General features: G+C 38.9%; 2 protein-coding genes across 29 annotated transcripts; one reads left to right on the plus strand and one right to left on the minus strand.

Annotated features, from left to right (window-relative positions):
• The first annotated feature begins 19,850 nt into the window (after positions 1-19,850).
• Positions 19,851-81,743, plus strand: SLC17A4 (solute carrier family 17 member 4). Of its 13 annotated transcripts, none has more exons than XR_014809768.1 (15): positions 19,851-19,890; positions 23,903-24,029; positions 29,723-29,928; positions 30,483-30,716; positions 30,796-30,883; positions 31,303-31,389; positions 33,310-33,428; positions 33,527-33,688; positions 43,164-43,296; positions 43,381-43,528; positions 44,391-44,481; positions 44,562-44,670; positions 45,831-45,923; positions 49,517-49,620; positions 51,435-51,810. XR_014809768.1 is itself a non-coding variant. In XM_084967608.1 (15 exons), exons 2-15 carry the CDS (start codon positions 23,939-23,941, stop codon positions 70,337-70,339), a joined length of 1,746 nt encoding a protein of 581 aa, XP_084823734.1. In that variant the 5' UTR covers positions 19,851-19,890; positions 23,903-23,938; the 3' UTR covers positions 70,340-71,889. The 13 variants fall into 13 exon arrangements, 10 of the variants coding, with proteins under 10 accessions (XP_084823734.1, XP_084823736.1, XP_084823737.1 ...); XM_084967608.1 differs by lacking the exons at positions 44,562-44,670; positions 51,435-51,810 and adding exons at positions 67,947-68,085; positions 70,331-71,889 and having other exon boundaries at positions 43,381-43,570; XM_084967610.1 differs by lacking the exons at positions 44,562-44,670; positions 51,435-51,810 and adding exons at positions 67,947-68,085; positions 70,331-70,846.
• SLC17A1 (solute carrier family 17 member 1) lies at positions 50,981-118,683 on the minus strand. 16 transcript variants are annotated; one of them, XM_021098314.2, is made up of 14 exons: positions 118,585-118,683; positions 117,848-117,894; positions 102,858-102,942; positions 95,899-96,071; positions 93,284-93,517; positions 93,109-93,196; positions 91,184-91,270; positions 86,224-86,342; positions 85,961-86,122; positions 84,797-84,929; positions 84,547-84,694; positions 76,390-76,480; positions 67,395-67,531; positions 50,981-51,287 (listed from the first exon to the last, which is right to left on the minus strand). In XM_021098314.2, exons 3-13 carry the CDS (start codon positions 102,889-102,891, stop codon positions 67,397-67,399), a joined length of 1,404 nt encoding a protein of 467 aa, XP_020953973.1. In that variant the 5' UTR covers positions 102,892-102,942; positions 117,848-117,894; positions 118,585-118,683; the 3' UTR covers positions 50,981-51,287; positions 67,395-67,396.
• Between the last annotated feature and the right edge of the window lie 3,213 nt (positions 118,684-121,896).

The raw sequence follows: 121,896 nt of genomic DNA on the forward strand, positions 1-121,896 counted from the left end.
ACTTCATGGTTCCTAGTCGGACTTGCTAACCACTGAGCCACGACGGGAACTCCAGGGTTTGAGTTTTAATTAGGATAGAGTTAGACTAGCTTTTGGCTTAACTCATGTTTGGAGAGCATACCTGCAAAGTGTCAGCCAAGCAGGTAGGAAATAAACATTCATCATGGTTGCTTGTTCTCCAGAATGTCTTTTAGCAAGGGATTTCCTTCTAAGAGTTCTAGGATAGTCCCATACCCTGAAATCTGTAACCATGACACATTAAGCCAAAAGATAAAAGACATATTTGACAGGTAATTATGTGAAAACTGTAAATAATAGGTTAATTTCTTAGTGTGTGGGATACATCTCAAGGCTAATATTTTGATGGTAAAATACTAGTATGTATTTTAGTATGTATGTAGTAAGTAATATGACAAGGAAATTATTGAGAAAGAGCAGGCACTGCATTCAACAGGTTTAACCACTGAAAATGCAGCAAATATTTTGTTGATCCTTTAACACTGCATGTGAGTAGGCACAGACAATTGAAAAACAGGAAAGCAGCCAAATATAAAATTTTGTACAAAAATAAAACATCAGAAATTTCCAAACACAATGCAAAACAAGAACAAAAATATACACACATAACTAAAATCTTCCTTAAACACTTGCAAACAAACATTTTAATGCTTTTTTTTTCTATAAAAGTATATTCAAACCTACAGAACTGAGGCGTTTTAAAAATATAAGGTCATGGCCACAATCCCACTCTTGGGCATATATCCCGACAAAACTCTACTTAAAAGAGACATGTGCACCCTCATGTTCATTGCAGCGCTATTCACAATAGCCAGGACATGGAAACAACCCAAATGTCCATCGACAGATGATTGGATTCGGAAGAAGTGGTATATATACACAATGGAATACTACTCAGCCATAAAAAAGAATGACATCATGCCATTTGCAGCAACATGGATGGAACTAGAGAATCTCATACTGAGTGAAATGAGCCAGAAAGACAAAGACAAATACCATATGATATCACTTATAACTGGAATCTAATATCCAGCACAGATGAACATCTCCACAGAAAAGAAAATCATGGACTTGGAAAATAGACTTGTGGCTGCCTGATGGGAGAGGGAGGGAGTGGGAGGGATCAGGAGTTAGGGGTTATTGGATACAACTTGGAATGGATTTACAATGAGATCCTGCTGAGTAGCATTGAGAACTATGTCTAGATAGTCATGTTGCAATAGAACAAAGGGTGGGGAAAAATGCATATAACTTGATCTCCTTGCTGTACAGTGGAAAAAGAAAAGAAAAAAAAAGAATATCAAAAGAAGTATATAATCTCCATATAGCAGAAAGAAAAGTACAACATAAAGATGGGCAATCTCAACCAAACATATTCACATGCCCCCTCTAACTCACATATGTGTGCAAAAAAAAAAAAAAATTAAAAAAATAAATGGATTAAATGGATTTAGCAGAATAATAGCAATTGTTGAGGATGTGAGTAATTTGGGAAGCTCTCAGAGACAAGTTGTGGCTGATGTCTCTTTCACACCATAAGAGCCTAGGGGTGAACTTTCTAGTTAGAATTTCTTGAACAAAAATACCAGATATGACTGCCTCTGACCTCATAGGTGTTCCTGGACAGGAAGACCACCTTAAAGTTTCTTTGCTCTTGACTGAAAAATCTGAACAAAAATGAGTGTTGATTTTATAGACATTATATTATAAAGCACAGTTTTAAAAATTAAATATTTGAAATAAAAAATATATAAGGTCATGGGTTTAAAAATACTATGAATTATGAGTTTCGGTAAAAATATAAACTGCTTAAATTGAATCTAGAAAGCTGTACTGGTATTAATCTATTATCCTATTTGTGCAAACTGTGTTATATGAGAAGCCATTTTAATAAGTAGAATAAAATAGGAGTTTTGGGGTGAGTGATAGCTGCTTTTCCTTTGTTTTATTATTATTATTTTGCTTTTTAGGATCACACCTGTGGCACATGGAGGTTCCCAGGTTAGGAGTCCATTCAGAGCTACAGCTGCCGGCCTATGCCACAGCCACAGCAGTGTGGGATTTGAGCTGCATCTGTGACCTACACCATAGCTCACTGCAAGGCTGATCCCCGACCCACTGAGGGAGGCCAGGGATTGAATCTGCATCCCCATGGATACTAATTGGATTCATTTCCAGTGCCACTACAGGAACTCCTGTTTTTCATTTATAATTTCAGAAAGCCATATAAAACAGTAAAGGAATATTCCCCTGGAATCAGACTATGGAAAAATTGGAGGAGAAATGGGGGATTAAAGGCAAATGAAATCAAGAGGAACAAAGATAAATAATGCTTGATGCTGAAGCCCAGAAGGGGAAATTAGTACATCTGATTACTATCAAAGCAGGTAAATGAGGAGCCCAGGGGTTGAATGAGTAATCGTGCTCTAATGCTGTCTATTTCACAAAAGTCCAAACAAGGGAAGCTGCCTCATTGCTGTGAGTACAGCATTACAAAAGCATCTAATCTGGGAACAACAGCTTTGATAGAATTCAAATACACAAATTTATATACAATGCAGTAGAGCAACATATATTAATACATTTTCCTACAAGAGCAAAATCATACTGAGAAATACACATGCATACCCATAACTAAAAAGAAGTTTTCAGAAACAACATGCCATTGTGGAAGGATTCTGAGATTACTATTTTTAATCATTCTGTTTTAACTGTTCTCTTAAGTGTCCTATTCCACCAGTGGTTCATGACTTTCTGTTTAGAACGCTGAAATTATGGGAATGGCTGATCAAAGCAGCCCATGGAGGTACACAGGTTTATCCAAGAAAAAACTCCACTCTCTGGGCCACAGTGATTGGTTCAAAGAGTGGGGATGCCACCTGAGCTGAGCCAGTAAGAAGCTTTCCTGGGATTCTCAGACCTGGAAATTGAAAGGACCTATTCGGAAGGAGGTGGACAATCTGAAGACTTTAGAGAATTAATCCAGAGCTTATAGTGGCTGAATCTCTGTCTTAGAGCAAATTAAGAAAACGAAAGTGACATCAGAAGAAAGAAATTCTGTGGCCGCTGAAAGGGGATGTCTTTATACCTCCGATTCCACACTCTAAGGACTCAGTCCTAGTAGCTTTTTTTTCTGTTCTCAGGATTACTCATAGAATACTTTTAATTCATCCGCTGTTTTTCCTTAATCTACTTCAAGTACGTGTTTCATTTACAAGAATATCTGGAAAATTCAAGTGATAGCTTTCAACTTGGCACAATAAAAACCCTATGTCCAGCAGCACTGCCAGTGAAATGTGTTTGGTCATTATTCTTGGCTCTTCATCACAGTACTCTTTTTAGTGAAATGAAATAGGCTTCTTTTTATTTTTATTTATTTATTTATTTTTTATTTTTTATTTTTTTGTCTTTTTAGGGCTACACCATGGCATATGGAGGTTCCCAGGCTAGGGGTCAAATTGGAAATGCAGCTACTAGCCTACACCACAGCCACAGCAATGCGGGATCCGAGCCGTGTCTGGGACCTACACCACAGCTCATGGCAAAGCTGGTTCCCCAACCCACTGAGCGAGGCCAGGGATTGAACCCACATTCTCATGGTTACTAGTCAGATTTGTTTCTGCTTCACCACAATGGGAACTCCAATGGTTTTCTTTTTAATCATGGTGTGTTGGTGGGAGATAAATACAGAATAAAGGAGAAAGAGGCAGAGCAGAAGGATGAAATTTAGCAAAGGAATATAATTTTCCTCTTTCTTCTAATGATATAAGCAATTAAAGGACAAATTTAACACCAAACCAGGGGTATGGCTAGCCCTTTGAGAGTATTTGTGAATCATCTGATGTGGTCATCCATTTTGGATTGGGGTCCATTCAGTGGAGTCATCTTTCCAATCCTTAGCTCTACTACCAGAATCCATATGAGGGCAGCGAGTTAGGTCAGTCTGTCACTTCCTTCTCTTATCCCGAGTCATCTGAAATCTTGATATTTCAGACCTGGATCAATATTTAATGAAGTTTGCTTTCAAGCTCTTTCTATCCAGTAGAAATAAAAGTGACACCCTCTTATCTTTTCCATCTTGAATTTTACTTTCTTATATGGTTCAACTAAACTCATCAGTGTGTTAATCCACCAATAATACATGATCGGCATATACTAATGGCACCCAAATAACATGATGCTGGAAATAAGAGCTAAGCTTGTTGCATTCACTGAAATATAACAATGTTATTAGATCATTGACAGTTTCCCTCTTTAAAAAATCTGGCAGCAAAATTTGGGATTCCCCAAATGAACAGTCTCTCCTCTTATTACCTCAAAGAAATCACAGAGTCCTATGTAATATATCATTTAATTCCTAACACCTTTCTCTGATTTTCATTAATCCAGTTGGATTCTAGTGAGTATCTGTGTTCTTCCTGGGTAATCCAGGATCTCAGATCATCTCAAGGGCTCCAGGAGCACCTAGATCCAGTAACAAGTAGAGTTTTTTGTTTTGTTTTTAAGAGACAGAAGAGAAGATACTCAGAAGATAAGATTGTGTGAAAGATGAATGCAGAGATCAAAGAGATGCAGCTATAAAACAAGAATCATAAAATTCCTGGAAGCCTCCAGAAACTAGAAGGGAAGAATGGGACAAATTGTCTCAGAGCATCGAAGAGGAACCAGTTCTGCTAACACTTGATTTTGTACTTTATCTTGTCAATATTATATGAAAATAAATTTCAGTTGTTTTAAACTACCCAGTTTGTGAAAATTTCTTATGGCAGCCATAAGAAACTAACATACTTTATTAAGAGTATGAAAAGACATGTTACAGGTTCACAGAAAATAGTCGCAAGGTACATATTTGATAAAGGGCTAGTATCTGTATAAAAAACTTACAAAATTCAACAGTTAAAAAAAATCAATCTAGAAAATGGATAAAAATCATGAAGGGATATTTATAAGCCAGCAAATAAACACATGAAAAAACATTCAATATCATGTCATTTGGGAACTGCAAATTAAAACCACAATGAGATACTACTATTATCTGACATCTGTTAGAATGACCAAAAACCAAAACACTGAAACATCAAATACTAACTAGAAGATAGAGCAACAGGAACCCTCATTCATGACTGTCTGTAATGCAAAATTGTATGACCACTTTGACAGGCACAGTTTCTTAGAACAGTGAACACTGACTATTTGATCCAGCAATCATGTCCCTAGATATTTATCCAAATGAATTTATATATATATATATATATATATTTATACACATATACACACACTGTATATAGCAGGTTTTTTTTTTTTTTTTTTATTTCTTGGGCCGCTCCTATGGCATATGGAGGTTCCCAGGCTAGGGGTTGAATCAGAGCTGCAGCCACCAGCCTATGCCAGAGCCACAGCAACTCGGGATCCGAGCCGCATCTGCAACCTATACCACAGCTCACGGCAACACCGGATCCTTAACCCACTGGGCAAGGGCAGGGACCGAACCTGCAACCTCATGGTTCCTAGTCAGATTTGTTAACCACTGCGCCACGACGGGAACTCCCTGTATATAGCAGTTTTATTAACATTTGTCAAAAACTGGAAGCAACCATGATGATGTTCAATAGGTAAATGGATGAATAAACTATGGTCCACCCACACAGTGGAGTATTATTCAGTGATAAAAAGAAATGCACTCTCAAGCCATGAAATGGCATGGAGTAACCTTAAGTGCACACTGCTAAGTGAAAGAAGCCAGACTCAAAAGACTATCTACTGTATAAGTCCAACTAAAGACATCTTGGAAAAGGTAAAACTAAAGAGACAGTAAACAGGTCAATGGCTTCGAGCATTTGGTGGCAGGAGGGGGCAGGGATGAATAGATGGAGCACACATGTTTTTTGGAGCAGGGAAACCATTCTGTTTGATACTATAAGGTGGATACATGACATTATGCATTTGTCAAAGCCCACAGAACTGTGCAATGCAAAGAGTAAACCATAACATAAACTATGGACTTTATTTAGTTAGTATAATCAATACTGGCTCATTAATTGTAGCAAATGTACCACACTAATATAGAGGTAGAAGAGGCACATGAAAAGTCTCTTTCTGCCCAATTTTTTGGCTTTAAACATATAACTGCTTTTAAAATAATCCATTTAAAAAAGCCAATCCCAAAGGATAACCTACTATAAATTTAATTTATGTAACATCCTTGAAATGACATGAGAAACAGAGAATATATTAGTGGCCCAAGAATTGTGGAGTGTGGGCGGCAGAGGAGTGTCTGTGGCTATAAAAAGACAATATGAGAGATCCTTATGGTTTTGGAAATACTTCATACCTTGATTATATTAATGTCAGTATCTTGATTGTGATATTGTACCACGTTTTGGAAGATGTTACCCTTGGGGGAAACTGAGTAAAGAGTACATGGTATCTCTTTGCATTATTTTCTACAACTCCATGTGAATCTATGATGATCTCAAAACAGAAAAGAAATCTGTAGAATGCAGTTAAACCTGTGCTTGAAGGGCACTAACTATATCAGAAAAGGTGAAAGTTCTCAAATCATCTAAGTTTTCATGTTAAGACATGGAAAAAGAAGAGCAAAATGAGTTTAATTATGCAGTAAGAAAGAGTAAAAATAAGAAGAGAACTCAGATTAATACAAAATAACAATAGAAAAATCATTGAAATAAAAAAGGCTTTTTTTTTTTTTTTTTGTCTTTTTGCCATTTTTTGGGCTGCTCCTGAGGCATATAGAGATTCCCAGGGTAGGGGTCAAATCGGAGCTGTAGCCACTGGCCTATGCCAGAGCCACAGCAACACCAGATCCGAGCCGTGTCTGTGATCCACAGCTCACGGCAACGCCGGATCCTTAACCCACTGAGCGAGGCCAGGGAAAAAAGGCTTTTAAAAAGATCAATACAGGAGTTCCCGTCGGGGCGCAGTGGAAACGAACCCAACTAGGAATCATGCGGATCATGAGGTTGCGGGTTTAATCCCTGGCCTCGCTCAGTGGGTTAAGGATCTGGCATTGCCGTGAGCTGTGGTATAGGTTGCAGACACGGCTCAGATCTGGCATTGCTGTGGCCGTAGGCCAGCAGCTTCAGCTCTGATTAGACCCCTAGCCTGGGAATCTCCAGATGCCACGGGTGCGGCCCTAAAAAAGGACAAAAGACAAAAATAAATAAATAAATAAAATAAAACAAAATAAAATAAAAATAAAAATAAATAAATAAAAAAGATCAATACAGTTGAAAAAGCTATATCAAGATGGATAATAAAAGAGAGAAGAAACAAATGACCAATCTCAGAAATAAAACCAGGTAAAACAGCAGACTATTAAAATGACAATAAGGGAATACTATAAGCAATACAAACTAGCAGAATTCACCCAAGATAAATTAGAGACATTGAATATTCTTATATCTTTTAAAGAAACTGAAATAGAAATCAAAACCTTTCAGCAAATGAAATCTCCAGATCTAGATGATTTCAATTCAATTTCAATTCTACCAAATGTTTAAAGAAATAACAATGACTGACACAATCTTTTCCAGAAAATAAAACACTTCCAACTCATGAGTCCAAAATTACTTTAATACTAAAATCAGACAAAAACAATACAAACAATCCCCCCAACATACCAATCTACCTTATGAACACTGCAACAATTGAAAAAAAGAATGCAAGACTGATACCAATCTTCCTTATGAACACTGCAACAATTGAAAAAAAGAATGCAAGACTGGGTCAATATTCAAAATCAATTGATATAACCCATCATATTAATGGTATAAAGAAGGGGAATAACATGATCATATCAACACATGCAGAAAAATCATTTGACAAAGTTCATCATCCTTTCTTGATTAAAAACTCAATAGACTAGGAGTAGAAGAGAACTTTACCATCATACTAATAAAAAGAGACTCCATTCTCACCATTAATCTTCACACTGAAGTCCTCCACTGTACAATAAGGAAGCAAAAGAAATTAAAGACATATGGATCTGAATGGAGGAAAGGAAATCCCTTCTGTTTGAAGATGACATGATGGTGTATGGAAGACAAGGAATCTATAAACAACAACAAAAAACCCCAAACTCCCTAAAAGTAATGGCTGCCAGATAAAGAAATGAGTATTATCTAAAATAATTTTGAAAAAGAAGAATAAAGTGGGAGGAGTCATGTTTCCCAATTTAAAGATGTACTATGTATTACAGTAATCAAGACTGTATAGTAATAGGAAAGGTATAGATAAATATATCAATGGATCAGAATAGAACCCACAAATAGTTCCACACAAATATGGCCGACTGATTTTTGACAGATGAAAAAGAATAATTTTTTCAATAAATGATGATGGAAGAATAGGCAAAATAGAAACTTCCACCTAAGCCTCAAAACTTTTACAAAAACTAACTCAAAATGGATGGCAGATTTAAATGTAAAATGTAAAACTAAGAATGTTTTAGGGAAAAAGATATAAACATATTTGGGACTGACCTAGGCAAAAAGTTCTTAGACATGAAACTGAAACGATCTAGAAAAGAGAAATATTGGTAAATCTCATCAAAACTACAAACTTTTGTTTTGTGAAAGTCCCTGTGAAGAGGACAAGAAGACAAGCTACAGATGTAAAGAAAATAGGAGTTCCTGTCATGGCACAGTGGTTAACGAACCTGACTAGGGACCATGAGGTTGTGGGTTCGATCCCTGGCCTTGCTCAGTGGGTTAAGGATCCGGCATTGCCATGAGCTGCGGTGTAGGTCGCAGACGCGGCTTGGATCCCACGTTGCTGTGGCTGTGGTGTAGGCCGGAGGCTACAGCTCTGATTAGACCCCTAGCCTGGGAATCTCCATATGCTGTGGGAGTAGCCCTAGAAAAGGTAAAAAGACAAAAAGATAAAAAAAGAAAATATATGCAGACCATATAAATGACAAAAGGCTTATATTTAGAGTATATAAAGAGATTTCCAAGCTCAATAGTTAAAAATAAACTATCCCATTTAAAAATGGGTGAGAGTCACAAAGAGACATTTCACCAAAGACAGCAAACATAGCAAACAAGTATGAGAAGCTGTTTAACATTAGTAACCATTAGGGAAACACAAATTAAAATTGATATCAAATGTACCTATTAGGCAACTAAACTAAAAAGTAGTGACAAAAATAAAATGCTGGCATGAATGAGGAGAAACTCTCCACATATTCTTCTCTTGTACATTGCTGCTAAGAAAATGGTACAATCACTTTGGAACATATTTTGGTAGTTTCTTAAAAAACTAAACATATGCTTACCATATGATCCAGAACTCCTACCTCTGAGCAGTCACAAAACTTACATTTATACACAAGCCTGTGTGTGAATGTTCATAGCGGAGTTTTGGTATTTTGTTTTTGTTTATTTTGCAGTGGTCACAGTTGGGAAAAAACCAAAATGTGCTTTAATAGGTGAATGTTTAGTATGCTGTAACAACAGTATTATCCACACCATAGAATACTATTTAGCAGTAAAAAAGGAATAAACTATTGATACATGCAACAACTTGGACAGATTTCTGGGAAATTATGGTGAGTGAAAGTAAAGGCAATCTCAAAAGGTTATATACTGTATGGTTTCACTTATATAACATCCCAAAATTACAAAATTAGAGAGTATAAATTAGTACTCACTTCCAGCTGGTATCCTTGATGAGCAGTAAACATCCCATTGATTAAAGAACTTCAAGGTTTTTTTTTTGTTTGTTCGTTTTTTTTAAAGGGCTGCCTGTGTCATATGGAAGTTCCCAGGCTGAGGTCTAATCAGAGCTATAGCTGCCAGCCTACCACCAGCCAGCCTGATCCAAGCTACATCGGGGACCCACACCACAGCTCATGGCAATGTCAGATTTTTAACCTGCTGAGCTGTGTATCCTAATGGATACTAGCGGGGTTCATTACCACTGAGCCACAATGGGAACTCCCGTAAGAAGTTCAAATAGTTTTGAATAAATCCTTTGGCTCCTAGTGAAATGGCCCAATAGCCTTGCAGTTCTCTGGGCAGTACTAGAGGCACTGACTTCCACAACTTCTGGTGTTTCCCCAAAGACCTGACCCCACTATCGCAGGTGGACTTCGAAGCAAACTTGCTTTAGGATCTCACCAAACAAATAAAACTCCTATTGCAATGTTAACACCTATAGTCCTCACTTTTCAATTCCCTTTCCTAGGGACACAAAAACCCATTAGAGAATCAGTCACAGAAACATAACTTGCCCTCAAAGAAAGACTGCAGATTTACTTGGATGCAGTGGGAGGGATGTATTTATAGTCTCTGTATTCAAATGAAGTTTTGAAATGACCAAGTCTCATTGGATGAAGAATTACAGTAGAATATATGTAAAAGACAGACTGATGATTCTACTCTCTGATTAGCTAGGTGCCTACCCAACATTAGCCAATCAGAACATTAACCAAACCCTATACCCTAGTCAAGTAGCAAAAATAGCCTGTGAATACTTCCCTCAGTTCCACTTAGGTACTCTTGTTTTTCTCTCTTCTCTATTTTGAAGGTGGGGACCAGGTAAGCAAAGGTCTATGGTGTCTCTTCCCTGACTGGCAAGGAACGAGTCTACTGGGAGCAAAGGTCAATGCAGAGGCTGGCAAACAACATGGTAGCTACAAGCCAGGTATCATCCTGCCTGAATCTGCACAAATATTCCCCAGGGCGGGTGTTCAGTCCCTGATTCAAGAAAAACGAGGGCCACTACCACAGACAGAGGCAAGTGCAAGTGAAGTTAGCAAAGCCCAACAAGTAATATGCATTTCTGGGAAAAGGAAAAACAGTACAAAACAAAAAAACCCAAACACCAAAGCCTCCGCATACAATTTCTGAGGAAAAGCTGTGGCCAGATTCTAAAGAACAGTATGTAATATTTCAATAAATCAGTCCATCTAAAAATGTTATCTTGTCACCCTCCTTATAAATTCTATTTGTAACTACTCTGAAAATTAGTTTTCCTTAAAGCTTAGATTGTCATTAGATTTTTAATCCTGTTTTATCCTAACCTTTTCCATTTCTTAAAAACTATGCTCTGGGTACCAACTAAATTGATTTCAAGGCAGGGTAGACCACTGTTGTTTGAAAAATGCTGGGATGATTATATAGGCTTATAGCCAATAGAACGGTTTTCCTGGGCCACAGTGATTGGCCCCAAAGTGGGGAAGTGATCTGAGCTGAGCAAATCAAAGATCTTTCAGCTCTGCAGTTCCAACATACTTTTTCTTTCTTTTATAAGGATGTGAATGAGCCTGGAGTGGCTGAGGAAGTGTCTCTTGCCTCTTGGAAAAGATTGAGAAGAAAGGTAAAATGAAGGAGAACAACAAAAAAGAGTTGGGAAGTTTGTGCTGGGGAATAGAAATACACATTTATATCCAGCCTCTTTTCCTTTTTTAAATTTTATGGCCACATGCCCTGCATATGGAAGTTCCCCAGCCAGGGATTAAATCTGAGTCATGGCTGTGACCATACCAGACCCTTTAACCCACTTCATGGGGCTGGGATGGAACCCGATCCTCCATAGCAACCGGAGCTGCTGCAGTTGGATTCTTAACCCACTGTGCCATGCTGGGAACTCCCAGGATGGTTTCTTTGAGTAATAGAGTCCAATATGATTGGAGAACACAGAATGTGGTGGGAAGGTATGACTGGATGGCAGCTTGGGGACACAAACTCTTACGAATCGGGATACTAAAGAGAATGGAACTGCTAATCAAGAGGGTAAAGTGAAATATGCAGATGTGTGAGTTATTGAGAGACCATTGGCACTAGTGAGGATGGATTGCAGTGGTAAGATAGTGAAGTAGGAGGAAGCACATCTATCGAGTTTGCTTGAGCCAGATACTTGGATTTCTCTTAAGCACTGAACTCTGCCTCTGATCCCTACTAATCATTACACACAAAGCCAGTGTTTAATGGAGCGAGCTCTAGGGAATGCAAACCTACTTGAAAAGGCCAACCATTAAGTTTCAGGGAATTTTGCAAGCTGGTTGTTAAATACCACCGTTATTAAAAATTAAACCAAATAAAATTACAATTAAATAGATTAAATTTAAAACAGATAAAAACACACCACTTCCAATCATTTGCCACTATTTATGGCTGTTACCCGTTCTTTATGGGTTATTGCTGTCAATTCTATCTAAATGATGGAAATACCATTTAATGGCTTGCTATTGTGCTTCTCTTCTCAATTCTGATTTCAAAGATGTGCCAGTAGCTGGAAATCAGACTGCTAGGATTTTTTTTACACCATGGAAATCAACAAATGCAATAAATCAGGATTTACTATTTTGTTGATTATCTGGATTCAAGAACATCTTGGAGAAAATGTGAATTCAATTTAAAAGTGTGATATATCTGTAGCTATTACACTATAAATAGCCCCAAATAGTAAGGAAATATTTTTCTAATATTCAAAAACTGTTATCTCATTCAGCAAACAAGTTGCTCCTGTCATTGACATTAGAGCAATGTTCTGGCTTTTTTCCTTACTTGGTGAAACAAAACAGAACAAAACAAAAAAAGAATCAACATTTGTGTCAGAATTATATTCATTGGTCAATGGTGTGAGTGACTTCTGTGATGAAATAGTTAGCAATCAAGCAGTTATTTGCACTTTGATTTTATGGCACTACTGGCAATAAAATTATAAAAACTGATAGATTTTGCAAGAAATAGAAATTCCTTTGAAATTATAGGTCTAATCTGAAAATTAAGGAGGCAGTTTAGCTTAAAATTTATTTCTAAAATGACACTTTTCACAGAATTTTTTACATCAAGGCTTGAGTAGTATCAAGAGTTTTTCAACGTAGATACGTATGTACGTATGTGTGTATGTTTTGTTTGTAATTGTTTTTCTCTTAGAGCCAGTTATTAAACATTAACAGTGAAACACTGCCTATAAACCCTCACTGACTACATTTGAGAGAGGCCCGCAAAGGAAAAAAAATGTACAGAGGGCAATGAGAGGCAAAGGAATATTTTAACATTCACTTGTTCTCAAATCCTGGCATGTTTCCTGAAGGTATGGAGACTAGATTATGGGGAAAACTCCTTTTTCTTGCACTAAATTAAATAGAGAGTAAGTTAACTTACTCATTGTTCCCATTCCAAAGTTCGAGGCTTTTTCTCAGGCTTGCAATGCTTCTATTTCAAACTTAGAGAATAACAATCATCAAAATAACAAAAACAGATGATCTGGCTTATTTCCAGAAAGACTGGGAAAATACTAAAAGCCAAAATATATGGGCACTATGGGGGCATTGGTTTGTTTCTCTAGAGCTCCTCCTTGATTTGAAAAAATAGTCTCTCCCATACTCCTTCCAGTTAACGAATCCTCAGGATTTCCAGAAACAGTGCCATTGCACAAGACTGCTTCAGAAGTATTCAAAGACATGCTTGAAAATGAATTCATATGTTTGACTTAAAGACAGAAAGGATCACTCATAAGAAGATTTTAGAACCTTGATAATAAGCAGGATGAAATGTAATCTATCTGGAGAAATGGAATGTCTACTGCATCTGCAAATAATAAATTCAAGGAAAAAAAGCATCATATCTTATCCAACGAACTGTGTGATTCCGAGCTATGAGCATATAAAGAAAAACATAGTTAATACAGCTATTATTTTGGAAACTTAATTGTTCTGAAAATACTTTGGTATCTGATGATCTTTAATTAGCTATCTGCAGCTGGAGTCCTTGATGACTGCCTCATAGGGTTCCTTCCCAGAACCCATGGATGATTCAATGCTGGGACATCCACAAAGGTGATTCACCACATTAGTAAGTTAGTACTGAGAAGGCATTATATTCACAACAATGGTTACTAAATTTGAAAATACTTACTATAAATAATTTAAAGTTAAAAGACTTTTAGTAAACTGAAGATAATGGGATTTTTTTTTCATTATGCACCTGTGGCATATGTTAAGTTCCTGGGCCAGGGGTCTATTTGGAGCTTCAGCTGCCAGCCTACGCCACAGCCATGGCAACATGGGATCCAAGCTGTATCCACTACCTATGCTGCAGCTTCTGGCAATGCTGGATCCTTAACTCACTGAGCAAGGCCAAGGATTGAACTTGAATCTTCACAGAGGCAACGTTAACTCACTGGGTCCTTAACTCACTGAGCCATGACAAGAACTCCATGGGATAAAATTTTAAAGTTGTTGAATGGATATTTCCCCAAAGAAAGCCTGACATCGTATGTTCAGTAGTGAAAAAATGTTTTACTGTCATTAGAGTCAGGAATCTGACCTCAAAATCCTTATCCCCACCATATGTTGTGGAATGCTAGAGAAAGATAGTAAGCATAGAATTAAACCATGGACAACTCTAAGTCAATTTCATACTTTGAACAACTTAATTGCAGATCTAACACGGTAGCTAGCTTCTAAGATGGCACTCCATAATTCCTGCCTCCTTGTACTGGCACCCTTGTGCCCCCCCTCCCCATATTATACCAGGGCTACTCTATGTGGCTCAGAAAATACATCAGAAGTTATAGTATGTCACTTCAGAGATTAGGTTATAATAGATAATGCAGTTTCTTATAATTACAAAGTAGGAGACAGAATCAACAGAACAATTGATTGATTGTCAGCAAAGAGACTGCTGCTAAAAAGAGATGCTTTATCACAACTTTTCTTATATAAATTCACAGTGCCCTAAAAAAGAATATTTGATTTGAATGACAGGGGTCTCCCAAAGCTATTCACCAAGAATATCACCAACAGAGAAACTCTTGATGCCCATGGTTGCAGAGAGGATGCAGGTATGGAAGTGAATCTATCTTAGCGCCTCTTGCAGGTAAGCAGAGCAGCTGACCCTCCTGCAGGTCTGGCAGCAACATTACCCTTTTGGATCCTGGCTAGGACTTTCATGGAGCTATTCTATGGTATTGGCATTAAGTACAATTGCTTATGCATTGTGACAGCAAAACAATTCTTGAGAAAGAATAATAAATATTTAGATCATAGTGGATAGGTGAGAAAATGTTATTTTAGGGCTTGTATCTCAATGATGTAAGGAGTTACATGGGATTAGAAGCAACGGAAGGAGGCAAGTAAACTTTTAGCTCTCAGTTCAATCGTCTGATGGGAGAGTATGCCCATGGGATGTTGGCAAATAACACCACACTTCTAAGGCTACAAAAATGCTCCAAGTATCTCCTACTAAGGAATATCCTTCCAAGAGACTTAGGTGCTATTAACATTAGGACATCTATAATATGGGATTTATAATGCCAAATCAAAACATTTCAAAAGTTGTGTTAAACACTTTCCTTCCAATTCACCTAGAGCTGGTCCTCATCTCCATTTTATTCCTTTTTCTTCTCCATAAAAATTAATTTTTTTCTGGCCTATGGCTCTTGAGATAGCCCACGAGTGAATTATATGGACACTTGGTTCTGGGTAAATATTAGAATGTAACAACTTGGTCTTGTAATTTTTATATATTGGTCATCAATTTTCAAGTTTGAGAGAGAATCTTATATTTAAATTATGGACATAATGTTTGGACATAAAATCTACTTTCTTTCACTGAGAGAGCAAATGTAAAATATCCATGATTCGAAAAGAATCCAAAGTATGGAACAAGCAAAGCTCTACATGTGATTAAGACTACAATACAATCACACGTCACTGCAGTGTGGTCCTGGCTTATCACACTGGGTTCTAAAGCCAAAGTGAAAGTAAAGTCAGATTTAGACATGTTCCACCTAACTGATATTTTTCTTTAATGCAATTTTTGCTTTTTTGAAAAAATCCATTTTATTTAAAAACTTGAAATCATTTTCTACTTAAAATAAATGTAATATATTGATGTCTCTTATATAACCTCATTTGAAAGGGAAGTGACGAGAGAGCTCAATATTATGGGTGAGATTGATATATTATTACCCATCCCCCAAAAAACCCCTACAAAAAAACCAGCAGACACAAAGACTTCTCAATTCTTCTTTTGGAACTAGTATTTTATGTAAACTTATTTATAGATTTTATATTTGTTTCACTTTAACAAATTGTTTCTAAAATTATTTGCTTGTTTTTTCACACCAATGCTGTATTTCCTCACAATACCCTTCTCAACTTTAGAATTCATTTTATTATCTTAAGTTGCACGTAAATAAATCATTTCTTTGCCTCACTGCCTTCCAATACAATTTCTGGAAGCCCATTATTCAGTACAGAGTGCTATATTTTTAAATACCAATCACTTTAATGTTGACTTGATAGTAGTCTACTTCTTCCAGTAAATAAAATTGGATATATATAACATACAAAACTTATATACATAGAAATTTTAAGTAGTAGACCACTAAAATTATATTTAACCTGAAAATGTTATCATCGATAATATTTCCTTCCCAACCCTAACATTCAACTTTTATGTTATATTGTTAACTTTTCAGCTATTTACTGTTAAGTTCTTCAAAGAGAAACTTGAAAGAAAAATATCATGAACACCCACATGGTATGCATTATGGCATTTTACTTCAGTTTCAGTATCCCTCTCCTGAGAGATGTTATTCTTGGTTTCATTTTCATATCTAGTAAAATTAACAATAATTCCCTAACATCTAGTCTATTTTCAGATTTCTCTAATTTTCTGCAAATTTTTTATAGCTGGTTTTACTTTTTGTTTTCAAGTTAAATGTAATATTCATGCTGTTGGGGCCCAGGGCAGGCTGTCCCAAAATATGCCTCAATGGCATATTATTTTTTTTTTTAAATTGAGGTATAGTTGATTTATTAATTTTGGGTATACAACATAATGATTCAATATTTTTATAGAATATACTTCATTTAAAGTTATAAAATATTGGCTATAGTCTGGGAATACCTTGGTATCTCAGTGGGTTAAGGATCCAGCAGCTGTCAGTGCTGTGGTGCAAGTTCCATGCCTGGCCCTGGAACTTCTACAGGCCATGGACTTGGCCAAAAAAAAGAAAAAAAAACCCGAAAAACAAACAAAAAAACAAAAAAACTTACAAAAGAAACATTGGCCATATTCCCTGTGCTGTTCAAATATCCTTTTTTTTTTTTAATTTATTTTATACATAGTAGTTTGTACCTCTTAATCCCCTAAAGCTCTTCTTCCCACTGATTTGTTTTCTGTATCTGTGATGCTAATCAATATCGCCAATCATCAGGGAAATCAAATCAAAACCACCATGAGACACCATGGCTATCAGAATGGCTATCATCAAAAAGATAACACAAATAACAAATATTGCTGAGGATGTGGAGAAAAGGGAATCTTAGAATACTCTTAGTAATGTAAATTGGTGCAACCACTATGGAAAACAGCATATGGATTATTTTCCCCCTCTTTCCCCCTGAAAATGGAAAATAAACCTTCTATGTGAAGGTATTCCTCCCTATACCAGGAGGATAGAGTATATCGGGAGTTAGGGAATCCAAGGCTAAGACATCTATATAAACGAACTTTATTACTTCTTCCTTAGCTACCCCAAGCACAAGCCCCTTTGTTGTTAAACCTTCACAAATAATTGTTTCTTTATCTAAAAATGATACATAGATAGTCTGCTTCAGTTACTTGGGGGAGTTCCCAATTCTATGAGACTTTCACGTGTATGAATTAAATTGGTGCTTTTTCCCTCCAGTTAATCTGTCCCCTCTCAATTTAATTATTAGACCAGCCAAAAGAACCTGAGAAGGATAAACGAAATTTCATCCTCCCTGCTAGTGCTAAAAATAAAAAAACAATCCACCAAAAGTATGTTAAATTCAAATTTGCCAAAAGGGCATAATTAATACTTATTTGACATTACAAAAGTGCTTAGTAAAATAAGACTAATAGGATTCTTAATGTATGGGTCAAATATATCTCAACCTCGGAGTTCCCGTCGTGGCGCAGTGATTAACGAATCCGTCTAGGAACCATGAGGTTGCAGGTTCGGTCCCTGCCCTTGCTCAGTGGGTTGACGTCAGTGGGTTAACGATCCGGCGTTGCCGTGAGCTGTGGTGTAGGTTGCAGATGCGGCTCGGATCCTGCGTTGCTGTGGCTCTGGCATAGGCCAGTGGCTGCAGCTCCCATTCGACCCCTAGCCTGGGAACCTCCATATGCCACAGGAGCAGCCCAAAGAAATAGCAAAAAGACAAAAAAAACAAACAAACAAAAAAACATATCTCAACCTAAAGCCCAAGATCATGTTTGGCAGTGAAATACCAGTACCATTCCCAAGAGAGCCAGGAATATGACCAAGAAAACTTTGTGCTGCCCTCATTATTTGATGATATTTTGCGATATACTCAGGCATCTTAGTCAAGGAATTTTCCAAGCAGTTGATTTATTGCGCTGAGTTTAGAGAAACATCTAAAGAAGGAAATGAAAACAGAAATCCAATTATTGTACTGTACATTACTGTAAAAAAGTAAAAGCTTCTTTTTTTTTTTTTCTATGAGACTATAAGGTAAAACAATGTAATTCATATACTCACTAATTATTACATAGATACAAAAGCTACAGAAGTTTGGGACAAACAACAAAAATGTGCAGGGATGTTGTGAAGAAAAGTCTAAAGCTCTTTAAGAAATTTTTGAGAAGAAATGACATAATTTGTAGCTAAAAATAATCGAATTTGTGAGCTAGATGTTTCACGAATTAAGCACATGTGCCCTGTGGAAGGAGGGGGGCAGCCGAGGGTTTTATTTTTCTCAAAAGAAATTCTGGGACATGTAGAGAGAAAAATTGAATCATAGATAAATTATACAAAAATACATTTCTATTTATGTAGAAAATGTAATAATATGATAAAACCTAATGACAGTATGCTCAAAATTGTTCAGAGTGACTGATTTTCTACACTAAATATTAAGAGTCAACTCCAGGAAAACGTTAAATAATTAACACACAAGCACAAACTATAATCCAGATAGTTCGATACTCAGTAAATATACAGGGAGTTCTTGTTGTGGCTGATCAGGTTATGAACCCAACTAGTATCCATGAGGATGCCATGTTCCCTGGCACTGACAGATAAGCCCTGATAAGTGACCACTGGATTTGCCAGTACGGAGGTTGATGATAGCTTTGACAAGTGCTGTCTTGCTGCTAGTGGGCTCCAGAGAGAATAGCTTTGTATGGAGTATAATCATATTCAATTACTATGTTGTACATCTGAAACTAATACGATATTGTAAGTCAATTATACTTCAGTTGAAAGAGAGAGAATTGGAGGGTGAGGAAACAGACCACAAGTATGCCTGGGTCTTATGAAATGCTTTGCTACTAAAGGGACCAGAATCACAGGGTGTCAAGTTTCACAGAAACCTCAGCGGCCTTTGTGCAAATAGTTAAAATCAGAAAACTACAAAATCCATTCAAGTTTATATTATATTAGTTCTCTACAAATATATTAGTTCTCCACTCTGGGGAGAGCCCAGTTCTATGAAACAGGAGGATGATGGAGAGAGGACCAAAAAGGGACAAGGCATATCCTATCCTCATGAAGAATATAATAACCCTGAGAGACCCTATAGGGTGACAGTACTTAAATAAGGAGCATGGGCTGTTAGGCTCCTATAAGAAGGGGCACTGATGCTGAATGGAAGATAAGGGAAGATGGAAGTGACCATTTGGGCTTGAAGCATGAGGAAGATTTAATGAGCTTAATATACTTGTCAGGGAAACAATGAAAGCACAGTTAAAAATTAAACCATTGAGCCAGTGAGACTCTCCCCTTTGGAAACAGAAATGCTAAAACTTTGGGCTAATCATTTACCTCCTGGGGATTAGGAAATTTGAAGAAGCTTAGAGAAATTTATTTGAATGGACTGAGGACCCTGCACCCTACCTCCCTCAGGTTAGCCTTCAATATTTTGCCCTTTATTACTCTGCTTTTGAGGTGGTAGGAATGGGTTTTTCCCATAGAGAGCAGCTTAATTTGCTATTTCAGGGTAGAGATTGTGGGGATGGAGAAAGGAATTCTTTTCTGAGATAATTCTGAAAAATTAAGATAGAATGTCATTTTTCCCTCAAAGAAACAAGAGCTCCAGAACTCCAGGGAATAAAACTGGGACTAAAACCATCCAAAAAGATGGCTCAGGATTTCCCGTTGTGGCACAATGGAAATGAATCCGACTAGGAACCATGAGGTTGCAGGTTCAATCCCTGGCCTCGCTCAGTGAATTCAGGATCTGGCATTGCCATGAACTGTCGTGTAGTTTGCAGACTCAGCTCTGATCCTGCATTGTTGTGGCTGTGGCGTAGGTCAGCAGCTATAGCTCCAGATTAGACCTGTAGCCTGGGAACCTCCACATGCCAAGAGTGTGGCCCTAAAAAGCAAAATAAATAAATAAACAAAAAGATGGCTCCCAGAGACCTGGAGGCAAACCAGCAATTTTCAGTTATATTTTTAGTGTTGATATCACTCCTATATTGAAATTAGACTAGATGACCTGCAGCTTAAGATTTCTAAATTGGGCTTGTTTTTTGTGGAATATGTTAACTGAAAAAAATTGATCACATTACACTTAATGTGAATTGATTTACATTAATTGTAAGTTCTGGCAGAGTAAGATTTTCATCGGGGCTAAAAATTAAACAATGAGAATAGACTAGACCTTTCCAATTAATTTAAGTATGGGGAAAAGTAAAACAAATGCAATCCCACATGGCTTTGGGAAGTAGTTAATGAGTGAAGAGTTTGGGGCAGACAGCTTTTGTTTTGGGGGTCTAAATAAGAACCATGAACTGTTCCTAGTGCAGGAAATGTTCATGAGAGCAGACACAGATAGCATTTGATCTATTAATATCTCTGCATGGTACCTTAAGGAAGAATCTCTTTCTACAGTGAGCTAGTGAATGGCAAAAGAATAGGATGTGTTTAATGCACAGAAACAGTGTTGGCCAGAAAAACTGACAGGAACATTGATAGAAGAATGATTGGCCCACTTTCTTTGCTGATTCTTCCTCTTTTACCTGGTCTCTAAATAAATAAATAAATAAATAAATAAATAAATAAATAAATAAATAAAGGTCAATGGCTTTCAAATTTGCATTTCTCCCTGGGCCATCTGTTCCAAGCTGTAGGCTCAGACAAAATATCTACTTGGCAATTTTCCCTTCGGGGTCTAACAGGCATCTCAAAGCCAAGGCATCCAAAATGAAACTCTTGTTTTCTTATGGAAAGCTGCTCCCCCTCTCTCATTTCCCTATCTTCATTGAGCACAACACCATTTACTCATTTGCTCAAGCTGTAAATCTAGGAGTCCCCAACTCCCCTCCCCCCACTCCTTTTATCACCCTTCCATCTACCTCATTAGCAATTCTTCTTGGCTCTAACTCCAGTAGATCTCTGGTCTGATCTTTTGCATCATGACCAGCCTAGCCCAGGCCCCATAAACCCTTGAATAAATAGGTGACTACAACAGCCTCTTCCCAAGTCTCTTGGTTTCTAGTCTTGTCCCTTGTAGACCAGGCAGCCCAAAGCAAGATAAATAAAGATAAATCCAGTCCCCTGACCCACCCCATGGGACCCTACATGGGGCCCCTTTCCACAGCTTTGACCTCATCTCCCACCCTTGACCCCTCACTCACTCTGCACTGGCTACATTGATAAACTTGCTGGTTCTTTTGTCTGGAATGCTTTTGCTCAGAGCTGTTTCCTTCTCATCATTCCCATTTCGGGTCAAATAGAACTCGCTTACACAACCAGGTAAGGCAGTTCAATTTGGCAAAGTAGTCAAATTGACTTAGTCGCTGTCACTGCTACTCTTATTTTTTTCATGGCCGAGGTCATTCTTACTTTCTTTTCATTGTGTGCCCCTCCTAGAGACTTTGCTGAAGTTAATAGGCAGTGGAAGTTGGCAGTGAGGGCGAAGGTGGGGCACAGCTGATGTAGGGTAAGGGAATGTAGGTGTGGACAAAATGGTGGCATTGTTGCCAGTTACCAGAAAAACTAGCAAGTGCTTCTGTAATAAGAATAGAGGGGGCAGTTTAATGAGAACTAAGTCCTTCAGTCATAGATGCAGGAAAGAGCTAAGGTAGTAGAATGTTCTATTTATTAGTTCAACAAATATTTACTGAATTGAATGAACCATTGGTCAGTGAACTATTAGGCAATGGTATGCTAGAGGAGTCCTTATAGGTATAATCCTTGGGGAAAATCCTACTCTGAAAGTATTTTGATGATGGCTATAACCCTTTCAATTAAACTAATTGTCCTAAAGTTAAACAAACATGATAAGCAAATTACTTTTATAGGGGGATATTCAGTCTTCTTCTTCTTCTCCTGCTTCTCCTTTCTCTCCTTCTCCCTCTCCTTCCTTTTAATGGCTGCATCTGTGACATGTGGAAGTTCCTAGGCCAGGCATTGAATCTAAGCCACTGCTGTGACTACGACACAGTTGTGGCAATGCCAGATCCTTAACCCATTGCTGCCACAGAGACCCAAGCTGCGCAGTTGGATGCTTAACCCACTGTGCCACAGTTGGAGCTCCCAGTCCCTTCTTTTGATAGGTTTATTCTCAGTTACCAGAGCCACTCTGTTTTGCCAATAAAAAATGATTTGGATCTCAGTTTCTGAGTTTTAATGAGGACTGGAAGTCTCCTTGGTCTGTAACATTTGTGCTTTTGACTGATGTAATGACACTGTTCTGTTAGTTAATCACTACCAACTTTAGTTGAAACGTCTGCAGACATTACACAATGTTTCCACTTACAGTTAAAAGCAATATCATAGAAGAATCAGATATATACTTGCTTTTATATTAATTATTAATTATTGCAATGCCTTTTAAAAATCTACCTGTTCTTATCAGTATCATTTTATGTTTTAGAGACTTATTTCTTCAGTTACTTTAAGAATGCTTATATAATGTGCTTATCAGTGTATTCTATTTTTGGAAGTTCTCAGCAGTTTAACCTGTATACATTAAGTCTGAGGACCTACTTTGGATGATCACTTCTTAGCTTGTTTATAGTTTTGGATCTTGAAGTCATATCAAGTGGAGCTTTGTCTTCAGTAATTCTCTGTGATCTGTTTGGAACAAATCAGCCTGGGCCCAATACTTAGTTCAATTTTTCAGCTGAGAAAGAGTTCTCAGACAAAGAAGACAGGGTGCATTACAACCTTCAACTCCCCATAACGTAGTTATGAATTTTTGTAATATTTAGGAGAGACTCAGGACAATGTAGCTGAGAATTATCACTGTCTCACTGTTGCAAGAGGCAGAGTTTTGAACCCTCTGAGGCTTTTGGCTCTATGTTAGACTGGCATGGGTCTAAAGCTTCATCTTTCATCCCCAAAGGGACCTAGGTCTCAAGCCCCTGCATCACTGAAATTGATGCTTCTTCCCCTGGCCCAAGGTCTCTGAAGAGTAAGTTCATAGCTCTAACCCCTTAATGACATCCATGTGGATATCTCTCACTATGTTTGGAGCTACGTATTTAAAAAGATGTTTGATATATTTGATCTAGAATATAAAGATTTTACCTATTAGATCTAATTCTTCAGATAATTTAATCTACTGGAGTCTTCTGGGTGAAATTTCAAAGAAAACTGTTAGCCTTTAACATCCAGTTGATACTGATATTGGTTGAGAGACATGAGGACACAGAACAGGAAAGAATATGACAATCCATTAAGCCAATCCAGGCCAGATCCCTCATTTTGGAGAAGCAGACATGTGATGCTTCCAAAGCCACACATTTGGATAGTGATAGATTCTTGACAACCAATCAGGTCTCCTGAACCATAATCTTGCACTTTTTCCACCAAACATTTCCTCTTAATTCTTAGAAGAACTGAGTCCATGACATGTATGATATAGGACATCTCTCTCTGTATTTGCTTTTGCATTCTTTTGTTTCAGTAGGTAAATGCCAGTTCCTGGAAGAAGAGAACCAAAATGTCTACTACAGTAGAAGCTGAGGCCACAGAGGGTGGTACTATCAACGATGGTAATTTAAACATGGCTCAAGAGCAAACCTCCAGGAGAGGTAAAATCATGTACTGGGGTATGGATAAAAATGGGATCTATGTCTCCTCAACTTCCTTTTTGGTGATATACAGCATCTTCTTGCTACCACCAATTGCCAAGCATTCTGTACAGCTGTAAAGCATTTTTTTTTTTAAATCAAGAATTACTTCATTTCTTGCAAGAAACCTTGGAAGTATATAGGACAGGAGATATCAAGATATTATTTATAGTTAAAGAAATAAATTCAGAGCAGATGCTGAGTAGAAAATATGGAAAACAATCTTGGCTTTTCTGATTCTAAGTCTAGGGAGCATCCCATTAGCTCTTTCTGTTCTTATTAGATCCAGACTTGCCTCAAGGAGAATTGACTTTTGCTTTATACCATAACATAGAAGCTACTTTTCCTCCTCCCTCTAAGTTATATTATACCTTTCAATAATATACCATAAGGGAAACTGTTGAACACCCTGTTTAATTCTAAACTTTTAATACATGACTATTTTATTCATTAATTCTCTTAAGGATATGGCTTTTCACAAGATAATACATTAAAAATTAAAACTTTAATCAAGATGGAATGCTTTGCAAGACTCAATATTTTAGCCAATATGTCTGCTGGGAAGTGAACATATCTTAAGGAAAAGGAGATTCTCTTAATCTTATCCATCAAAGAAGAAATCGGGAGACATGCATTCTAATACCTCCTCTACAAATAACAATCATTTGATCCAGAATGAATACTGTTTGTTGCCTCAGCTTCCTCATCTGTAGAATGGAAGAGTTTGTACCCTTTACTAAAACCTCATCCATTTCTAAATATTTAGGTTATGATTGGATTATAATCCATTGGCGTAATTATCCTATGCTAACTCTTTCTCTCTAAAAATCAGTTATATAGAGAACTAATATATATAAATTTTCCATGGCACAGTATAGCATATTGGGTAAGAATATAGATTAGATGCCAGACTGCCTGTGTTCGCAATCTTTTTTTTACTTTTTTTTTTTATCTTTTTGCTATTTCTTGGGCCACTCCGGCGGCATACGGAGGTTCCCAGGCTAGGGGTCCAATCGGAGCTGTAGCCACCGGCCCACGCCAGAGCCACAGCAACGCGGGATCCGAGCTGCGTCTGCAACCTACACCACAGCTCACGGCAACGCCGGATCGTTAACCCACTGAGCAAGGGCAGGGATCGAACCCGCAACCTCATGGTTCCTAGTCAGGTTTGTTAACCACTGCGCCACGACGGGAACTCCCGAAATCTTGACTTTGCAATTTATGAGCTATGTGACCTTAGGCAAGTTACTTGAACTTCCTTTGTTTCAGTTTCCTTGTTTATAAAAATGAGTTGATAAAATAGTATGTTTTTCCTTGAGGAATAAATTAGCTATAATGAGTAAACCATTTAGAACAATGCCTGGTATACAGTAAGCACAATATAAACGTGCTATTGTCACCTCTCACACGGTGTCCCCTTTTCAGCCCATTTTTCCTTTTTTGGGTCTGTACCCACAACATATGGAGGTTCCCAGGCTAGGTGGTCTAATTGGAGCTACAGCTGCAGGCCTATGCCACAGCCACAGCAACGCAGGATTCAAGCCACATCTGTGATCTACACCACAGCTCACGGCAACGCTGGATCCTTAACCCACTAAGTGAGGCCAGGGATCAAACCCACAATCTCATGGTTCCTAGTTGGATTCGTTTCCACTGTGCCATGATGGGAACTCCAGTCAGCCCATTTTTTCAGCAGTCTTTAGAAGAACTCTCCGTGATTATTTGTCTAAAAGTGGGACTCCATGTGGTCTTTCCAGTTTCTACTACAGTCTTCTAGGGCATCCATCCCACCATGCTGCTTAGTCCTCCGGAGAATACTCCTTGACCCCAGCCTGTTATTACAAATGGATTTATATGAATACTGGTTATCCTTTTTGGCTAAATATCCTCCCACCTGATAAGGCAGAACCTCAACTACTTCTTGAAGCCCCACCCAGTTATTTTGTTGAGTCTATTATTCATTAGTGTTTATGAATAAACCCTGCTGGCTGCTTCATCGATTGTTGTCCAATATCAGTTTTCCTCTCATCTCTCTCTCTCTAGCCCATTCTTACTGGACACTGCTGGTTCTTCTGTATCACATTCTCAGGACACTGCTGGGTCTTTCCCCCAGCACCAGTACCCCCAAAGGCTATGGACTAGACAAAGAATGAAACTGTGCTTTGGCCAGACCCATGCCAATTATGTCTGAATAAACAAATCCACAGTGAAAAAAACAAGACAAAACAAACAAACAAACAAAAAAAAAAAACAAAGGCTACTGACGTCTTTGCTGAGCATGACTGTTCTTCCGAGATACAGAATCAAATCCAGGTGTTCCCCTCCCCCTACTATGTGTCACATCTGGCCACATGGGTTCTATTCCTCTATTCTTAGAGATTCTGAGTGAAAAAAGCTGGACCTTTAGGTTCTGCCAGAAAGTGAGTCAATTCTCTCTCTCAGGCTCAGTTAAGGGTTCAGGAGCCAGAGTAGGAACAGACATCACATTGACCTTCCTAACCCCTTTCCTCCCTGAGGCCCATGAGCTTCTGCCTGCATTCGACCAGATAAACAGAAGTCACTCTAGGAACTTCAAGAAAAAAGGGGTTTAATATAGGGGCTGGAAATAGTCCAGAGACTTTGGGAGGCTGAGGAAACAAGAGTCAGTTTAGTCACTTTAGGAGATCCTAAAGTGTAGGATGAATGCGACACTGCTAGCCTTCCTGTGCAACACAGGGTGGGTGATTTCCAGGAGGATTCCCACAAGTCACAGTCAAAACCCCCTTGTCTACCATCACTGATCCTCATAGTCCTGTCTGTGGCTGCCTCTGTGTACAGTGGCTTCTCATTGTGCTCAACCTTTCAGACCTTGTCTGAATTCCTTCACTATTGGAATCCTGCTTGCATGTAGGTTTCCTGGGATTTTTCTATTACTGTAAAGAACTTAGAAGGGCAGGGATGGCAGTGAGAATTAATATACAACAATGAATACTGCTTCCCTGCTCCTTAACAAAAGCCTACATGGAGGTAAATGTACCCCCGACTGCATTAGGAATGTCCCCTAAAGATGAGTCTACAATACTATCCCCTTCTAAAAGTCACAGAAATCAATAAAACAAGCAAAACCCTTTGAGAAATATCTCCATTTAGGTTAAAATTTGGGAATTATTCCTACCACACACTATAAACTCTATGGCTCATTGATAGATTTAATGCAGTTTGGATGAATTAGAGAGGATGCCAAGAGCAGACAAAACTCATCCTTGGAGCATGCCCCAGTGTTACTGGGAGGAAAAGAGAGGGTGCTGTGAAGCCCCAGCTCATGCTCCCCGACTTAGAGCGACAGCCTCTTTTCTCAGCTTGTAGACCACAGGCCTCAAGACAAGGCAAGGTGAGGTCCATAGTGCTAGGATATGGTGGGTGAAACTACTATATGCCCACATCCTGATGTTTGCCCCTGGACAACTTGCCAGTCTCTCTAAAGATCTGCAACCTAGCATCTTGGGGCCAGTGCAAAAGAGCAGAGGACAACATGCATGACTACAGAAATTAACCTGGAAATTTTGGAGGACTTTTCTTAAATTATGCCATGTCATTGAAGAGTTAAAGTGGAAGGATAGTTAGTTTCCCTTGAATTGGCGAAGACTTCTAAGATGACATCCTCCCACTGTCTGCTTCCTGGCCATGCACATACACACTATTGTCAGCACATGACTGTAGGCCTCCAACCAGCTAAGGTGACCATTGCAAGGGTTATAACACATGGGAACAAAATCACACATGATTGGCCTTTATAGTCCAAAACTTGGGGTCTGAGTGAGAATGACAATGGACCTATGTAAATACTTGAGCACAAAGAAACAGGAAATGTATATGGTAAGTAAAAAAGTAGATGATCACATAATGAGGCATCAAACACTGTTCTAAGCAATTTATACGGTTTAATTCATTGAATCCACACAACAATCCTTCAAGGAAGGTACAACCAGCATCATCTCCATTTTACAGGAGCAGGAACTCAAGCATAGAATAACTCATTTAAATCATCCAGACACAAACATATGTTATCCAGATTCAAACTAGACTGGTTGGTTTATTAACCCTTATATTATAGTGCTGTGCTTATCTTATCTCGGGAAATCAAAGAATATTTTCATTTTCAATTTCTCCAAGTTCCCAAGAGTTAAAAAAAAAAGCTTAGAATGTATGAAGTAAATCAACATCGCATTTCCACTCAATAGCAATAAATATTGAATTGTCCAACACTGCAGTAATATATGTATTAGAGAAAATTTCTTTACTAAGGATTAATTTCATTCCACATCCAGAATGAAATCTGCTGCATACATGTACTTCTGCTAACACTTAAGTGCTAGAGATAGATAAGAAAAGATGGAATGATGACCTAAACTTTGCAGAAGCATGTCTAGCAGGAGAGGTGCTGACTGATACTTCAATAGTTTAACCTGTCATATCAATATGATATTGAAAAAAATTCTAGGGTAAATTTTGTGGATGGGGGAGGAGAGAGTCTCAACTAAATGCTATCAGAGTTAAAATCAAAGGTGGGGAATCTGTCAATTCCTTGAATTTGACAAGAGTATTCCTACACAACAGGGGACAGTGCTGGCCACTTGAACTATATGTGCTCCCTTGCAGGAACCAGGAAATGGGGCACCAACATGACTTGGTGACAGTGATCATGTGTTATACCTCTGGGATTTCTCTCCAGAGATATTCAATCCATCCTGCCAGCTGTTGTCAAACTAATGTATCTGGACTCAACCCCCGTGATAACCCCAGAATTCTCATGGACCACTGGCAAATTTTGTGCAAGCCTAGGTTACAGATCAACATGGTGTTTACCTACTTCTCTAGCCTAACCTAGCCTGCCTTTCAAATCTCATCTCTTCCCAGCCCCCAAACATATTAATCTTCCATGTTTCCTGTTTGCATATGGTGCCTAAAGCCATCCCAGCTGGTTTGGGACACTTGGGAATCATTTCCAACAATTTTTCTCCCTTGCTATCCATATCTAGTCAACTCCAGCTTCTAGTTAATTCTTGCTCTAACTCCACTTCTTTCCATTCTTGCTCTCACCAGCTCATTCCAGGACCCTCCCTGGAAAACTCTGTCTTTTCTTTCTTTTTTTAAAATGTATTATTATTATTTTTCTTTTTAGGACCACACCTGAGGCATATGGAAGTTCCTGGGATAGGGATCTAATTGGAGCTGCAGCTGCCAGCCTATGCACAGCCACAGCCACAGCCACAGCAGATCCAAGCTTCAACTGTGATCTATACCCCAACTTGTGGGGCAATTCTAGATCCTTAACCCACTGAGTGAGGCCAAGGATAGAACCCACATCCACACAGACACAAGGTGGGTTCTTAACCCACTGAGCCACAACGGCAGCCCTGAAAACTCTTTCTTAATGCTTGCTCTGGAAAATCCCATACATTCTTTGTCTTTGGTTGAGTAATGGTTCCGAAGGACTATACTCCCCTATACTCCCGGGGGGTATACATGTTTGCCAGATAACTAGAGAGTAAGGTCTGCTCTCTCTATACTTTTTCTTCTAGACAAATGGCAATCTTTTCCCGCTTTCAGAATTAGGAAGGGTGGGAGAAAAGCACCCTGATTGTACCCTGACTTTCTGTACCCTTTTGTCTCAGGTTTTTGTTCAGTGCGTCATGGGCTGGCCCTTATCGTGCATCTCTGTAATTTTTCAATTTCCACCCAACAAATCAACATGAGCATTGCTATGCCAGCTATGGTGAACAACACAGCTCTGCCCACCCCACTCAATGCCTCTATAGAAGGGCCACCCACTGACTCCCAGGACAACTGGAATGAAACTCTGAAGGAAGTTAAGGCAGTGGTAAGTTTAATGAGTCTCTGGTTATTTCTTCCAAATGTTTCAACTTAAAGAGTTATATATTTACTGTCTACTATGTTCAAAGAACCATATTACACAAAAACAAAGTATGTATTTGAGAGTTTATCTTGACAGTGTTGATAAGTATAACTAGTGACTAAAGTTAGAATGAAGGAAGCAGATTTTTACCATTTAGTTAAGGTTAATTCCTTCCCCTACAATGGCAAAAATCACCACAAAATAAGTTTCACAGATTTAAGTCTACTTCCTCTTTCTTCCTTCACATATTTTTTTTTCATTTCCTTGGCTATGATGCTTTCTTGTTTCTAGGTTTTCTTTTTCTACAGGCTCTTATATTCTAATTGGCCAGGTAATTTTGTAACTGAGGAAACCATGTAAGAGGAAAGGGTATGTTGAGTATATACTTAGGTTTGTAGATTGGAGGAACTGGAGAGAGAGAAAAGGAATTAGCATTTTCTCTTACTCTTAAGTCCTCACAATAAAAATTGTCAACTCTCTAGCCAAAGATAAACAGTGAGCTTCTTTTTGTCATTAAGGCTGCTATGTACGACTGGAGTCCTGAAATCCAGGGAATAATCCTCAGCTCACCCAACTATTGCTCTTTCTTGGCACCAATCCCCTGTGGATATATGGCTGAAATGTTTGGAGTCAAGTACTTGACTAGTGCTTGCTTACTTATTAGCTCAGTCCTGAACCTCTTCATTCCACTAGCAGCTGATACTGGAGTGACTTGGCTCATTGTCCTACGGATTGTCCAAGGCATAGCCCAGGTACCTGTTTAAAATATTTCTTAAGTAGAATATAAGTTCCCAAATGACCTCAGTCAGCCAAGAATCAACTTTTTTCCAGGTTATGGTATTAACAAGTCAGTATTCCATCTGGACCAGATGGGCTCCACCACTGGAAAGGAGTCAACTCATCACACTTAGTGTATCAGGTAATTGATATCCTAATTGTCACCTTATGTGCACTGTCCACGAGTACTCTGTCTGGGCCTAGCAACAGAAGCCAAACATCACATCCTAACTACTCTGTCTCCTTGCTCTAAAGCGATACCCTATGCTATTTTTCTTGGTCATAACCAAATGCCTCTGGGCAGCCAAACATTCTTGCAAATACTTTTAATTTCATTTTGGCTTTAGCACAATCTTGCAACTTAGTTATATATAATTATTTTCATTTCACAATAAGGGAATTTGAAACACAAATAGACAAATAACTTGTCCAAAATCACATAGCTACTGAGTGGAAGAGCAGAATCTGTACCTAGGTAGCCTGGGTTGCAACTTAGCTCTGTGATGAAGTCAATCTGTATGAAGCACTCAGAACATCCTCATCCTCATCTCTTCTGTTTAGGATCAGTGCTGGGCTCCTGCACCATCCTCTTTATTGGTGGTTTCCTCTGCCAGACCCTAGGATGGCCTACTATCTTCTATATCTTTGGTGAGTTTGTGCTTTTCAAATACGTCTGATTTTAGGACAGAGACTACTCAGCATGATTTCTATGAGGAAAGTCATCTCTGGTTAACCAAATCCTAGTAGGTATAGATATTTATAAAATTAAAGATGATAGTGTTCAGAAATAATCATGTTGTGAATCTTGCAAATGACATTTGTTTCAATATTCTGAGTGTGTACTTAGAATAACCTGATGACTCTAAAGGCAGCATAACATTCCTTCCTGCTTCTAAATTGAACCCACAAGGACCTCAGAGGGGTTTCTTTCATAAGATGCTGAAAATGTAATCTTGGGGGGATTGTTTTTAGTTATGCTATTTATTTAATACATTCTTTTAAATTTCTTCTATTATTGCTATAAACATAAAATTATAAGAATGTGACCTAATTATAGGTAACATATTAATTGGAGTAGAGAATCAACCAGTAGAGGCGGCAGGACAGAGTTGATCATGTGAGGCCTCCAGAGTGTACATGCTGCATAGAGAGATGCTGTGAAAAGTTTCTAAAGATATGTGAAACATTCCAGAGGCAATATTCTTCCACTTCAAATTTTTGTCTTTACCCAGCCCAGAGTGGGATCTTCCCAGATGCTTTTAGCTAATGTTTGTGTTTATTTGACTTTTGAAATGTTCTCTTGGAATCCCATCTGCAAACTGCCTGATTCCAGTGGAAGCAATAATTCCCACTGGTGTTTTCATTAGAGGCTAATACTCCTAAATCCAGGGCTCCTATAACGTCAGGCCAATACACTTACTAGAAAAAAAATTTATAAAAGATTGATTGCTATAGAATATCAACCTTCAAAGGCTCTGTCATGGAAACTTCAAAAGACAGGTGATAAAATTTTCGAGTAATGAGAGAGGCTTACTGTGCTCCTGGTTTTGAGAAATAGTAAGCAGTATGTACAAAATAAGAACTCACTAAGTATTTGTTGAACCAATGTTAACATCATCCATCCTCAATGTGCAATAGTACTAACTTTCATCTCTTTCATTAACTTTTGCTTTTAAGTTCCTTGATGACAAAATTGTGTCTTTATATCCTTATAGTCTCAACATCTAGCAAAATGCCTGGTGTGTGGCGGGTATTCTGTATTTGTGCAGGACCATATAAAGAACAAGCTAGCAAGTGAACTCTCAACTTTCTTAAGATTCTAAGAAGGGAATTTTAAGATGCATTGCACTTCCACTCAATAGCAATAAATGTTGAATTGTCCAACACTGCAGTAATATATGTATTAGAGAAAATTTCTTTACTGAGGATTAATTTCATTCCATATCCAGAAATCACCTGTATAATCTGCTGCATACATGTACTTCTGCTAACACTTAAGTGCTAGAGATAGATAAGAAAAGATGGAATGATGACCTAAATTTTGCAGAAGCATGTCTAGTAGGAGAGGTGCTGACTAGTACTTCAATAGTAACAGTATTTTGAAGCACACGAGGCAAACACAGTAATAACTTTTCACAATGAGATCCAGTCTTAATCATGGTGCATTTCAAGACCTCTCCAAACTCAGTGATTTTAAACAACAGTCATTTAATCTTTGAGTTTTGTGGGACAGTTGGGAAGCTCTGCTCTCTGGGTGTTTCATCTACTTTGGACAATGGAGCTGGAGCATGTTCTTCCTATACTAGTGGCTAAGACTCAAGAGGACAAGTGAACAAACCCAGGGCTTCCTAAGCTCTGAACTGCCCATGCCATTGATGAAAGCAAGTTACATGGCTAAGAGCAAAGTCAGGTGATGAGGAAGCACCCTCCACCTATGATGGGGCTATGCAAGGGGTGGATGCAGGGAGGAGTGGAGTACTGGGGCCATTCTGTACAACCGCAGCAATCGTATCAGAGCAGAGTCAAATTGCTAGAACTCCAATCCTGTGCTAAATATTCTTTTCCTAGGTGCAATTGGCTGTTTCTCTTCTTTTCTCTGGTTTGCTCTCGTTTATGATGATCCCATGAATCATCCGTTTATCAGCACGAGTGAGAAGGAATACATCGTCTGTTCACTGGCTCAGGAGGTGTGTTGGTGAAACCCCTCTGCCATTTCCCTATGTCTGGATGACTGAGAAAAGCTCTGGTCTTCAGAGATGGGATATCGATATGTACTTTTTTTCAGGATTCTCCACCAGGCTGGTCTCTTCCCATTAAGGCTATGATCAAATCCCTACCACTCTGGAGCATTCTCATCTTTTACTTCACTGATTACTGGTATTATTATATTATAACATCATACACACCAACATACATCAGCTCTGTACTTGAAGTTAACATCAGAGATGTAAGTAAAGAGAAAACTCATTCTGTTCTTCTGTTGCTTCAAATGCAATTCTCTATCTCTCCTCTGTTCATGGTCTTAGGCCAAGGCTCCTCATAGGGGAAATGCAACCTGATTCAATTGAATTCTGATTCAGTTTAATATGTCCTACTGCTTATTGTGGCAGAGTGTTAAGGCTCTAGGTCAACTTGATGGTTCGTAGAATATAATATATTTTAAAGGAATTTTGCAAAAATTTTATGTTCAATCCAATCAACATTTGCAAACAAGATACTAGAATATCTAGAAGAAGCATAAATAATAAAGCAGTAACAAAACAAAGTCTTCCTTCAAGAAGGCTGAGACAGAGAAGCATAAACACATGTTGAAAATAAGACACTATGATAGACCTAAAGCCCCAAGTAGAAGTTGTACAAAAATCCTGTAGATAATGTTTTCTTAGATTTTTTTTTTTAGGGCAGCAGATGTGGCATATGGAAGTTCCCAGACTAAGCCACAGCCATGCCAGATCTGAGCCGCATCTGTGACCTATAGCTCACAGCAACACTGGATCCTTAACCCACTGGGTGAGGCCAGGAATAGAACCCGTATCCTCCTGGATACTAGTCAGGTTCATTTCTGCTTGAGCCACAATGGGAACTCCAAAAAACATTTTATTCGAGTGTAACATATAGAGAAAAATGCATATATGACTATAGCTCTCTGATTTTTCACAAAATGAACAAATGCTCTGATCAACTGATAGGAGGCTGTCAGTTCCTATCAGATGAATGCCTCAAAACTGGCTTGTTAGTGACAGTTCACCTGTATTTGGATTAGTGTTTCATTCTTGTTCTTTGTACTCAAAAAGCAGTACTTTCATGTTGACTAACTTATCTGGTGAAACCACACTAAGTGGTCAACAGAGAACTGACCTTCTCAGAGTCTGGGGAGCATACATGCAAGCAGGCTGGAGGTACTAAGATCAGAAAGCCCAAGGGTAGAGTAACTCTGAGTCTTCCCAGAGGAGGATGGGGGCCAGAAGCAGGCAATGAAATCAGAACCACGGTCCAGGGGCTCAGGGCACAGGAGGTCCAGACAAGCAGAATACCAGTACTGAGAGTGAGACACCCTGAGGCTAGCTTTTGGAAATGATTGGTCCCTGGTGTGAAGCAGGGTGAGCTTTTTATCCTCAGAGGCCAAGGCTAAGGAAAAGGAGGATGGGGGAATGATGGGAAGGACAAAGTTGAAAAGAGACAGTAGAGTTTTCCCAGCTTGAGAAGTCAAGACATCTGGATTTGCATTGCTCTCAGAGTATTTTTCTCAGAAACTTGCATAACCTTGTGGTGACATTGGTTTATTCATCTGTAAAATAAACAGCTTAGACCAGGTAACAGTGAGATCCTTTTCATTGTTTGGATTACATGCAACAAAAAATGGTCTTTTTCCCTTACGTTTTCTTTAATAGCTTTTTAATTTTGGCATTGAATTGATAGTAACAGGGTTCAACATTTTAAAAACTATGTGAAAAGATAAAGAGTGAAAAATCTTACTTTCATTCCTGTCTCCAACCTGCCCTGTTTTCCCAGCTCATTCCACAGATAACTATTTTTTAATTAATTTATTATATATTTTTCCATTGTTTATGATAATGCAAGCATACATGAACATATATTCTTACTTTGCCAACTTTTATTTTGCATGAAACATTACATATTGTACATGTTTGTATTCTTTTATTTTTATTTTTTTACATTTTAGGGCCATACCCACAGCACATGGAAGTTCCAGGCTAGGGGTCAAATTAGAGCCACAGCTGTCAGCCTACGCCACAGCAATGGGGGATCCGTGCTGCATCCACGACCTACACTACAGCTCATGGCAATGCTGGATCATCGAGCCACTGAGCATGGCCAAGGTTGGGACCCACATCCTCATGGATACTAGTCAGATTCACTTCAACTGTGCAACAATAGGAATGCCTTGGTATTCTTTTTTAAAATTGAAGTATATTTGATTTACGATTTTGTGTTAAATTCAGGTATACAGCAAAGTAATTTAGTTTATTTTTCAGATTCCTTTCCCTTACAGGTTATTACAAAATAGTTGGTATTCTTCATATACTGTACAATGGGGATCTTTTCCTATTAGTACATGATAAATTTGTTAAACAACATTTGGGTTATTTCCAATCATTGAGCAATGCTGCAGTGAGAACCTTGTTCATTCGTCATACATTTGTACAATTAGTTCTGTAAATTTCTACATATCTGAATCAAGAGTAAATGCATTATAAATATATATATATATATATATATACATATTTTTAAAATAGAAGATTTATGTATTTTGTTAGTTTTAGGTCTACAGCGTAGTGATCCAATATTTTTATAGATTATACTCCATTTAAAGTTATTATAAAATATTGGTTATATCCCTTGTGTTGTATAATATATCCTTTAGCTTATTTATTTTTTACATAGTAGTTTGTGCCTCTTATTCTTCTACCCCTATCTTGTCCCTACATCCTTCTCTCTCCCCACTGGTAATAACTAGTTTGTTCTTTATGTCTGTGAATCTGTTTTTTACATTCATTCATTTTATTTTTTAGATTTCACATATAAGTGATAACATGCAGTGTTTTTTTTTCAACTGTCTGACTTACTTCACTATACATAATACCCTATAGTTCCATCCATGTTGTTGCAAATGGCAGAATTTCATTCATTTTTTTTTTTTTTTTTTGGTCTTTTTGCTATTTCTTGGGCCGCTCCTGCGGCATATGGAGGTTCCCAGGCTAGGGGTCTAATCGGAGCTGTAGTCTCCGGCCTATGCCAGAGCCACAGCAACGTGGGATCCGAGCCACATCTGCAACCTACACCACAGCTCATGGCACGCCGGATCCTTAACCCACTGAGCAAGGGCAGGGACCAAACCCGCAACCTCATGGTTCCTAGTTGGATTCGTTAACCACTGCGCCATGACGGGAACTCCAGAATTTCATTCTTTTTATGGCTGAGAGTAACATTCCATTTTATATATACACAACTTCCTTATCCATTCATCTGCTGAAGGACACAATTTCCTTCTTGGCTATTGTAAAAACTGTTGCTATGAACACAGGGGTGTGTTTATCTTTTCCATTTAGTGTTTTCATTTGCTTTGGATATATATCCAGGAGTGGAATTGCTTGGTCATATGGTAGTTCTATTTTTAGTTTTTTGACAAACCTCTATACCATTTTCCATAGTGGCTGCACCAATTTCCATTCCCACCAACAGTGTACTAGGGTCCCCTTCTCTCCTATCGTCTTCAACATTTGCAGACTTTTTTTTTTTTTTTTTTTTTTTTGTCTTTTTAAGGCTGCACCCATGGCATATGGAGGTTCCCAGGCTAGAGGTTGAATTGGAGCTGTAGCCACTGGCCTACATCACAGCCACATCTGCAACCTACACCATAGCTCATGGCAATGCCAGATCCTTAACCCACTGAGAGGCCAGGGATGGAACCTGTGTCCTTATGGATACTAGTCAGATTCATTTCCCCTGAGCCACAATGGAAACTCTTAGAGTCTTTTTGATGATAGCTATTTTGACAGGTAATGGATGATATGTCATTGTGGTTGTGATGTGCATTTCTCTGATGATTAGCAACAGTGAGCATCTTTTCATGTCCTCATTAGCCATGTGCATATCTTTGGAAAAATGTAGATTCAGGTATTCTGCCCATTTTTTAATTGATTTTTTAAAATATTGAGTTCTATAAGCTATTTATATATTGTGGAAATTAACCCCTTGTCAGTCATATCATTTGAAAATATTTTCTCCCATTCAGTAAGCTGACTTTTCCTTTTTTCCATAGTTTCCTTTTTCTTGGCTCTCTATTCTGTTCTGTTGGTCTATGTGTCGGTTTTTGTGCCAATACCATACTGTTTTGCTTACTGCAGGTTTATGATATAGTCTGAAATCAGGCAACATGATACCTCTACCTTAGTTCTTTTTTTTCTCAAGATTGCTTTGACTATTTGGGGGTCTTTTGTGATTCCATATAAACTTTGGAATTATATGATCTATTTCAGTAAAAAAATGTCATAGATATTTTGATAGTGATTGCATTAAATATGTCCGTTGCTTTGGGTACTATGATCATTTTACTAATATTAATTCTTCTAATCCATGAATATGCAATATCTTTCCATTTGTTTGTATCAGCTTAAATTCCCTTTATCATTATCTTACAGTATAAGCTTTCACAGTAAAGGTCTTTCACCTTCCTGGTTAAATTTATTCCTAGGTATTTTATTCTTTTTGATACAATTGTAAATGAGATTTTCTTGAATTTTCTGATAGTTCATTATTAATATATAGAAAAGCAACAGGTTTCTCTATCTTAATGTTGTGTCCTGCAACTTTGCTTAATTTATTAGTTCTAATGGGTTTTTGTTGGAGGCTTTAGGGTTTTCTTTATGTAGTATCATGTCATCTGCAACTAGTACCAGCTTTACTTATTCCTTTCCAGTTTGGATGCCTTTTATTTCTTGTATGTTTGCTGTGGTTTAGATTTCCAAAGTTATATTAAATAGAAGAGGCAATAATGGGCATCATTGTCTTGCTCCTGATTTTAACATCATTGAGTATGATGTTAGCTGTGGGTTGTCATAAATGGATTTTATTATGATGAGATATGTTCCCTCTATACCAGCTTTGATGAGAGGTTTTATCATGAATGAGTGTTGCATTTTGCCACGTGCTTTTTCTTCATCTATTGAAATGATTGATTTTTATCCTACCCTTTGTTCATGTGATGTTTAACATTGATTTGTAGATATTGAATCACTCTTATATCCTTGCATTTCTGGAATAAATCCTACTTGATCATAGTGTACAATCCTTTTTATATATTGTTGAATTTGGATTGCTAATATTTTGTTGAGGTTTTTTGCTTCCATATTCATCAGAGTATTGGCCTATAATTTTCTCTTTTTTTTAATAGTGTCTTTGTGTTTTGGTATCAGGGTAATGATGACCTCATTGAATGTGGAAGTGTTCCTTCCTCTTTAATTTTTTGGAATAGTTTGAGAAAGATCAGTGTTAGCTCTCCTTTATATGTTTGGTCAAATTCCCCTGTCAAATTGTTTGGTCTGGGACTTATGTTACTGTGAGTATATATATTTTTTTATTACGAATTCAATTTCACTAATAATTATTGGTCTGTTCAGATTGTCTAGTCCTGGTTCATTCGTGTATGTTCTAGAAATTTATCTATTTCTTCTAGGTTGTCCAAATGGCATATAACTGTTCATGGTATTCTCTTACGATTTTTTTGTATCTCTGTGGTGTCGGGGGTTATTTTTCCTCTTTCACTTCTTACTTTGTTTTGAGTCCTCTCTCTTTGTCTTCTTGATGAGTTTGGCTAAAAGTTTATCAATTTTGTTTATTCTTTCAAACAAACTGGTTTTGGTTTCATTGATCTTTTCTATTGTTTTCTTAAAATTTATTTTTGGTCTCTATTTTATGTATTTCCTCTCTGATTTTATTATTTCCTTCCTTCTGCTAACATTTTCCAGTATATGGATTACATGCCAGACTATAAAACAAGTTTTATCAAATTTAAGAGGATAGAAATTATATCAAGCATTTTTCTAAAAGCAAAATGGTATGAAACTAGGAATCAATTATGTGAAAAACCTACATGCAGAGACTAGATTTTGGAGTGTTGTTTCCATTTTCATTTGTCTCAAGGTATTTTTTGATTTCTTTAATTTCTGTAATGACCCACTGATTTTTTAAGTAGCATGTTCTTTAGCCTCCACATGTAGGTTTTTCCCATAATTGATTTCTACTTTCATACCATTGTGGTTGCAGAAAAATGCTTGGTATAATTTTTATCCTCTTAAATTTGATAAAATTTGTTTTCTAGTCTGGCATATGATCCATACTGGAGAATGTCCCACGTGCAGTTGAAAAGAATGTGTATTCTGTTTTGTTTTGTTTTGTTTTTTTTTTTGGATGAAATGTAATTCTAAGTGGCCTATTGTGTCATTTAAGATCACTGCTTCCTTACTGATTTTCTGTCTGAATGATCTATCCACTGATGTTAGTAAGGTGTTAAAGTTCCCTACTATTACTGTATTGTTTTCAATTTCCCCCCTTATGTCTGTTAATATTTGCTTTATATGTTAGGTGCATATATGTTAAAGAGTGTTATATCTTTTTGTATTGGCCCATTTATCATTATATAATGCCTTTGTCTTTTGTTACAGACTTTGTTTTAGAATCTATTTTGTCTCATATGAGTATTGCTGGTTTTTTTTTTTTTTTTGTCTTTTTGCCTTTTCTGGGGCTGCTCTCCATGGCATATGGAGGTTCCCAGGCTAGAGGTCCAGTCAGAGCTGTAGCTGCTGGCCTACACCAGAGTCACAGCAACATGGGATCCAAGCCGCATCTGAGACCTACACTACAGCTCATGGCAATGCCAGATCCTTAACCCACTGAGCAAGGCCAGGAATCGAACCCCCAACCTCATGGTTCCTAGTTGGATTCGTTAACCACTGCACCACCACGGGAACTCTGAGTATTGCTGTTTTATCATTTCCAATTGCATGAAATATCTTTTTCCATCCCCTTTTAGTCTGTGTGTGTCTTTAGTTCTGAAAAGTGTCTTTGTAGGCAGCATATAGATGGGTCTTGTTTTTTAATCAAATTAGCTACTCTGTGCCTTTTTATTGAAACATTCAATCTACTGACATTTGATAAGCATGTACTTACTGCAATTTTAAAATTTTTTTCCTGGTTGTTTTTGTCATTCTTCTCTATTCTTTTATTTCTTATGGTTTGATGATTTTTAGTGGTATGCTTGTGTTCTTTCTCTCTTATATTTTTGCATCTATTGTAAGTTTCTGATTTCTGATCACCATGTTCACATATACCAGGTTCATGTATGTTTACCTATATCTACTTTTAAAATGGTAGTCATTTAAGTTCAAGTGGTTGCTCCACAGCCTTTACTATATCCCTTTAATAGTAGCATTTTTCCTTTTCTATAGATTCTTACTTCTTTCAGCCTTTTCTTTTCCATTTGGAAAAGACCCTTTAACATTTCTTTTGGGGTAGGTTCAGTGTTAACTCTTTTAGTTTTTGTTTGTCTGAGTAGTTTTTCATCTATACTTCAATTATAAATGATAATTTTTCTGGGTAGAGTATCCTAAGTTGCAGATTTTCCCTTTCAGGACTTTAAATATATCATGCCATTCCCTTCTGGCCTGCAGTTTCTGAAGAAAAACCAGGTGATAATCTTATGGGGATTCCCTTGTGTATGACTCTACTTTTCTCTTTCTGCCCTTAGAGTTCTCTTTTTAACTTTTGTCATTTTAATTATGATACATCTTGGTGTGGGTCTGTTTGGGTTCATCTTGTTTGGGACACTGTGTGGTTCCTGTACCTGGACATTTGTTTTCTTCAGATTTGGGAAGTTTTCAGCCATGATTTTATCAAATATATTTTTGACACTTTTCTTTCTTCTTCTAGGACATGCCGTGATTTGCTTATTGTCATCCTAGAGCTCTCTTAAAACTCTTCTCCTTTTTCCCTTTGTGCAGCTAGTTGGGTGATTTCCATTATTCTATCTTCCAAATCACATGTGCATTCTTCTGTATCACCTTGACTGCTGTTAATTCCTTCTAGTGTATTTTTCATTGCAGTTATTGTATTCTTCATTTCTGGCTGGTTCTTTTTTATGTTTTCTACTTTCTTGTTAAAATTTTCACTGTATTCATATATTTTTTTCTCTAATTCAGTTAGCATTCTTACAACTAGTACTCTGAACTCTCCCCTTATACATTATTTTTATTTCATTATTTATTTTTTTCAGTTTTCTCTTGTTCCTTCATTTGAATTAAATTATTTTATTGTTTCATTTTCCTTTACTTTTGCTGTCTTCATGAAATTAGGTAGAACAGTTACCTACCCCAGATTTGAAGGAGTCTTTGTGTAGAAGCATCCCTATTCAGTCTGCACATGAACACAAGTCTTCCCCCAGGGTGTGCTGGCAACTGCCACCTGGGTAGGAGGTAGGGCTGGAGGTGGAGAGGCTAGAGCAAGAGTAGTTGTGAGCCAGGGCCTCTCCTTGGTTTGGTGGCCCACAGCACACTATTGGGGTGGGGATAGTTCCCAAGCTTCTGAGTCAGAAGCCCTGAGGGTTGGTCTGAGCTGGCTCCATTCACTACATGTGTGTACCCTCTTCCTAAGGGGGAATAGTGCTGGAGCAAGAGGAGCTGAAGTGGGTGCTCAGTGTAGGTTGGGGCGCAGGCTGTGGTGGTCCTGGCATCAGAGTCCTGGACCACTCCTGATCCATTGCCTTTGAAGGCACCAGCAATGTTCAGATGCTCTGCTAAGTCCAACCTCCATCTTTCCCTCACAACCACACATTCTCCTTGGCCATGGCAGCCTTCTTCCCAGTGTGGGCTTCACTGGGAACATGTGAGGCTGGAGCAGGTGTTCTGCTTAGCCTAGAGTGTGCACTGGGGGCAGTGGTGGGAAACCAGCCAGAGTTCCTGTCAGTTTTAATCTGCTTCTTCTGACTTTTTTTTTTTTTTTTGAGAGTAAGCAAGTATGTGCATGCTGTTCATAAGTGGAGTAGGTTTCTTACAGTCCTGTGATCAGTCCCGTTGTTTTTCAAACAACTTAAGGGACTTGTCCTCCTGGTGTCAGACCCCAGGGCTGGAGCACTCAGTATGTGGTTCTCACCACTCACTCCCAGGAAGGATCTCTGAGCCTGTGTAATCCCTCTCCTCTTCTGGAGGTGCAAGTCCTGATCTGACCAATTCTCTCCCAATTCCCAAAGTGTAGATCTTTTCTTACAGCCTTGGTTGTATATGAGTTTGTAGTCACCAGTCTCCAGTGAGAATTTCTCCACAGGTAGATGTATTTTTGATGTTCTCATGGAGGGTGGTGAGCTCTGCATCCCTCTACTCCACCATCCGGATCTCCCTCCCCTATAAACTTTTATATTTATTGTCAAATTGCCCTTCATAGGGCATTAATAATATTTGGAAGTGCCTGATTTCCCCTAGCATCACCACAGATCATTTCAAAAAACTGTTGCATTTTTGCCAGTTTTGTCCATGTAAGATTGTATTTCACAGTAGTTTTACTATTATGAGGTTGGATACATTGTAATATGTTTAGGAATTACTTTTGTTTCTGTAAATTGTATATTGCTATCCTTTGACTATTTTTTTACTGAGTTTTATTCTTTTTAATATCTATTTCCACATAATTCATATATATCAAGCATTAGTCCATTTTTTTTCAAACTTAACTGTATGCATATTTTTCCTCAGGTACTAAAATTATATTTGCTCATTCCAGTAACTGGAATTTGTATTAAAGGTGATGTGTATATAAAGGAAAGCTATAGATGTAGACAGTGAACCCAGGGATCAGTCTGTGTCATGATGGGGGTAGTGAGCCATGTACCTTATCTCGACTCTGGTTCTCAGAATGGGATCCTGTCAGCCCTGCCATATGTTTCTGCCTATATTTGCATTGTCCTTGGAGGTCTATTGGCAGATTATCTCTTCTCCAGAAAAATCCTCAGACTCAATACCATCAGGAAACTCTTCACTGTCATAGGTAAGAACTGAGGTGGATACAGGGGTGGATATGGGATACTCAGGGCAGCCTCCTATTCACTTTGTGTTTGTTCTCCTGCCCCAGGGGTTGTCATCCCATCTGCATTCACTGTGTCCCTTTTCTGGGTAAGATCCAGCTTTGGCGCCACCATCGCCTTCTTGATACTGGCTTTTTCCTTCAAAAGCATTGTCCAATCAGGAGCCCTAATCAACTTCATGGATATTGCTCCTCGGTATGGACTCCTTTGCCTGATCCTCACAGAAGCTCAGTTCAGGTCCAGTATCCTGAAATCTGCTCAGATATATGGGTACAATGTGACATGTCAATGAGTCACAGGAAATTTCAGCACCAGCCCTACATTCAAATAATTCCTAAAAGGGATCTAAAGCTAGCCCACCACTGTGTACTTAGTTTTTTTAGGGGAAAACAGGAGGAGTCAGAGGCCACACTTACAGTTTAACAGCTGGAGACTCATACCAATCTCTTTCTATTGGGGAATGCAGCAGTTACAGAGCTGGATAAATGAAAAGACTCATGAAACATCACAGGGTGTTCTCATGGAAGGCTTTAATAAAGGTAGAGGATACAGGATAGATGGAGAAACATATACCTCTGATATAGGTAAATATCAGAAATGACTGAGACTTCCAAACATAGCTCCCAGAGACCATCTATAGACCATTCATAGTCAACAGGATACATTTCATCTTCAGAAAATGAACCACCAAAGTACATTGGAGATACCTTGGTCCCAGAGGAGCCAATGTCTCATCCAATGAGAGGTCTTTTATACCTAGAAATAAGGCTAAAATCAGGCTCCATAGCAGAAGCCAAGAGAACATATAAACTAGGTGCCAACCATCCATCTGTACATTCTGTATAAAGAATGTTGACAAGTTAGTACAGGTTACTCCTTGGACATCCCAGACCCTATCACTGGATTATACTAATCCCTAGTCAGTACGTTTCATTCAGGTTTAACTAAGGGTCAGTGTAACTCCAGGAATCCCCAAAGATAAGCAGAGAGTTGCAACAGATCAGCTGACATTTTGCTTACATCGGAATATTGTTTTCTCACACTTTCTCTCTCCTAGGCACGGAACCTTACTCAGGGGACTATCACAAATCTTTTCTTATTTATCGGGAACCATCTCTCCCACAGTTTCTGGATTTTTAATCAGTCAGGTAAGGTCAAACATTCTGATGATTATAATACTCACAAGAGTCTCCAAGAAAGGTCATCCAGCTTCTCATTCTCACCCTAGGCTCAACTCATGCAGAGAAATGACCCCCTGGTCAGAGTGTGAAGGGAAGGAGAATGCTCCATTGTATGAGTTTATGCTCTATGAGTTCTTAGAAGATAAATTTCTCATGGTAATGATCAAATTTTCTAGCAATAATCATGGCATTTCTTGTAAAGTATAAAATGGCCAACCATTCTGATTTTTCTTGGGCGAAGGGATTTCCTGGGATGTCGTACATTCAATGCTAAAACCTTGAAAATTCCAGGCAATCTGGAAAGACGTGGTCACCCTATGTAGGAACTCATCAAATATTTATAGAACAAATGAGTGAAATGCTGAGTGAATAACAGAGTGAAGGAGCAATCAGCACCTTACATGTATGCTCATCAGTGGTTAGTGCAGAAATCTCTCTGCCCAGTATTGCCTGCATAGAGTTTTTACATTCATACAGACTTCCATTCTTAGAGATGCATTTAAATTTGTCAGAATGAAAAAAATCCATCTGATGACTCGACAATTTCCTAAGAATCATACTGACACAGACGTGACTTGAAAGATGACATTCACATGCTATCATTCCTTAAGTTTCCTGTGGTTCCCACCAGTAAGCCAGGAAAATGAATGGAGAATTACATGAAAAGGTAGTTTTTCTGACATCAATGCTTTCTTTTTTTGAAACTTCCATTCTCTTCCAGCCACTAACACATTGTTGAGAAATGGCAGTTTACAACAGAAATCTCAAACTGACCTTGTTTCCTTTATTACCCACTCATTCACTCATTCCTTTCTTCCTTCATTCAACAAATATGCAGTGAACATTAGCATGTGCCATGCACTGTAAAAGTGAATAAAACAAACAAATGCCCATGACCTTGTGGAGCTGTTATTGTAGGAAAGAAACTGTTAGAAAACTAATGAACTAAACAAATACATGGTATATTAAATGGTGGTAAGTGAAAAGTAAAGAGAAGAAAAAAGGGCATAGTGTTTTTACATTCATAAGGAGTGGGTGGGATTTCAATTTTAAGTAGGGTGCCCAAGGAAAGGCTCATTGAAAAAGAACATCTAAACAAGGATGAGAAGCAAGCAAATGGATGAGACAAGTGGTTGAGGGGAAGAACATTCCAATGGAGGGAAAGGCCAGAGTACCAGAAATGTACCCGAATATTATAGGAGCAACAAGGAAGCCCACAGAGGCTGGAGGCAGTAGGACATGGAGCCAGAGCCTTCCTGACCCAGGAGGTCCAAGAACTAGAAAACCATTAATAACATGTAGTTTCTTGCCTACAGGATTCAGAGTTTGGTTGGAGAAATGTCTTCTTGCTTTCATTTGCTGTGGGCATGGCAGGCCTGTTTTTCTACCTCATCTTTGGCCAAGCAGAGGTACAGGACTGGGCAAAAGGCAGACCTTCACCCACTTCTGAGCAAACTGAGTGATGCCTCAGATGCCAGCACTTAGATGGTCATTGTATCCTCATGGATATTCCCCTCTTATGTCTGTTTGACTGATTAGCTTTTCAACTTGAATGGACTTTGTTTCCACTATCTTCTCAGAGACCTTGGCTATGTAATACTGCAAGTTCTTCCTGGAGTTTTATAGGGGACTGGGAAGGGAAGGTGAATCATTTAACTGTGGGCTCCTGAAAGTAAAGGTGTATTTGAATCTTGATGGGTTCTCCACTCTTTCCACCATTATTGTGGCATAATAAGAAGTGTATATTTGGTTGCTACCCTCCATCTCTGGCACAGGGCTCCTAAAACCCTTGTAATTTCTTGGTTTTAGTCACTGGTACCTGACAGAAGAGCTCCTAAGATCTTTTGGTGTCTCTGGAGTTTGGTGTACTAATGAGATGATTGGTTGCTAGAAGCTCTATGTAACTTCAGAATGGGGGTTGATTGACAAAAAGACCAAGGCTTGATTAGAAGGTTAGAACTTTCGGTTCTACCATCCCCTGTCTAGGGAGAGGAGAAGGGCTGGAGATTTAGTTTTTCATCAATAGGCAATTATTTATTCAATCAACTATGCCTACACTATAAAACCTCTGTAAAAATCCTAAACAGGGGAGTTCTGAGAACTTCTGAGTGGTGAGCACATAGAGGTACTGGGAGAATGGTGCACCTGGAAAGGGCCTGGATGCTCTGCATCCCTTCCCACATAGCTTGCCTTCTGCACCTCTTCCATTTGACTGTTTTTGAGTTGCATTCTTTAATATAGAAACCAGTACTAGTAGGTAAACTATCTTCCTGGATTCTGTGAGTCATGCTAGCAAATTATCAAACCTGAGGAGGGGGCTATAGGAATCCTCAATTTCAAAGCTAAATCAAACAGAAATGTAGGACCTTGGGCACCTACTACTTTGATGTCTGGGTAGTTGCTATCAGAATTGAATTAAATCATAGGACATCCAGTTTGTGTCTGCAGAGAACTGCTTGGTGTGGGAAACTCACATATTTGGTGTCTTAAGTATTTTGAGTAGCAAAACAATTTTCCTTTAGTTATTCTGGTAAAAGCCTCAGGGGCTGGAAGACAATTTCTTACCAAAGCAAAGGAAGCCAGAACCGTGAGAGAAGAAATTGAGAATCATCATAGGGATTGTACCCAAATAAGATGAATCCTGAAAGCTATCATCAAAAGAAAACCTGAAACACAGAAACCACAGTGCATACAACCCAAAGTCCTGGGCTAAGAGGACAGAGCAGGAGAAGTCACCCTCATATTAAGTGAGGAGGGATGCAGAGCTATTCTGAGGTTTGTCATGGACTAGATGCCCAGGTGAAAAATGCCAGGGAGGCAAGGACAACAAAGGCTGTGTCCATTGTACCAAGAGGAAGAAACATGTCTGCAACTAATTGGGGTAGAGTAGGAGACTTCAACTCTTTCAGACAACTTGCTTTCTATAGATGCCAGCTTTGGAATCAGACCTCCTATGGAACCCTGCAGTGTTGGGTCACTCTCCAGAGTCGGCTCTTTCACAACTATCTTCTTTCTGGCCATCATGACCTCTGTCTCAAAGCTGGCTTGCAGATCCACGCAGATTTCTTGTATCTTGGTGAACATTGTCCAGTTTCTCCCCTACCCCCTTAAACATTTGTTCCTTCTGCCATTCCTGTCTCAGACACCTTTCCTTTGCCCCTCTATTGGCATCCTACCTGCCTTTGGTGGGGCTCATTCATCTCATTAACCTAACACATCTTCCAAAATGCAGGTATAAGACCTGTGCTGGCTTACCCCCATTCCAAATGTCTGGAGAGTGTGTTTGGTGGATCTGCTTTCATTAAGAACCCATTTGGGCAGCCTGGGGACCATAAAAGAGAGCACTAACTTTAAGCACTAAATAAATATTAATGAACATAAAACATGGGACATGGCAAAGACCAAAGCCAAACATAGCTTCAGGGAGCTCAACATCTCAAGATGGTGGATGACTTTTAATCAAATTACCACACATGTGAATGTGCAATGATTGGAATGAGAGGTATATCGGGCTATGCACATGAATGATAAGGGCATACAGGTGAGTCTGAGGGTGAGGGAGGGCTCCTACTACAAAGTTTCAATTCAACTGGGATCTGAAGATCAACAGTTAATGCAAGGATTGGATGGAGAGGATGTTCTAGGAATATGGTACAGAATAAGCAGTTTTGGTGGCAGGAGGGAGCAATCAACTATGGCCAGAGTACAGAGAGTAAGAGAAGCACAGTTTTTGAGGAAACTGTAGTAGGTAGAGTGATGGGGTTCAGGACAAAACATGGCACTTTGTAATATTAGCTATCTTAAGCTGAAGGAAGTTTTTTTAATGGTAGAAGAAGGAAGTACACTCTGATCTCTCCCCATTGCCCTACTTTCTGAAACAGGTCATAAAACTCCTATGTGAAAGGTGCCCTCTCTGCACCTGGAGGAAAGGAGACATTATCACCAGAGACAGAGAACTAGGGGCTAAGAAATCTGTACACACCAATCTGTTAAACTAACCCTTTTCTTCTGAGTCACTTCTTCGATATTTACTACCCTTTGCCCAAATCACTTTATCTTGTCAATTCTTCACAAGTGTATTGTTTGTCTAAAAGGTATAAAACCTTCCTGCTCTGGTCACTTCTTCAGGTCTTCATTCTCTGAGAGGGCTCCCTTGTGCATGTTAAAATTCAATAGAATTTGGATGCTTTTTCTCCTATTGATCTGTGTCTGTCAGTTTAATTTCCAGATTCAGCCAGGGACCCTAAGAGGGGAAAGGAAAACTTTCTCCTTTTCTACAAGAGCAAGAATGCACAGGGCACTGTGGGACCAGGGAGGTGCATTGATCTTTATCTGTAAATCAGTGGGAGGTGTTTTAATTGGGGCAGGGGAGAGAAGTAACCAAGGTTCTCTTTTTCAAAGGTTCCCCTACATGAGGGACTAGGTTGAAGTAGGTAGGAGTTCACCGTGTGGTCCAGGGCAGAGTGACAGCCCCTGATAGGAGGAGGGGATATGGTGAGAGATGAATAGATTATTTGACTTAAAGGATAAACCTGACAAGACTTGCTAAATGAGAGAGGGGAAGATGTCTGGAGTGACTCCTAGGTTTTGGTTTGATACTAGAAGGATGGGGGTGCCTCCCATTTAGAAAGAGATCATACCCAAGTGAAGGTGACAAGGGAAATGGATACATACATCTGAATTTCATATGGAAGATCTGGGCTTCAGTTATAAATTTAGGAAACATCTAGATGTCAGAGTGGCCATTAAAATTCTTAGCATGGTTGAGATTGCCCAGGATGACAAGAGAGTGTAAGAAGAGAAAGCCTGGGAAAAAACCTTCAGGAATGCTAACATTTAATGGCCAGGTAGGGAATGTTTAGTCTTAATTAAAAAAAAAAAAAAAGGAAGGAAATGCCTAGAAAGATAGAAGGAAAATCAAGAGAATATGGTGGTAAGAAGGGGAAGGAAAGAGAGAATGTGTTCCTCAAATGAGTCAATACGCATCATGTCAAATTTGCAGAGATCAGGCAAGAAAAGGAGTGAGCAGAAAGTGGAAAAAGAAGTTACTGCTATGAAGTTTGGCTGCAGAGAGGAAGAAAGAGACACGAGAGCATCTGCAGGAAGGTATGGAATCAAAGAAGGAGTTTAGAAAGAGCATGTGTAAAACCTGTGAGAAGAATCCAATTAAGAGAATAAAACTGAGTATGCTAAAGAACATGGCTTAATGGAAAACTCCCTAGAAGGATGGGAGGAATTTTATGATCTACCAATTGGGAGGATGATGAGAGATGGAGAAAGGGCAGCTTCTGCCTTTTCACCAGACAGCTTGCCATCATGTTCAATTCTGCTAGTGAGGGGTTCAGGGAAAGCTGACTGAGTACTTTTATTTATCTTGCCTCCTACTTGAAAGGGATTAAGAGAGAGGCCTCAAGTGCTCTTGTCAGACAAGAGGACTAGATTTGGTGAGACACCCTGCAGGTGGCCAGGCAGGGTGATCACCTCCTGCAGAGTAACTCCAATACCTCATATTGTTCCTCAACTGCTTCATTTATGACAGTTCTCTTTATGCATTCTGATTGTAAACTCCTAAGTTTCAGGAACTATGACATACATTACTCTGTAATATCTTTAACACAGAAAAACATCTGGTGCATTGTAAATGGTAAATTCATGTGTGCGCGTATGTGTGTGTAAATGCTTGATTAGTCACTGTATGAATCAACAATGAAATGGCTTTGGGTGGTATGGGAGATCAGCTAGGGAAGAAACAGTGATCCTATTTTGACCCAATTTTTAATTCCCTTTGTTTCACAGAATGTAGGATCACCTACACTCATGGATTCCTTTCCTTATCTTATTTGATATTAAGATATTCAGAGACCAGGTCTGCTCCATTCTATTTTTCTAGTGATATCACAGCCAACACTAGGCTTCATCAGTGATGGTTAAGGTGTATGCCATCAAGGCACAGAGTCTCTTGCTTATTTCTGAGCCAACCACTCTTCCTTTATTCATGTATTTTCCTGGTCCTTTTCTTTAATTCAGAATCTGTTACTTCTAGTTGCTTCTGAAAACAAGTGATTTCTCCCTGGGCCTGACACAGGCTGTCCTTTTTTTTTTTTTTTTTTTTTTTTTTTTGCTTTTTAGGACAGCACATGCAGTATATGGAAGTTCCCAGGACAGGTTGAATTGCAGCCACAGCCCCTGGCCCACACCACAGCTACAGCAACACCAGATCTGAGCCTTGTCTATGACCTACACCACAGCTCACAGCAATGCAGGATCCTTAATCCACTGAGCAAGGCCAGGATCGAACACACATCCTCATGGATACTAGCCAGGTTTTTTTTTTACCACTGAGCCACAATGGGAACTCTCCAAACAGGCTGTCCTTAATGTACAGAAATTCCAGCTGTTCCACTGGCCACATACCTAGGACATGGAGGAGTGAAAGCTGAAAATTATGGAGAAGCTCTTTCACAAATTCTGAGAATAAAATTTAGTCTTCTTGTGCCTTTTGGCTTATTTAACAATCATTTATAAAGCAAATGAGGCAGAGCAGAAGATAAATAAACCTGAATTTAAAAATCAGACATGTTACATGTTATCAACAATACATGAAAAAAAAGAGATGCCTAGAAAGTGGGTGTGGTGGCAAGGGATGGTGGTGGGATTGACCTCCTAGGAATCTCCACTCCAGCTTCTTCCTGGGCTGGTGACTGCCATGTGATGGTCCCTCTTCCTCTCAATTAGGAGATTAGTCCCAGAATCACCCAGCACTCTGTTTTACACTAAATTTTGTAGAGAAAAAGCAAAGCACATGCAAATGTCATTGGTGAGTCTTTATACCCAGTGGATATAAGAAAGCTTTAAAATATTTCAAAGGAATAACGTGGCTTAGTATATTTTTTAAGTTTTCTTTCTTATCCCAATTATAGGTTATACTGGGCATTTGTCACACGACCCATTTCTTGACATAAGACTGGTACAATTTTGTCGTACTTCCTTTCTCTCAAAAGTCTCTCTGCAAGTGGTCCAAAAAATTCCAACATTTTGCTAGATCCACACACATGGTATGAAACCATCCATCATTTGCTCTATATCTATGCTGTATCCTGAAAATAAAAACTGCACACTCATGGGGTTTGGGACTCACGTAGTCTGATATTGCTGTTCTCCCTAATGGGGGTGCTTTGTATTCTCAGCATTAACAAGGCACACTTTTTGTACTTGACTAAATTCCCATTCTTTGCAACAAGTTTGTTACTAAGAAAAATGAAAATAAAACTTCTTTTTCTGATCCTGAACCAACCACACACTTTGGTCCTGCTCAGAAGCATCCCTGGTCCTTTCAAAGAACAAACTACCATATCTTGTGGCAATTGGGACAGAGCAATCTGGAAACCTGGACTGAACCCAGCTTCACCTGGTTAGCAGGTGTGCAGATTTACTCCTCTGATGTAATGTTCTCCAAAATCCAAAAAGGGAAGTGGCTAAGGTGCTTAATTTGGGTGTCAAACCAGGAGCCTATCTGGGGTGATAATGAAGAAAGCACACTAAAACATGTCATTCATATAAACAGACATTTTCTGAGTTTCCCAGTGGGAACAGTTCCTTACATTGCCTAATAACAGTCTGCATGTCTTTCTAGTGTTAGGTGAATATAAGTATTCTTTTAACTTAGCAACTATAATGCATTTTATCCATAAGAGGGAAAATGCTATGTAACAACAGGTATTTCACCCATGACTGAGAAAAAAAGTTGACATTTCTAACCAAAATGTCACTGCTTTAAGTGCACACAGTCCATTGAAAGAAGGAAAGGTATCTCTTGTTTCGTCTTTTCTGGGATGGCCTATATTTGACCAAATTTATGGTGAATAATTCTGTAACAGGGTGTATCATAATGTTACATTGAAAATTTGCTGTAGGTGGTGACATACAGTAGATGTAAATTTTGAAAGTCGGCGGGGGCTGTTAGGATACCTTACAGATATTGTTCAGGATGTGATAAGAAAAAAAAAATCACATGGTGCTAAAATAAATTAGGATTACATAAAAGTGAAAGCCTCAGGAGAGTGGAGATGGAGAATGGCTTTGAAAGATTTTTTTTTTATTTTATTTTCCCACTGTACAGCAAGGGGGTCAGGTTATCCTTACATGTATACATTACAATTACAGTTTTTCCCCCACCGTTTCTTCTGTTGCAACATGAGTATCTAGACATAGTTCTCAATGCTATTCAGCGGGATCTCCTTGTAAATCTATTCTAGGTTGTGTCTGATAAGCCCAAGCTCCCGATCCCTCCCACTCCCTCCCCCTCCCATCAGGCAACCACAAGTCTCTTCTCCAAGTCCATGATTTTCTTTTCTGAGGAGATGTTCATTTGTGCTGGATATTAGATTCCAGTTATAAGTGATATCATATGGTATTTGTCTTTGTCTTTCTGGCTCATTTCACTCAGGATGAGATTCTCTAGTTCCATCCATGTTGCTGCAAATGGCATGATGTCATCCTTTTTTATGGCTGAGTAGTATTCCATTGTGTATATATACCACTTCTTCCGAATCCAATCATCTGTCGATGGACATTTGGGTTGTTTCCATGTCCTGGCTATTGTGAATAGTGCTGCAATGAACACGCGGGTACACGTGTCTCTTTTAAGTAGAGTTTTGTCCGGATAGATGCCCAAGAGTGGGATTGCAGGGTCATATGGAAGTTCTATGTATAGATTTCTAAGGTATCTCCAAACTGTTCTCCATAGTGGCTGTACCAGTTTACATTCCCACCAACAGTGCAGGAGGGTTCCCTTTACTCCACAGCCCCTCCAGCACTTGTTATTTGTGGATTTATTAATGATGGCCATTCTGACTGGTGTGAGGTGGTATCTCATGGTAGTTTTGATTTGCATTTCTCTTATAATCAGCGATGTGGAGCATTTTTTCATGTGTTTGCTGGCCATCTGTGTATCTTCTTTGGAGAAATGTCTATTCAGGTCTTTTGCCCATTTTTCCATTGATTGATTGGCTTTTTTGCTGTTGGGTTGTATAAGTTGCTTATATATTCTAGAGATTAAGCCCTTGTCAGTTGCATCATTTGAAACTATTTTCTCCCATTCTGTAAGTTGTCTTTTTGTTTTCTTTTTGGTTTCCTTTGCTGTGCAAAAGCTTTTCAGTTTGATGAGGTCCCATGGGTTTATTTTTGCTCTAATTTCTATTGCTTTGGGAGACTTCCCTGAGAAAATATTCATGATGTTGATGTCAGAGAGTGTTTTGCCTATGTTTTCTTCTAGGAGTTTGATGGTGTCCTGTCGTATATTTAAGTCTTTCAGCCATTTGGAGTTTATTTGTGTGCATGGTGTGAGGGTGTGTTCTAGTTTCATTGCTTTGCATGCAGCTGTCCAGGTTTCCCAGCAATGCTTGCTGAATAGACTTTCCTTTTCCCATTTTATGTTCTTGCCTCCCTTGTCAAAGATTAATTGACCATAGGTGTCAGGGTTAATTTCTGGATTCTCTATTCTGTTCCATTGGTCTGTCTGTCTGTTTTGATACCAGTACCACACTGTTTTGATGACTGTGGCTTTGTAGTATTTCTTGAAGTCTGGGAGAGTGATGCCTCCTGCTTGGTTTTTGTTTCTCAGGATTGCTTTGGCGATTCTGGGTCTTTTGTTGTTCCATATAAATGTTTGGATTGTTTGTTCTAGTTCTGTGAAAAATGTCATGGGTAATTTGATAGGGATTGCATTGAATCTGTAGATTGCTTTGGGTAGGATGGCCATTTTCACAATATTGATTTTTCCAATCCAGGAACATGGAATATCTTTCCATTTCTTTACATCTTCTTTGATTTCTTTGATTAAGGTTTTATAGTTCTCGGCATATAGGTCCTTTACCTCTTTGGTCAGGTGTATTCCGAGGTATTTGATTTTGTGTGGTACAATTTTAAAAGGTATCGTATTTTTGTATTCCTTTTCTAATGTTTCATTGCTGGTATACAGAAATGCAACTGACGTCTGAATGTTAATCTTATATCCTGCCACTTTGCTGAATTTATTAATCAGTTCAAGGAGTTTTGGGGTTGAGTCCTTAGGGTTTTCTAGGTATAGAATCATGTCATCTGCATACAGTGACAGTTTGATCTCTTCTCTTCCTATATGGATGCCTTTGATTTCTTTTGTTTGTCTAATTGCTGTGGCTAAGACTTCCAAAACGATGTTGAAGAGCAGTGGTGAGAGTGGGCATCCCTGTCTTGTTCCAGATTTGAGTGAGAAGGCTTGAAAGTATTTTTAAGTGTATGTTTTCACCCTAAGATCAGGAACAAGAAAAGGGTATCCACTCTTGCCACTTCTACTCAATATTCTATTAGAGGTGCTAGGCAGGGCAATTAGCCCAGAAGAAGAAATAAAAGGTATCTAGGATGGAAGAGAAGAAATAAATTTATGTTCACAGATGACGTAATTTTCCACATAGAAACTATAAGGATTCCTCTAAAAAAACTATTAGAACTAATAATGAATCTAGCAAGATTTCAGGATACAAAATCAATATGCATGTCATGTTTCTATATACTTGCAATGACCAATCCAAAAATTAAACTAATTTTATTTAAAGTAGTACAAAAAAGAATAAAAATACTCAGGAGTACATTTAACAAAAAAAAGTAAGACCTGTACTCTGCAAAGTACAAAACATTGCTGAAGGAAATTAAAGAAGAGTTTTTTTGTTTTGTTTTGTTTTGTTTTTTGGTTTTAGGGCTGCACCAAGGCATATGGAGATTCCCAGGCTAGGACTCGAATCAGGGCTATAGCTGCCTGCCTACACCACAGCCACAGCAACGTAGGATCCAAGCCATATCTTTGACCTACACCACAGCTCACAGCAATGCCAGATCCTTAACCCACTGAGCGAGGCCAGGGATTGAACCCACAACCTCACAGATACTAGTTGGGTTGGTTAACTGCTGAGCCATGAAGAGAACTCCCTAAAGAAGATTTAAATGAACAAAAAAAATCCATGTTCATGGATTGGAGGACTTAATATTGTTAAAGCTTCTGACTTGATTCAACAATGCAATTTTTACCGGAATCACAGCTGTTCTCTGTGGAAGTTGACAAACAGTCTGAAATTAATATAGAATTGCAAGTGACCCAGAATAGCCAAAACAGTCTTGAAAAAAAGAACAAAGTTGGAGGACTCACACTTCAAAGCTTTCTACAAAACGATAGTAATCAAGACAGAGTCATACTAGCATAAAAGTAAATTCATTTTATTTTTTGCTTTTTAGGGCTGCACCTGCAGCATATGGAAGTTTCTAGGCTAGGGGTCAAACTGGAGCTGCAGCTGCTGGCTTACACCACAGCCACAGCAACATGGGGTCCTAAACCCACTGAGTAAGGCCAGGGATCGAACCTGCATCCTCATGGATACTAGTTGGATTTGTTTCCACTGCACCACAATGGGAACTCCAAGAATAAATTTATAAACCAATGGAATAAAATTAAGGGTTCAGAAACAAACAATGTGTCTATGGTCAATTGATTTTTGACAAGTATGCCAAGATCATTTAATTGGGAAAGAACAGGCTTTTTAACAAATTGTGCTTGGACAACTGGATAGCTGCATTCTAAAGAATGAATTTAAACCTTTAGCTCATACCATTTACAAAAATTAACTCAAAATAGATCAAATATCAAAATAAAAGAGTTACAACAACAAAATCCATAGAAGAAAACATAGGAGTAAATCTTCACAACCTAAGACTTGGTAATAGTTTTTTAGATAAAACACCAAAAGCGGAGTTCCCGTCGTGGTGCAGTGGTTAATGAACCCGACTAAGAACCATGAGGTTGCGGGTTCGGTCCCTGCCCTTGCTCAGTGGGTTAACGATCCGGCGTTGCCGTGAGCTGTGGTGTAGGTTGCAGACATGGCTCGGATCCCGCGTTGCTGTGGCTCTGGTGTAGGCCGGGGGCTACAGCTCCGATTCAACCCCTGGACTGGGAACCTCCATATGCCGCGGGAGCGGCCCAAGAAATAGCAACAATAACAACAACAACAACAACAACAACAAAAAGACAAAAGACAAAAAAAAAAAAAAAAACAAAAACAAACCAAAAGCATAAGCAACAAAAGAAAAATAGATAAAGTGGCTATTGAAAGGATGAAAATGCAACCTGACTCTCCCAGAACCCAGGAAGTTAATAAGAAGCTCTAAATGCCCTCGAATTCCAGACCCTGTTCCCTATAGGTAAAAGATCATACTTTTTGCTGTTTTAGGGCTTGCTTTCTGCTCTGTACAAAACTTTGTGGAAGGGGAAAAACAGGCCCCTGAGTATGTGCCTCTATGCTTGAAACTTCTTGAAACTGCTCCTAACTGCTTGTTTGGTTTCTGTAAACCTGCTTGCATAAGATAAAAAGAGGAGAAGTCAATTGCCTAACGGACCCCAGTAAGATCGGGCGTGCCACAAAATGTTGAAAATCCTGATAAATATATCTTGGTGACAATATGTCTCCCCCACCCAGAGACAGGCACAAACATGTAACTCCAGAACAACTTAAAATTAATTGGTCCACAAAGCGCGGGCTCTCGAAGTTTTGAATTGACTGGTTTGCGATATTTTAAAAATGATTAGTTTGTAAAAGCGCGGGCTTTGTTGTGAACCCCATAAAAGCTGTCCCGACTCCACACTCGGGGCCGCAGTCCTCTACCCCTGCGTGGCGTACGACTGTGGGCCCCAGCGCGCTCGGAATAAAAATCCTCTTGCTGTTTGCATCAAGACCGCTTCTCGTGAGTGATTTGGGGTGTCGCCTCTTCCGAGTCAGGACGAGAGGGATTTTAACTCGACTGGCCTTTCAGTTTGGTGCGTTGGCCGGGAAACCCGCGACTACCCCTCACACCCGAGAACCGACTTGGAGGTAAAGGGATCCCCTTTGGAACGTGTGAGTGTGTGTGTCGGCTGGCGTCTCTGTTCTGAGTGTCTGTTTTCGGTGATGCGCGCTTTCGGTTTGCAGCTGTCCTCTCAGACCGTAAGGACTGGGGGACTGTGATCAGCAGACGTGCTAGGAGGATCACAGGCTGCCACCCTGGGGGACGCCCCGGGAGGTGGGGAGAGCCAGGGACGCCTGGTGGTCTCCTTCTGTCGGTCAGAGGACCGAGTTCTGTTGTTGAAGCGAAAGCTTCCCCCTCCGCGGCCGTACGACTCTTTTGCCTGCTTGTGGAAGACGCGGACGGGTCGCGTGTGTCTGGATCTGTTGGTTTCTGTTTTGTGTGTCTTTGTCTTGTGCGTCCTTGTCTACAGTTTTAATATGGGACAGACGGTGACGACCCCTCTTAGTTTGACTCTCGACCATTGGACTGAAGTTAAATCCAGGGCTCATAATTTGTCAGTTCAGGTTAAGAAGGGACCTTGGCAGACTTTCTGTGTCTCTGAATGGCCGACATTCGATGTTGGATGGCCATCAGAGGGGACCTTTAATTCTGAGATTATCCTGGCTGTTAAAGCAATTATTTTTCAGACTGGACCCGGCTCTCATCCCGATCAGGAGCCCTATATCCTTACGTGGCAAGATTTGGCAGAGGATCCTCCGCCATGGGTTAAACCTTGGCTGAATAAGCCAAGAAAGCCAGGTCCCCGAATTCTGGCTCTTGGAGAGAAAAACAAACACTCGGCTGAAAAAGTCAAGCCCTCTCCTCATATCTACCCCGAGATTGAGGAGCCGCCGGCTTGGCCGGAACCCCAATCTGTTCCCCCACCCCCTTATCCGGCACAGGGTGCTGCGAGGGGACCCTCTGCCCCTCCTGGAGCTCCGGCGGTGGAGGGACCTGCTGCAGGGACTCGGAGCCGGAGGGGCGCCACCCCGGAGCGGACAGACGAGATCGCGACATTACCGCTGCGCACGTACGGCCCTCCCATACCGGGGGGCCAATTGCAGCCCCTCCAGTATTGGCCCTTTTCTTCTGCAGATCTCTATAATTGGAAAACTAACCATCCCCCTTTCTCGGAGGATCCCCAACGCCTCACGGGGTTGGTGGAGTCCCTTATGTTCTCTCACCAGCCTACTTGGGATGATTGTCAACAGCTGCTGCAGACACTCTTCACAACCGAGGAGCGAGAGAGAATTCTGTTAGAGGCTAGAAAAAATGTTCCTGGGGCCGACGGGCGACCCACGCAGTTGCAAAATGAGACTGACATGGGATTTCCCTTGACTCGCCCCGGTTGGGACTACAACACGGCTGAAGGTAGGGAGAGCTTGAAAATCTATCGCCAGGCTCTGGTGGCGGGTCTCCGGGGCGCCTCAAGACGGCCCACTAACTTGGCTAAGGTAAGAGAGGTGATGCAGGGACCGAATGAACCTCCCTCAGTTTTTCTTGAGAGGCTCATGGAAGCCTTCAGGCGGTTCACCCCTTTTGATCCTACCTCGGAGGCTCAGAAAGCCTCAGTGGCTCTGGCCTTCATAGGACAGTCAGCCCTGGATATCAGAAAGAAGCTTCAGAGACTGGAAGGGTTACAGGAGGCTGAGTTACGTGATCTAGTGAAGGAGGCAGAGAAAGTGTATTACAAAAGGGAGACAGAAGAAGAAAGGGAACAAAGAAAAGAGAGAGAAAGAGAGGAAAGGGAGGAAAGACGTAATAAACGGCAAGAGAAGAATTTGACTAAGATCTTGGCTGCAGTGGTTGAAGGGAAAAGCAATAGGGAAAGAGAGAGAGATTTTAGGAAAATTAGGTCAGGCCCTAGACAGTCAGGGAACCTGGGCAATAGGACCCCACTCGACAAGGACCAATGTGCATATTGTAAAGAAAAAGGACACTGGGCAAGGGACTGCCCCAAGAAGGGAAACAAAGGACTGAAGGTCTTAGCTCTGGAAGAAGATAAAGACTAGGGAAGACGGGGTTCGGACCCCCTCCCCGAGCCCAGGGTAACTTTAAAGGTGGAGGGGCAACCAGTTGAGTTTCTGGTTGATACCGGAGCGAAACATTCAGTGCTACTACAGCCATTAGGAAAACTAAAAGATAAAAAATCCTGGGTGATGGGTGCCACAGGGCAACAACAATATCCATGGACTACCCGAAGAACAGTTGACTTGGGAGTGGGACGGGTAACCCACTCGTTTCTGGTCATACCTGAGTGCCCAGCACCCCTCTTAGGTAGAGACTTACTGACCAAGATGGGAGCACAAATTTCTTTTGAACAAGGGAAACCAGAAGTGTCTGCAAATAACAAACCTATCACTGTGTTGACCCTCCAATTAGATGACGAATATCGACTATATTCTCCCCTAGTAAAGCCTGATCAAAATATACAATTCTGGTTGGAACAGTTTCCCCAAGCCTGGGCAGAAACCGCAGGGATGGGTTTGGCAAAGCAAGTTCCCCCACAGGTTATTCAACTGAAAGCCAGTGCTGCACCAGTGTCAGTCAGACAGTACCCCTTGAGTAAAGAAGCTCGAGAAGGAATTCGGCCGCATGTTCAAAGATTAATCCAACAGGGCATCCTAGTTCCTGTCCAATCTCCCTGGAATACTCCCCTGCTACCGGTTAGAAAGCCTGGGACTAATGACTATCGACCAGTACAGGACTTGAGAGAGGTCAATAAACGGGTGCAGGATATACACCCAACAGTCCCGAACCCTTATAACCTCTTGTGTGCTCTCCCACCCCAACGGAGCTGGTATACAGTATTGGACTTAAAGGATGCCTTCTTCTGCCTGAGACTACATCCCACTAGCCAACCACTTTTTGCCTTCGAATGGAGAGATCCAGGTGCGGGAAGAACCGGGCAGCTCACTTGGACTCGACTGCCCCAAGGGTTCAAAAACTCCCCGACCATCTTTGACGAAGCCCTACACAGAGACCTGGCCAACTTCAGGATCCAACACCCCCAGGTGACCCTCCTCCAGTACGTGGATGACCTGCTTCTGGCGGGAGCCACCAAACAGGACTGCTTAGAAGGTACGAAGGCACTACTGCTGGAATTGTCTGACCTAGGCTACAGAGCCTCCGCTAAGAAGGCCCAGATTTGCAGGAGAGAGGTAACATACTTGGGGTACAGTTTGCGGGGCGGGCAGCGATGGCTGACGGAGGCACGGAAGAGAACTGTAGTCCAGATACCGGCCCCAACCACAGCCAAACAAGTGAGAGAGTTTTTGGGGACAGCTGGATTTTGCAGACTGTGGATCCCGGGGTTTGCGACCTTAGCAGCCCCACTCTACCCACTAACCAAAGAAAAAGGGGAATTCTCCTGGGCTCCTGAGCACCAGAAGGCATTTGATGCTATCAAAAAGGCCCTGCTGAGCGCACCTGCTCTGGCCCTCCCTGACGTGACTAAACCCTTTACCCTTTATGTGGATGAGCGTAAGGGAGTAGCCCGGGGAGTTTTAACCCAAACTCTAGGACCATGGAGGAGACCTGTTGCCTACCTGTCAAAGAAGCTCGATCCTGTAGCCAGTGGTTGGCCCGTATGCCTGAAGGCTATCGCAGCTGTGGCCATACTGGTCAAGGACGCTGACAAATTGACTTTGGGACAGAATATAACTGTAATAGCCCCCCATGCGTTGGAGAACATCGTTCGGCAGCCCCCAGACCGATGGATGACCAACGCCCGCATGACCCACTATCAAAGCCTGCTTCTCACAGAGAGGGTCACGTTCGCTCCACCAGCCGCTCTCAACCCTGCCACTCTTCTGCCTGAAGAGACTGATGAACCAGTGACTCATGATTGCCATCAACTATTGATTGAGGAGACTGGGGTCCGCAAGGACCTTACAGACATACCGCTGACTGGAGAAGTGTTAACCTGGTTCACTGACGGAAGCAGCTATGTGGTGGAAGGTAAGAGGATGGCTGGGGCGGCGGTGGTGGACGGGACCCGCACGATCTGGGCCAGCAGCCTGCCGGAAGGAACTTCAGCACAAAAGGCTGAGCTCATGGCCCTCACGCAAGCTTTGCGGCTGGCCGAAGGGAAATCCATAAACATTTATACAGACAGCAGGTATGCCTTTGCGACTGCACACGTACACGGGGCCATCTATAAGCAAAGGGGGTTGCTTACCTCAGCAGGGAGGGAAATAAAGAACAAAGAGGAAATTCTAAGCCTATTAGAAGCCTTACATTTGCCAAAAAGGCTAGCTATTATACACTGTCCTGGACATCAGAAAGCCAAAGATCCCATATCCAGAGGGAACCAGATGGCTGACCGGGTTGCCAAGCAGGCAGCCCAGGGTGTTAACCTTCTGCCTATGATAGAAACACCCAAAGCCCCAGAACCCGGACGACAGTACACCCTAGAAGACTGGCAAGAAATAAAAAAGATAGACCAGTTCTCTGAAACTCCGGAGGGGACCTGCTATACCTCAGATGGGAAGGAAATCCTGCCCCACAAAGAAGGGTTAGAATATGTCCAACAGATACATCGTCTAACCCACCTAGGAACTAAACACCTGCAGCAGTTGGTCAGAACATCCCCTTATCATGTTCTGAGGCTACCAGGAGTGGCTGACTCGGTGGTCAAACATTGTGTGCCCTGCCAGCTGGTTAATGCTAATCCTTCCAGAATACCTCCAGGAAAGAGACTAAGGGGAAGCCACCCAGGCGCTCACTGGGAAGTGGACTTCACTGAGGTAAAGCCGGCTAAATACGGAAACAAATATCTATTGGTTTTTGTAGACACCTTTTCAGGATGGGTAGAGGCTTATCCTACTAAGAAAGAGACTTCAACCGTGGTGGCTAAGAAAATACTGGAGGAAATTTTTCCAAGATTTGGAATACCTAAGGTAATAGGGTCAGACAATGGTCCAGCTTTCGTTGCCCAGGTAAGTCAGGGACTGGCCAAGATATTGGGGATTGATTGGAAACTGCATTGTGCATACAGACCCCAAAGCTCAGGACAGGTAGAGAGGATGAATAGAACCATTAAAGAGACCCTTACCAAATTGACCACAGAGACTGGCATTAATGATTGGATAGCTCTCCTGCCCTTTGTGCTTTTTAGGGTGAGGAACACCCCTGGACAGTTTGGGCTGACCCCCTATGAATTGCTCTACGGGGGACCCCCCCCGTTGGCAGAAATTGCCTTTGCACATAGTGCTGATGTGCTGCTTTCCCAGCCTTTGTTCTCTAGGCTCAAGGCGCTCGAGTGGGTGAGGCAGCGAGCGTGGAAGCAGCTCCGGGAGGCCTACTCAGGAGGAGACTTGCAAGTTCCACATCGCTTCCAAGTTGGAGATTCAGTCTATGTTAGACGCCACCGTGCAGGAAACCTCGAGACTCGGTGGAAGGGACCTTATCTCGTACTTTTGACCACACCAACGGCTGTGAAAGTCGAAGGAATCCCCACCTGGATCCATGCATCCCACGTTAAGCCGGCGCCACCTCCCGATTCGGGGTGGAAAGCCGAAAAGACTGAAAATCCCCTTAAGCTTCGCCTCCATCGCGTGGTTCCTTACTCTGTCAATAACTCCTCAAGTTAATGGTAAACGCCTTGTGGACAGCCCGAACTCCCATAAACCCTTATCTCTCACCTGGTTACTTACTGACTCCGGTACAGGTATTAATATTAACAGCACTCAAGGGGAGGCTCCCTTGGGGACCTGGTGGCCTGAATTATATGTCTGCCTTCGATCAGTAATCCCTGGTCTCAATGACCAGGCCACACCCCCCGATGTACTCCGTGCTTACGGGTTTTACGTTTGCCCAGGACCCCCAAATAATGAAGAATATTGTGGAAATCCTCAGGATTTCTTTTGCAAGCAATGGAGCTGCGTAACTTCTAATGATGGGAATTGGAAATGGCCAGTCTCTCAGCAAGACAGAGTAAGTTACTCTTTTGTTAACAATCCTACCAGTTATAATCAATTTAATTATGGCCATGGGAGATGGAAAGATTGGCAACAGCGGGTACAAAAAGATGTACGAAATAAGCAAATAAGCTGTCATTCGTTAGACCTAGATTACTTAAAAATAAGTTTCACTGAAAAAGGAAAACAAGAAAATATTCAAAAGTGGGTAAATGGTATGTCTTGGGGAATAGTGTACTATGGAGGCTCTGGGAGAAAGAAAGGATCTGTTCTGACTATTCGCCTCAGAATAGAAACTCAGATGGAACCTCCGGTTGCTATAGGACCAAATAAGGGTTTGGCCAAACAAGGACCTCCAATCCAAGAACAGAGGCCATCTCCTAACCCCTCTGATTACAATACAACCTCTGGATCAGTCCCCACTGAGCCTAACATCACTATTAAAACAGGGGCGAAACTTTTTAACCTCATCCAGGGAGCTTTTCAAGCTCTTAACTCCACGACTCCAGAGGCTACCTCTTCTTGTTGGCTTTGCTTAGCTTCGGGCCCACCTTACTATGAGGGAATGGCTAGAGGAGGGAAATTCAATGTGACAAAGGAACATAGAGACCAATGTACATGGGGATCCCAAAATAAGCTTACCCTTACTGAGGTTTCTGGAAAAGGCACCTGCATAGGGATGGTTCCCCCATCCCACCAACACCTTTGTAACCACACTGAAGCCTTTAATCGAACCTCTGAGAGTCAGTATCTGGTACCTGGTTATGACAGGTGGTGGGCATGTAATACTGGATTAACCCCTTGTGTTTCCACCTTGGTTTTCAACCAAACTAAAGACTTTTGCGTTATGGTCCAAATTGTCCCCCGGGTGTACTACTATCCCGAAAAAGCAGTCCTTGATGAATATGACTATAGATATAATCGGCCAAAAAGAGAGCCCATATCCCTGACACTAGCTGTAATGCTCGGATTGGGAGTGGCTGCAGGCGTGGGAACAGGAACGGCTGCCCTAATCACAGGACCGCAACAGCTGGAGAAAGGACTTAGTAACCTACATCGAATTGTAACGGAAGATCTCCAAGCCCTAGAAAAATCTGTCAGTAACCTGGAGGAATCCCTAACCTCCTTATCTGAAGTGGTTCTACAGAACAGAAGGGGGTTAGATCTGTTATTTCTAAAAGAAGGAGGGTTATGTGTAGCCTTAAAAGAGGAATGCTGCTTTTATGTGGATCATTCAGGAGCTATCAGGGACTCCATGAGCAAGCTCAGAGAAAGGTTAGAAAAACGTCACAAAGAAAAAGAGGCTGGCCAAGGATGGTTTGAGGGATGGTTCAACAAGTCCCCATGGGTGACCACCCTGCTTTCTGCTCTAACAGGACCCCTAGTAATACTGCTCCTGTTGCTTACAGTTGGGCCTTGCTTAATTAATCGGTTTGTTGCCTTTGTTAGAGAACAAGTGAGTGCAGTTCGGATCATGGTACTTAGACAGCAGTACCAAGGCCTTCCAAGCTAAGGAGAAACTGACCTTTAGCCTTCCTAGTTCTAAGATTAGAACTATTAACAAGAGAAGAAGTGGGGAATGAAAGGATGAAAATGCAACCTGACTCTCCCAGAACCCAGGAAGTTAATAAGAAGCTCTAAATGCCCTCGAATTCCAGACCCTGTTCCCTATAGGTAAAAGATCATACTTTTTGCTGTTTTAGGGCTTGCTTTCTGCTCTGTACAAAACTTTGTGGAAGGGGAAAAACAGGCCCCTGAGTATGTGCCTCTATGCTTGAAACTTCTTGAAACTGCTCCTAACTGCTTGTTTGGTTTCTGTAAACCTGCTTGCATAAGATAAAAAGAGGAGAAGTCAATTGCCTAACGGACCCCAGTAAGATCGGGCGTGCCACAAAATGTTGAAAATCCTGATAAATATATCTTGGTGACAATATGTCTCCCCCACCCAGAGACAGGCACAAACATGTAACTCCAGAACAACTTAAAATTAATTGGTCCACAAAGCGCGGGCTCTCGAAGTTTTGAATTGACTGGTTTGCGATATTTTAAAAATGATTAGTTTGTAAAAGCGCGGGCTTTGTTGTGAACCCCATAAAAGCTGTCCCGACTCCACACTCGGGGCCGCAGTCCTCTACCCCTGCGTGGCGTACGACTGTGGGCCCCAGCGCGCTCGGAATAAAAATCCTCTTGCTGTTTGCATCAAGACCGCTTCTCGTGAGTGATTTGGGGTGTCGCCTCTTCCGAGTCAGGACGAGAGGGATTTTAACTCGACTGGCCTTTCACTATCATAAATATAAATATTAACTTTTACAAAGCAAGGGACTCTATCAAGAAAGTAAAAAGACAACCTCAGAACAGGAGAGACTGTTTGCAAATCACATATCTGATAATTCCATAATCTAGAATATATAAACACAGCAACAAAAAGATAACCCCCCAAAAATGGACAAAAGACTTGAATATTTTTTCAAAGAAGATATACAAATGACCAATAAGCAATGAAAAGATGCTTAACATCATTAATCATTAGAGAAACACAAATCAAAACCACTTCAAACCCAATAGGATGGTTACAAGACAAAAACAAAGCAGAAAAAAACAAACACAAGGATGCAGAGAATTGGAACCCTCAATGCATTGCTGGTGGGAATGCCAAATGGCGCTGCCACCATGGAAAACACAATATTCAAAAAGTTAAACACAGAATTACCATATGATTTCAAATTTACACTCCTAAATACATACCCAAAAGAACTAAAATTTTCACACAACAGGACACAAAGGTCTACAACAGTCTATTGACAATGGCTAAAAAGTAGAAACAACCCAAATATCCATCAAAAGATAAATAAACAAAATGTGATGTATCCAAACAATCGAACATCACTCAGCCACAAAGGCAGAGTAGTACTACTTGGTACACCATGAATGACACTTGCAAACAGTATGCTAAGTAAAAGAGGCTCATCACGAAAGACCAACTACATGACTCCATTTACATGAAATGTCCAGGAGAGGCAATTCTATGGAGACAGGAGTGACTGCTTAGAGTTGGAAGGACGAGGAAACTGTGGTGATGGTTACATGTATCTGACTATAATAAGACTAACAATAATGACTATCTTGACAGTGTAACATCTTCTGGGCATGTCTTTGTAGGTGTATCACCCATGCGTGTATTCTTACAGACTTTCATTTTGCCAGTTTTTAAAAATTTAGTGTCTTTTAAGTTTCTTTTAATCTAGAGACTCCTCCATCACTTTTGTTTTTCCTTGTAATTCGTTTGTTAAAGAATCTGAGTCTTTTGACCACAGCTTGTATTTGCTGATATCTTTAGTTTGAAGGTGACCTTGGTGGTGGTGTGATCTTTCAACAGAATGAAACATAAGATCTCTCTTTGTGATAACAGCCACTGATGCACGACCCTGGGTCCCTTAATTCACTGGGGTTTGCAAAATGGGGATATTCTATTTGTGTGTTAGTTGAACTGATTCTACAAAGAAACATTTCTCCTACCATTTATTTACCACCAACAGTTTAGAGAAGAAAGGCACAATACCAAATTCTCCTTTGAACTCTAATGGACCCTTTGTCTCTGCTATTCATTTGAAAACCATTCTAGGCAGGATCACCCTTAGGGTGCCTCTTATCAAACCCATTAGTAAATTCTCAGACTTTATATAATTTGACCCCGTGATAGAATTTGCCACAGATACTCATCCCCACCTTTTTCACTTTTCTTCTGCAATACTGCATTCTCCAACTGTCCTTCCCACTTCACCAAAGGCAAAGCTTCCCAGCTTCCCTTGCAAGTCTCCCCCTCTGTTCCTCACCTTTAAATGTTAGGCCCAGGTTCCCAAATTTATATCTCTAATCTCAGTATCTCCCCAGAATTCTAGAGCAGTTCATCTCCTGGGCTGCATGCCATCTCTATCAGGATGTCGAAGTTTCAGACTTTACCCAGTCCCCTCTTCTCCCCCAAATCTGCACACCTTATTTTCTCCTGTCTCAAGTCAGCAACAACATGGATTGCTCAGGGGCCATCTTCATTCAGATCCCCTCTCTTTTGCAATCCCAGTTTCAAAATCTGTCCTTAATCTGATTGTTTCTTACCTTCAGAGATAGGTGTTTTGTCTTTCTTTAGCCCAGTCCTGAACTTCTGCTTTAGCAAATATAATGTAGAGGATTTGGCTTATCACATTAATGGCTGACATCAGGAAGAAGATTTTAAACCAGGAAGATTCTGAATCCTGAGAAATTAAAGTGCAAAGTCATTATAAACTATTGGTCTTGTGGTTGTATTCTGTAGCATTTAAAATGTAATGTTAAAATTAATATAGGCTCAACTCAGGTTGCTTAAACATAGCAAAACACTCTCATTAGGAATAAAAAAGTCACAATTTCACGCTACAAAGATAACGACTATTTGTCCATGTTTTGGTTTATTTCAATGTACATATAATTTTTCATTATAGGTATATAACATAGTGCTAATGCCAAGAATGTGTATGGTTTTTCATTGAGAAATATCTCATAAATGTTAGCATATCAGGAAATATCTGACTACATCATAACTGTTCTTGGCTGGTTAGCAATACAGCATTTAGATTTATAGAATTTATAAAAGCATCCCTTATTTCTTTCTTTTTTTTTTTTTCTTTTTAGAGACGTTCCCAGGCTAGGGGTTGAATTGGAGCTGAGGCTGCTGGCCTATGCACCAGCCACAGCAATGCCAGATCTGAGCCACGTCCGAGACCTACACCACAGCTCCTGGCAATGCTGGATCCTTAAACCACTGAGCAAGGTCAGTGATTGAACCCACATCTTCATGGATACCAGTCTGGTTCATTACCACTGTGCCACCATGGAAACTCCTCTTATTTCTTTATATTTCAGTTGTTTTTCACTTTTGTTGTTTCTTGGGTACAATAAGGTGTTATACTTAATATACTTAGTGTTACATACACAGCAATGTTTCTGAATAAGATTTATCAGACACCCTTTCCTTTTTATGAAAATGGGTGACATTTTCTCTTTCAGCCTATAATATGATCAGTTTTATTAATACATTTTATTAATAGAACCACTTTTACTTTCATAGAAAATGGCTTAATCATGATGTCACATATATTTTAATATGTTGGTGGATTCTATGTATAGGTAATTTATTTTCTGCATCTATATTCAGAGATGACATTAAATTTCAGTTATATTTCAGACTTGTTTTTACCATTTTGCCCTTTCCTTTTTCATCAGCTGAGGCTAAGCTTTATGTAGTTAAATGTACAATGCATCATGACTGGGTTTTGGTTTCTGGTACCATGCTTTTGAAGGACATTCTGCCCAAAGTTTAAATAATTATTAAACTCCTATTTTACTTTAGTAACTTTTCTTAATTTACACTTTTTAATCATCTAGGATTAACTTGGGGGTAAATATGAGAACAGAGTGTAATTGCATTTTTTTTTTTTTTGGAACTTGACCAAATCATCATCAGTTTCATTTAAAATATAACTAAAAGTAGACATGGAAGAAATAAAACAGTATGCTTCCTGCCAAATTAGACATTAAATATATTTGTAGTGATTTCTGTAATTAAAACATGCCAAATTTGATAGGTAATAGGCAAACGAACTGGAGAGAGAGAAAAAATAAGATGTGCTTAGAAATATAATGATAAATAAAGTTTGTGATAATTTTAATAGAATTCATTTTGATTTGACATTGAAGTCCAACCTAGAAACTTGATGTGTTTCTTCCTTCTAATATTTCACTGATGTTGCTCAGTAAGTGTGCAGATTTCTTCATATGGACTTGGCACAATTTTTGAAATACCCATAGGTATTTTGCAATATTGGTTGATACTGTGCTTTAGATTTTTCCACATTATGCTACCTGATTTTTTCCCCCAGAATGACAATAATATTCTCTGTATATGATGTTATATTTTTCCTCCACACTTATGTTGTCTCTATCTGTAATTTAGTTTTTTTGACAGTTGTGTTTGCTAACATTTTCAGAATGCTAAACAATAGCACACATAGCAAAGACACTTATTTCTGATTTAAAAGTATAAGAGAATAAAAATACTAATAGCTGTTATGCATTGACCATATAAACATCTAACACTTGCATACATGACCTGATTTGGTAATTACCTTAACCTCATGAGATTTCTATGTCATCTTAGACATTTAAAGCTGGAAACACTGAGACTTAGATTAAGTAATGTTTCCAGGTCACACAGCTTATAAGTAGCTGAGCTAAAACTTGAATAAGATAGTTCAGTAGCTACTGATAGTACAGTTAAGTAGCTGATTCTTAATTGTTTCTAGTGGTTTTATTTAAAGAAAACCCTTTTTTTTCTTCCTAATGCAATTTTTCTTTGGTTAATGTTTACTTCATTTTTTATGTTCTCTTTACAACTGTCAATGTTTCTATGTCTTTATTTTAGGCTTGCATTTTATATATAAATAGCATATGAATGGCTTTTGTTTTGAATCCAGTCTTAACCTTTGTCCTTTAATTGCAGAGTATAGTCCATCTATATTTATTGTGAGTTCTGGTATATTTGGATTTCTAGCATCTGTTTGTGCTTTCAGTTTTTCTGATTTTCAACCTATATTCCTACCCACCTACCCCATTTCTTACCTTCTTTCACAATGAGGGGCTTTTGCTTCCTTTTTAAAAATTCCATGTTTTCCCTTCTCTCCAGGGTTGAAAGTTCCACACTATGTGTCTTAAAGTTGTAACACCCATACCAAAAAATGTAATACTAATCATTATATTAAAAAAAATTAGAGGGTGCAGGAGGAGGGAAAACAAGGAGTTGTTCAATGGGTATGAGCTTCAGTCATGCAAGATGACAAAGTTCTAAAATCTATTATACAACAATGGTTAACAATACTAACTATACAATATTGTAAAACACTTAAACTTTGTTAAGAGGGTAAATTTATGCCTTTTTTTAACATACACAATTTAAAAAAGAAAGTTGAAGAAAAATCCTGTAGTCTCTCTTTAACTGATTCATTTTTTAAAAATAAAAGAACACCTGAGAAACAAAAACCAAGCAGGAGGCATAACTCTCCCAGACTTCAAGAAATACTACAAAGCCACAGTCATCAAAACAGTGTGGTACTGGTATCAAAACAGACAGACAGACCAATGGAACAGAATAGAGAATCCGGAAATTAACCCTGACACCTATGGTCAATTAATCTTTGACAAGGGAGGCAAGAACATAAAATGGGAAAAGGAAAGTCTATTCAGCAAGCATTGCTGGGAAACCTGGACAGCTGCATGCAAAGCAATGAAACTAGAACACACCCTCACACCATGCACACAAATAAACTCCAAATGGCTGAAAGACTTAAATATACGACAGGACACCATCAAACTCCTAGAAGAAAACATAGGCAAAACACTCTCTGACATCAACATCATGAATATTTTCTCAGGGCAGTCTCCCAAAGCAATAGAAATTAGAGCAAAAATAAACCCATGGGACCTCATCAAACTGAAAAGCTTTTGCACAGCAAAGGAAACCAAAAAGAAAACAAAAAGACAACTTACAGAATGGGAGAAAATAGTTTCAAATGATGCAACTGACAAGGGCTTAATCTCTAGAATATATAAGCAACTTATACAACCCAACAGCAAAAAAGCCAATCAATCAATGGAAAAATGGGCAAAAGACCTGAATAGACATTTCTCCAAAGAAGATACACAGATAGCCAGCAAACACATGAAAAAATGCTCAACATCGCTGATTATAAGAGAAATGCAAATCAAAACTACCATGAGATACCACCTCACACCAGTCAGAATGGCCATCATTAATAAATCCACAAATAACAAGTGCTGGAGGGGCTGTGGAGAAAAGGGAACCCTCCTGCACTGTTGGTGGGAATGTAAACTGGTACAGCCACTATGGAGAACAGTTTGGAGATACCTTAGAAATCTATACATAGAACTTCCATATGACCCTGCAATCCCACTCTTGGGCATCTATCCGGACAAAGCTCTCCTTAAAAGAGACACGTGTACCCGCGTGTTCATTGCAGCACTATTCACAATAGCCAGGACATGGAAACAACCCAAATGTCCATCGACAGATGATTGGATTCGGAAGAAGTGGTATATATACACAATGGAATACTACTCAGCCATAAAAAAGGATGACATCATGCCATTTGCAGCAACATGGATGGAACTAGAGAATCTCATCCTGAGTGAAATGAGCCAGAAAGACAAAGGCAAATACCATGTGATATCACTTATAACTGGAATCTAATATCCAGCACAAATGAACATCTCCTCAGAAAAGAAAATCATGGACTTGGAGAAGAGACTTGTGGTTGCCTGATGGGAGGGGGAGGGAGTGGGAGGGATCGGGAGCTTGGGCTTATCAGACACAACCTAGAATAGATTTACAAGGAGATCCCGCTGAATAGCATTGAGAACTATGTCTAGATACTCATGTTGCAACAGAAGAAACGGTGGGGGAAAAACTGTAATTGTAATGTATACATGTAAGGATAACCTGACCCCCTTGCTGTACAGTGGGAAAATTTAAAAAATTATGAAAAAAAATAAAAAAATAAAAGAACATTTTCATTTCCTTCAGTCTTTCCAAGATTAGATACACTATTTTTCTTATACTTTAGCTATATCTTGTTTGTATTTATAACTCTATGTGTTACATTATTAATAGTATTTTATAAAGTCAGTATTTAAAAATTTCTCCATTATAATCTTACATCTTTTTGTTGCATTAATTCCAAAATAGTTACAACATTTGTTACTAGAATGAATGGCATTTATATTTATTTCTAGTGTTCATAAGTATTGTGATTTAAATATATTAATTTCATTTTTCAGTAAACTTACTAAATTATTATTGTTTACTTTTCCTATTTTTAAAATTGTATTGGTTTTGTTGGTTTTCTTAAATAATTATAGAAGCATTGAAAAATTGAAGCTTTATTTTATCTTTTTTTTTTTTTTTTTTTTGTCTTTTTGCCATTTCTTGGGCTGCTCCTGTGTCATATGCAGGTTCCCAGATTAGGGGTCTAATAAGAGCAGTAGCTGCCAGCCTACATCAGAGCCACAGCAACATGGGATCCAAGCTGCATCTGCAACCTACACCACAGCTCACGGCAACGTCAGATCCTTAACCCACTGATCAAGGCCAGGGATCAAACCCGCAACCTCATGGTTCCTAGCCAGACTCGTTAACCACTGAGCCATGATGGGAACTCCTATCCTAATTCTTAAGTCTCTTATTTTTTAGAACAATATCCAGAAGCTCTAGTACAATATTAAAAAGTGAAATAAAAAGATAAGTAGAATAGGCTTGAGCCTGTAGAGTAGGTGTGAGCATCCTTTTTTCATTTGTCACCTTAAGGGAAATGCCTTATGTTTCTTCATTGTGTAAGAATAACTATGTATTTTGGTATATAAGAACTTCCAAATTAAATAATTTCCATTCCTTTCTTGGTGCTAATAGGAATTTTATTTTAAAATCATGCGTAGCTATTGGAATGTTCTGCAACAATTGATGTAATCTTTTTTTTTTTTTTTTTTTTTTTTTTTTTTTTTTTGTCCATTCACCTTATGTGATGAATTACACCAGAAATTTTCTTACATTAAACCATCTTTCCTTTACTGGGATAAAATATGCTTGGTAATAATACATTGTTTTTTTCATATATTGTTGGCTTTGGCTAACTAATAATTTCTTTAGGACTTTTGCTTATAACTTCATAAGTAAAACAGGCCTAAAATTTTTTCTTTTATTGTTATCATCTGGTTCTAGAGTCAAGATTATACTAGCCTCAAAATTTTTTTTTAACTTCTGGCATGAATAGTATAAGACAGGAATAATCTGTTCATTGAAAATTTTCTTTAAACACAGCTGGAATCCAGTCTAGGCCTGAGTTAATCTTTTGGAAGATATGGAGATGTTTGACCCCTATTTCAATTTCTTCTATTTTTATTCATCTATTCATAGTCTTTATTTTTTTTGAGAAATTTTGTTAAGTGATTTTTATTTTATTTATTTTTGTCTTTTTGCCTTTACTTGAGCCACTCCCAAGGCATGTAGAGGTTCCCAGGCTAGGGATCTAATCGGAGCCATAACCACTGGCCTACACCAGAGCCACAGCAATGGGGGATCCGAGCTGCGTCTGCAACCCACACCGCAGCTCACGGCAAGGCTGGATCCTTAACCCACTGAGCAAGGCCAGGGATTGAACCTGCAACCTCATGGTTCCTAGTCGGATTCGTTAACCACTGCACCACGATGGGAACTCCAAGTGATATATATTTTAAAAATGCATTTGATCATCCAATTTTCCAAAGTTTTTGGCATAGAGTTGTTTTTAATATCCTTAGCTTTTAATCTATATAGTCTTTGAAAAAATTTCTCATTTTGCATTTTATTTATTTGAACCTTCTCTCTTTTATCTTGCTCCAGAATGTTTATCTTATTAATATTTTCCAGTTTCCAGGTTTAGATTTTGTGTACCTCCTATACTGTTTTATTAACTATGGAATTGATTTCTATTTTTACTCTTATTAAATCAATACTTATTATTTTGGTTTGCCTTTTTTCCAAAATTTTCTGGAGTTCTATGATTTCTGATTGTGAAATCATATTTACTGAAACTTTATGCATTAGTAAATTCTGGAGTATGGATTTAGGATGAGTTTCTATAGAAAAAAACTTTGCTTCCACTAGGCATCTGTGGACCATTTGAAATTCAATTCTTGTCTTATGGCATTTGGATCCAGTAGAGTTTGCATTGAGCATCAAACCCTTGAGAGGATTAGTTTATTGTATCAAATGTTTGGAAGAGTCTTAATTCAATTTTTCCTCTCCTTTTGTAGTAAGGCTGAGATGGACAAGTCTCCTCACTGGGAAGAGACCTCAGACAGTTCTGGAGGCATGTTTCCTGCCATCTTTTGGGCAAGTCAGCTCAGGAGGTCTGAGTGAACTCCAAGCTCAGGGAGAGAAAACACACCCTGGTGTCCTGAGTTCTCTTCTAGTGAGGTTACCTCTTTGATCAGGGAGCTTCCATGGTTATAGTGATGTTTCCAGACTTTCTGATACCCTGAGTTCTAGCACATGATGGTGGAAGGCTTCTCTCTATGGGAAATTTGGCTAAGGTGAGTACAAATTGTCTTTCTTTGGCCAAAGTCATGGGATAAGGAACATTTGGAGGAAATGCCTGCACACGGCTTCTTCTCAGCCCGTAGGTTTTACTTCAAGTTTGTGGTAGTAGTGTGAGGTTTCAGTCCTTAGTGATTATAGATTTATGCCAGCATTTTCATTCAGAGTCTTCTTTTATGAGCAGTTTAGGGATATTATCTCTCACCCTCTGTCTGTCCAATATAACTAAAGCTATAGATCACCCAGGATGGGCAATTTCCCCAAGGGATCCAGTGGCTTAACAGTCATTTGCTTCTCTGGAATCAAGCTCTTCCTTCATTTTTAACCTCTGAAATGTCCCCTTACTTTTTTTTTTTTTTTTTGACATCAGGCATGCATTTAACGAAATTGTTAAAATTTGATAAGGCACTTAAAAATTTTTTAACATAGATTCTTGGAGCACAGAATTCATCAAATTATATTAGCAAAGATTGCAAAGCCAATCATATATAGTGTGTTGGAGAAAGTGTATTCAGGTGTATCTAAACCTAGTCATAATAGATCAGTCAATCCTGGCCACAATAAATCCCGGCCAAAGATGAATTAATCTAACAAATAATAATGAAACAGTATTAATGGTTAGTGGGTAAGTTATGACTTAAGAAGAAAAGCCAGAACAAATGTGATGGTTGAGAAATGTTTACATGTTTTCAAATATTACTTGGATGATTATAGTGGTTTTGCCTCCACTAGGCAAGCAGCTTTGTGAACTAGGGTTTCTTATCAATTTATACAGTATTTCTTAAGAATAATCCATATATTTGTCATTTCTGTTGCATCTTTTCCTTTTTGCATCTCCAATCTACCATCTGGGATAATTTTAATTTCTCCCTAAAAAACTAACTTTAGTTTTTCTTTCAGTGTTAGCCTAGTTTTGATGAATTTCTATTTTTGTTTGAAATGGATGAATTTAAATTTCATTTTTGATGATGGATTTCTTTTCATGGGTTGTAGAATTCTAGACTAGCAGTTATTTTCTTTCAGCACCAGATAAGGCAGGTTTTTTTTTGTTTTGTTTTTTTGTTTTGCCATGCCCACAGCATGTGGAAGGTCCCAGGCCATGGACTGAACCTATGCCACACAGCAACCTGAGCTGCTTGCTGCAGTGACAATGCCACCAACACCAGGTCCTTAACCCTCTAAGCTACAAGGGAACTCCATGTTTTAAGGGGTTTTATTTATTTATTCATTTTGTGTTTTTATTGCCACACTTGTGGCATACGAAAGTTCTCAGGCTAAGGGTCAAATTGGAGATGCAGCTGCCAGCCTACACCACAGCAACACAGGATGTGAGCTGCATCTATAACCTATGCCACAGCTCACAGCAACACTGGATCCTTAACCCACAGGGTGAGGCCAGGGATTGAACCTGTAACCTCATGGATATAGTCGGGTTCATAAACCCCTGCACCACAGTGGGAACTCCCCACATTTCAGGTACTTTTAAGAGGAGATTTTCAGATAATTTTGTCTGCAGAAACAGAAATCAGCCTTCATAGAATTGTTTTTTGGTCATTTGAAAATTCTACTTGTTCCTAATTTTTCATTCCTTTTTGACAAAACTGTATCTTGTTACTTATGTTACTATTCACCCAGTCAATGACTTATTTTGATCAAGACCCCATACATTGTTAACAATCACAGAGGTCCACATGTGTTCCTATAACCAATGGTTAAAGAGTTACCAGCACAGCTACATGACATGTAACAAGAAAGAAATTGTATCATCTGTAAGTTTGGAGGGAATGATTGGTTTGGCCAAGTATAATATGGCCCCCAAACTCATAACTCACCTCTTGCTGATGTTTCCTCTGCAGTTTTTATCTGCGTTACCTTCTTTTCCTGTGCAATTAATACCAGAAAAATAATTACCCTTGTCTGGATGTTCCTTACCTGACTAAGCATCATTCCAGTCAGAGTGGAAGAAACTAATCCTCCTGTTAGTCCAATTACATTTGTAACTCCTTTAAGAAATCCATAATATCTATACAAAAATGAATGACAATGCACAGATATAAATTGAAACTTTTCAATTTCATCTAAATTGTCAGATTTTTTGGTAAAGTTGTTTATAACATTCTGTTACTTTTTTATTCTGTGCTAAGACTTACCACAATACACCCATCTTCATTACCCATATTGATAATTTTCCCTTTATTTTTCTTGATCTTTATTTCATTAATTTTATCAGTTTTCAAAGGAGCAACTTTGATATTGTTGGTTTTACACTTTTTCTTTGTTCTAATCGTCATAATTTCTTCCATCTACTTCCTTTGGGTTTTACTTGCTGCTTTTTTCCCTACCTGAGATACAAACATGATTATTGATTTTAAGACTTAACTGCCTTTCACTACATATGTGTAAAGCTATACATTTCTCTGGGAGTGATTTTAAATGCATCCCACATGCTTTGATATGTCATATTTCATTGTAATTTAAAGTATTTTCAAATTTCAAATATGATTTCTTCAATTTAAAGATGAATTTCAAAGCAATGGGCGTTATCTATCTTTTGCTTTTGATTGCAACCTTAACTTCACTGTGGTGAAAAATATATTCCAAACGATTTCAGTCGTTTAAAATTAATTGCACCTTGCTTTATGATTCATCATATTGTCAATTTCAGAAAACTGTCCCATGGGCAACTGAAAAGAATGGGAGTACAGTGTTCTACATATGTCAATTAGGTCAAGTCTATTAATTTTTGTTGTTTAATCATCCATATCCTTACTTTTTTTGTCTACCTCTTTTTTTATATAAGCTATCAAAAGAAGTGTGTGAAAATCTCTTCCTTCTTTGTAAATTTGTCTAGTTCTTTGAATTCTCTCAATTCATGATGAATATAATTTAGAGCTGTATGATTTGGTTCCAAAAAAGTAGAATTCCGTTATTTTTCTCTTTACCGTTATGAAGCATCACTCTTTATTTCTAGTAATGCTCTGTGCACTAAAGCCTATTTTATCTGATATTAACATAGTTATTCCAGGTTTCTTTTGATTAATACATGTTTGGCATTTGTTTTCTCATCCTTTTATTTCATCCTGTCTCTATCCTCATGCTTAATGTGTGCCTTTTATTTGTAGCATAGAGGTGCACTTCTTTTTATGAGTTTGACAATCTTTATACTTTACTTGGAATATTACTCCACATTAATTTAACATAATTACGGATATATTTGTGGTTATATTTATCTGCTCTCTATTTTCTATTTTATCTACCCTTTCTCATGGCACTTTTTATTTAGATTCATCCATTTTCATTTCATTTTCCTTCTATGACATTATTTCACTATTCTTTTCAGCACTGATATTATAACATGTACTCTTAAGTGTATTATGAATTGTAATTTTACTATTTTTTCTATAATGCCAGAATATAAGAACATTTTAAACTCTAGGTATCTCCCTATTCTTTGCATTATTGGTATTTTTATCCCTAAGTATATTTTGTTTCTTCCTGCATTTCAACTCACAAGATAATCTCTGTTGTTTTTAAATATCAAAGTCTTTTAATTCTACATGCATTTTTCCACACTCCCCACCCCCATTTCTCCTCGGTCTGTCTGGCATTTTCAGGTTTCATCAGGGATAATTTTTTTGACTCAAAATTGCTTTTAATATTTCTTTTAGTGAAGATCTGCTGAAGACAATTTCTCTATTTGCCTGTTTGAAAAGGTTTTGCTTTGATTTTTGAAGAATATTTTCACTAGGCATAAAATTCTAGGTTGATGTTTATTTTTCAGCATTTTATAGAGCTCATTTCATTATCTTCTGGTTTTCATAGTTTCTGTTGAGAAGTCCAATGTCAGGCTTATTATTGCCAGTTGAAATTTAGCCTATCTTTTCTCTCTAGCTCCTTTTAAGATTTTTCTCTTTATCTTTGGTTTTCAGCATTCTAACTATATACATCTATTTTTTAAATTTACATTTTATCATAATTTAATTTCAGACCTTTGTGCATGTGTGAATGTCTTTCATTGCCTTTCAGTCATTTGGGGCTGTTTTCTGTTAAAATATTGCTTATATCACATTTTATCTCTTTTCCTTCTGAGACTCAAGTATAGATTTGTTGGCCTTTTTACTTAATTCCACATTTCTGCTATTTATTTTCTATTTTCTATATGCTTTGACTTGGATTTTGTTAATGATATATTTTCTAGTTTATCAATCTATCTTCTCTGTGGTTAATTTGTCATTAAACCTATCAAGATCTTCATTTCATATATTTTCCATTTGATTGTTTTTATAGATTCCAAATTTATCTTTTCAACTATTTTCTTCAGTTTTCCCCCTGGTTTCTTGGGCATAGTAATCATAGGTATTTCAAAGTTCTTCTTTCCTGATAAGTTTAATATCTGTATCAGTTGTAGGACTCTAACTGCATTTTATGGTCATTGATCAAAGGGTCCTGTCCTTTGGCATACCTAGTAATTTTTATTTAATGCTGGACATCATGGGAAAAGAGAAAGAGACTTTAGAATATATTATATATGTATATTATTTTTTGTCTTTTTTTTTTTTTTTTTGCTGTTTCTTGGGCCGCTCCCACGGCATATGGAGGTTCCCCAGCTAGGGGTCAAATCTGAGCTGTAGCCACCAGCCTACGCCACAGCCACAGCAATGCAGGATCCGAGCCGAGTCTGCAACCTACAGCACAGCTCATGGCAATGCCGGATCCTTAACCCACTGAGCAAGGGCAGGGACCGAACCCGCAATCTCATGGTTCCTAGTCGGATTCGTCAACCACTGCACCACGACGGGAACGCCTATATTATAGTTTTGACAGAAAAGATTTACTCTTTCCTCTTATAGATTTGGAGGGGAGGAAACTGATCACTTTAACCTAATTAGGAAATTAACTGAGATGAGGCTAGGTTTCACTTTATTATTATTATTTTTTGTCTTTTTGCTATTTCTTGGGCTGCTCCCGCGGCATATGGAGGTTCCCAGGCTAGGGGTCCAATCAGAGCTGTAGCCAACGGCCTACACCAGAGCCACAGCAACGCGGGATCCGAGCTGCATCTGCAACCTACACCACAGCTCACAGCAATGCTGAATCCTTAACCCACTGAGCAAGGGCAGGGACCGAACCCGTAACCTCGTGGTTCCTAGTTGGATTCGTTAATCACTGCGCCACGACGGGAACTCCCAAGGCTAGGTTTCAATTTTGAGAAGACTCCATTTACCTCTGGTACCCTGCCCCACCCTCATTCGTTGGGTATAGCCCTCCATGGAATTAAATAGAGAGCTCAGTATACTCAACTATGTCTCTCCAGGCCCTGGTAGATTTTGATTCCTTAGTGTAGATTGTATGGGAAATTCTGCCATGTTTCTTACTGATTTTTAGCTTAGATTTTTTTTCACCCCTACCTATTGAACTTCAGAACTCAACAAACATCTCAAGAAGAGAAACTAATTTTGTGTTTAAGTTCCCTTAATTTCCAGTTCTGTCACTCTAGCCCTGTGCAACTGCCAAATGCTTGGCTAATTTCTCTGTATAGAGCAATAATCTGCTACCAGGGCCAAATCTGGAATATCAGCTTTTGCCAATTTCCAGAATGGCAGCTCACTTCTTCTGATGTCTTTGGTCTTAATGGTTTCTGCTGCTGTCTGATGCTTTTTAGTGAATACTTATGGTATTTTATCTGGACTTTTCCAGTTTTACCCAGCTGGAATGTATGTCATGCACAAGCTGTTCAATCCTATGTGGAAGTTTAACCATTTTTTTCAAATTTTGCTTTATGTTTGTAGAATGTCAGGTGCTTAGAAATATCATCTAGTGAATTAATTATAAAATACTCTTTTTTTATCTCTCATAATGTTATCTTGCCTTAAAGTCTACATTGCCTGATCTTCACCCACTCCCCCCGCCCCGTGCCCAATGGTTTTTGTCTTTTTAGGGCCAAACCTGTGGCATATGGAAGTTCTCAGGCTAGGGATCAAATTGGAGCTGCAGCTGCCAGTCTCTGCCACAGAAATGCCAGATCCTTAACCCCCTGAGGCCAGGGATGGAAGCTGAGTCCTTGTGGATGCTAGTCAGATTTGTTTCCTCTAAACCATGACATTTTCCCCTTTTTCATTACTTTTAATCTATTATGTTTTAGTTTTGCTTTTATTTACAATTTGGAAGCTTTAGATCTTTTATATTTCATGTTTTTCTGATACATTTGACTTAAAATTACCACCATTCTATTTTCCCCATCTATTTTATGTTCCTTTTAACTTCATTCTTCATTTCTTTTTCATTGTTTTTAAAATATCATTTCTTTTACATTCTTATTATCCCTCAATAGTTATCATGGAGATTAAAACATGTATCCTTGACTTATTATAGTCCAATACAAATTAATATTTTAAAAATTTCCTTAATGAAAGCACCTTAGGACATTTATACTTTCATCTTTTGTGCTATTTATTGTTGTGCATTTTTAAATTTTAATTTTTACTTAAAAATTATTATTATTTTAATAGTTATTTCCCCAATACAATTTTTTTCTACTGTACAGCATGGTGACCCAGTTACACACACATGTATATATTTTAATTTACATGTTTTTATGCCCTATGGAGTATTACTGTTTTTATTTTGTGAATTCAGTTATTATTAGATTTACTGTAATATTTTTTTCTCTCCATCTCTCTTTACTTGTTCCTATATCTCCATGCTTCATCTGTGATTTTTTTTTTTACTTCTTCCTGAAGAATTTTCATTTAATAATTATTTCATTGGGAGTCAGTTGCTGGTGTATTCTCACAATTTGCCTGAAATGTTTACATATATTATTTTAATTCTTAAAGGAAAACAAGGGAGTAATGATTTTTTCCCCTTTTTTTCACTGTTAGGAATTGGCCTTTTAGCTTTCATAGTTTCTGTTGAGAATTCACCTATCAGTATTACTGATGCTCCTTTGAGAGTAATGTACCTTTTGTATACGGCTGTCTTTAAGAAAGCACTTTTTTTTTTTTTTTTTTTTAGCAGTTTTGCTATAAAAAGTCTAGGTGTGGTTTTCTATTTATCCTATTATATATTCTGTAACTATAACACCTTTAATGACTACTTTCTCTTTTCAGATTCAGAAGTCTTCAGCATGCTGTGATGGTGGGAAAGGATTTACCTATTTTTTACTGAAAGAGGTGCCTTCATTCCATATTTAGAGACACACACAAAAAAATCCCCAGTGTCAAGAGTCTTGAGAACCATAACAATTCCTCTGAAAATCAATTACACATCCATAGTACAAAACAGTTCATTGATCTGAGAGTAGCAAGGTGAGAGCTTCTTATGCTCCATCCCTCACGCCACCCAAACCTCAGACAGTGAGGTATTTGACATGGGGAATGAAAACAACCCTGAGATTGTTTTAATGCAGGCAATTTTTTGGACAGCAATTAGCTCTAAAATTGCTTATTCTTCAGTTGCAGTGGCCCATGGTAAAAGCATTTTGGAAGTGTAAATAGCTGCTGAAATAGACTTTAAGACTTTCAATTTTATTGATTGTATATTTTGGTGTAATAATGATTTAGTAGAACCTAAATAAGATTCAGATATCTGAACTCTATACTTCAGTCCCACATGGAGGGAAATTCAAGGGTGCATGACCCATCCATCAGTCAAAAATAATTGAAGGCAATTTAAAAAAACTTTCGGAGCCTCCCTTTAAGAAATTCAAGGGAATGACAGTGCCTTCTTAACACATCTTTAGACTCCTATGTGCTTTTCTACTCTTGCTACCCCCCAAAGAGAGGGTCACTACATTCCCAGATCTTCTCTCACTCAGTCTCACTTCCCAAATAGTATTCTCACAGAACCACATCTATGTGTCCCCTCCTCTTCCTTCCAGACCTTCTTTCTTGCTACTTTCTTTCAGCTCAAATTTAATTCTTTGCCTTATTCCTCAGTTATAGCAAATATCATATTCCCCTAAAAGAACAATTTATCCTCTAAGAGAACTCTTTAATAATTCAGGGAAGTATATGATTAGGAACATTAGGAGTAAGTGTCATCCCTAACCCATTAAAAGTTTAAGCAAGAGAAATCAATATGGTTGCATCATAACACACATATGCCCTAAGTATTGAGGATGAGCTAGCTTAAGAGACTAAGATTTTTCCAAATTGCACCCAGCTAACATGCAATTTAGGCCCAGTGGAATGATGCAACTCAGGCCAAGTTCTATGTTTTCCAAGTCATTGCTGGCTAGGCACTGGCAAATAACACTAGTGAGGCATTGTCTATATCTAATAAGCTTTGGAGGCAGACATATGTAAGTATAAACTCTCCCTCTATGTCATCCTTAATCATACAACTTTACATACATTCATTTCTCTGGTCTTTTTTTTCCTCACCCACCCTATATTAGTAATATTATCTCACTCAGACTGGGGCTTGACAGACACAAAAATAATATTCAGCAAATGTCACAAAAACAGATATTTCTTTTATCTGTTTGTATATACAGTTTAAAATTTATCTGCTTTTCAGAGTGCGTATGGATCAGTTGGCATTTTGCATTCTACATCAAATAATCTTTTTATGTTTTTATATAATTCCAAATAATCAGAATGCCTGTAGGCACTTTTTTTTTGCACATTTTAGAGCCATACCTGTGGCACATGGAGGTTCCCAGGCTAGGGGGTTGAATTGGAGCTATAGCTGCCGGCCTATGCCACGGCTATGGCAACTCAGGATCCGAGCCATGTCTGCAACCTACACCACAGCTCATAGCAGTGATGGATCCCCAGCCCACTGAATGAGGTCAGGGATCAAATCTTCAACCTCATAGTTACCAGTTGGATTCATTTCTGCTGCGCCACAATGGGAACTTCCTGCAGGCATTTTTAAGGAGTGTCTCACAACTGAGTAAATCAAATGGATGCATGTCTTCACTACTCTAGCACTCACTTAGTGTAGAACTGATGGGTTAAGATTCTTTACAAAATTGTGACAAAGTGGACTATTCTTGGTTGATTTTTACCTCTCTATCCCAGGGCCACTACTTTAAAAAACTTCATAGAATTCTCTCCATATTGATCTATGTTCTCTAGGGAGTGCTGGCCCCATAAAGTACAATATGAACAGCACCCACTGAGTTGTGCAAATGGCAGAACTACTTCCTTCAGTCACAATAAATATATCTAACAGAAGATATAACATAGTAAAAAGAGGAAAATTTTTTTGCCAAACAGATTACCTGATTAAAATCCTAGGTAAGGAGTTCCTGTCGTGGCTCAGTGGCTAATGAATCCGACTAGGAACCGTGAGGTTGCGGGTTCGATCCCTGGCCTTGCTCAGTGGGTTAAGGATCTGGTGTTGCTGTGAGCTGTGGTGTAGGTCGCAGACGCGGCTTGGATCCTGCATTGCTGTGGCTATGGCATAGGCCAGTGGCTACAGCTCCGATTAGATCACTACCTGGGAACCTCCATATGCTGTGGGAGTGGCCCTAGAAAAGGCAAAAAGACAAAAAAAGAAAAAAAAAAAAAAACCCTAGGTAATATTCAACGCCAGTGATGAGATCTCAAGCTAACAATTTAGTATCCGAACCTCAGGTTCTCTAATTATAAAATAAATATTCCTAATTTATGGGATTTCATGAGGAGTAATAATATATAAACACATAAAATAATATTATTAATGAAGTAGTTATCACTTATAGATGTTTGCTATGTTCCAGGCACTATTCTAGTACTTAACTATATTAACTTGTTTAATCCTCTTATGAGGTAAACATTTTCTTATTTCTCCTATTTTATAGGTGAGAAATTGGCATACAGAAGTAAATAATTTGCTTGAGGAAAATGTTCATGAATCCCAATAGTCTGACTCTATGATTTGTTCTCCTGATCATTCGGTTATTCTTCTTCAAATACAAATGAGTTGCATACATTTACATATATCATTAGGTACATAATTATTACTTAAGTTTATATGTCTGACTTATATGGATGCTTCTTCAGAACTTTTGTCCTGCTAATCATCAACTCCAAAATAGCTGAAATCTTAAAACATCCTTGAGAACTTGAATACAAGAAAGAAAGATTTTTAAAACCCCACCTGGGAGCGATATCCAAAACATTTATTAATAATCCACCCATAGTAAAGCTTCCTGTTGCATTAGCAAGTGTCAGGAATATCATAGTGGCATGGAAGCTGGAACTCAGGTAAAGCAGGCTTAGGCAGAAGATGGCAGGCAGAAGAAGTCCTGTAGAGTGATTCAGACAACAGAGTCAGGTGCATCCTCTATACTCCCCAAAGATGGAGGAGAGATACCCCAAAGTGTTTGAATGTTCTTGTAGTTCCTTACCTAGAGAAGTGAAGAGTTTCCGGATGGTGAGTAGGCTGAGAATATTCTTGGACAGGAAGACATCTGCCATATGACCTGCTAGGACAGCAAAAATCCAGGCGAACAAATGGGGAAGGGAAGACAGCAGCCCATTCTGAGGAGGGAATGTTATTGTGAGAGTGAGTATAAGTAGAGTAATCCCTACACTGAAATTCACTATCTAAAATTTACACTGTCGTACAGGAAACCATCAGCAATACAACCTCAGAATTACTGCTGGGGACACACTACCCAAGAGAAAGAGAAAAACAGTTTTGAGGCCAGAAACAGTTATCACAATCTGTCTAGCTTTCTATTGTTAGTATCATGGGACCCTGAAAGGACCAGATGGTAAATAGGAAAACTGGGTTGGGAATGAGAAATGCTGTCCCTGGAGAAAAAGCTAGAGATGAAAATGTTAAGCATTGAAAACATGTATATGATGCTTCTTCTGGACCAGTTGCTGTTAATCCGTGCAACATATCCATGGTCTCATGGAAGATAAAACTGAATCAGAGAGAGCTTACACAGCCTCACTGTTAACACTGGTCCCTAGGTTGGGTTACTGGAAATATGTCATAGAATGACTCAAAGTGGGAATATCAGACTTCATTTTTAAAGGAGCCTTTTCTGGTTATTATGGCATCATACAGGGGAAGGTTCCAGGCATCAGTGATTTTCCAAGTCAGATAAACAGTGAGGTACTAGCCCTTTCAGAACAAGACCTGAATCATGGGTTCACAACCCAGGACTCTTTTACTTTCCCTGGGGGTGGGGTGGGGGGGGGAGGATTGGTTTGAGCTGGCAAGGGTGCTAGAGCCTGGGCCAATTGACTTTCAGGGAAGGTTCTCAGTCCCTGTAGGGAACAATGGTGTTGAGCTTTAAGTAATACAGAAGGGTGATCATATAGTGAATGGGAGACAGGGAATCTGTGGGAACGTGAGTGAGTGTTTATTTTTGTGGGAGTGCTAGATACTGTGTCCACACCTTTTGCTCTGGGAAATGTTGACATAATAATTGGAAACAACGAAATCTCCAGATAAAGAACTTCAGCTCAACAGAATGGAGGTGGACAAGGGCTAGAGTCACAGGAAAAAAAAAGTGGGTGCAGTCCTTCACAAAGTGATGAACAAAAGGTGTACTTACCTCTCTTATGTTAATTTGAAATCTGAAGTTGATAAACATTGGTGTATACATACTCAGGATGCTATTTGTCCAGAAAAAAGCGAAATTAGTGAGGGAAATGACCCAGAGTGGAGGAGACTTAATCATAGCCTTGATGGGCAGAGATGGCGAATTTGAGCTGTCCTGGAAAGGAACCCATTAATACTTAGCACAGTGGACAAGCTGGAACACATTTCATTTGGCACAGAATCTGGGGGATACCAAAGTGAGCATGCGCACTCTACCTGCTGGTCGAGGGAGGACGTGATGTATTCCTTCTCACCGATGCTTATAAATGGGTGATCCTTTGGGTATTCATAATACAGGATGAACCAGAGAAGACTTAAAACACAGCCCATAGCACCTATCAGAGCAGTGCAAGTTAGAATTAGAATTGCTTCTGACTGAAGTGAATGTTTTTGCCAAATTGATGTTTTTTGTTATTGGTTGGAGAACCTTGATCCCTTCTTTCTTTTTTGAAACTTTGCAACAAGGTTCACATTTTAATTGTTTTCTCTATATCCACAGCTGGCTCTCCCGACAGAATGAATTTCATAGAAATGGTGGCTAACCCTTTGGCCTCTCCTGATCTCTTAGTTTCTCTCTCTTTCCACTCAGGACAGCTGGGCCTCCTGGCTCTTAGGCCTTCACTCCACAGATTCCTAAGGTGTTCTATTTGAGAGTAGGGCACAGCTGAGCCCACACCAGGCTTGCTAATCACCCAGTTTTGAGAGCTAGGCCTTAGCCACGTTCCTAAGATATAGCCCAGGCCTTAGGAATTGTCCAAGTCCTCTAAGAGTTTGCCAAATTATTTGTTGTTTTGGGTTTTTTTTATATTAATTACCTGATTGGAAGGAATCCTCTGTTAGGATAGGAAGTAGGGTTCTAGAAGTGCACTTGTTCATTTAACAAATATTGGTTAAATGCCCATTATGTACCATGTACCATTCTAGATACTGGGAATATAGCAGTGAATAAAACAGACAAAAAGCCCTGCCTTAACAGACTTTCCTTTCTAATGGATAAGAAAGAGAGATAATGAAAAGTAAATAAATAAAAAGTAGAATTTGTCAATGGCAAGAGATATGAAAGGAAATTGTGGGGAGAGGAAGTAAGGAGTACCATGCTCAGGGAAGGCTAGGACATGAACGTGGTCATGGACACTCCAGGCAGAGGGAGCAGTATGTGCCATGGTCCAGAGTTATGAGGCCAGCATCCCTTGGCAGGGAAAAGGTAAAGTTGGAAATGAATGAGATTGAGAGCTAATGAGATCAGACTATGTGGAAACCTAGAGTCATTGTAAGATGTTAGACTTCTACAAGACACTTTAAGACAACATTTAACAAAATGTTTTGACAACATATAATTTTCATCTTGTTCTGTGTCCTGAGATCCCAAACCCAAGACAAAAGGTAAGTGGATAGAAGTAAATACCTAGTAAATACACATGCAATACATATATTTCTATATATTACTGTATTCAACTCAGAGAAAATTCATTTGATGCTATTAGCTCTTTTTCAAAATGAGAAAACAGATGCTCAGAAAAGTCTACCTACTTGACCAAGGACATAGAGTGAGTAAGTGGTAACTGGCATGTAAGAATGGATCATATTGTCTGGGAACAGCAACTAGCCCTAGAAGGGAAGCTTGGAGAAAACTTTGAAGGAAGAGAGACGTTAATGGCAAGCAGAAAAGGAGAGGTCTGCAAAAGAGAGTGAAAAACAATGGTCAGAAGGATGACCTTCAATGCAGGAAGAGGAACCTCAAACAGACTGAGATGAAAAGGAAGTGTCTGATCACTGAGGTTCAGTGTATGGTGTCAGAGGCAAAGGAACCAGGGAAAGGATGGTATTGTTGGGTATAGCTTAGAGTTCAGGTCTAACGTGGACTGAAGAACTTCCACTTGATACAGACACGGAGACTTAGCCAAGTCTAACATCTGAGAGGTATATAAAGAGTTTGGAAATCATCACTCCCAACTTCACAACAAGGAAAATGCTGAACAATCTGAAAATAAAATACTCTGCTTTGATCCATTAGAGACTTGAGGTCACGGGTCACATCACTGCTCCCCAAATTGGAGTAATGGACAGCCAGGTATAGAGAATGACAACTTCTCAGAACAGAAGCCCAGAAACAGAAAACTCCATTGGAACCAGTCAGTACTAGGGTGGGAAAATCTAGCAGTGGATGGCTTCCTGTAAACAAGTTTGAGAGTGCACAAGTCTGAGGGAAGGGGGCCTAGTGCTATGCAGACCCTCACTTTTGTGAGTTTCCTGTCCTACCAGGTTCTCACAGTGTATATAGGAGGAAAAGCCCTTAACTTTTCCTGGAGAGAAAGGGGAAAATAGCCATTTTGAATTACATCTAGAACATTCCTTTCTCAACAAAAATTGTTCAAAAGGAAACTATTTTACCAGAGCCTAACCAACTTAAGGGAAGGGCAATACACAACTCCAGCCTCTTCTTCCTATCTCACTTAAGGGGAAAAAAACTGAGAAGGACTTGTAAAGGTCAAGCTCAGGGGCACAGTCACCAAAACACTGAGACCTAGTCACAGGACTATAGAACACTGTCTCCCCACATACACAACTTACCACAATATCATAAAGGTTAGTTAGTGGAAAACAATTGGAAGAAGTGAGTGTCTCAAACCTTATTGGAGAAGTCTCTAGAGAAACTCAAAGACAACAGGAGAGGTAAAATTAAAGACCTCAGAGGAAAGCGTAGTTCTGAAACTTATAATTACAGCACACAATAAGCACAACCTAAACCCTAGCCAGAAAAACATAAAACCTCACTCTAAAGGGCTATTTATCTCAGTTCCTCTTACCTAGCACATCTTGTTGAGTTTTCAACAAGAAAAAACATGAGGCATACTAAAAGATAAAAACATAGATTGAAGAGAAAGAGCAAGCATCTGAACCAGATATAGCAGAGATGTTGGAATTATCAGATCAAGAATTTAAAACCACTATGCTTAAAATGTTTATGGAAAAATCAGACAATGTACAAGAACATGATTAATGTTAAATAGAGAGATGGAAACTCTAATAAAGAATTAAAAGCATATGCTAGAAGTCAAAAGACATGAACAGAAACAAAGACTGCCTTTCATGAGCTCATTAAAAGACTACACATGGTCATCAAAGAAAAAAATCACTGAGCTTCCAGAAATGTCCATAGAAATTTCCAAACCCAAATTGCAAATAGAAAGAAATAAAAAAGAACAGAATATCCAAGAATTGTGGGAAAATTACAATGGTGTAACATATGTGTAATGGGAACATCAGAAGGAGACGAGAAAGAACAGAATATTTCAAGCAATACTTACTAAGAATTTCCCAAACATAATGACAGATAGGAGAAGCTCAGAGAACACAAGCAGGATGAATGACCCCCCCACACCTCAAATTTACATCTTAATATGTGGTTATCATATTCTAACTACAGAAAATCAAAGAAAAGAGAAAAATTGGAAGGGAGCCAGAAGAAAAAAACAATCTAGGGAGTTAGGTTTAAATTTAGAATTCTTAGATTCCACTAGTCACAAATCCCTTATCACTGGTCTGGAGACTGTTCCTTCCTGGATCCACACTACTAGGAGTTTTGAATGGCTCTTTGTGGAAATTCTTGCCTTCCTCATCATGCTCCATCTACATTTTCTGCAAATAGTTTTGCCTGTCACGCCCATGGCCAAGTCTCAATTCAATGAATGCAGGGAAGACTCCTGCCAAATCTGAAGAAGTCTTGGTGGTATATGAGCCAAAAATTCTAGAATGATGATTAGAAGGGTCATGGGCCCTGATGAACCTATAATCTTGATACCAAGAATTCTATCCTATGATGAAGACTTGACTGAATGGGGAAGAGAATGGGCTGTCTACAGAGAGAACCCCTTTCCCGATAAAGTTTTTGTAGTATCACAGTACTGACACTTACTACTGATGGCTAATGCAATGATGAATAGAAATTAAATTGTGGAGATAAAAGACTTTATGGATCTGCTTGCTGTGTGTACTGGAGGTCTTCTGTTTGTCCCTCTAGGGCCATTCTCCCGCCCTTTTTTTTTTTTCCTGTCTTGTTACCATTTCTAGGGCCACTCCCACGGCATATGGAGGTTCCCAGGCTAGGGGTTGAATCGGACCTGTAGCTGCTGGCCTACGCCAGAGCCATAGCAACTCGGGATCCAAGCCGCATCTGCAACCTACACCACAGCTCACGGCAACCGGATCCTTAACCCACTGGGCAAGGGCAGGGACCGAACCCGCAACCTCATGGTTCCTAGTCAGATTCGTTGACCACTGCGCCACGACGGGTACTCCTCTCCCACCCTTCTTTACCCTGCTTTGGCCATAGACGGCTGACTTGAATGAACATCAACAAGCTCCCATGTCCTCTGCTTTCCAAAAAGATTTGGGCAGCAGAAAGCCTGAACAGGAGATGAGAGGAAGCAAGTTGAGTGAGAATAGGGTGTCTCTTCCTTTAGTTATCACCTTCTTAGCATCACATCATCTATATGCCCTTTCATGAAAAGTCCTGGGTCCTCTCAAGGCAGTCATCTCTACAGGACTCTCCCCTAGTGACTTTCCACCAACTACTGCCTTGCTTGTCCCTTTGGACCTGGGGATGGCATTAGCTTCCATTTTGCTAGCTCCAGATTACTGCTCTATCCCTGTAATGCTGCCGTATCTTATTTGTCATTTCAACTAATCACTTTGTAAATAGATCCTTCTGAAAGAAGCATCTGTAATTTTCCTTACCCATCAAATGAGCATAATGTCAACATCCATAGTCCCTTATTCACAAACCTGAAACTAGGATTTGAAAGCCAAATGAGAATTTCATGTTTCACCTCAGAAGTTAATGTGTTTGATTATGAGATAGAGCTCCAAAATAGTATAAATAATATACTCATATTATCTTTATTCTGATCATCGCTTTCTCCAAGAATTTCATATAAGGAATATGGATCTGTAGCATTGATGCTGTAGATTTGTGAAAGTTATATAATAATTCATGTATAATTCTGAGCATGATGCTTGCTTATAATAAGAAATTAATGAGTATTGACTGCTTTTTCCTTCAATGGGATTTATGATTTTTAATACTGCTAATTTCACATAAGTTGCAGATGGTTTTTATTTTTAATTTTTTAAAAATTTTGAATAATGACTGGGATTTTAATAAAAAGAAACTCACCAAAAATATAAAAGACCATGGGCCATCCTAGGGAGTCACAGATGAATCCAGTCATAAGCATGACGACACAGGGTCCTAGGAGAAGACCTAATAAGAAGGCACAAAGAACCCCCCCTAATGAATGCAGGCAAATAGAGATAAGGTAGCCTCATGGTAGGAGTATACAATTTCTAGTGAAATAAATTTTTATAACATTAATACTGAGAAGAAAATAATAAAGTATCTTCTCTTTTTAAATTTAATCTTTATTTTATATTGGAATATACTTGATTTACAATGTTATGCTAGTTTCAGGTATTAATCAAAGTGATTCAGTTATACATATATCCATTCTTTTTCAGATTCTCTTCCCATATAGGTTATTACAGAATATTGAGTAGAGTTCCCTGTGCTAAGAAGTAGGTCTTTGCTGATTATTTTATATGTAGTAGTGTATAGTTAGTCCTAAACTCCTAATTTATCCTGCCCCACTACTTTTCCCCTTTGGTATCTATAGCATGTTTTTTAAGTCTGTGAGTCTGTTTCTGTTTTGTGAATAGGTTCGTTTGTATCATTTTTTTAGATTTCTCATATAAGTGATATCATATGGTATTTGTTGTTCTCTGACTCACTTCACTTAGTATGATAATCTCTAGGTGCATTCCTGTTGCAAATGAATGAGAGAAAACATTTGCAAAGAAAGTGGCTGACAAGGGATTAATATCCAAACTATACAAATAGCTCTTGCAGTTCAATGTCAAAAAACACACAACCCAATCAAAAAATAGTCAGAAGATCTAAACAGACATTTCTCCAAAGACGACATACAGATGGGCCAAAAAGCACAAGATAAGATGCTCATCAATGCTAATTATTAGAGCATTACAAATCACAACTACAATGAGGTATCATACCAGTCAGAATGGCCATCATTAAAAAGTCTATAAAGAACTGCATTGCTGTGGCTGTGGCGTAGACCGGCAGCAACAGCTCCAATTAGACCCCTAGCCTGGGAACCTCCATATGCCGTGAGTGTGGCCCTAGAAAAGGCAAAAAGACCAAAAAAAAAAAAAAGTCTATAAAGAATAAAAGCTGGAGAGGATGTGGAGAAAGGGAACCCTCCTGCGTTGTTGGCAGGAATGTAAATTGGTATAACTACAATAGAGAACAGTATGGAGGCTCCTTAAAAGACTAAAAATAGAACAACCATTTGATCCAACAATCCCATTCCTGGGCATCTATCCAGAGAAAACCATAATTCAAAAATATACATGTAGGAGTTCCTGTCATGGCTCAGTAGTTAACGAATCCGACTAGGAACCATGAGGTTTCAGGTCCAATCCCTGGCCTTGCTCAGTGGGTTAAGGATCCAGCATTGCCATGAGCTGTGGTGTAGATCACAGACACAGCTCAGATCCCATGTTGCTGTGGCTCTGGCATAGGCCGGCGGCTACAGGTCCGATTCAACCCCTAGCCTGGGAACCTCCATATGCTGTGGGAGTGGCCCAAGAAATGGCAAAAAAGACAAAAAAAAAAAAAAAAAAAAATATATATATATATATATATATATATATATATGTACCCCAGTGTCCATTGCAGCACTATTTACAATAGATAAGACATGGAAGCAACCTAAATGTCCACTGACAGAGGAATGGATAAAGAAGATATGGTACATATATATACAATGGAATATTACTCAGCCACAAAAAAGAATGAAGTAATGCCATTTGCAGCAATGTGGATGGACCTAGAGATTACTGTTTTTTTTTTTTTTTCCCTGTTGTTTGAGATAAGGAAGCCTCTTCTCAATCCTAGACAGTTTTCATATCTTTAAAGTGAGGATGGTTTCCAAAACTCTTGACAGTTCGAAACACATGTTTCTATGGCTCTTAGGGCAGAATATGCTACAACGAAATGACAATTCTAGGCCCTTAAGTCATTACCTGATAAACTCAGAGAGGTAAGTCGGCCTTGTTCCAAGGGAGGAGCCCACTTGGTCCATATTATTTGCTGAGCTGTTAATGTTACCCCCTGAAAGAAGAATGATTAGAACATTTTGTCTCTGATACTTTCTGGGAATTTAAACTCTTGGTTCTAGTTTTTGCATTATCTTAATACCTGGAATAGTCCCTTGATTATTCGGCATACAATGACAAGAGTTTCTCCAAGTTCAGCTACTGGTGGGATGAGCAGGGTAAAGAGAGAGCTGAAGAATAATGCAAAGCCAATCATTTTCTTTAAGGAGTATATTCCAGATAAATATCCAGCAGGAATTTGGCTGATGAGTACACCATAGAAAATGGAACTTAGTATGATCCCCTGGATTTCAGGGCTCCAATTATACACAGGGTTCTAAAAAACAAAACAAAACAAAACAAAAAACAGGAGATACATCTAGCCACTCTACATATGATTTACCATGATGCTCAGGAATGTGGGAAAACTGGTCTTCCACCTTACCCCATGTAAAAAAGCTGCCCTCTGTAATGGGAATCCTTTGTTCCTTTATAACACCATTTTTTTGTGTATAACTACATTTTATCATTGATATCTTCAACTACAATGAAAAGTACTTTCAGTCAAAGGTAGCATCTATTCTGCCAGTACATGTTACACCACAGACATTTAATACCTGTTTTTTTAATTTTAGTAATAATTGGCATATTACATTAGTTCTGGGAGTACAACATAATGATTCAATATTTGTATACATTGAAATGATCAAAGTCTAAATAACATTGATCATTACATATACTTACAAAATTATTTTTCTGGTGATGAAAACTTTTAAAATCTACTCTTTTACCACCTTTCAACTCTACAGTACAGTATTATTGACAGTATGATATGCTGGTGACCATATATCATTCCCATAACTTATTTTTATAGCTGGAAGTTTGCACCATTTAACTGCCATTACCGATTTTGCCCAAATGGCTCCCTACCCCCTCTGCTACAGGCAACTACAAACCTACTCTCTGTTACTATGAGCTGTTTTTTTTTTTTTTTTTTATTCCACACATAAATGAGATTGTAAAGTATTTTTCTTCATCTATTTCACATAGCATAATGCCCTCAAGGTCCATTCGTGTTCACAAATGGGAAGATGCTATAATTTGATGATTAATATTCCTTTGTCTATATACACCATTTTGCTTTATCCATTCATCCATTGATAGACACTTAGGCTCTTGTAAATAATGCTGCAATGATCATGGAGGTAAAGATTTTTTTCAAGTTAGTATTTTATTTCTTTTGGAAAAATACCCAGAAGTAGAAATTGCTGGAGCATACGGTAATTTTTAAAAAATTTTGAAAAACTTCATACTCTTTTCCATAGTGATTTCATAATTTACATTACACCACCACCACACAAGCATTCCCTTCTCTCCACATCTTAGCCAACACTTATTATTTCTTGTCTTTTTTTTTTTTTATAAAATTCTGACAGATAGGAAGTACTACCTTATGGGTTCGATTCACATTTCCCTGATGATGTTGTGCAGCTTATCATGTGCCTGCTGACAGTTTGTATGTCTTCTTTGGAAAAGTATCTGTTCAGATCCTCTACTCAATTTTTAGGGTTTTTTTTTTTTTGCTGTATAATTGTAAGAGTTCTTCATATATTTTGGATATTAACCCCTTATCAGTTTCCTTTTCATTTTGTTGATAGTTTCCTTTGCCATGCAGAAGCTTTTTTGTTTGATGTAGTCTCACTTCAGTTTGCTTTTGTTGCCATTGATTTGGATGTCAAATCCAAAGGGTCATAGCCAAGACTAATTTCAGTGAGTTTTACACTTATGTTTTCTCCTAGGAATTTTATGTTTCTAGGTCTTATGTTCAAATATTGGATTCATTTTGAGTTAATTTTTGTGTATAAGAAAGGGATGCAAGTTCATTCTTCTGCTTGTAGCCTTCCAGTTTCCCCAGCAGCATTTATTGAAGAGATTGTCTCTTCATCAAAGTATATTCTTGCCTCCTTTGTCATAGACTAATTGCCTGCATAAGTATGAGTTTATTTCTGAACTATCTACACTGTTTCATTATTGATGAGTGTGTTTATGTCAATACTATACTTTTTGATTACTATAGCTTTGGAATATAATTTGAAATCAAGGAGATTGATGCCTTCAGCTTTTCCTTTCTCATTATTGCTTTGACTATTCTGGGTTTTTTGTAGCTTCACACAAATTGTTTTTTCTATTTCTGTGAAAAATGTAATTGGAATTTTGATAAAGACTTCATTTAATATGTAGACTCCTTTGGGTAGTATGGACATTTTAGCAATATGATTTTTTCCAATCCATGAGCACAAAATCTGTTTCATTTGTATCCTGAATTTCTTCCATCAGTGTCATATAGTTTTCAGTGCATAAGTGCTGCATCTTAGTTAAATTTATTCCTGTAAATTTTACTCTTTTTGATGCAATTGTACGTAGAATTGTGTTTTTACTTTTTTCTTTTTTGTCTTTTTAGGGCTGTAACCACAGAATATGGATGTTCCCAGGCTAGGGGTCGAATTGGAGCTGTAGCTGCTGGCCTATGCCACAGCCCCAGCAACTCGAGATCCAAGCCAAGCCTGCAAACTACTACACCACAGCTCATGGCAAAGCCGGATCCTTAACCCACTGAGTGAGGCCAGGGATTGAACCTGTGTCCTCATGGATGCTAGTCAGACTTATTAACCACAGAGCCACAAGGGGAACTTCCCATGGATCTTATTTTTGACATACCTTTATGTTATCCTGGAGCTCTTTTGTGGAGATGTTGGACAAACCATGCGGCTCTGTGCTGTTCACCATGGCGATCATAGTGAGGCTTATACACACACGCTGTGACATTACCACAACATTACAGAAGAGCAGTAAGATAGCAATTCCGTAGCGAACGGAACAGAACTTTGGAACTGGAATGAAGAACATAAAGTTTAATACAGCTGAGGTAAAAACATACTTTACCTTTAGGAAGGGCCTCTCAGCAATTTGGACCGCTTGGTGTCAATTTAAAATTTTATTTTACTAACCGGCCTTTGAGAAATTATGATACAATAGGAAGATGTGAGACTGATCTTATAATTTCATACCCCCTAACACCTCATCCCTAATGGAATGTCCCAGAAAATTAAGCCAGTCCTCAAAGTACTTTGACTCATGTCTGTTTTAAAGGAACTGTTTACAAATATCCTTAGTTACACTTGAAAATAAATACCCTTAATAACAAAAAAAGCCCTTCCCTCCAGTAAACTGCTTTTGTCTCCACATTTACATGAATAATATGGTTGGGAAACTGATGCACATTTCCAAGTAACATTGCATTTAAAAAAAAAATGCAATGGGAGTTCCTGTCCTGGCACATTGGAAATGAATCCAACTAGGAACCATGAGGTTGTGGGTTCAATCCCTGGCCTTGTTCAGTGGGTTAAGGATCCGGTGTTGCCATGAGCTGTGGTGTAGGTTGAAGATGTGGCTTGGATCTGGCGTTGCTGTGGCTGTGGCATAGGCCGGCAGCTATAGCTCCAATTCGATCCCTAGCCTGGGAAGCTCCAGATGCCACAGGTGTGGCCCTAAAAGGAGAAAAAACAAAACAAAACAAAAAGCAAAAAAAAAAGCAGTGTATTTAAGGTAGTTTCAAGCTAGAATAATCAGTGTTATGTTGTTGTAAGGCCAAATAAATTCATCAAGAGTAGAACGTAGAAAGTCGAGAGAGGCATATATATGGTCATATGCTTTTGAATAAATATACTAATGCAATTCATTGGAGGAAAGTACAGTCTTTTCAACAAATGGCACTCAAGAGAAATAAAAATATGTGTCTACAATAGGCTGGTGCTGAAACATTTATAGCAGCTTTATTCAAAAATAGCTGAAGTGGAGTACCTGTCATGGCTCAGTGGTTAATGAACCCGACTAGTATCCATGAGGAAGCGGGTTCAATCCCTGACTTCACTCAGTGGGTTAAGGATCTGGCGTTGCTGTGAGCTGTGGTGTAGGTCACAGACACAGCTTGCATCCTGCATTGCTATGGCTGTGGTGTAGGCCAGCAGCTGTAGCTTTGACTCGACCCTTAGCCTGGGAACCTCCATATGCCTGGGGTGTGGCCCTAAAAAGACAAAAGACAAAAAAAATAGCTAATGTTTGGAATGGACAAACATACCGTAGTGTATTAATACAATGGATATTACTCAGAAATATAAAGGAAGCACTGATACACTGCACAATCTGGATGAATCACAAAGAAAATATACTCAAAGAAGATAAATGACAAAGAGTGCATGCTATTTTTATGTACATGATTTCTATCAATTTCAAAAATAGGCAAAATTCATTTATGTGACAAGATATTAAAATAGCAATTTCCTGTTGGTGAGGAGGACAAGGGACATAGTGAGACTCGAAAGTAGTGTTCTATGAGTCATGTTCATAAGGTTATTTTTAAAATTGAAATATAGTTGATACACAATATTAGTTTCAGGTGTACATCATAGTCATTCAATATTTTTATAGATTATTCTTCATTTAAATTATTATAAAATAATGGCTATATTTCTCTGTACTATACAAAATATCCTCATTACTTATTTTGTACATAGAAGTCTTTATCTCTTAATCCCCCATCCCCATCTTGCCTATTCCTCCCTTCTCTCTCCCCACTGTTAATTACTAGTTTGCCTCCATATCTGTCAATCTGTTTCTCTTTTATTTTTTTTATTCATTAGATTCCATATATAAAGGAAAATATAGAATATTTTTCTTTGTCTGACTTATTTCACTAAGCATAACACCCTCTATGTCCATCCATGTTGTTACAAATGGCAGAATTCCATTTTTAATGAATAATATTCCATTATGTGTATATGTATATATATACATATTCATATATACACACAAAACATCTTTTCTATCCTTTCATCTATTAATGGACACTTAGGTCACTTCTATATATCTTGACAATTGTAAATAATGAGGCTATGAACTTTGGGTCCATGTATCTTTTTGAATTAGTGTTTTAGTTTAAAAAGAAAGAAATCTTGCTAACAATATGGGTGGGTCTCAAGGGCACTAATCCTAGTTAAGTAAGACAGAGAAAGACAAATACTGTGTATTTCTTAAGTGTGGAATTAAAAAAAAAAAAAACCAACATCAAGCTTGACGTTCCTGTCATGTTGCAATGGAAACAAATCCAACTACAATCCATGAGGATGTGGGTTTGATCCCTGGCCTTGATCCCTCAGTGGGTTGGGGATCCTGCATTGCTGTGGCTGTGGCAGAGGCTGTCAGTTGCAGCTCTGATTCAACCCCTAGCCTGGGAACTTCCATATGCCACAGGTGTGGGCCTAAAAAGCAAAAAAAAAGAAAAAAATAAAAAAAAAATAAAGTTCACATATACAGAGAATGAATTAGTGATTGCCAGAGGTGGGATGGTGGGGTAGAGCAATGGGTTAAAGAGGTTAAAAAAAATCTATTGGAAATTATGTGGTTTAATGTCTAAATATCAAATGTTCCAGAAAAGGTTTGTGCCAAATAGATTTCTACAAATAAAATTGCATCTTAAAATAAGTAGAACTTGTTTCCGTGGGTTGAATTCATTATAACTCAAATAACTGTTATGGATCGGTGGTAGGTAGAATAATGCCCCCACACATTTCAAAAAAATGTGAAAAGAGAATCTATGATCGCATATCAAATTGGCATATATCCAAAAGCACACTTGCTGGTAAGCTTGCAAGAAAAGAGGAGGGAATCTGCATTGTTACAGCACAATGGAGGGTAATTTGGTGTTTCTTTAGTTCTATTTTTTTTTTTTTTTTTTTTTTTTTTTGCCTTTTCTAGGGCCTGTCTAGCGGCATATGGAGGTTCCCAGGCTAGGGGTCTAATTGGAGCTGTTGCTGCTGGTCTACACCACACCAGAAACCTGATGGTTCCTAGTCACATTCCTTAACCACTGCGCCACGATGGGATCTCCCTTTAGTTCTATTTTTTAACTGTCTATGGTTGGGATAAAGTTAATATTGTTAATATTGTTAATATTGTTTCTAAAAATTCATTTGCTAGTTTTGAGATATTTTCTATGTAGGAACTATACATATAATGATGATTTTATTTTTTTTCCTATCCCCCTATCTTTAGTTCCATGGTCTCACTGGATCAGAACTACCAGTACATTATTGATGGCCTCAAGCATCCCTGGTTTTATGCCATTGTTCCTGATTTACACAGAATGATTCTAAAATTTCTACATTTTGGATAATGTTTGAAGGTTTTGTTATCAATGTGCTTTATGCGTTATAAAGTATATTTGTTTTCTATTGCCGTGTGAAAAAATTTTACACCTTTAATGGCTTAAAACAACAGCCATTTATTTGCTTACAGTTCTGTAGGTCAGAAGTTTTAGCCAGGTCTGGTTGGATTTTCCACTCCTGGTCTCAGAAGCTAAAATCAAGGGATCAGCAGCACAAGATGAGTTCTTGGCTGGAGATTCTAAGGAAGGATTTATTTCTGAGCTCACTCAGGTTATTGAAAGAATTCAGTTTTTTTCCAATTCAGTACTAAAGCTGCCGTTTCCCTGCTAGTTTGTCAGCTAATTGCTGCTCTCAGTTTTAAGAAGCTGTTCTCATTACTTGTCACATGGCTCCCTCCATCCCCAAAGCCAGCAAGGAAGAATCTCCTTTACACTTCAAACCTCTCTAACTGCTCTCTGACCCCTAGATTCAAATTTAGAGCTCATGTGATTAGATCAGTTCTACCTGGATAATTTCCCTCTTTCAAGATCAGCTGATTAGGAGCCATACTTAGATCTGCAAAATCGCTCCCAGCAGCATCTAGCTTAGGGTTTGCTAATTAGAGGAAGGCATGTGTACACCAGGGGCCAGAATCTTGTGGGAAATCTTAGAAATCTGCCTATTACAATTCACCCTGTGGTCACAGAATATCCATGTTCAGCCCATTGCAAAACATACTTACCTCCTCCCAAGGTTCCTAAAGGTCTCATGTCATTACAGAATCAACTTAAGTCCAAAATCTCACCAAAATCCTATTAGCTCAAACTTACAAAATTTTATCATCTACATAATTTACAACTTGTGTGGATGAGCCTTCATAAAAGTAATCCACCCCTGGGTACAGTATCTATCTGTGGATTTGTGAAAAAAATAAAGAGACAAATTGTATGCCCCCAATGGTGGGACAGGCACAGGATAACTGATACAGACATGCCAGTTCCAAAAGGGGAAAAATGGAGAGTAAAAAGGAGTCACTGATCCATAAGGGTTTTGAAATTCAGCTAGACAAATGTTAGATTTTTCTCAAGGCCTGGGAATAATCATTGTGGCTCTTGGCTCCACCCTCTGAGCTCTCTACTTCATCCTCTGCACTTTGGTTCACTCAAGACTGCAAAGGCACCATCTTAGAATTCTGCCTATCACATATTCATAGTTACCTAGCAGTTTTCACTGGGCGTAAATGTTTATCTCAAAGATATTTTTCTCTACCCGTTGAGGTTGATCATGTAGTTTCCTCTTTAATTTGTGTTGAATGGCAATTATCTACTTTCTAATATAAAACTATTCTTTCAGTCCCAAGATAAAGTACACTGTGTGATTTTTAAAAAATTTTTACAAACTGATTTTGTCTTGCTAATATTTTATTAGGGTTTTTGTGTCTTTTTATAGTACTGTTAATTTTACATTATATACTTGAAGCTATTTTATTTAGTTGCATTAAGTATTTCTTATATAATCCCACTAAATTGAATTTTAAATCATTACATACAAGTTTTGAAGACTGTTTGAAGCAGTAAGAGATTTGAAACAAATTAGATAAATCAGTAATTAAATTATATTCATTCCAATTCATATGCATCTCCAAAAAATGAAGAGCAAGATCCTTAGGTATAAATGTGGGATATGATTTAGATATATTGTTAAGTGAAAAAAAAGCATTATTGCCTGGAAAATTAGTTTTCTGGACTGATCTCCCTTTGTAAACAGATAAGCGTATCAGGTAAACTATATTTAAAATAACATTTCATTGAAAGTGTGAATGATCTGGCAGGAAAGATTCAGGCCAAAGGTCTAGTGAAGACAGAGTCCTCAAGGCATAAACCCATCAATGAAGGCAGATTTTTGCCCTGAAGACATTTGATCTCAGGGGTTTCTTCTACTTCCCAGGGAACAGGATAAACAGGAGTCAAATACAAAGACCTGGCAATGGGAAGATCTAGTAAGAGACCATCTCCCTAAATGTTTAGATGCTAAAGACTTACTGAGTAGGCAAAGGGTAAATGCACTGCCTGACATGTCCATGCAAACTGAAAAAAATTTCTGCCCTGTTTGAACCTTGGAACAGAGCAGAAGGAAAAAAAAAAAGCCTCTGAAATTTAATCATCACCCAGCCCCTCATTTGACTTTAAACTCACTGTCCTTAGGTCATCTGAAAAACATCTCAAACCACGCTTGTATACACACATACCCAGGATGACTTGCTCCAAAGCTTTCTAAACAACCTCATTCTTTAAAAAAAATATCAAAAGGAAAAGGGAAGTGAATAGTCTTGGAAAGCTGAAGGAAATACAATCCCTAGAGGAGGGGAAAAGCCTCTACAAGGCAAAGGTGAAGCAATTCTTACTGCGTGTGAAGGATGACTTGTCATGGTCAGTTATCTGTGCCCTTTTGAGTTTTGTTCATTTTTTTCCCTCCACATTTCCCCAAGAAGAACATGAACTACTTCTAAATAAGTCGAGTTAAAAAATACATCATGCTGGGTGTTTGTTCCAAAGTGCTTGGGACTAAGTAAGAGTAGGATATTGAAGGTCAAATTCATAGAAATTTAGAACAAAAAGTATATCCCTGAACATATTTATCAGAAGAGAAAAGAAAACTCAAAGACTTGGAAAATGAACAAAGGGACAAACCCAAAAACCCTAAAAGGAAGAAAATGTCAAGAATAAGGACAAAAATCCTTATACACATACACCCCCCCACACACATATATACATTTATATATATACATATGTGTACATTTAAAAGCATGTAAACATTTATACATATAAACATATAAATGTTTATATCATTTACTTATTTTATATGTTCATGTATAAATATGAATGTAGATAAAAGGGATAATATAAAAATATCAAATATCAAAATTGATATACGAATATAAAATTTAATAGACTACTAACATTTATATAAATTGAAAAAGTATACAACCTGTTGCCCACCCCTTCCTCTGGGATTTTTGTCCCCATGACATGCACATAACTCTAATTTGACAGGAGTAATTCCTTATTATAGTTTTCTCCCTGCCCTACTCAAGATAAACAATTGATCTTAAAAAATATTCTGTAAAATCCAACTGTTGTTTTCCAAGGGTGCAAAGATTCAAGAACATTCATCCTGCCTCAGTTCCATCCATGGATACTGCCAAAATCATGGACCTCTTTCTGATATTCTCCATAAGCTGACAAGTGTATAAAAATCAAAATAACATACTATGTATCTTAAGATACATGGATTCTTTTTCTACAGGGTTTTTCTAATGGAAACCCATAACAGGGCTTGTGTTTTTCAACCCCATTTCCTGAACGCTTCTGAGATCTCTTACATTTATGGGGGGAAAAAAATCCTCTCACATGGAAACTATGCTGTCCTATTCAAGAAGAAAGCCTATATGATGGAACAGAAAATAATTCCTACCTTTCTTGGGAGGGACCTGGTTATCCATTAGCATAAGGGTGCTCCAGTTGCTTCTCTTCCTGCTGAAAAGTTTGTTCTCTATCCACTGCAAGTGCAAAACACATTGACATCAGCATAATGAAGGGAGGAACTGATCAAAATCCACCTACCACTCCTCTCTGATTTAAAACATTAATCAAAAGGAAACCTGATTTGTCACACTAGCACACTTTCAATTCTATCAACCATTTGCTCTGTTTTTTCACTTTTATTATATTTTTGTTGATTCAAAATATACAGAAAACCTGAAAACTATAGAAAATAAAAAATTCTGTCAAACCGTAACTCTACATCCAGTGAAGAAATCCCTCAAAAGTGAAAGAGAAATAAAGATGATCAAACAAACAAACCTGAGGGAATTTATTGCCAGGGAACCTATCCTGCAGGAATGTAAAAAGATTTTTCAGACAAAAGGAGATTGCTAAGGGTCAGAAACTTTGATGTATAACAAGAAAGGAAGAATGTCAGGAAAGGAATTAAAGGTAAAGTAAATTCTTTTATTTTTCTTATATCTTCATAGAACTAAAAGATCTGTTTTTTTAACAGTGCCCTTGTAAGGAGAGGCAAATAATTTGCTATGCCCTCCCCATTACCCTGGACAAATCAACCCCAGGTCTGCATTTGCTTGGGGGAAGCTCAACAGAGTGGGTGAATCCAACAAAGTTTTGACCGCATCAGCTTATGTGACACCAAAAAACACTTAAAATTCCTAGGACTGCATTTGCAAAATATTTTTAAATGAGTAATTTGCCAATCACCGTTATTACACATTGGAACATCTTTTGGGACTGCTCTTTATTTCAGTACACAAACAGACACACCACCACCATATGCACCACAAATACATTTATACATTGTCCATCTCATACACCACAGACACCATACAATGCACACTTTTCTTTCCTTGTCTTTTCATGTAACTCTCTACCTCACACTCACCCCTAGAAATATGTTTAATTTCCCTTGTAAAAAACCTGTGAAAATAAATATCTTTCCCCAAAATTTCCCAAGATAGCAAAATACCTTTGACAAGATCTCTAACAGAGAAGCCCACCTTATCCATCCTTCTGGGGAATTATACATTTTATTTTATGAGTTACATATAAGCATCTAATCACTAACCTGATTCAGGACAGACAAGCAATTCTTTCCTTGTGAAGACTTTCCTCACAACTTTCAAAAATCCAGAATTTCCAAATTTGCTTATTTCAGTCACCTAAATCCTTCACTATATCCTTTGATCTCCCTGGGTCAGTTAAAAACTTAATTTTTAACTTCACTTATATTCTTGCCTTGAATCTTCAGGGGAGGAGTGCTAGTGTTAAAATCATCCAATGAACTGGAGAATTCGTAGAGATATGCTAGTAATTTCATAACCATAATAGATACCCCCCAGTCTCTTTCCTTACAAGGAGTTAGAACCTGCCTGGTCCTTAAGTGTTCCCAGGATTTTTCTATTGAGGGTGGCTCTGCATGTACACTACTATTTGGAGAGGCATATTATGGCTTTCCCAATGTCTTATAAATTCTCTATTGGTTTCCCACTCCCCTTCCTCCCTCCTTTCCCTTCTGCCTCTTTTCCTCTTCTCTTCCTCTTCTCCTGCCCCCTTTCACCTTCCCTCTCCTTCCCTCTTCTCTCCCCACTTCATTTTTAACAAAGGTCACATCTGTTTGATATTCAAGCTACTCAGAAAGAGTATGAATTCCCTCATCACTTCTGCAATGACTTAAGTTCTCCTGGTTCAGCCTCCTGTCTATAGCTGTGCTTGGGAGCATCTTACCTTGGAACTCTTTGAAGGCAACCTCCTATCAGATAGGAATATCTAAGCCCTTAATGCAAGAATTTTGCACTATAGCTTCCTACATACTTAAGCATTTTTTTTTTTCCTTTTGGAGTTGCACTCACAGCACACAGTGGTTCCCAGGCTAGGGGTCGAATCAGAGCTGTAGCTGCCTGCCTATGTGACAGCCACAGCCACACTGGATCCAAGCCATGTCTGCAACCTATACCACATCTCATGGCAAAGCCAGATCCTTAACCTGCTGAGCTGAGGCCAGGGATTGAACCTGCATCCTCATGGATAATAGTCGGGTTTGGTAATCGCAGAGCCATAATGGGAACACTGCATTTTTGTTATCTTTTCAAGTGCATGTTACATGTTTGGCACACAAAAGATGCTTATAAATTAGTCATTTTCCTCTTAAAGCAGTACTGAAAACCTTCAACCCATTTGCTCAAGAGATTTTGATATCTTGCCATATTCAGCTGGAATTTTTTTCTTCTTCTGAAATCCATGAAAGTCTTATTTCCATTTGGCTATTCCAGGGTGTTTGCATTACTTGTCCTGTTTGTCATGAAGGCTGGCAATTTCTGTTATTTTCTGGGAGAGGAGGCCTTTTATTGATTGGATGTCCCAGGTCAGCCATTGTTTAAGGTCCATGTTTCAAGTAAATAATGTTCCTATCAAGTATCAATATCCCCAGTTCTAGGTACTGATTACCTAGGAAGGAACCATTATCCTGATTGCTGGTCCCAAAGCTTTACACTGCTCTCTGATACGATTTGAAATTATTTCTGTATTCTACATCTAGATTCTGTGTTTTCCTTATCAAAAATTTTTTTTCTTTTTAGGGCCACACCTGTAGCATATGAAGTTCCCAGGCTAGGGCTGAATCAGAGCTACAGCTGCCCACCACAGCCATGCAAGATCTGAGCTGCGTCTGCTACCTACACATCTCACCGCAACACAAGCTCTGAGCAACGCCAGGGATCAAACCTGCATCCTCATGGATCCTAGTTGGGTTTGTTATCACTGAGTCATGATAGGAACTCCTCTCAAATTTTTTTAATTTAACATTATGGAAAATTTCAAACATGTAAAAAATAGCCTGGTCTAATATAATCACATACCCATTCATCAGTTTGCACAATTTCCAATATTTGCCCATTTGATTTTCTATATATTCAATGGTTGTTTTCCATAGTATTTTAAAAGTAAATCTCAGACCTAATGTCATGTCAATTCTCTTATAAAAAGCACAGCATGGATATATGTTTCATTAGGACTTTAAAAAATATAAAATGCTATCAGCACATTTAATAAATAACTCAGTACAATCTAATTAAAGTTTTCTTTACTGCTTCAAAGTTATCAATTGATAATTTAAATGAGAATCCAAACAAGATCCACATATGGCACTTAATTGATATGGCTCATATGTTTCTTTAATTCCATAACAATTCTTTCCCTCATTTTCTATTTGCTGTTATTTAAAACAATAAAAATACACAGTCATTTGCAAAATGATGCTCATAATTTATCTGGTTAATTGCTTCTTGGGTCATAAGATGTATTTCTTCATCCCTTACATCCTGGCAACTGCTAGGTATGTAGATAGAGTTGGTTAGATTCAGAACAAGAATACATCCTAGTGGAGCTGGATGCTTTCATCATAGCATATTTTCTCACTTTTAGTGAAGTAAGATTGATCAGTGGGTTCAGCTATTCTCACTTTGACTTATCCACTAATAAAGCACTTATCAACCATTCACCTGTGGTTTTTAGCAGTTGCTAATGTTACCTAGACTTGTTATTTCTTTACAAGTTGCAAAATGGTGATTTTTGTAATTCTATCATGACTTCATTTACGAGCTGGAATTTTCTACAAAATAGGAAGTTCACCTTATCAAATATTTAGTTACCCTGAAATATAGATTTAATAGGAAAGTTAGGATACCTTATAAAATTTCAGAATAATTTAGTGCCTTAGTAAGGCAACCAAGTAAAATTATGACCTCATGGAATTTATTTGAAGTATTTCAATCCATCACAGTCCTTATTCTTTTTTGATGCTCAAACTGTCTCTTCTTTGGCCAGTAGGAGTCCCTCTAAGCTGATTCTTGCGTCATTACGACATGACCTTAGTGGTCTTGGATAGCTTGTTTTCTAGCACAAAAAAACTTTTCTAGGGTCCTCTTAGGTGTTTTCTGTTCTCAGACCTGGACTTTAAGGAGTGCTGGTACACTTCAGAATGAAATAATATTTAGAGATCACACTCTGGGCACTGGGGTACTCATTACTTCTAGGCCTTTTCAGTGGAAGAACTAGAAAAAGTGTGTGGGTTTTTTTGTTTTTTTTTTTTTTCTTTAGGAAAATAAGCTATAGAGAGTAGGAGAAGACAGTAAAGCAGTATGATGTGAAGTTCACCTACTCCCACAAAAACCCTGAAAATACAACTAACATGTAGAATGATTTGCACAGAAAATTTGATGAAGGCTGGTAAAAGACCTCAGGAAGTAAAAGAGCAAGAAAATCTTCACAAAACAAGGTAGGACAAAAGAAAGAAGAAAAAGGAAAAGAGAAAATGAGAAAGGAAGTGGGGTGGGACCAGCACCACTAGGAAGGAGCTGGTAAAGAAAAGCTCCTGCACCCTGGGAAGTCCCCTCACTGGTGAGGAGATCACCTGTGACAGAGGAGTAACTTTAGCATCTCAAAAGACAACCCAGTATTTGGTTTAAAACAGTTAAAATGGAAACAGTCCTGCACAAATGGTCAGTGCTACCGTCCTGCCCTTCCTAGCCTGAGATGATTTTCGGCTTGTGTGGGCAGGGGTGGGCTTTGGAAATCAGACTTAGAACTGGGACTACCTGTTCTGGGGGTTAGGAGGGTGGGATAGGGTTGGCTGTGAGGAAATGGCCTGGAGGGACTAGAATCAAAGGAAGTTACATTCGAGGGCGTAAGCTGAGGAAACTGGGATAGGTCTGGAGGCCAGGTGCCATTGTTTGGAGTTGCTGGAAGGAAAGGGCATGATCCACCACTACAGCTGTGCTCTCTGCACCTGCTGTCAGGCAGGAGGACACTGCCTACTGCAGCTCCAGCTCTAGGGACAATAGCTCAAATAGCTGCTGCTCAGCAATGGGAAGAACAGCCTCCACCCCCCATCATGGCTGCAGAGAGCAATCCCACAAGCCTCCTGGCAAGGGGAGGGGCCAGAGGAATGACATCCACTCCTGCAGCTACAGAGAGTGCTCCCACAAGCTGCCCAACAAAGGGAGGGACCCCAGGAATGGCTATAGAGAGCTCTCAAGAGAGCTACCTGGCAAAGTGAAGAGCCATGGAAGTAGCTGCTGACTGCCAGCTACAAGGAATGGTCTTGAGAGCTGCCAGATAACAGAGAAGTCATGGGAGCCACTTCCACCACCCCCAACCCCACCAAGAGTAGTCCTGAAAATGGTCAACCACTGCTACCTCCCCTCATGGACCCCACACCTAGCAGTCATCTGGTCCAGAAGAGGTACTGTGGTACTGGAGCTCCCACCACATGCTCTGGGTACATTTGAGCTGCCACCACCTCCTGAGAACTCCAGGGCTGGGCACCAGCTGCTGCATCTATACACCTGCTTGTCAAAGGGACCATAAACATAAAAAGTTAGACAACGAGACAGCAGAGAAACATGTTCTAGATGAAGAAGCAAGATAAACACACACATAAATAAAGAGGAGATAGGCAATCTACCTGAAAAGGAATCCAGAGTGATGATAGTAAAGATGATCCAAGATCTTGGAAAAGAACTGAGGCACAGATCGAGAAGTTACAAGAAGTGTTTAACAAGATCTAGAAGATTTAACGGAACAAACAAAAAATGAATAGCACAATATCTGAAACAAAAAATACACTAGAAGGAATAAATATCAGGATAACAGAGGCAGGAGAGTGAATAAGTGAGGTGGAAATCGCTCTCGAAGAAAAGAGAATGAAAAGAACTCAGGAGAATCTAAGTGACCTCTGTACAACATTAAATGTACCAACATTCTCATCATAGGGATTCCAGAAAGAGGAGAGAGAGAGAGAAAGGGCCATAGAAAATATATGAAGAGATTATAACTGAAAATTTCCCTAATATGGGAAAGGAAATATTCATTCAAGTTGAGGAAACAGAGAATCCCATACAGGATAAACCAAAGGAGAAATACAGTGAGACACATACAATCAAACTGACAAATACAAAGAAAAAATATTAAAACCTTAGGGAAAAGTAACAATTAACATACTAGGGAAGTCCCTGTAAGGATAAAACTTGACTTTTCAGCAGAAATTCTGCAAGCTAGAAGGGAGGGACAAGATATATTTAAGGTAATGAAGGAGAGGAACCTAGAACCAAGAATACCTATCAAGGCTCTCATTCAGAGACAATGAAATCAAAAGCTTTACAGAGAAGTAAAAGCTAAAAGAATTCAGCACCACAAAACCAGCTTTACAACAAATACTACAGGAGCTTATCTAGGTTGAAAAGAAAAGGCCACAACTAAAAATGAGAAAATTATTAATGTGAAAGCTCACCAGTAATGGCAAACATACAGTAAATCACATAGGTGTCACATACAAATAAGATATCAAAACCAACACTTGTGAGACAAGGAAAGTACAAGCTCAGGAAATTGAAAACACATTTGAAATTAAGGAAACCAGCAACTTAAAATAATTTTGCATATATTCAGAATGCTGTATCAAAACCTCATGAGAACCACTAACACAAAAAGGTCTATAAACACACACATTAAAAAAGAAAAAGCAATCCAAATACAACACCAAAGATACTCATCAAATCACAAGAGAACAAAACAGTAAGAGAAGAAAAAAGTTCAAAATCAACAAATCCAAAACAATTTAAAAAATGACAGTAAGTACATATGTATCAATAATTACTTTGACTGTAAATGGATAAATGCTTCAACTAAAAGACAGACTACCTGAATGGATACAAAAACAAGACCAGAATATACTCTGTCTACAGGAGACCCACTTCAGATCTAGGGACACACATAGACTTAAAGTGAGGGGATGGAAGAAGATACTCCATTGCAAATGGAAATCAAAGAAAGCAGGAGTCTCAATGCTCATATCAGACAAAATAGGGTTTAAAATAAAGAATGTTACAAAAGACAAAGAAGGACATTACCTAATGATCAAGGAAGGGATCAATCCAAGAAGATATAACAACTGTAAATATATTTGCACCAAACATAGGAGCACCACATTATATAAGGCAACTGCTTACAGGCAAAAAAAAGGAGAAATTGACAGTAATACAGTAATAGTAGGGGACTTTTACACCCCACTTACATCTATGGACATATCATCCAAACAGAAAAATCAATAAAGAAACACAGGCCTTAAATGACACATTAAGATAAACATTATACCAGACAGACTTAATGATATTTATAGAATCTGCCATCTGAAAGCATAATACTCCTTCTAAAGTGCATATAGAACATTCTTTAGGGTAGATTGCATCTTGGGCCATAAATAAAACCTCACTAAAATTTAAGAAAATTGAAATCGTATCAAGCATTTTTTTCTGACCACAACACTATGAGAATAAATATCAACCACAAGAAAAGAAAATCTGCAAAAAATATAAACACATGGAGACTAAACAATATTCTACTAAACAACCACTGGATCACTGAAGAAATCAAAGGTACCTAAAGACAAATGACAATGAAAATACAACAGTCCAAAACCCATGGGACACAGCAAAAGCAGTTCTGAGAGGGAAGTTTATAGCAATACAATTTCAGTTCAGGAAATAATAAAAGTGCCAAATGAACACCTAAAGCAACTAGAGGAAGAACAAAAAAATAAAACCCAAAGTTAGAAGAAAGAAAAATTCAGAACAGAAAAAAATATGAGATAGAGACAAAGGAAATAGAGAAGATCAATGAAATTAAAAGCTAGTTCTTTGAAAAGATAAAATTGATAGAACTTTAGCAAGACTCATCAAGAAAAAAAGGGAGGAGGCTCAAATCAATTAAAATTAGAAATGAAAAAGGAGAAATTACTGGCACCACATAAATACAAAGTATCATAAGAGACTACTACAAACAACTATATGCCAATAAAATGGGCAACCTAGAAGAGATGGACAAATTCCAACACTGAACCAGGAAGAAACAAAAAATATGACTAGGCCAGTCACAGTAACAAAATTGAAAATATGATTAAAAAAAAACACTTCCAAAAAGCCAAAGTCCAGAACCTGATGACTTCAGAGGTAAATTCTATCAAATATTTAGAGGAGTTAATACCTATCCTTCTGAAACTCTTCCAAAAACTTGTAGAGGAAGAAACACTCCCAACACATTCTATGAGTCCACCATCACTCTGATACCGAAACCAAAGACACCACACAAAAGAAAGCTACAAGCCAATATAGTCAATGGACATATATGCAAAAATCCTCCACAAAATATTGGCAAACTGAATAGAATACATTAAAAGATCATACACAATGATCAAGTGGGATTTATCCCAGGTATGCAAGAATTTTTCAATATACACAAATCAATGTTATATACCACATCAACAAACTGAAGAATAAAAGCCATATGATCCTCTCAATAGATGCTGAAAAAGCTTTTGACAAAATTTAACATCCATTTATAATAAAAAAAAATTCTCCAGAAAGTTGGCATATAGGAAACTATCTCAACATAATAAAGGCCGTATATGACAAACCCACAGCTAACATCATCTCATTGGTGAAAAGCTCAAAGAATTTCCTCTAAGATCAGGAACAAGACAAAGATATCCACTCTTATCACTTTGATTCAACAAGTTTTGGAAGTCCTAGCTATGGCAATCAGAGAAGAAATAGAAAAGGAATCCAAATTGGAAAAGAAGAAGTAAAATTGTCACTGTTTGCAGATGACATGATATTATACACATAAAACCCTCAGGAAGCTACCAGAAAACTAGAGCTCATCAGTGAATTCAGTAAAGCTGTAGTGTACAAAATTAATACACAGAAGTTTCTTGCATGTCTATAACTTAACAACAAAAGATTAGAAAGAGAAATTAAGGAGACAATCCCATTTACCATCAAAAATAATAAAATACTTAGGAATAAACCTACCTAGAGAGACAAAAGACCTGTACTCTGAGAACTATAAGATGTTGTTGAAGGACATCAAAGATGAAACAAAAGATGGAAGTGTATACCATGCTCTTGGATTTGAAGAATCAATGTCATCAAAATGACTATACCACCCAAGGCAATCTACAAATTCAGTGCAATCCCTATTAAATTACCAGTGGCATTTTTTTTCACAGGCCTAGAACAAAAAATTTTTAAATTTATATGGAAAGACAGAAGACCTTGAATAGCCAAATCACTCTTGAGGAAGAGAAACAGAGCTGGAGGAATCAGGCTCCCTGACTTCAGACTATAATACAAAGCTGCAGTCATCAAAAAAAGTATGGTGCTGGCAAAACAAAACAAAAACAAACACAGAAATACAGATCAATGGAACAGGATAGAAAGCCCAGAAAAAAACCCACACATCTATGATCAATTACTCTATAACCAAGGAGGCAAGGATAGACAATGGAGAAAAGACAGTCTCCTAAATAAGTGGTGCTGGGAAAACTCGACAGCTATAAGAAAGAATGAAATTAGAACACTCTCTAACACCATATACAGAAATATACAAAAATAAACCCAAAATAGATTAAAAATTTAAAAACTCCTAGAGGAAAATAGAGCACTCTGACATAAATTGCACCAGTATCTTTTTTGATCCACCTCCTAGAGTAATGAAAATAAAAGCAACAATAACAAATGGGACCTAATTAAAAGCTTTTATATAAAAAAGGAAACCATTAATAAAACAAAAAGACAATGACAGAATGGGGAAAAAAATCTTTGCAAGTAAAGTGACCAAGGGATTAATCTCCAAAATATGCAAACATCTCATACAGCATTATATCTCCCAAAAAAACCCAATTAAAAAATGGTCGGAAGATCTAAATAGACATTTCTCCAAAGATAGATAGGAGGCTCAAAAGCACATAAAAAGATACTCAAAATAACTAATTATTAGAGAAATGCAAATCAAAACTATAATGAGGTATCACTTCACAGCAGTCAGAATGGCCATCATCAAAAAGTTTCTGAACAGTAAATGCTGGAGGGGGCATGGAGAAAAGGGAACTCTCCTACATTATTGGTGGGAATGTAAGCGGATGCAGCCACTATGGAGAACAACATGGAGTTTCCCTTAAAAAAACTAAATATATAACTACCATATGATCCAGCAATCCAAGTCCTGGAATTTATGGAGAAATTCATAATTCAAAAAGATGCTTATACTCCAGTGTTCACTGCAGCACTATTTATAATAGCCAAGACATGGAAGCAACCTAAATGTCCACTGACAGATAAATGGATAAAGAAGATGTGGTATGGATATAAAATGGAAAATTACTCAGCCATAAAAAAATAATGCCTTTTGCAGTAATGTGGATGGACCCAGAAATTATACTAAATGAAGTTAAAGATCTAAGATCACTCATATGTGGAATACACTATAAATGATACAACTGAAGTTACAAAATAGAAACAGACACAATGATTTTTGAGGCCTAACTTATGTTTACCAAAGGGGAAACCAGGTGGGGGGTATAAATTAGGGGGTTGGGATTGGTATATAAACACTACTTTATGTAGAATAGATGGGTAGCAAGGACCTACTGCATAGTACAGGGAAATTTACTCAGTACCGTGTAGTAAGCTGTGTGGGAAAACAATCTGAAAAGGAATGGATATATGTATACTGATTTACTTTGCTGTATGCCTGAAATCAACACAACTTTGTAAGTCAACTATATTCTAATAAAATTTTTAGAAAAGAAAGTTATGAATTCTGTCAAATATTTCCAGTTCATAGAGAATGTTAGAATGATTTTGTAAAGTTCCTTAATTTTATACTCTTGCATTTTTCCCTTATGTTGAGCATCTTGGTTCTTTCTGAACGTAATTACTTTTCTTGCTTTATTATAAAATGCTCACATTAACATCAACATACCATTAATATTACCAAAATAAATTTGTTGCTTCTCTTAGCAGCAGACCTTGAGATTAAGATTTCTAAATATCTATTAAACAGGCAGTATTTTCAGACAAAAAATAGAATAAAAACAGCAGGGAAATAGGGAACAGGGCAAAGAAAGAAGACTCAACAAGGGTGTGGTAATAAGCAAAACCTGGAGGAAGGTAATTTGGAGTTAATTCTGCAAGGGAGCAATGGACACAGCCTAGGCCGTACCTCAGAGTTTTCCTAATCAAGGCTAAAGGAAGTATTTCTGTGACAGCCTCTAGCAATCACTGGCTGCCTCTAGGAGGTCCTGAGTCCCCAGGCACTTCTATCTTTCAGTGATAACAGGTCAAGTAGGTTCCAGCAGCCCAAGGACAGCCCTCAGACCAAGTGAGAGGTGTTCTGGCTGTTGCCAGTGAAACACAAGTTTGCATGCAGCAAAATGTAAAGGACTGTTAGAAATGTAGACAGAGCACTGACAGCTTCTGTTACCCTTCACATTGCTCAGATCCATTCTCTCTTCACATTAAGTTCATAGCACTGATTCTTCAGAAAGAAAAGAAATTAAGACCCCCGATGCTGGAATCAGTCCCAAGGATTCATAATCTTTTTTCATCCATCCATTCCAGATCTCCTCTCTTGGTGAGCACTTTTGCTACTTTACATTGCTTACAGAGGAGGGTGACCAAGTAATTCATCTCTGAAAGTTTGAAGCCATAACTTTGTCTGATGTATATGCGGTCATTACCTATTCATACTTAAAATGGGCTTGCGATTCCCTGAGCTCTAGATATATTTGTCTCTCTTCTTACTATATAGTAGCAACCAACTGTCTTACAATGATCAGGGCCAATTACTCCTGCAACTATGGTGACTCCTCTCTTTCCTACTAGCAAGAAGATCCTAACATAAGTCAGCACTCCTGGTTTTAGACTTATTGGAAGCCTTCCTCTGCTCCAAGAATGAGGAGTTCTATACATGTTGAAAATAAATTTGTTCTATTAATGATATGCCATCTGGCACAACATATGCAATTAAGGCTGCCATTGGATTAAGTCTATAATAATCCTCCATCTTCTGTTACATTCCATTGTTGCTGGGGCCACACTGGTGAGTTGAATGGGAATATGATAGAGACCATCATCCCAGCATCCTGTCAATATTTTAAAATGGTGTTATTTTTGGCCATTCCACCTGGGGTGCAGTAATGCATCTGAATCACTAATTTGGGAGGGGTGGAAATTTTCAGGTGTCCCATTTAGGCTTATATAACATGAAGTCCTGAGTCACGGCGTTGTATTCCATATCGATAAAATGTCCATTACCCAGCCTGACATTCTGCCCCCAAACCCTGGTCCCATATTCCAGGCACACTCTCCTTATCCCTGACACTTAGGTGGTGAATAACCCCTTCCCTCCCTTATCGGGACCAGCACTACACCAGTTAAGTCATACCAAGACCTGACCTAGTTTTTGTTTAGTATTAGATTTATTATTTGTCAGGTATTAGAAGAAATGAGAATAGAAGTATTTTCTTCCAAGGCATCTGTATCAACTGTGCTTTATACATGGTCTTCAGGCAAAGGGAGGCTGCTATCTGCCAGCACCAGTTATGGCCACTTGTGCAAGGTAAGTTTCAGGTTCACCCCAAACTTGACTTTAGCATTAAGGGTCTCGCTATGCCTTTGAATCCAGTATTCTTTGTGTCTCTGCTAGTCTGACAATCAAATCCCAAGTCTGATCTTCAGAACAGGTTTTCTCTCTGGCTGTTGGAGATTTTGGTATCTTTAAATGCTGCCAGGGAGCTTTTCTGACTTTCACACACTGCCCTGATGTATTCTCCTGCATGAGTCCCTCAGTGGTACTGACCAGTAAGCCGCCAACTTCAAATCTGTTATTGCTATTCCCCCCACTTCTCAACATTAGGAGTATTGACTAAGCCAGTGAATTCCCCTTCACCTGTATCCCATTTCCCATCCCAGTGTCCCATGGGAGAGGGCCAAAGCACTCATGATGCTACAGTAGGCCAGGCTTATTACCCAAGCTCTAACATCAAGTGGGTCCCTGTGCTATCTGGCTTGTGAGGGGTTCAACACCACAAGTCTACCCTGAGAGCCTGCATCCTAGGTCTCCTCATAGAAACAGCTGTCTTAGTTCAAATTCTCTAGACATATTCCCTTCTAGACAAATTCTCTTAGGACATATTCTCAGGAAGTGACAGAAAAGTAAAATCTGAAGGGATTATCAAGGAAGGTCCAGATCAATTCTTTGGGGAGTTTGGGAGACTGTGTAGACTTTACCTCAGAGATGTCTGAAGTAGGAATAAGGAAGCTGGAGTATTTATATCTCTTGCACTGAATTATTGGCCTCTTGTTCCCAGGAGGACATAAATGCCCAGGCATGTTCATACTTGTGGGCAAAACAGGCTCCTAGAACCTGAGGGCATCTCTCCAATAAGAAAAATAGGTGCCAGGTGTTAGGAATGAAAGCTCACCACAAAGTAGTATGCAGTTCTGATGAAGGAAACTGGGGCTGTATGGTGTAATTATTAATTGAAGATGTGATACTTTTGATGGGAAAGAACCTCCACATTGATTTTTTTAATCACACATATAGCTACGGTAGGTCTTGTCTCAGAATGACCCTAAACTGTTTATTAATAATTCATATAATCCAGATAGGCCTCATTTAGAGAGGAATCCAATGGGGTAGTTCTCATGAAGAGCCTTTTCCTAAGTAACTAAATGAGTAGCTTCTTTCCCCGGAGATGGGGAAAATCTTTAAAACAATATAGAACTTAACCAAAGGGATGATAGAGACAGACATACAACATCAGAATTGTCAGTTCACTAACCATGGCATAGGAAATGAAGAAAAGCAGTTATTGGGAGAAGTAAAAGTGAGTGTGGCTCAGCCTCTAGGACTGAGGAGAGAGGGAGCTGCAGGTTAAAACCAAAGGAGCAATTTTACCAAAGTTTCTTTAAGACATACCAAGAAGTTCTGTTTGGAAACTAATGTGGTGAATTTGTCCTGGGGCCACACCTACCATGGGCAAAAGGCAGGCAGGAGATGGCAGCAGAAGTTTACTAGTTATAGGGGGAATTGATGTCAGGTTGGCTCATCAATTACCAGGGAAAGCAGCAAACGGGTATGCCCCTTACCATCTGTTTGATGAGTTCTAGTGGAGGGAGTTGTTTTTTTTTTTTTTTTTTTTTTTTTTTTTTTTTTTTTTAAGAGCCACAGTTGTGACACATCGAAGTTTCCATCCTAGAGGTCAGATGGGAGCTGCAGCCACGGGGGATCCATGCTGCCTCTGTGACCTACACCACAGCTCATGGCAATGCAGGATCCTTAACCCACTGAGTGAGGCCAGGGATTGAACTCACATCCTCATAGATCCTAGTCAGGTTCGTTACCACTGAGCCATGATGGGAACTCCATAGTGAAGATAGTCTCAAGGTAGAACAGTCATTAAGCCTGGGGCCAGGGCAGGCAGGTAGGAAGATCAATCAAATGAGTAGTGTGTAGGTGAAGCAAGTGTAGGTGAAGCAAGCACTGGTGGAGCAGCGGATGTACAGATAGCAAGAGAACACCCATCCTGAGTGGCCCGACCATACACTCCACTCCTTAAAAGTGTGGAGGAAGCTGCCTTTTATAGGGGAATTGACGTAAGTTTGGCTCAGCAGTTATCCTGCACGACCCTTTCAATTTCGGTCCACTTGTCAACTGCGTTATCCCTGGGGTCAGGTATGTAGAGTCTCGCTGCAACCCAATACCAGAAATGCACACAGACAGCAGCAGCTAATGACTATCAGGCGTCCAAGAGGTAATACCCCCATCCCCCCCACCGTGGTTTGCCCCCACCTGCAGTGCCATCCAGCCTGGCCACCCTCAGTCCCCTCAGATGGTGTCAAATGGAACCGCAGTACAGCAGATCACAGGTTAATGTAATGCTGCCTTCCCCAGTAGGGAGCCCAGATTAATTCCTTTCATGGTTGTAGGCAGCCAGGTGAAATCTGTAAGCCTAATTTCCTTCCCCATGAAGCGCAAACCCAAACCACGGGGATTTACCTGCCAGTCCCAGGGCCATGTTACAACCTGTTCCCTGGGAGCAGGTCCTGTGGCAAGAGCAAAAGTGAGTTATTGTCCTGAGCAATGGTTGGCAACAGTCCTTTGGTGGTCAGAAGTTGAGCTTGAATGGCATAGGCTCTGGGATGTGCCCACATTTGAGGGAGCAGGTTTCAACTTTTTAAGCTGTTCATCCACAGCCTGGCCACAGTGGACTTGTAAGGCAGGCCAAAATGCCAGGGTGTGTCTTTTTTATCCGCCCATTCCTGAACCTCCAAAGTAGATTCCTTGGTCACTATTTTTGTCCATGGCTGGGGCAGGGGGTGTCCTGTATGCCATGCATAGCTGTTTTACACCCTCAACAGTGGCTTATTCACAAGCCATCCCAGGGCAGTTAGATGAGCCATGAACATAGGGCTCATATTTTTAAACATATTTTTAAACTGGAAAGAGTCCATGCAGTTAACAGGCTATCATCAATACAAAAATGAAAAGAGAGACATCTCTCATGGTTGCCATCTTCCACAGGGCTCCACATACTAGGGGACAGCCTTCTCGGTGGGACATCCCTCCTCATTTCCCAACACCTTGACACTCACAGGAGTTTCCTCCTGGCTGACTCACTGATTATTGGGCTGCACTGCACAGGCCTGCAAGCCTCATAGTTGTTCAGACTCGAGACAGAAGAACCCAGAGACAGCGACATGGACATCAATAGCTTATTGGATGGGACATCTTACAACATCTGAAGAAAGACCCTGGAGCAACATCCCCATCATGTGTGGTGGTCAGGCGAGCAAGATGCGACAGCAACCTCCTCTACCGGGGTGGTGGTGTGTGGGAGGAAGGGTGGAGGAAGGTGCCTTTTATAAGGGAATTGACGTCAGTTTGGCTCAGCAGTTACCAGGGAAACCAGAAGCTAGGGCTCATCATTCACATCCCCTCAGCTTAATGACCATCATGAGGGCAGATGTTTCCCTTTAATGAACTAGGAGGTAGAGTCATTCTGGCTTAAGGGGCAGGGGGAGAGCACGTTCATGTGAGGAGGGTGAAGGTGAAGCAGGTATAGGTTGACCAGGGAGGTAGAGGGAGCAAGAGAACAGCCATCTTGAGTGGCCTAACAATACACTCTACACTTGGGTTTTAATTGTGTTCACCAGATATTCATTAAGGGCTTACTTTGAAGACTGAGTGAAGCATGGCACAACCTTGGAATGTCATGGCCATCAACATGTTGATAGTATCCAATTAGTATTCTCAGTGCCAAGATTAAGAACCTGTCATTCACATGAGTTGTCTCCGAGCTTCCAGTGAAAGGAGGCAGGGCATTAAAAATGGATTCATATAAGGAGTTCCCGTCGTGGCTCAGTGGTTAATGAATCCAACTAAGAACCATGAGGCTGTGGGTTCGATCCCTGGCCTTGCTCAGTGGGTTGAGGATCTGGTGTTGCCGTGAGCTGTGGTGTAGGTCACAGATGTGGCTCTGGCATAGGCTGGCAGCAACAGCTCCGATTAGACCCCTAGCCTGGGAACTTCCATGTGCCATGGGTGCAGCCCTAGAAAAGGCAGGAAAAAAAAAAAAAAAAGAGGAAATGGGTTCACATAGTCTATGGGCTTGAAAATATTAGCCAATTTTATCCATAATTCTGTTAAAATCACTATCCATCTCTATTCTGTTGGACTCCTCTAGTGCTGGTTGATGAAGTGATGGAATTGTTTAGTATTGCTAAGGCATAGCTTAAGTGGGAATATATTTAATTTGGGCTAAAAATTAGAATGCATTTATGTGGTTTGGGTCAACAGCGGGCATAATTAAATTATTGGTAGCTAAAATGGTATAGGAATAGCTTCCTGGGATAATTATTATATCATCCACAGTACCTACTCATGTGTGTAAGAGAGCATACAAATAATGAAAAGGAGTGAATCAAAGGAACATATCAGCAATGGTTTTAAATTTCTTGTTGGTTTGATACCAGATGTTGACATTACAATGATAATAGAAAATTCATAATAATAAGTCCCTTGTTGGGATTTTGAGAAATATTTGAGCTTTATTGGAGGGTGAAGTCTTGGTAGGAGTAGGTTGTGGCACTATTTCCCCACCTAAATGTGAGTCATTTCCCCCCATTTCTGCTCCAGATTGATGTTGCCTGGGGAAACGAAGGTTCCACAATACATGTCATTATTCTTTTAATATCACCTGCTACCTTCTGCTCTTAACAAAATAGTTCAGTGGTTTTACCCTTACAAGCTCACTTCTTGCATAATGTAAATTATGCCTATTTAAAAATTCACATGAAAGCAACTACAAGAACAATGTGGTATGAAAAGCTGTATTCCTGATGATGAATTACATACAAAGTCATGGAAATGGAGATCAGAATGTATAGTCTGAAGTCAAGGAAGCAGAATACAAGCAAAAATCCATCCTAAGTCAGCACATCCCAGCTCAAGTGGGTAGGCCAGACGGCTGAATCCTTTATGGAGGACACTGGTCGCTTCTGGCCAAATAACCAAATTGAAGAATTCAGAAATGATAAAGGTGCTCTCCTCCAGTTCAATTAATTTGCTAGTATTGCTCACAGAACTCAGAAACTAATTTACCTACTAAATGATCAGTTAACTACAAAGGACTTTAACAACAAGGTCCAGAAAAGTTCCCAAACACAAGAGTTTCTGTCCCTGTGGAGTTGGGGCCTGGCACACAGAGGCTGTCTGGTACAACAAATTGGAAGCTCTCTGAACCCCCTGTTCTTTTGAGGTTTTTAATGGAGGCTTTGTTACACAAGTATAAGTGGTTCAAAAATTGGCCATCGACAGTTGATTCAACTTCTAACACCTCTCCCATCCCTAAAGGTCAAGGGGGTGGGAAAATTCCATCCCTATAATCACAAGTTGGAATCCCCTGGCAACCAGCCCCCAACCTTTGGGCATTCCCAAAATAGCTTCATTTATATAACAAAAGACACTTCTCATCACTTGAAATTCCAAGGCTTTTAGGAGCTAGGAAGGGACAAAGACCAAATATATAATTTCTACTATAAATCACAATATCGCACAAGACAACACCAAATGCATAGTCATCTAGACCTACTAACCCATCAGTAAGCTCCCGTGTGGGCCTTTTAACGCCCAGTATTGTCTCATATGGACTTAGCAATCCTTGGTGTACTTATTCAGTCCTGTGCAACCCCGATACATTGTCATAAGGACTCCCAGTCCTAACCCACCACTATCCTGTCATATGGACTTGTATGAATGAATTGCCATGCACATAGATCAACCCTTCACTCACAAAGACAAAGCAGCACCATAATCCCATTTGAAATGTCTTCTTTCTTTCATAATCATCCCCATTGTACCTGTTTTTACCTATTTTTCTTCATTGTTAAGCAATTAATACAGGTGTCCCTCCTCTAGGGAAGATTATAAACAATTGGATAGAGAAAACACTTTTGCATGTGTTTTGGATTTCAGAAAAGAAAACAGAAATAATTTTTTAAAATTTGATTATAATAGAAAGGGAAAATTGCTGTATTAAACCTTAGGAGCTTTCACTGTATAGTCTACAACTTAAAAAAAAAAATACACCTAAAGGTAAAATCATTTTAATCAACAGATTCAATTTTAAGTCATCTTTTATTTTTGAGGTAGACATTTAAAAAAAATTAGTTGTTTTACAATGTTCTGTCAATTTCTGCTGTACAGCAAAGTGACCCAGCGATACTTATATACACATTCTTTTTCTCATATTATTTTCTATCATGTTCTATCACAGGTGATTGGATATAGTTCCCTATGCTATAGAGTAGGACCTCATTGCTTATCCATTCTAAATGTAATAGTTTGCACTTACTAACCCCAAATTCCCAGTCCATCCCACTCCCTCCCCCTCATTTTAATAATATATTTAATAATCAATATCTTGCTGTTCATACAAAATATGGAGCATTTAGGTTACACTGCCTAACAAGGAAAACTTACAGGCTTCATTAGCACCAGGTGAATTTTTTTTGGGACATCAGTGGCATAGGGAACAAAGAGCGTTC

This window comes from Sus scrofa, chromosome 7 (assembly GCF_054392235.1).
Source record: "Sus scrofa isolate SSC_HxYL_T2T_F1_AM1 chromosome 7, Sscrofa_HxYL_maternal_Yorkshire_Landrace_v2.0, whole genome shotgun sequence".
Taxonomy (NCBI): Eukaryota; Metazoa; Chordata; class Mammalia; order Artiodactyla; family Suidae; genus Sus; species Sus scrofa.

What these genes read in the sequence shown, in the direction of transcription:
- SLC17A4 (XM_084967608.1), top strand. Translation starts at nt 23,939, where the DNA reads ATGTCTACTACAGTAGAAGCTGAGGCCACAGAGGGTGGTACTATCAAC. An exon ending in CATCACACTTAGTGTATCAG is followed by an intron (nt 30,884 to 31,302) that starts GTAATTGATATC and finishes TCTTCTGTTTAG; the next exon opens with GATCAGTGCTGGGCTCCTGC. An exon ending in TTGAAGTTAACATCAGAGAT is followed by an intron (nt 33,689 to 43,163) that starts GTAAGTAAAGAG and finishes TCTGGTTCTCAG; the next exon opens with AATGGGATCCTGTCAGCCCT.
- SLC17A1 (XM_021098311.2), bottom strand. Translation starts at nt 118,556, where the DNA reads ATGTCCATGTCGCTGTCTCTGGGTTCTTCTGTCTCGAGTCTGAACAAC. An exon ending in CCAGGTCCCTCCCAAGAAAG is followed by an intron (nt 96,072 to 102,857) that starts GTAGGAATTATT and finishes TCTTCATTCCAG; the next exon opens with TTCCAAAGTTCTGTTCCGTT. An exon ending in CTGGAATGATGCTTAGTCAG is followed by an intron (nt 67,532 to 76,389) that starts GTAAGGAACATC and finishes TTAATTTCTCAG; the next exon opens with GATTCAGAATCTTCCTGGTT.